Source organism: Rhinolophus sinicus, linkage group LG07 (genome assembly GCF_036562045.2).
Source record: "Rhinolophus sinicus isolate RSC01 linkage group LG07, ASM3656204v1, whole genome shotgun sequence".
NCBI lineage: Eukaryota > Metazoa > Chordata > Mammalia > Chiroptera > Rhinolophidae > Rhinolophus > Rhinolophus sinicus.
Genome location: NC_133757.1, coordinates 47,750,813 through 47,871,297, shown reverse-complemented (window position 1 = coordinate 47,871,297; position 120,485 = coordinate 47,750,813). Strand labels below are relative to the sequence as shown.

At 45.7% G+C, this 120,485-nt stretch overlaps 4 protein-coding genes across 5 annotated transcripts; 3 read left to right on the top strand and 1 right to left on the bottom strand.

Moving 5' to 3' along the window:
• The first annotated feature begins 6,517 nt into the window (after positions 1-6,517).
• SAR1A (secretion associated Ras related GTPase 1A) lies at positions 6,518-21,608 on the top strand. The gene is made up of 7 exons (XM_019712458.2): positions 6,518-6,644; positions 10,681-10,754; positions 10,892-11,011; positions 11,435-11,500; positions 14,096-14,199; positions 17,814-17,945; positions 19,179-21,608. The coding sequence occupies exons 2-7, from the start codon at positions 10,697-10,699 to the stop codon at positions 19,293-19,295; spliced, it is 597 nt and encodes a 198-aa protein (XP_019568017.1). The 5' UTR covers positions 6,518-6,644; positions 10,681-10,696; the 3' UTR covers positions 19,296-21,608.
• Positions 21,609-23,225: 1,617 nt separating this feature from the next.
• Positions 23,226-31,537, top strand: TYSND1 (trypsin like peroxisomal matrix peptidase 1). Of its 2 annotated transcripts, XM_019712451.2 has the most exons (4): positions 23,241-25,028; positions 26,710-26,840; positions 27,885-28,070; positions 30,639-31,537. In XM_019712451.2, the coding sequence occupies exons 1-4, from the start codon at positions 23,863-23,865 to the stop codon at positions 30,854-30,856; spliced, it is 1,701 nt and encodes a 566-aa protein (XP_019568010.2). In that variant the 5' UTR covers positions 23,241-23,862; the 3' UTR covers positions 30,857-31,537. The 2 variants fall into 2 exon arrangements, with proteins under 2 accessions (XP_074195638.1, XP_019568010.2); XM_074339537.1 differs by lacking the exons at positions 26,710-26,840; positions 27,885-28,070 and having other exon boundaries at positions 23,226-25,028; positions 30,639-30,803.
• Positions 31,538-35,656: 4,119 nt separating this feature from the next.
• On the top strand, positions 35,657-50,169 carry AIFM2 (AIF family member 2). The gene is made up of 9 exons (XM_019712453.2): positions 35,657-35,795; positions 42,398-42,596; positions 42,966-43,081; positions 44,478-44,597; positions 45,337-45,429; positions 46,989-47,097; positions 48,084-48,236; positions 49,439-49,639; positions 49,866-50,169. Exons 2-9 carry the CDS (start codon positions 42,419-42,421, stop codon positions 50,015-50,017), a joined length of 1,122 nt encoding a protein of 373 aa, XP_019568012.2. The 5' UTR covers positions 35,657-35,795; positions 42,398-42,418; the 3' UTR covers positions 50,018-50,169.
• A 5,313-nt stretch (positions 50,170-55,482) lies between these two features.
• Positions 55,483-119,450, bottom strand: MACROH2A2 (macroH2A.2 histone). The gene is made up of 9 exons (XM_019712459.2): positions 119,045-119,450; positions 95,715-95,945; positions 79,298-79,404; positions 77,842-78,039; positions 76,679-76,789; positions 75,095-75,194; positions 61,853-61,942; positions 57,905-58,079; positions 55,483-56,281 (listed from the first exon to the last, which is right to left on the bottom strand). The coding sequence occupies exons 2-9, from the start codon at positions 95,884-95,886 to the stop codon at positions 56,116-56,118; spliced, it is 1,119 nt and encodes a 372-aa protein (XP_019568018.1). The 5' UTR covers positions 95,887-95,945; positions 119,045-119,450; the 3' UTR covers positions 55,483-56,115.
• Positions 119,451-120,485: the final 1,035 nt, after the last annotated feature.

The window sequence follows — 120,485 nt, the reverse complement described above, 5'->3', positions numbered from 1 at the left end:
GTAGTCTTTCAGGAATAGGGAAGGAATCTACTGGAAGGATTTGAGTGGGGGAAGAGTGACCGGCAGAACTGAGTTCCCTTCTTTATGAACAAATTCCCTTTGCTGAGGAACAACAGAGGGAAACAGAAGGTCAAGGTGCTTACCCGAAGAGAGATGGCTCTGTTTCCCTTTCACTTCAAAGCTTGACATGAGTGCTATGAGCCAAGCACTGAAGTCCTAGGGATTCAGCCCGGAAGAAGATGGTGAACTTTTTCTCCTACACATGATTTTCTGTATATGTGTGCAAGCATTACTTTCAAACCATAGATTTCAAAAAATAATAGATAAGTTGTGTGTTTTTTTTCTTTTCTGTTGAGGGGGTACAGTCCTGTTAGGGAGAGAGGATTCCATAAATAGTACTTATTTATTTTAGGAAAATTTGAAAACACAGAAAAAACAAATAAATGCAGCGATGGTTTAATGTATTTCTCAACAGTGAAGAAAAGACATGCATATATTATGTACATTCACACATATAAAAGTCAGACAATTAAGTTCGCGAACTTTAGGTGGAAAGTTCACAAACTTAATTATCAGACCAACCGTATATATATATACACAAATACGTATACGCACATACATACATATATAATGATAGCCAATCCTCATTATTTGCAGATTCCAATTTTATGAATTTTCCTACTCTCTCAAATTTATTTGTAACCCCAAACTTAATACTTGCCGTGTTTTCATGGTCATTTACAGACATGCACAGAGTGGCGAAAAATTTGAGTCACCTGATGTGCACATTCCTAGCGAAGGTCAAACAGGGGGTCGTTATGCCTTCTTGTTTCAGTGCTAGTATCGTAAACAAGTATCCTTTTGTGGTCTATTTAGTGCCATCTTTTTGCACTTGTGTGCTTTTGTTGGTGATTTCACCATTTAAAATAGCCCCAAGGGTAGGGTACTGCCTTCCCCCTTGATAGTCCTCACTCCCTGAACTCAGGTTCTCTGTGGGGGACAAGCAAGACTGAAGTACTTTTATTTATTTGTAAATAAATTTTTAATTTTAAAAACATTTTTAGGAAAATGTTTTTAGAAAAAGTGCAAAATAGGACAGAAAGTTACAGAAAAAGTGCAAAATAGGACAAAGTTCCCATATACTTTATACTCTGTTTACCTATTAACATCTTACCTCACATTTATTACAATTAATGGATCAATATTGACGTATTATTATTAACTAAGGCCCACACTTTATTTAGATTGCCTTAGTTTTTATATAACATCATTTTCTGTTTCAGGAGCCCATGTTACGTTTAGTTGTCATGTCTCCTTAGGTTCCTCTTGGCTGTAACAATTTCTCAGACTTCCCTTGTTTTCGATGACCTTGATGAGTATTGAGGAGTACAGGTCAGGAATTTTGTAGAATGTCTCTCGGTTGGGATTTGTCTGATGTTTTTCTCATGATTAGACTGGGGTAATGTATTTGGAGGAGGGAGATCACAGAGGTAAAATGCTGTTCTCATCACATATGCAGGGCACACATGATCAACGTGATGTATCACTGTTAATGTAAAGCTTGAACCTGGCTGAGGGTTCCAGGTACTTTCGCCATCGCATCTTTGACATAGACATTTTAGCTGTATAACTCATGGGCCGTGAGGCAATTTTGCTGTAAAAAGTCTACATGGTCGACAGCTTGGTGTTTTGTTTGTTTGGTTTCAATGCTCCATTGGTAGATCAACCACCTTCAGCTGACTTGACATATTTAAGCCAGTTGTCAGTTTGGTTTCACGTCTCTATTGACAAACTTCTCACAGTTACTCCCATTTTTATATTACACATAAATCTCAGTGAGTCCTCATAAGGAATACAGTTGACAATATTGTAATAACTAGGTATGGTGCCAGAGAGGTACTAGATCTATCAGGGTGACAGATGGGAATGGGGTTGGGGGCAGGGTGAAAAAGGTGAAGGCATTAAGCAATATAAATTGATAGTTAATACAGTATGGGGCATATAATCACAATATTGTAAAGATCATGTAAGCTGCCAGATGGGCACTGGACTTATCAGGGGGATCACGTCATAGACCATGTAGATGTCTGACCAATGCGCTATACACCTGAAGGGCTGAATACAGTTGAATGTCAACTATAACTAAAGATATAGGTATATATAGTCCCGGGATGTGGAGTACAACATAGGGAAGATAGTCGATGGTATTGTAACAGCTACATAAGATGTCAGAGGGGTAGTAGGGTGGGGGGTGGGTTATCACTTTATGAGGGATTTAAATGTCTAACTATTACGTTGCTTTGTACACCTGAAACTAATAAAAAGAATCTCAGCTAGTCCTCATAATAGTTTATGCTGTGACAAGTAGCTTTGGTGACGGTGGTGGTCTTAAAATAGTTAGCAGTTCTTCCAGATAATGATGATTTGCTCCAAGACTTGGTTTCTCATTTTGAAATGCACTATATTGGGAGGAGAAAGAGAGGCTGAGGGCCCTCTTTGAGGGTGCAGTGTTGAACCCAGAGTTCCCATAAAATAAGACAAGTTATTAGGTACAGTGCACAAAATAAAATTAGCTATTGGTGCAATATTGCCATGAATCTACACACATTTTAAATATTTTGCATTTTACAAAATTTTGTATTTTACAATAAACCCTTTTTAATTTTGCTATGTCCTTTGAAATGTCTCTTTTTTATTTTCTGTCTACGATAGATGCTCATAGCAAAGATATCGGACACACTGGCAAAATAGTGTTTCTGGGTGCATCTGTGATGGTGTTTCTGGAAGAGATCAGCATTTGACTCAGTAGACTGAGTAGAGATACGCCCTCACCAGTTTGGATGGGTATTATCCAATCCGCTGAGGCCCAAATGGAATAAAAACACAAAGGAAGGGCAATCTCTCTATCTGTATCTGTATCTGTATCTGTATCTATATCTCTATCTGTATCTGTATCTCTATCTCTATCTGTATCTGTATCTCTGTCTCTCCATCTCCATCTCCATCTCCATCTCCATCTCCATCTCCATCTCCATCTCCATCTCCATCTCCATCTCCATCTCATCTCCATCTCCATCTCCATCTCCATCTCCATCTCCATCTCCATCTCCATCTCTATCTTTCAGATATCCCCCTTTCCTGCCCTTGGACATCAGACTTTCTGATTCTCAGGCCTTCAGACTCCAGGACTTACATCAGCAGCCCCTCAGTTCTCAGGCCTTCGGACTTGGACTGAATTATACCAACTTTCCTGGTTTTCCAGCTTGCAGACGGCAGATCATGGGACCTCTTGGCCTCCATAACCGCATGAGCCAATTCTTATAATAAACCTCCTCTAATACGTATTTCTATATATCTTAGTGGTTCTGTTTCTCTGGAAAACCCTGACTAACACAGATGCTTTTCAGTCTCTATTTTAGTTTCTGAGTGCCTGTCTAGCTAATGCTGAGCATGTGTAGGGGAATAAGCATAGAGTGGAGAGAAGAATTACGTAAAACCCCTCTGCTCAAAGCCCCCATGGCCGTCCAGGTCACTCACAATAAAAGCTAATGTCCTCACAGTGGTCTACAAGACTCTGTAAATATTTGCCCACTATTGGGAGACAATTCTCTGAATCTCTTGCGTTTCTGCACTTCTTGGAGCAGAGGTACTGGCTGCCTTTGTTTGAACTATCTTTTCAAGGATGTTTATATAACGAACAGCCTTGGAAGATAGTCTCTGCCTGGGGCAGGGGACAGGTTTGTTTACTGTCCAGTATAATAATGTCTCCCTATGGGTCAAAGATCAGGCAGCGTTGCTTACGGTCCATTAGGAAGACTTTGGGTTCCCTGAGCTTTGGGTTCCTCAGTTGTGATGCAAACCCACTATATGGGTAGCAGACACCTAGGCTGTCTGCTGTCTGTGTCACCCCCAAAAACCTGGGGGGGAGCAACTGGAAAAGACACAAACATGAAGCTCAAGGTACTTGATATGCTTGAGGTAATAAAATCCTTAGTCTCTGCCCCAGGAGTCCAGTATCTCTGCCAGTATCCACAGAAATGTGCCAGACTAAGTTGTCAGCTCGCAAGTGAGGTAAAGTCTCAGCACCTTCCCAGTTGTTAACCGCCTGCCCCACACCTCTCTCACCTCATCTGCTATTCCTTCCCTTGTCATCTTGCCTGGCTACCCTGGCCTCCTGGCTGTTCCTGGAACCTGCCAAGCGCACTCCTGCCTCAGGGCCTCTGCACCTGCTCTGCTGTCAGCGTGGAAGATTTTATCTCCAGATGTCCTTTAGATCCTGTCCAAATGACACCTCAAGGGAGTCTTCCCTGACTACTCTATTTAAAATGGCCTTGCCACTAGTAAACAGGCGGACTTTTGCCAACCTGATGGATAAAAATGGCATCTCAGTGAGTTTTACATTTAGCTTTTATTATTTTCTATATCTATGTATCTTATAATAGTTACTGTATTTCTATTATTAGTTTATTGTGCTTAAGAACCATTTATATTTCTTTTCCTGTGAATTGTCTAGTCTTATCCTTGGCCTACTATTCTAACAACAGTTGCTCTTTTTCATATTAATTTTTCACTTGCTTTGGGTGTGATTACACATACTTTTTCTCAACTCATTATGTTTTGAGTTTATGGTGTCATCATTGTTGTTGTTTTAATGTAAAAGTTTTCTATTTTTCTGTAGTTGAATTTATCAATCTTTCATGGCTTCTAGATTTTCAATCAAAACCAGAAAGCTCTTCTCCATTCCAAGATTATAAGGAATTCATCCATGCTTTCTTTTATTTCTCTAATATTTTTATGGTGTCATTTCAAAACATATAAATCTCTGAATCATTTGGAACTTATTTGGTATAGTATGTGACTCACAAATTCAACTTTCAGGTTTTTTTGACTACCCAATTATCCCAACCCTTTTATTATTTATTTATTCTTAAGCACATAGTTGAAACATTTATTGAAAACATACTCTGGAAAAATTGCTAACATGCACAACAACGCCTCTTTCACCCATCCTAGAAGTGGGTACACTGTGGCTCGGGGCATTTGTCAACTTGCCCAAGGCTGGCCAGCCAGTAAGTAGTATTTGCAGATCTCCTGAGAAACTGTCTGTGTGCTCCCTCCTTCCTCTCAAGCCCCCCCAACCATACTTTTGGTTTGGGACACCCCCTATACCTCTTGCAGCCAGACTTCTATCAGGACCAGTAAGCCAATGCATTGGCTTGCACTGGGGCAGCCCTGTGCCTTCACCATGTACACATTGGGGTTCCAAGCCCTGTGGACACAGTTCCCCTGGTTTAGCCAAAGTTGGTGAGAAGCCTCAGAACATGGCCTAATCCCTTTCTGTGTCTGGGCAGGATTCAAACTCGGTGCAGAAGACCCACAGGATGAAAGGAGAGAAGGTGGTGAGTTTGTCCATCCAGCCCCCTCCAGCATTGCTGGAGTCGCCAGGTTCATTTTCATTTTATTTCGGCATGTATTTGGGTCTATTTCTGTACTTTGTTCCATTGATTTGTTTGGCTTTTTGTGCTTTGTGCTCTACTACCAACCTGCTTTAATTACAGAGGATCTATGTTTTAATATTTGATATTGCTAGCTCCTCTCTCCTTGTTCTTCTTTTTCAGAACTTGTTTCCTGACTAGTGTTTTTATTTGGCCATTTGAATTTTAGGAACAAATAGGGTAGTTTAAAACACACACACACACACACACACACACACACACTCTATTAACCCTATTAGTACTTTTATAGGAATTATATTAAATTTAAATTTTACTATCCAAAATACTTCCTATCCAAAAATATCATTCATTTTGCCATTTGACTCAGTTTTCTTATTTACAAACTGGGAGTAATAATATCAATCTCATAGAATTAAATGAGAAAATGCACGTGAAGGACAAAATAGTAGGAGCCAACGTGTTGCTTTGCCACTTCGTAGCCTGTGAACTTGGGTTTGGTTACTAGACTATTCTGAACTGTGGTTCTCTCATTTGTAAATAGGGGACAGCGACAGTATCTGCTTCATAGGACGGTAATGAGGATCAAATGAGACGAGGCATACCAAGTACTCCGAGCACTGCCTAGAACGTAAGTTCTCAAAGAATATTAAGTCTTCTTGTAAAAAGTAGGTTCTCACCGGCCAATGTGACTTAAAGCAAAAGCTTGCAGGCATCCACCTTAGGACCAGGGGTCTCAGGCCAACTCTTCTTTCCGGGAACCCACCTACCCGTCGGTCACCACTTCCGACTCTCCCCGTGCGCCTGGGAAAGCAGTCGGATTTGAAGCAGCGCTCCGAGCGCCTAGATGCACCGCGAGCCTCCAGGATGCTACTACTCCCCCTCCCTAGGCGCGGCGCTGCCACGTCCTGTTCTCTGTATGGGAGGGGGCGTGGCCAAGTCGGGCCCGCCCCCGAGTGTTCGTCGTGCCTGAGGCCCGCCCCTCCGCGGCCCGAGTCGCTGGTAGGGCTCCCGGCTGTTGCAGAGCGCGCTGACGCTTCGAAGGGGCGGGGGCAAGCACGCGCCCGGAAGTCTCGGGGGAGAGGTGTTACGTATATCCGGCGAGTAGCTGGCGGTCCCGGGTGCTGCTGGGCTGTGTGCTCTGAGGGAGGGTCGAAGCCGTCCGCCGCCGCCGGAGGAGTCCCTTGGGCTGTGAGTCTGGCGGCCGAGGCGAGGGAGGGATCCCCGGTCGGAGGCGCTGAGGCAGATGGCGGGAGGGTCGGGGCGGAGGCCGGTGCAGGCGGGGTTGGGGGGGAAGTGACACGCAGGCGGTTCTGTGGGGCCGCGGGGACGGTTCTGGGCGGGGATGGGCCGACTTGGCCGGGTCTGCCCGGTCCCCTGCGGGTCTCTGGGGTATCGGGGCGATCTGCATTCCGCTCGGGGGGTCTTGCCGCTGCTGGGTGGGATAACAGTTTTCTTGCCGGATACTGTGCGCTCGGGTTTACGAAACGGCCTCACAACCCGCCTCGGGGGAGCCGCACAGCCGTCGGTGAGGCTGGTGGGAGACCTTGATGATTATCCTTGTGGTACAGACTCGGGGACTAAGCCTCACCGAGGCTCAGTGAATTGGCCAAGGCCTCACAAATAAATAGCAAGTGTGAGCGTTGGAACCAGTTCTGGCTCCTAGCACAGGGCCTGCCCCCAATCCACTCCAGTGATCATCTGATGTCCTTGGTCGAACACTGTATTTTCTCCTTCAGTGCATGGAAAAAATTCTGCATGTTCGTTTGGTATAGATTAATGTTGTCTTCACGATTCTAGCCGAGAGGGCAGGAACACACTTGTGAGCGTGGGCACTAATTTGTCTGCCAGTGTTCTGCCCTGCTCTTGTCTTTTCTCCTTTACCTCGATCCGTCTGCTGAGGTTGTGACAGGGGGCTTATGGAGGTTTGCAGTGGGACCAGCCTTTGATATATACCCAGCAGCTAAGCAGGTTTCTTAGCTGAAAGCCAGCTAGCTGCCTGCTATCCCAGATCTGTCTGAAATGGTGTCTCAAAGTTGCTCCGTGTATGTAAAGAAGTAATGAGTATGTAGAAGTGATGCATAGAGATTTTTTATTGGGCAGTGGTCAGCCTAGTGCTTTTCCTTTGTATTTGTTTGATCAGTCAGTCCTAAAATTTACAAATTTTCATTTGTGGTACCTTGGCAATGCTTTTGTTGGCAGTTTAGAGCCCTTAAATTTTAGAGCAGTCATAAGGGGGTAGAGTGGATCGAGGATAGAAAATAAATAGGATGCTAGTTATTAACAGTCCATTCACAAGGTATTATGTGTTGTAAAGACGAAAACTATAAGATTGTCATCTGTGTAGTTAGTGGGTTAAGGAAATTTTATGTGTTTTTTTTCATCGGTTTTGTGATTTTGATTTGAATTTTATGTGATATTAACAGGAAGAGCTGTGGCCTTGATGTTAAAAGAGGAGGGTTTAAGTTCTGGCACTGTTACTTTTTCAGCTGAGCCGTCTTGGTTGAGCCAGATAACCTAGGACTGTCAGCATCTTTGTCGTGTTAAATGAGGCGAAAGATTCCTGCCCAATAGGGTTGGTGTGAAGTTGAAAGGAGATGTATGTACAGGCACTGGGTAAACTGTAATCCTAAAATATCAAGGATGGAGGCGGCGTCAACGCCATTTCCTTAAATTTGGTTAGCAGTGCAGCACAACTGTTTGTGTCCAATAAGGGTTTTTATTACTATTTTTTAAACATGATCTGAAGAGTTTCTTTAAGCACTAATTTTGGCGGGAAGAATTACAGGACCTTTAAAGCAGATATGTCAAGGGACAATAAATTGGAAAATCAAAGTAGTTCAGGTACCACAAAACCGTCCTCAAAGTGGAGTTTTCCCCTTGTCCCCTGATGAGAATTCATCTAGTTGGGAATACTTCTAAAATGAAGTGGTAAAACTTTACAAAGAGTCTGGAAAGTACTGACTGCAAGCCAGTGTAGTGCAACTAAATGCTTATGTGTTGGGTTTTTAAAGGAGTGATGAGAGTGAGAGGTGCTTTCTAAAGGCAAGCTGCCCTTCGCCAAGTGGTAGACAGAAAAGTAAGGAAGGCTAACTGGTTTGTGGGGATTGCAGAGGAGTGGCACATAGTCCTTTTACTTACCTGCAGTGAAACTTCAGCACAGGAACTTTTAAGTGTATTTAAGTCACTGATTTCTTAAAGTGCAGACCAAGTTTCCAGACAAAACTGTTACTTAACATGCTAAATTTGTTTTCTGCCACAGTATATTTTGATGTTACTGAAAAGGCAGAAAACCTTATTTAGTATCTTTCTATAAAAATTTCAGTTTCTCTCTCACTCAAACTCCCAAACTTCATTTGGCTTTCCATGGTAAGAGCCATAGAAAATAAGCATTAAGCAATTCCTACAATTTATGAGTCAGGCCACAGGCCTGATTTAAAAATGAAAACAACAGTAATTGGATGAAAAAGAAAATTAGCATACACTATCTTCATTTCCCAATTTCTTCTTCATTTAACATTCTTTGAATGAAGATACAGGTGGTTTTTTATGAATCCTTTTACAGGTCACTAGTAAAAGTAACAAAGCTAAACCTTTGTTTACTTTTTTGAAAAAAAACAAAACTTCATGAAAATTTTGTTTGAAAGCAGTTGGTCACATCTAGTATAAAGCCTTTGTGTTCAGCTGTTTTCAATGATGCACAGGAATTGAAGTAGAGGAACTTGCCCTTTTTTTTGCACCAGATCTGAGCTAATGAGGTAAAAGTTCCCTATGGGGAAATGCTGACACTGAGAAACCTTAACACCCACCAGTGGCTCTAAATCCTCCTATCTTAACTTCATTCAGAGATCCTCTTGCTTATTACCAATGTATGTAGATCTTTTTGTAGCTTTGGGTCATCTTTTGTCTAGGCCTATGGGAAACAGAAAGTGGTGTTAATATCAGTACAAATTAAGGTATGTGCTTGGCTAGGAACCTAACTGCACTGTCCTGAACAAGTATTATTATAAGAAAATCCATATTTGAAAAATGGTAGGTCTTGATTATTCACATTAGGAAAGGATTATCTTACTGCTTCATGGCTCCAAAATAGTGATATTATCTCTTTTATAAGTTGAGACGCGCATCTACAAGAGGGGCTAAACACATATTGTTTAAAAAGAGATAGCATTGGTGAATGCAGCAGGGCAAATTGAGCCAGCCAGAAGGATTTTGATGACCATGTTTTTTAGGCCGGTTTACAAGGATGGGTTAATATGGTTTTCATTCTGGTTAATATGCATTTTTTTCATCATTTTCTACTCAGTGCATCACTGCGACATTTTGATGCAGATTATTGATGGGACTAATTCTGTAGAGGTTTTGCTAACTGGTAGATAGCGGTGGTGTATCTAGGGAATGTGGATGAGCAGCAGCCTGGAGGAATGAGTTCCACAGTAAAAGAAGAAAGTACTGTATTTTGCCACGTATAATGTGCATTTTTTTGCACAAATTTGTGAGGGAAAACTAAGGATGCACATTATATATGGGTATTACTAATTCCATATCTATATAAATGTTTTTAATTCTCTTATTTCTGCTTATGAGTTAAAAGTATAACTTTAGAAATCAACAACAATATCCGTATGCAAAATAATACCCTGGAATACAATGATCGGTTTTGTTGAACTTATGATGAACTTGCAACGAGGAAGAGTTCTTGGCCTTCTATGATGCATAAATAGTGTAAATTTGTTACCAGTATGTAAAATTTCTTGTACCTTGTATCTTGTATCTGTTCTTGTGTTTTGTAATTATTTGTTACATAACATTTCTTGTACCATAATATGTTAAGAAATAACTGCTAAAATTCCTTTATAATACAAAAAACAGGTACCTAAATGTAAACAAATAAAAACTTGAATTAAAAAATTAAAATGAAAGATTTTTTCCCTGAAAGTTTGGGCCAAAAATGTGGGTGCGTATTATACCCGGGAGCACATTAGACATGGCAAAATATGGCATATCTTCAGCTCCTGGTCCTCTCAGTATCATAGGTTGAAAACTTAGGAAACCAGGAGTTTGTGCAGATATGACAATTCCAGAGACTTCCCTCCAGAGTGCAAAATCCTTTGTTTTATTATGCCTGAAAACATGGGACATCAGTGCCAGGGAATAAGAGTTAACTTCTCCAAAACTGTTCTAGCATCCAGAAAGCTAATGTTTGCTGCTTTCATATTTTATACAGGTAGTAAGCATTAATAATGTCTTTCATCTTTGAGTGGATCTACAATGGCTTCAGCAGTGTGCTCCAGTTCCTAGGTAAAGCCGTTTTCCTTGAAATAGATCATACGTTTTACATTTTCTGCATTTCCTCCAACAGTTTCAATATACACAGCCTGTGGTATATAAAAAGCAAAATTATGTGTTTTTTTGTTTTGTTTTGTTTTCTGTTTTAGGACTCTACAAGAAATCTGGAAAACTTGTATTCTTGGGTTTGGACAATGCAGGCAAAACCACTCTTCTACACATGCTCAAAGATGACAGATTGGGCCAACATGTTCCAACATTACATCCAAGTAGGTTTGAAAATACCAGGCGACCTTTTGATATTTAAAGGTCAATGTCAGGGCTGGAGGATGAATCCCCAGTTTATGCAGTTCTTTTATTAACTGAAATTCCAAAGGACAGCTCACTTGAAAAAAATTAGGATACACTCAGGTCACATACTCATAAATACAAATCTCTGGAACTTTGTCACTCTCTTTTCTCATAAGTCCTGTAAAGGGACACATCTGTCATTTCTACTTCTAAGAAGCAGCAGATACCTTGGAGAAAAAGAAACTTGGCCTTTTAAAATAACTTAATAATGTTTTCACACTTGTATTTTCTTTACAAGGTGAAAGCTTCATTAAGCTTTGCTTGTATTGGCTCACAGTACTCGTAGCTGGGCCGTGGTGGATGGAGAAGTTCATTTCTTTTCTCTCTTGATAACTTTTCAGCATCTGAAGAGTTGACAATTGCTGGAATGACTTTTACAACGTTTGATCTTGGTGGGCATGAGCAAGGTAAGAGACGATTCAGAGAGGATGGTATTGACTTATAGTTCATTTTGTGCCCCTCCTTTTTTAAAAAAGCAGTGTGTCATTTTTACTTTTTAAATTGCTTGCATTTAGGATTGAGATCTTATTACTTTAATGAAGTTGGTTTATTCACTTACTATTTTTAAGTAATTTCCACCTTGTCAAAAGTTGCATAAATAATAGAGAACGCCACTTCTTTATACCTTTTGCCCAGATTTATCAGTCTCCCTCTGTATACAATACATATTAACATTTATTTTTCTTGAACCATTTGTAAGTTGCTCTTTTATTCCTTAATACTTTAATATATATTCCTAAGAGAAAGAATATTCCCTTATATGGTCATAATCGTTATCAAACCCAGGAAGTTTCATTTTTATCTACTCTGTAGTGTATGTTTCTTTTTTTGTCAATTGTCCCAATAATCTCCTTTATAGCATTTTTCCTTTTGAACATGGTTCAGTGCAATATCACGTTGAATTTAGTCCTATCTCTTTTGTATCCTTTATTCAATGGAGTATATGTAGAAAATTAAGCCATTATTTGTAAGTAATTCCAAACTTGTCAAAAGTTGCAAAAATAATACAGTGACTACTTGGGACCACTCTGATCTAAATCGATATTTTGTATGCTGTACCCGTTTGGATCAGTTGGAACGTTTTCTTCTACTTTCTTGTTCTCCACAGCGCATTTTTGCCTTAGTCAGGCTGAGTCTGTGTGGTTCCCAGATCCCTATCAGTTGTCTTGTATGTGTTTTGGAGATACACAGAATGGGGCATCTTTATCTGATGGATACTCACTTTACATTTGGCAAGACTCTAGGCTAAGGAGTAAAACATTTACAATGCAGGAATGAAAAATATTCTGGAAAGGTAGAAGAAAGAACCTGTTGAGATTCTTTCAGATTTACTCACTTGTTATTAAATTGAGTTGAGAAGTTTCTTTTTGGAGCATTATATTAGGTTGAATCTAATATAGTTTTTTTAAAATGTGGTTAAAAAATAATATATTGGTAATTTAATCATTAAGCCAAAAAATTTTAGCCAAAAGGCTGAGACGTGATCAAAATAATTTTAGTCAGTCATTCCATTAACGTATAGTTACATTTATTTTGTTCATTTAATATTTACATGCTATAAAATCATAAATTTACGTGTGTGTATACGTGTGTGTATATATATGTGTGTGTGTTTATATATATGATCACAATCACATATACCTGTACAGAAAAAAATATTGAAAGGAAATATATAAAAACGTTAGGAGTAGGTGTGTTTTGATGAAGGATTATGGATTATCTTGTTTCCTTTTTTTCTATAATGAGCTTGTATTATTTTCATTTGGGTAGCATTGGGTGTATCGTGTCTTTTCTGCTTTCAAAAAGATTTGTAACTTCATACAAATTTAAATTCAGAAGTAATACAGTTATAAGCTGACCTGAGACCCTTAGGAGAATGTAGAGCAGTGGGTATTTTTAGACACCTGAACTGGGGATTGTGTATTATTTGGTTTGATAATTTAGCTTTCAGGTTTTGATAGAGTAAGATGGAAAATGTGTTTGATGTACGTAGTTTTGTTTGAGGAAAATTAGCAGAAACACTTTTTGTAATAACCCAGCCACCATTATACAGAAGTTACTAAAATTCTGTACATTTGGAAGTTTCCTTTTTTGAAAAAATACTTTAAAAATGTAATTAATAAGAGTAACCTACACTCAATGTAATGAATTCAGGGTACAATCAGTATACGAATATGGAAAATAACAGAAAAATTTCCCCAACCTCTCCTTCCCAGTCCCACTCTTCAGAGGTAACCATTATTAACTGGTGTAGAGATGCTTCCTTATTCATCCCATTGAAAGGAGTAGAAAAGAATGGCTTAGAAATTATAATATAACTAAAGCATTGCTTCCTAAACCATTATCACTTCATGTGTCAAACAAAATAAATAAAATGTATAGGCACACCAGGTTAAATACAGGAGACTGAAGTGATACCTGGGAACTTCCACCCCCTGTCAGGCCCAGTCTCCCTGAGGGCTGAGTGGATAAGTGTGTTAGTACACTTACACAAAGGTTAGTTAGGAAATAATTGGGACTAAAGTTATATGGACAAGTAATTTGCATCATGATGGTTTAACTCAGAGCTTACAAACTAAAATAGCTCCAGGGACGAGGTAGGTGATTTAAGTGAGTGAAATTGTCTGGGAGTAAGACAGTAGCAGGGAGTGGTGGAAACTGGCAGACAGAAGAGCCCAGCTCATCTAAAGGAGCTGCCACTGCTCAGTTCCAGTTGATTATTGGCATGTGGGTAGGTAGGCATGGGATTGCAAGATGTTGCAGTTTTTCAGAAAATCAAGCAGACACCCTGATTTCCAAATTTCAAAAAAATCTGATTCAGTTCATGGACCATCATTTTATAGCTTCTGTTCTGATTTAATAATGGCTGGGAGTTGGAAAATCATATGGAGTCTACTGCTATTGAAACCTGGCCAAGATTTGCCCACTAGATAGACCATCAGGTTATTTATTTTGAAAATACACATATTTGTATTGATGCACTACGAACTTTGTCTTTTCAGCACGTCGGGTTTGGAAAAATTATCTCCCAGCAATTAATGGGATTGTCTTTCTGGTGGACTGTGCGGATCATCCTCGCCTCATGGAATCCAAAGTTGAGCTTAATGTGCGTTTATATGTTTTTCCTTTCTTCGCCTCTATTTCTTTTTAATACTGCTCAGTAGTGCCAATACTTAATCATGCCAGTTAACGTTTAGTGAAAGTCCTAGCTATGGGAAGAAAGTGTTTCAAAATCTATGACATTGCTTTTCAGTGTCCTAAGGAAACTCAGGTTGAACTTGAATAAGTTGCCTTTGTTTATATTCGTCATAGGGTGACTCTCTGTCCAGTTTGCTCAGGACACTCAGTTTATGCCTGTTGTCCCAGCACAATTAACATTTTTTCCTTTCACATATCACATCTGGCCACTCTTTATGAAGCGTTGGCGTAGTGAAACCCTAAAAGGGATGAGAGTTCTTTACATTTTGAGCCTGTCTTCTCAGGTTGTGGCCATCCAGCCTTGCACTAAATGACTTGCCAGACCTTAAGCGTCTGTTCTCAGTCTTTAGTTTGGGTCACATGCAGCGTTTGATGCTATCAAGGACTAGCTTCAAGTTTTTTTTCTTTCTCAACATCGTATTTTCTTGGCTTGACAGTTTCTATAATGTTGTCTCTGTTATCCCTACTGCTTTGCCCTGTGCCTCTTCTTTCTCTGATTTCTAACTCTCTCTCTGCATTCTTGTTTCTGGAAATTTGAACCTGTCTCCAGTTTATTTGTAAGTGTGTTTCTTGAATCTATACTCAGAGTCTCATATGGACAGTCCTTCCCTTGCTTGGCCTTTTGGCACTGGTCATTCTGTCTTTCTTTAAACTCCCTTTTACATTCTTGGTTTTGGTGCTCTCTCTCTGGCTGATACTTCGACTCTTCCTCTGCGTAGCCCTTAAATCGTGTTCCCTGGGGTCTATACTTTCTCCTAGGCTACTCCCATTGCTTCATCTGCCACCCACATGCCAGGGACTCCTAAATGGATTTCTCTTCTCTAAACCTCTCTTGAGTTCCAGCCTTATTCATAATGCTGCCTACTAGACAGCTCCATCTACCTATTTTATTCTTCCAAATGGAGCTATTCGTCTTCCCCACCATGTACCTGGACATGCAGTCCACAACCCTGGGAATTACTATAGATTTTACCACCACCCTGCCACATGCTGTAATAATGCTAGAAAAAACTTTCTCAGACTTGTCATTGCCCTACTTAATATCCCCTAATAGGTCTATTGCCTTGTGGGTAAAATCCACAAATCTTTTGTATAGTGCATAGGATCTGTCATGAGCTTTCCTCTCTTTATTTTTCCAGCTTCTTTTATCTCTGGTGCCTACTATTTCAAACATAGAGAACAACTTGCCCTCCCTCAGGTATGCAGAAGTGGCTATCCCTGCCTGGCTTTCTCACCTGACCCCCTATCCCCTTTTGCTGGTAAATTTCAGGTGTCCTTTAAGAGATCTTAGTTCAGGTATGACCGTTTCTAGGAAACCTTCCCTGAGCTCTCAGACTGTAGACTCTCCACCTTATCAGTGTCTGTTGTCTCTACTGGTTTTCTTACAGGTCTTTCTCACTGGACTGTGTACATGATAGAGACTTTATATCTTTGTGAAACTCCTGCACCTAGCAAAGCATTGGTCACATAGTAGGTACTTCGTTAGTACAAATGAACGGCTTCCTTAATCTGATTTTGTCTAACATTTCCTGGAACTTAAGATGATCAAAGGGTGTTGCCCTTTATCTGTTCAATTTTACTCTCTGTTCCTGGCTTTTCCTGTCAGTGAGAACTACAGTCCCAGTGCAATATTGTGATTTATAAGACATATATATTTTGGTCATTTAGATGATCAAGATGTATTTCTCATCCATATGTCGTTTTCATCCACAGTTCCTGTCATACAGTTCCCAAAACCCTTGGACTTTCCTAAGGGAGGACAGCCATATAGGGCTTTGGTTATGTTAATGAAGTGGCTTTTGGACCCCACCTAACGATGGGGGCTGGTTACCAGGGGGCCTAACCATTAGAGGCTGGAACTTTAGCCCCACCCCAGGACTTCAAGGGAAGGGAGAGGGGCTGGAGCTGGAATCAGTTGCTAATAGCCAATGTTTTAATCAATTGTGACAAATAAACCTCCATAAAAACCCAAAAGGCAGGTTTCAGAGAGCTTCTTGGTTGGTTAACAGAGATTTGGGGAGAGTGGCTCACCTTGCAAGGGCACGGACTCTCAGTACCCTTTCCTAATACCTTGCCCTATGTATCTCTTCCATCTGGCTGTTGCCTGAGTTACATCCTGTTAAAATAAATAAAACGGTAATTTGTAAGTAAAATGCTTCTCTGAGTTCTGTGAGTTGTCCTAGCAAATTACTCAACCCAAGGAGGGGGTCGAGGGCATCACTGATTTATGAGCCAGTTGGTCAGAAGCACATGTAACAACCTGTATTTGCAGCTGGCATCTGAAGGGGGTGGGGGCAGTCTTGTAGGACTGAACCCTTAACCTGTGGATGTTATCTCTGGGTACGTCATGTCAGAATTGAGTTGAATTGTAGGACACCCAGCCGGTGTCCCAAGAATTGCTTGTTGGCTGGGGAAGCTCCCCCCACGTTGGAATTTGTACCAGAACCAATTTACCCAAGCTTGAAATCTCGGCCAGCTCTGACTCCTCTTTGTCTTTCCTATCATTTAGACTTCAGTCTCTTTATTTCTTACACCGGAATGCCTGCTGCACTTTTTATTATATGCTGCCATGTTAGGCCAGGTCATCGTCTCTTACCTGAGCACCACAGATATGTACTGTTTGTGAGTTCATTGTACTAAAAGCTATCTAGTAACTTCTGGGCTTGGGGGCGTTAGGATCTATTACAGCTAACCTCTCAGACTGGCACCATAATGTTGGGCCTCCCTCCCCATCCCACTTATATGTCAGCGTAAATGCTTTAATCCAGGCAGGTGATCTCTGCAGCTTCCTGAATTCTTTTCCTGCTGTAAAGCCATTGCTTATATTCTTCCTTTCCCTTTCCACCTGTCCAAATCCTGCCCCTCCTTCAGAGCCCAGTTTAGGTGCCATATCTTTGCTGAGACTTTCCTCAAGCCCATGCACGTCACCATTTTATTTCCCTGAACATCTTTCAGTATTTATATTCTGTCCCCATTCATTGTGACACTTAATCGTTCACTCGCCTTGCGAGCGTACAGTGAGAATTTCTTGAGGCCAGGGGCGTTTCTTACCTTTCCTTCTGTAGCCCTCTCAGTACCTGAGATAGTGCTTTGCACACATTGGGCACTCAGTGAATACTTGGGGGGGGGGGCGTTCCTGTAGTCAGTTTTGAGGCCCTGCAGCCATAGCACTCATGCTTCTAGGACTGTGCTCAGTGGATGGCCTGGGGATGGCCTGGGACAAGGGACTTAGCTCAGAGTTACCTCTGAATAGTTCTGCTGCCTGGTAAATAGATACAGCCTTAAGTTGCCATTGATTTGAAGGCATTAGGGGATTTTTACATAACGTCAGGGTGTTTTTAGGGGCTTTTTACCTAATAATGAGGGTGTTATGTAATGTCAAGATTAACTTAGTTAATCACTCACGTGTAAAGATGATCAGATTTTGCTTTACATTTGATACTTACAGACAAGTGAAAGTCAAAGTGGCTTTTGTTGTCTGGTGGGCTTTTATAGATTCCTTACTTCGTATCTTGTCTTTAGGCTTTAATGACTGATGAAACAATATCCAATGTGCCAATCCTTATCTTGGGTAACAAAATTGACAGAACAGATGCAATCAGTGAAGAAAAACTCCGTGAGATATTTGGGCTTTATGGACAGACCACCGGAAAGGTAAGAGAAAAATCTTCAGGGGACATATTCCTGTAAAGGAAATTCACAGCTTTAAAAAATTCATGTTTTACTATCTAGATTTTACTTATCTTTCTAAAGTTTAACTGGGCTTAAGATTTGTTTCATTATAGGTAATTTGTAGACTCTGAAGGTAGGAGTATGTTCTTTATAATGCGATACATTCTTCAGGTATTTGAGGATGAAGGAAATGGTACAAAAGGCAAAGTTACATTTAACAATTTTCTGACTGTCTTTCAAATTCAGTTCTGAGGAATCTCTTAAAAGAGCCCCTTTTAACCAGAAATCTTTTTTTTTTTTTAAAACTGGAGATTTCAGGTTATGAAGAAGAGTGATCATTTTTATGTCTCACGTTCCAAGCATTGAAATCCAAGCAGCGGATCATCCTCAGTGCTCCTTCCTCAGGGGGGTTGGACTGTTATCCCCGTTTTGCAGATGAGGAAACTGAGAGTGATTTGTTAGGTCTACACAGCAAGTCAGTGATAAAAGCAGGACTAGACGCCAAGTCTTCTAGATCAATAGGTTATGTTGTCTCCAGTTGGAAGGAGAACTGACTACTGCAGAAGCGTATGCTTGAGAGAGAAAATCTAGATCAGCTATAATTAAGCAGGAGTCGTGGTCTTTTCATCTCAGTGTTTTTAAAAATTAAAAAAAAAATTTCCTTTTGGGAGATCTATAACTTTGTTACTTCTTTACATGGTTCCTTAGTCTTACCTCTTGGTTACCTATTTCTGTCCAGAAATGCTTCCTTTAATTCATTTAGTTACCCCTCGTCTGCATGAGTGTTAGACACATGAATTTTTAATTTCTTCAGTGTAACCTGTTATAAATGTATATTTCTGAATGCTTGCATTAATGAGAATGTCCTTGTTTCTAAAAACTCCCAGACTTCCTTTGTCCATCAGAGCATGCTGGTTCTATGGGTGCCAGTGACTGGTTTCTTGGTTTGCTGCATCTCTGGCCAAGTGAATGTTGGTGTGTTCAGAGCAAATGCTCTTCACAGAGAGAGTGAAGCTAGGAATAGGACTGTGCTGCTTATTCTATTCTGAAAGCATGAAGCCCTGGGGAAGTCATCCACGTGGCCGTGACCACATTTCTGTAATTAATCCCTTCTTAGATTTGCTTTTGAAGAAACGAGAGGATTCTTGTGATCACCATTCAAGCTTTTCTCCCATGGAGATGCTAACAGGCCCTTCTTGGTTTTGTCTCCCTTAGGGGAATGTGACCCTAAAGGAGCTGAATGCCCGCCCCATGGAAGTGTTCATGTGCAGCGTGCTCAAAAGGCAAGGCTACGGCGAGGGCTTCCGCTGGCTCTCCCAGTATATTGACTGATGTTTGGACAGTGAGAATAAAAGAGTTTTACTTCTCTGGACTGATCCTATTCACAGCTTCCTCATGAACTTTTCTAATAGAACAAGGAGAGCTCTCCAACCATGTCTGCCGTTGAGAAGCCAAGAGTCTCTGTCAGCTCTCATCGCCCAGTGGTGACATGTGCTCTTCTCCACACTGTTGGGAGGTAATGCTGCCCTACGTGCTGGTGCAGGTCCGCATCCCGGGGCTTGGAAGCTGGCAAGATTTGCCGGGTAAAGCTGTGTGCCATCATGGGGCACCTGAAAAGAAAAACACGTCTCACCACTGTGGTTGATTTCAAAAGAAGTGATTCTATTTTTTAAAGAAAGTGTTGTTAATGTAATTGGTTCCCCTCCTAACTTTGAGTTTACAATTTACTTGGTCCAGAGTTTTCTATTCCTTTTTTTTTTTTTAATCTAGTGAATGGCATTTAGATACTTCATAAAATTATGCACAGATACATGTTGGAGGCCACAGGCGGTCAAGTGAACTTCTTCCTGTTGAGTTAGCAGGTTGGTGAGAGAAGCTCCCCTGTCTGTCCAGCTGCCTTGTAGCAGGTGGCATCCGTGTACACAGAGAACTAAGAAAGGACAGAACCTGGCCTCACCGCTGCAGCAGGTCCCACTGTGGCAAGCGAGGCTGATTCTTCCTCAGAGCGTATAGCAGATTGTTCACTGCAGAGGAGTTCGTTATAGAGTGGGTTATTATTATTAATATTATCACCTAAAAAGTTACAGATTTCAGCCGGTCTTTGCTTTTAACTCTTGTGAAGTTTTATTTTTCTCTGTAGCACTTTTTTTATTTTCAGTTATACGAAATGACTTTCGCCTCATAGAAGAGCTGAGAACATCTCCCGTGGTGTCATATCCTGCAGGTGTGTGTCAGCTACTTTTGCACACATTCTAGGGGGAATATGTCTGGATAGGAGAGTCACATAGGACAAAATTAACAGTTTAAGGGTTCTTGATTCCGTCACTTGAGAACTTAAAAATCTGGTATTTTAGCATTTGGTTGAATCTGGGAAAGATTTACTTAATGAGCTTTAAATTTTCCACTTGCAGAATTTGGTCTCTGTACTGGACTATTTATGAGTTCTTTTCATCAATTTTTTTGTTTTGGTGTTTAAAGTTTAACATCTGCAGTTTTTCCAGGTTGGTTGGTTGTTGTTTTTTGGTACGAAATTGCCTTTCTCCATTCCAGAAATAATCCAAGAATTTTGTGGAGGGCTATTATTCCTGTTGAACCAGCAACACTTAGTGTCCAGAAACACCCAGTACAGAAGCCTTAGCATCCCCAGTGGTGAGGAGGATTGTTTTCGTAGCTTTCCATTTTCTTAATGTCATGTGTGAAATTGGATTTTCATGTTCTTAACCAATTTCTACCCTTGCAGAAAAAGATGATGGGATAGGAGATAGTCTTAGGATGGGAGGATATCTTCATTCATTTTTCCTTTAATGAAAGATTAGAGGGAGTTTCCTCAGAATTGAAAATTATGATGATGATACTTACTTGCTGAGGAGTCAAGTCAGTGGATTCTCACTTCTAATGTGAGGGTAGGGGAAGTGTGGGTAACAGACTCCTGGGGTGAGAGAGCATTGTTCTTTAGTTGGGTTTCTCATTGTTAGTCTTCAGTACTGACCTATTGGGAAAGCAGACCTTTTCACTGCCAGGTACAAGATGCGGAGGCTCAGTGAAGTGTAAGTCTAGGAAGAGCGTGACTTCATTTATGAGCCAGCATAGCTCGATTAAGACAGAACTGTTCATCTGAAAAGGGGTTAAAGCCTTAAGTGAATAAATCTAGCTAAAGGTGAAAGAATTAGGTAGTTAACTTGCATACTTTTAATTTCCTTTGGCTAAAGGTAACTCATACTTCTCTATCCAGAGACAAGAGAAGTATGATTGCTTCAGTGTTAGTTTTTCTTGTTTTTGTTTTTTCCCTAATCACTTTGTAGCAAGCTAGAAAATTATGGATTCTATGCAGGGCAGCTCTTTGTGAAAGTGGTTTGTCTTGGCCACTGGAGAAAGAGGGGGATTGAAAAGTCCAGCAGCACCAGTCTAGTTCTTGCCCCACAGAAAACACTGTTCCTATAATAAGAGAGTGGAAAGAAGCTGCTGTGAGGAGCTTGGCTCCTAACAGTGAGGATCAGAGCTTTTTGTACAGGAACTCCCATGAATTGAGACTTCATTCTGTTTTATCAGAGTGCATATATGTCCTATTTCAGGAAAAGTAAAACCGTCATTTACAAAAGAAAGTCAATCTGTATCCTAAGCATTTTAATAAAAAGTTCAAACAAACTTGCTGTCGTGCTTTTTTTTTTTGGCATTGGTTTGTTCTGAGTTTGAACATATCAAAACATTTGTTATGTGAGAAAAGCAAAAAGTTTTCCTTACTTATGGGGAGAAATATGTATAATGGATGTGAGAGACTTAAAATTTGCTACCAGAAAAAAAACAACAAAAAACGTCTAGGCCAATTCACATTCCACTAGAAGTAATAAATTTAGCACTGTTTGAGAGCCTTGGTGGTCATCTCTGCGACAGGTTGGACATGGCAGACTTTTGAACAAAATCATATTAATATGCAAGCAAGGACTGGATCCAGTTTAGTTGTGTTTCACTCATCATTTTATACAAAGTTGGAGAGATCCAGTTGAATGCTACATTTGGCAAAATACAGGAAGGAATGAAACCTGTGCTTGTGCATTATGAGCTTGTAGGAGGGCAGGTTCTTTTTGACTATTAAAGTTATTGGAGGCAATCTGTGGTTGAAACTAATATCCATGTTACTATAAAAGGCAGCCATAGGTGTTACAATGTTTATAGGTGTTTGAGTTGGAGTGGAACATGAGACTTAAAGGCTGAGTCAATGAGCCCAACACTCCAGGGGTCCCACCTTGGTTGTTGGCTGTGACTATTATGATGTGTCATTAACAGACAAACCTGACGTATAACAATTCATACTGGAGGCTTGAGTGTCTTTAAGGGAGAATGACTGGGCTCTAGAAAGAAACTCTCAATTGCTAGGGAATTAGGAAAGTTGAGAGATTTTACTATGCTCCAGCCATCTTCTGTGTCACAGAACCAAAAAAAGACAGTGCTTGCTACAGGACTGCTAATTTCAGTCCTGCCTCATATTAAAATGGATTATTTCCCTTTCTCAAACAGGTGTGTTACTGGGAGCACTACGAGCATTACCCAGTGTTGTGCTGGGGCTATACCAACAGCTTTAGTTTTATTCAAAAATTTGAGGCAGAAAAGTGGTATAATTTTAGTTATTATTTTTCATTAAGTTGACATAAATATGTCCTAATAATCATATTAAAAATTAATGTGTATTTTAGTGATATGTCTAGCTTGTGGTGACTGGAGAAATCCTGAAGTCCCCCCGCCCCCCCACCCCCTCCCCAAATACACTTATTCATGTTCCTCTATCCTCAAGGATACTTCTTTGGGAAAATAGGGATGCTTTATGTTAGCTTAGATCATGATGACCATAGTTTGTGGGCCAAACCTGGCCTGCTGCCTGTGAGAAAAAAATGCTATTTCGTGATGTGAAAGTTGTGTGAAATTCGAATTTTAGTGTCCATAAATAAAGTTTTGTTGCAACACAGCCACCCCATTCCTTTAGCTTTTGCATGCTGCAGCTGCAGAGTTGAGTATTTGAGACAATGCATGGCCCACAAAACCTGAACTACACTGGCCCTTTACAGAAAAAGCGTTTGACCCCTGACCTAGGTAAATCCTGGGTGGTCATTATGTGAAATATGCATACTACAAAATATAGCCTTGTATAATTAAAATTTTTAATTTGTATAATTAAATTTATTTTATTAATTTATTATATTAATTTAACTTGTATAATTTTTACTTCAACCACTGCTCATAGTCAATTTTAAAGGGCAATTTTATTTGGAGCAAATCCATTTTCCAGGGGATTTGTCGTATTGGGCTTTGGCATCAAAAGACCCGAGATGCAGTCCGTGAGCTCCACGCCACCTAGTGGATTGCTGCCGTGTTCAGAATACTGAATTGGCCAAGGATTTCCTTGCCGTATGATCCCGTCAGAGGTCGAATGTCACCTCCACCTGGGCAGCTGCTGACAGGTGCTGTCATGGCCCTGGGCAAGTCTAGCCACGTCAGCGCTCATTTCTATTTCCTTTCCTGCAGCCCAACAAACAGAGAAGAGACTAGGCTCCGAGGGACCCTCCCCCTGCCCTTCCCCCCAGTCTCCCGGTAAAGCTGCACGCCTGTCACTCTCCCGGGCCTGTGCGACCGCTTGGTCCTCTACGCTGCCCACAGGTGGCAGGAACCAACAGGGAGCAGAAATGAGGGTCAGCGTCAGCAGCCAATCAGGTTCGGCCCCAGGCCCAGCCAATTGGGCCGGGTCTGTTGGGTTTAGCCAATCGGGTCCGACGAGGAAGACCTGAGTAAGCGCTTGCGCCTCTCGCTTGTAGCTCTGGGTGGCGCTCGGTGGGGTCCACCGGTCCCGGCTGGGTTCCTCGCTCACTCCCTGGATCTCCGGGAAACCCAGACACACCGTCCCGGAGCCATGGGGCGGCAGTGGGGGCCAGCCATGAGGGTAGCCGAGCAGACGGGCTGCGTGGTGAGCGCCTCCCGGGCCGGGCAGCCCGAGGCGGGCTCGTGGAGCTGCAGCGGAGTGATCCTGAGCCGCAGACCGGGCCTGGTGCTGTGCCACGGGGGCATCTTCACCCCGTTTCTGCGGGCGGGAAGCGGGGCGTTGACCGCAGCCGGCACTGCCTTCCTGCCCGGCGACAGTTGCGGCGAAGACCTGCGCCTGCACGTGCAGTGGGGCCCAACGGCCGCGAGTCCGGTAGGCCGCCCCGAACGGGGCCGCCCCGCGCTGTGCACGCCCCAGTGCGCCGGCCTAGAGTCCGGCCCGCTGGCCGGGCACCGCGAGCCGCCCCTGCAGCTCCCGCACCCCGCCGAGCTGCTGCTACTGTTGAGCTGCCCAGCATTCCGGGCCCACTTCGCGCACCTCTTCGGGAGCGAGACAGCAGAGCAGTGGCGCTTCGCGAGCACGGCGCCGGACGCCGAAGTGTCGGAGGACGAGGAAGAGGATCAGCTGAGAGCGCTGGGCTGGTTCGCGCTGGTGCGAGTGCGGCCCATCCCGGAGGAAGAGGCGGATGAGCGCGGGCCGAGAGTGGCCGTGGCGCCTCTGGGGGCCGTGCCCAAGGGCGCACCGCTGCTGGCCTGTGGCTCCCCGTTCGGCGCTTTCTGCCCTGATATCTTTCTCAACACTCTGAGCCGCGGCGTCCTCAGCAACGCGACCGGCCCGCTGCTGCTCACGGATGCGCGCTGCCTTCCTGGCACCGAGGGCGGCGGCGTGTTCGCGGCGCGGCCCCCGGGGGTGCTGGTGGCGCTGGTGGCGGCGCCCCTCTGCTGGAAGTCCCGCGAGTGGGTGGGCCTCACGCTGCTCTGCGCTGCCGCCCCTCTCCTCCGCGCCGCGCGTACCGCGCTTGGCCGCCTGCGACCCTGTGCCGCTTCCCTGGCGGCCCTCCTGCCGCCGGAGGTGGGCGCCCCATGGGGCCTGCCTCTCCGAGACCCCGGGCCCCCGTGGGCAGCCGCGGCTGTGCTGGTGGAATGTGGCACTGTCTGGGGCTCCGGAGTGGTCGTGGCGCCCTGCCTAGTGGTGACCTGCCGGCATGTGGCCCCCCGCGAGGCGTCCAGAGTTGTGGTGCGCCCCACCACCTCCAAGTAAGGCCCGCAAAGCTGCTCCCACTCTACTCCCTTACCAGGTCTGAGATCTGGATCCTAGGGATCAGGTCTTAATCCTTAGGACTACGGAGGCCTTCGGGCGTCTCGCTGGTGCTTTGGTGGTGTAGTGTGAAGAGATCTGGGACCCTCCCCTCATCCTTGGCTCCCAGAACCCCAGTACGGGATTCTGGGCCTCCTGGCAGGGGCTGAATGAGGCTTGGGCAATATGCCAACCAACTCTGAGTTTGGGAACTGGGGGCTTCCCTGCATACGTCTCTCCCAGTCTGGTTTCCTTCTGGGCAACTTCTGTCTCACAGCCCTGCACCCACACACCACTAGGCCGTTTGACTACCCCCAACTCCAAGTGGCTGTGAAGGCCGGGGGGCCCAGGATGCTCTCCTGGGATAATGGGTTGGGCCTGTTTGTCTTATTTACCTCTTAGATCTTAACCAGAGCTTCCCTCCCTTCTAGATCCAAATTACAGATGTGGGGTTCCACCTAATTAAAATGTAGGAGTGGAGCCCAGGCAGATAGATAGGGTTTGAAAATCTTTGGGTGATCCTGTTGGGTAGTCTGGTTGGGACGTTAGACAGTCATTTGTTCCCTCTCTGAAGAGAACACTCTAGTCCTCCTGTACTTCCACCGGCATGACAGTGGCTTTGGCTTCCTGGCTAGGTTTTCTAGTACATGTTCTATTTCCTGTGTAGGCCTGAGTGCTTAACTTAAGCCAGAGCAAAGCAGGGTAGCACCTTGGAGTTAGTCCTGATGTTCTCTTGTCCCTGCCTCAATCTAGCCTCCCAGTTCAGGCTTTTCAAAATCTATTGCATTTCCAAGGTTAACCCAGCCCAGCTTTGTCATAGAGGTCCCCGCTGGCAGCCGACAGGCTAGCCATGACTTTATAGGGAAGACTGGCGATGACCATTTCCATGGGTGTATAATCCCAGATTCTTCACCCCCCTGCCCCACCCCACTCTTGCTCCTAAGAAAATCAACAGGTCTGCTGGAAGCAACCACTACAGAGTGTGGAGCAGGAAGCCCATGTGTGATCTTGGGCAAGTCACTTATCTAAGTTGCTTTGCCCTGAGTTGACATGTAAAGTCTTGGAACAGACACTGGCACATAGTAAGTGCTATAGAAGTGCTGGCATTTATGTAAACAAGGACCTAGAGGGATGAAGTCATATCATGCCTGCCCCACCAACTGACAGGATTGTCAAATGAGGCAGTGAAGGAAACGCTGGTCATGTTTGCTCTGGCTCCTAGCACTTACTATGTGATGTTGGGAAAGTTACTCAACCTCTCTGGGTCTCAAATGCACCATCTAAAATGGAGATAATACCAGTGCCTAGTTCGTAGGGCTGTTGTGAGGACTAAATGAATGGTGTCCACAGAATGCTAACACCAGGCCTGGCCGCTGTGCTCACTAGGCGTCAGGTGTTTACGATCATGGTGACATGCAGGAAGCTTTGCAGAGAAGTAGCCTACAGTTGTAAAGCATTTTTAGAAATCCCCCAGAATGGTTAAATGACAAGCCAAGAGTTACCGGCCTGGTAGGTTTCAGGGTTGACAACACATCTTTTAACTCTCAAGTCCATGACTTTTACTGTCACTCGTCCCTTTGCTTCTTCCATGTGCGAAAGGGTCAGAAAGCCAGCTTGTCATTTTGTTTCCCTTGCTCCCAGGAGTGCCAAGATCTGGGGACATGTAGTATTTGCCACTCGGGAGACATCTCCCTATGACATAGCGGTGGTGAGCCTGGAGGAGGACCTAGAGGGTGTCCCCATACCTGTGCCCACTGAGCATTTCCACAAAGGTAAAGGACAGAGGGTCTTCTGATCTGGGGTGGACCTTGGGAAGGGAAGTCAATATTGGGCACTCAAGCACTGCAGATCAGGGGGCCAGTCCCCCAGGCTAGCTCCCTTCCCCACCCGTACTGGGCTGATGAGTCAGGGTGGCATCGAGCTGGCATGAAATCCTGGCTCCAGTGCTTTGGCTGTGGATGCTGTTGGAGGCTTCCCTGCTTATGCCCAGCATGTCTAAGGTGCTGGGGGGTGAGGGTGGCGGCAGGTGGGATCCCTGGTGAAGGATAAGCACGCCTCTCTTTAGGCCCTGTGCCAGTGTAGTGTGGAGATGCTCGGCCTTGGGGGCTCCTTATAACCCTGCAGGCTGGGCAGAGAGGTGTTGCTCCAGTGGCATGATTTGAGAAAAAGGCTTTGTAGTGCTGCCATAGAGGTACCAGAGGTCTCATTTTGTGCCTGCAGTGTAATACAACTGCAAAGAGTACAAGCTCTCTGAGCTGGCATCTCCTGCCACTTACTAACCCTGTGTCCCTGGACAGGCAGCTTACTGTTCTCTGCCTCAGTTTCCACATCTGTGTAGTAGGGATAGCTCCCTACTCCTGGGTGTTAGGAGGCAGGGGTGAAGCACTCAGCCCTAGGCCCTGAGCATTCAAAGCACTTGGTAAAGGAAGGTTCTGTAGTCATCACCATTTTTTTTCACCAAGGGATTTCTTAGTCCCAGGAGTAGATAGATTGATGTTAATTCTACAAACATTTATTGAACACCTAGCTAGGTGCTAGGAACTCCAAAATGTGCCCCATCTATCAGGGGACATAGGGCTGGGGAACGGGCTGATGCTGAGGAGAAGGGGTTGAGCAGGTGCTGGGCTGGGAGCTCAGTGGAGGTCCTGGCCTCTAACTGTGGGGACCTGGGGAAGGTTCTCTGAAGGCAGGGGTAACTGAGCAGAAACTTGAAGGGCAGAGTTTGGAACTTTGGAGAGGACAGGAATAGGGTTGGAGAGGGTGAGTCTTGCCCGGCAGAGGAGGCTTCTCAGCTTCACCCTCCTTCCCTCTGGCAGGCGAAGCTGTCAGCGTGGTGGGCTTCGGCATCTTTGGCCAGGCTTGCGGGCCCTCGGTGACCTCAGGCATCCTGTCTGCTGTGGTGCAGGTGGATGACACCCCAGTGATGCTGCAGACCACGTGTGCTGTGCATGGCGGCTCCAGTGGGGGACCCCTCTTCTCCACCCACTCGGGGGATCTCCTGGGTAAGCAGCTGCTTGGCCCTCTCCCAGCTTTCCCCCTGCCAGAGCCTCAGGACCTTCTAGTGACTGCTCAGTGTCCAGCCCTGGGAGCCCCCCTCTACCTGGAAAGATGGTGTTCTTATGCCCAGGAAAGAGTTAGGCACGGTTTTCAGGCTGTTCTGCTCCTGAGGGTGGAAAGGGACAGATGCTGAACTGTGAGGGAAAAGGTCTGGGTTCTGGTCCTTTCTCTGCCACTAAGTCACTTTGTGACCTTAGGTAAATCACTTAATCTCACTCAGTCTGTGAACCTCAAGAGTTGGATTAGTCCAAGCCTTCAGAGACTGGGCAGGTAAAGTGAAGGAATGAGTGAGTGAAGACAGCAGAGAGTGGAGGGTCAAAGGTGAACTGGGGTGAACCCTACTCAGCTCCAGTGTCATTGCCACATTATGAAGGAATGGGGGCCTAAGACTGGCCCATCTCCGATTTTTCACAAGAAGCTGTGAACCTCTTTGTGTGTGTGTATGGTTGTTAGGTCTTTCAATTTTTAAAGTTTGGTAACTAAGTTAGGTGGGTTATTTATTTTTTTTAAGCAATCCATTTATCTATTTTTAAGAAAAGCCAACATGAGTCCACATGGATACCTCCAACTGCAGGCCAGCACACAGGTCCATGTGCACTGCCCCTTTTCTCGTTTCTGACTGCTTTCCCCCAGAGCGAGAGACTGGCTCTTACAAGAGACAATAGATTGCTTATTTCTACAATCGTAGTATGCAAATAAAGTTAACCATGACTTATTAAAACGTGTATACAGATAAGTAGATACAGAAATAAATATGTATGCATGAATATATATATATATATATATATATATATATATATATATATCCCAGCTCTGTTGTTGTGACACCCCAGTTGCAATGAATATACCAACAGCCCAGATCTTGCTTTCTAAGAGCAATTCTCTAGTAAAAAGAACCGGAAACTGGTTGATTCCAGGACTGGGACAGGGAAAATCCACGATGAGCCTGAAGTACCTTGTGGTACTGGAAAGGTAGGAAATCCTAACAACGACAGAATGATGGGGCATGTCACATGTTGAAAGAACCAGAGCTGACTTGAAGGAACTCCCATTGGAACAACTTGCGCAGCAAAACAAGTACCAGTAATGTTGGATTATAACCCAAAGGAAAAAATGAATATCCATGAGTCCACAGTGCTATAAACAAATAACCGAATAAATTTTTAAATGGAGACAAGCAACAGCTCTTCGTTACAGAAGATTTCCAATTAATAAATGCAGAAGAAATGAGGGAAATAGAAAGTCACTATTGGTTCACCACGGTACGAATTGCTGCAAACAGGATCTGCTGATGTATGCTAAAATCATGGGCAAACGTTTAAATACAACCAGGATATTTGCCTTACCCTAAACTACCTAGTACGTTACAAAGGGGAAAATAGTAAGTCTAAGGGAGAAACCTGGCAAATGCCACCTTAGCCGAGTGATCAAGGTTAATATCACAAGTAATGATTATAGACATCATATGGCTCCTAACAGGACACACTGAGAAGGATTCGTTGTTTCTCAATAAGGTGTAAACCTCAGTCTTATGAGAAAACATCAGGGAGACCCAAACTGAGGAACAGTCTACAAAATAACTGCACCTGTATTCTTCAAAGTGTCAAGGCTTCATGAAAGATAAGGACAGACTGTAGAACTGACCCAGGTGGGAAGAGTCTTAGGAGAGGTGACAACTAAATGCCATGTGGAATCTTGGAATGCCTTCTGGAACAGAAAGAACATGAATGAAGACACTAGTGAAATCCAAATGAGATCTGTGCTTTAGTTAATAGCATTATACCAAGGTGAATTTCTATTCAAGATGTTTAATAGAAGGGAAAGGTGAATGAAGGATGTACAGGAACTCTACTATTTTGGCAAGGCTTCTGTAAGTCTAAAATTGTCTTTACAACTACATGCGGGGCGGCCAGTTGCTCAGTGGTTAGAGTGCAGTGTTCCTCCCGTAACACCAAGGTCCCCAGTTCGATTCCCACATGGGCCAGTGAGCTGCGCCCTCCACAACTAGGTTGAAAACAATGATTTGACATGGAGCTGATGGGTCCTGGAAAAAACACACTGTTCCCCAATATTCCCCAATAAAAAATTAAAAAAAAAAACTACATGCATACACATGCACACACATACATGCACTACGCAGGCCAAACAAGTGTCTGTGGGTCTGATGTATTCATCCGCTCACTTGAGTGCCTCCTCTGTGCTGGGCACGGTTCTTGGTCTGGGGAGTCTGCACAAACAAAGCAAAAGGTGTGCCCTCATGGACCTGACCCTAGTTGGAGAGAGAAAATCAAATAAGTGAAACACTGTTAGATATTGATGATGTTAAGGAGAAAGTAAAGTGGGGAAAGGGGACCAGGGTGTGGGCAGCTGGTGTCCATGAAGGGAAGCCTTGCGTCTGGGCGCTCCAAGCCCCCAACAAGCCTAGGGCCTCCAGGATGGAGATAGGCCTCCCTTCCCATCCATCCGTCTGCCTCCTGGCTCACACCCTCTTTTCCTCTCTGACTCCTCAACAGGCATTGTTGCGAGCAACACCCGGGATAATAACACGGGGGCCACCTACCCACACCTGAACTTCAGCATTCCCATCACGGTGCTCCAGCCGGCCCTGCAGCAGTATAGTCAGACGGGCGACCTGGGCAGCCTCCGGGAGCTGGACCATGTTGCCGAGCCAGTGAGGGTGGTGTGGCGGCTGCAGCAGCCCCTGGCAGAGGCCCCACGGAGCAAGCTCTGAGGCTATCACCCCTGGAGAGAAGAGCAACCGTTTTATGCCATGGGAAGTGCTGAGGCGATGGTAGCCTCTGGATCCTGACTGGTGACTTTTCCATCACTACCCCCCTCGTTTGGTTCTGGAGTCTGGATCAGACTTCTCAGCCCCATGGGTCTCCTAGCCAGCAGCCCATTTTGGGGTGCTTTCTTCAGCCCCCACCTCTCTCTGCCCCCAGCACTAGACTTGGCTCTGTTAGTCCCCACCTGGGGATCCCAGCACAACTGCAGAACAGCCCTGATCCTGACAGGCCGATGCTGGCTGGGAGGCAGCCGCTGTGTCTGTTCCCTGTCTCCTGATGGCCACTGGCTGCCTGGGGCAGCTTCTTCACAGGGGCTTTGGCTCCTCTCTGCTGGCTGTGAGAATTGGGCTGACAGAGCCCTGGGACTTCCTCAGAAAACCTCGGCAGAGGCCCTGCTTTGAAGACCAGAGACGAAGGAAAGGAGCATCTCCCTGTTCTGCCAGACCTATGGGGAGACAGCCCCCGAAAAGCAGGCCTGCTGTATCTTCCTATGTCGGTGTCACTGAACTGCAGGGGCACTCTGACAGTGCCTTCACTTTCTAACCCTTACAGTGGGTCTCAGGGATCTTGAGGGGTAGAGTGTGTCTGATTGGGGTTTGGGAATAAACAGGACCTCTATACTTGTACATAGCCGCTTCTTTGATTTCCTTTTTGTTTTGAGAGTTGAGTCGGGAATAGGCAAGCACCAGGCCCAGAAACATACCTTTTCCGTCTCACTTTCCCGGTGCAGTTTGATCTCCTAGGATACTCTCGTGTCAGACTGGTCCTGGTAGTGGGTCGCGGTGCCAGTCAGCACTGGATGGTTCTCATAGATCCCAAAAGGTGGTGTGGACTTGGCCTGGCAGCAAGTGTTTCCGGAGCACCCGGGCTGTGCCCAGGCCTGTGGCAGGCCCTGGGGCGGGTGGGAGTTGGGGAGTTCAAAGGTGAAGGAGGCCAAGTCAGCCCCGATGAGAAGACAACCCTGCAAGTCGGGAACATGCGACCCTCAAGAAATGATTGTTAAATCATTGACAGGTGGAATGCCATTTGGGACCGGCGGGGGTGGGTGTGGGGGGGTGGGTGCCTAATTCTAAATACCGAGAATCCTTGGGAGGACTTTGTGTCTAACTTCTTGTAGAGTGCCAACTCGGGGCACCGTAGAACACCCTGTGATGGTTGTTTCCCCCTGTATGGATTAAGAATGGGTCCAGACGGCAGTTAGCCTGAGAGAAGTGCCAGAGTAAATTAATGGTAGCAGGGGGTGAGGGCTGAGGCTTGGCTTTGCTGGGAGGGGTTGGGAGAAGGTTTATTTGAGCACGTATGGATACCAAGTAGCTCAGGCTATTAGGGGGAGACCAGTGTGTCAGCCCGTTAGAACGAAGGGCAGGGCAGCTTTGTCCTGCTCGGATGGAAGACTGTCCAGGGGCCCAGGGAGGGGGGATCGGGCAAGGCTTCATCAAGAGAACTTGAGCTGAACCCTGAAAGGGGAGTAGGTGTTTACCAAATGGACTGGAAACAGGGACAACCTGTGTTTCAAGTTGAGAGCAGTGGGAGCTGGTATAAGGACATGTGAAAATACATTCCTGTTCTGGAAGTACTAAGTGGAGAGAAAAGTGGAAAGGAGCAGGTCTGGAGGCTGGAGAACCAGTTGCAATGGCCCTGGCGAGGGAGAAGCCACCTGAGGCGGGTCTGTCTGGCTGAGCTCATGGCTGACAGCCAGCAATGCTTCCTCCTCTTAGATTCTGTGATGTTAGACAATCTGCCTGCCATCCCTAATAATCGTTAAAATTCCATAGAACGTCCAATGTTTCAGCATCCAAACCCTACCTTCCACTACCTCTGGCCCCTGGAAATTCAAAGACAGAAGTTCTTTGTTAAGCAAGAGGCCCTGATGCTTTGTCCCAAAGCTAAGGGCACTATTGAGTGGAAATACGAGTGACGTGGGGTGCGCTGCCGGGGACAGGGCGCGAGAGGGGTTGCACTGAGACCTTCTTCCCTCTCTTGGATCAAGGTGTCCTCTGTTTGCCAAGAAAGTGTTGTGTTGAATGTCAGACACCATTCCTGATTTTCGTGGTTTGGAGCAGGTCCTTGGAGATGGGCCACACCAGCTTTGACGTGCCGCGTGCCAAGCCTGCTGGGCCCCCACATGCCTCTCCCTCCTGGTTTCAGGCGTATGCTGCAATTTTTAGGGTCCTGCCCCTTGTACCCTGCTTGTTGGAATCCTCTTCACCTATCCAGGCCCAGCACCTCTGAGAAGGCTTCCTGGCCCTTCCAAAGCCCCAAGGCCGTCTCCCTTCCCTGGGCAGGCTGTAGTGCTCTCTATTTACCTCTCTGCCTCCCACAGGGCCAGGGCATGTGCCCAGTAAATTTCCAAAGCTTGCTTGACTCATAGTTGAGGCTCTGCTTTGCCCACTCCGTGACCTCCAGCCCCTTGGGAATGATGCCCTGTTGACGGTTTCCTGGCTTTAGGGTCAAGGCCCAGCTCTGCTTTACTAGCTGTGTGATTTTGCCTAAGTTCTTAGCCTTGAGCCTCAGTTTCCTCATCTGTGAAATGGAGATTAATAAAACTCACCTTGGGGGACCTGTGTGAAAAGTACATTTGAGGATCTATCCAAAGCACTGAATTTGTGTTCAATAAATATTAGTTACCATTTTTCTAAGAGTACTGGTAGGATTGTTTTATCAGAAATGCATCATTCTGGTTGCCAGGGGTTGGAGGGAGGGAGGAAGGAGGAGTGACTACTGGTGAGTATGAGGTTTCTTTTTGGAGGGATGAAAATGTCCTGGACTTAGATAATGGTGGTGGTTGCACAACCTTCTCATCGCCGATTGTACACTTTAAAAGAGTGAATTTTGTGGTATATGAATTATATTTTAATTTTAAAAAATCATTCATTTAAGCAAGCATTAGTGAACTCCTAGGGAACCAAGTGCTGTCACTACCAGATGCTGGGGACCCAAACAAAGCCCAGCAGAGTGAGGTCTCTGCCCCAAAGAGCTGGTCAAAAGGGATTGTTGTCTTCCTTGGTGTCAGAGTTTAATCCGCACCCTACTTTCCTGTAGGGGTTTCAGGAGGAAGAAAAGGAGATAACTTTGGAAGTTATTTGCAAAGTCCGGGACTAATGCAAGGTTTGCTGTGCCTGGAGCCCCAAATCCAACCCATGGCTCTATGATGATTCCTTGCGAGACAGGATTAGGATGGGCAGGGCCCATGGGCTCTCTGCCCCCACACTCTGTCACCATTGCTCTTCTGGGCCCCCAAGGCCTGAGAGGAGGAGGTGGGGACTTCCACATCTCTGACCGTATTCCCTCCTTCAGCCCCATTCACCGGGCAGGGTGCCAGCTGGGATAGGAGGAGAAGCAAGGATTCCAGAGAACTGGAACATGCAGCCTGGGCTTCGTAGGCTGAGAACAAGAGTAGAGTACTCACAGGAGCACCCCAGCTTGAGGTGATTCTGGGCACCAACGTCTTATCAATGGAATTGACCACAATGCTCCCTCTGCCAGGGATATTGGATGCAAGATCTGTGACCACAGCTTTTAGAAGAGGTACAGAAATGCCACTTCTAGTACAAATGTTCCTGAACACCGGATAGAGAAGAACAGTATTCAAAAGAGTGTTGGGCTGGGAGCCAGGGATCTGCTAATGCCTCGGGCAAGCTAATCAGCCCGTATAACATACCTATAGTAAATGGCTGTTGTGTATTAATCACTGCTGTGTGGCAGGCACCACACTAAAACACTTCACATGATCTAATTGGATCTTTTCCACTACTCTTAGAGTAGGTGCTAATATTTGCATTAAATACATGAAGATGGCTTATCTGTCACCAAATTAGCTAGATCCTACTGCCAGGTTGTAGCTTGCATCCGTCCGTTTCTCCCCAGATCCTAGTCCAAACTCTCTCTTTTTTCTTTTTTGTCCCCAGACTGCCCTCCTAAGTTGTTCCCCCAATTTCAGGCAGCCTTCCCATTCCCCCATCTTTTCACCACAGAACACAACTCAGACCTGTCACTCTTCTGCTGAAAACCCTGCAGTGACATCCCATTGCTCTTAGGATGACAGGGAGTCTTCACCAGGACTGTACGACCCTGCCCACGCTGGCCACTCTGTCTTCCGCCTCTGCAATGCCCCCGCTCTCAGCAATTTGTCCTGCCTCTGGGCCTTTGCATTCCCAGAGCACGCTTGCCTCCTCTCTGCTCGGGGCTAACTCCTTCTCGTCCTTGGAGAGAGAGGCCTTGGCATCCTTCCTGTGCCGCCAGTCTTTCTTACTGCAACGTGATACATGTTTACTATACCTGTCTTTCCCCCGACTAACACCTTATCCGAAGGAAAGCAGAAACCATGCCTGTTTCGTTCTCCCTTTTATCTCCCAGCGCCTCGCACAAGGTTGGTCACACAGCGGTGCTCCACTGGGTTGGCAGGATTATTTATATGCGCGACGGGAGGAAGTTGGTAATCGCCCAAGGCGGCACAGCGGGTGCGGGGGGGGGGGGGACGGGGGGACGGGAGCCCTTGCTCTGACGTCCCGGTGGGTTCAAGTTCTCTGGAAGAAAGTCGGGCGGAACTTTGAGCGAGTCCGAGGGGCTCGCGCAGAGCCGGGCAGCATCGGCTTCAGGGGTCGTCTGTTCCGTGGTGGAGGCCATTCCCACTCGCCCGCGGGCCCGCAGTCCCCGGTGGGGCCGGCCGGGGGTGTGGCGGGGGCGGGAGGGCCGACGCGCTGAGTCACGCCGGCCGGGAGGAGCCTCGGGGCCGGGCGGCAACCCCAGCGGCGGGCGCCAGCGGAGCAGCGGCTGGAGACGGCGCGCGAGTGAGGCGGCGCGTTGGCCAGGCTCTCGGGGTCCCACAGAAGAGTGGAACAAGGGAGCGCCGGGGCCTGGAAAGCTCAACTGACAGCGTCCGAGGTCGGTGGGGCGCGACTTGTGGCCTTGGGAGGAGGGGTCTGTCGTCTAGGATACGGGGCTCGGGCCTGCAGCACCCTAGTTCCCCCAAAACACAACAGGGAGATTTACTCTCGGAGAGGGCAGGGCAAACTCGCCCCATCCCCGTCCGCCCCCCGAAATTCCGTCTAAGTCTTCCCAGGTAAGACGGGTTACCCCATTCTCCCCCGAACCCCCATCCTGGAGGGCTCCGAGATTCGCCGCTGGGTGGAAGCTGGTGTCACAGCGCAGGAGGAAAACCTCCGTTTCTAGGAGGAAATACCCTGGTTGCCCTGTGCCTACAGGCTCCGGTGTACTCCGGGCCAGCCTCTCGCTCCACGAAGCCCCAGGTTCTGTGTGGAGAAAGGCCAGCGGGCGCTGAACTACCTCTGATGGGGCTGGGGAAGCCCAGGACGCCTGAAATCTACCGGGAGCTGCATTTAGTGGGTAATGGTGGGCGCTTTCCTTCCAGCACCATCCACTAAACACACCCAGCCTATCTCCTCCAAGAGTCCCTTTGACCCTTGGATGTACTGTGAGGGTGGGGAGGGAAGAGGTGCTTGGGAGGACAGGTACAGGGCAGAAGGTCAGTTTGGAGAGGGGTTTCCAGGTGTCCCAGGTGTTCAAAGGACAACTTGTAAAATATGTAAATATGCAAAATATTAAGGAGGTCTGCCCAGGTTCTAGTATGTGTATATGTGTGTGTACGTGAGTGTGCCTGAGTGCAAGACCCAAGCTCTCAGACCCACCTACCCTCACCCCAGCACCTTGAAAGAAGCCCCCTGAGGGCACTGTATGTAACCCCACATGTGGAGGGCCTCCAGTTCAAGGGGGGAGACTGCTGCCCCGCTGTTCCCCGCCTTGATCAGGCCTACTCAGGGCTTAAGTGGTGGAGCTGGGCAGAGCTGGTGTACTGCAGGGCCAGCCTGGTCTTTAAGTGGTGGTGAAATGAAGAAGCCAGGGTCCAGACAGGCGGCAAGCTGGGGGTGGGGGAGTTAAGGGAACCACAAAGTAACTGGCTCCCAGGCTGGTGGACAAATTTTGAGGCCTAGGTTTTCTGTGCAGGAGTATGTATGACACTAGAATGAGCCTGTCTGTCCAGAGCTGCCCTCTCCTGGGCAGGAAAGGACAGCCCCTTCTTCAGACTTTGAGTCCCTTTCACAAATTGGTCTTTTTAGGGTTATATTCTGCGTGTGTTCCCTGGGGTCCTGGCCATGGAATGCACACTCTTAACCTGTCCCCAGTTGTCTAGTGAAGGAGGCTGCAGGTGGAGAGGGGACATTCATGGTCTTGAAGTCACAATCTAGTGGCCCTCTCATCTAGGATGCCACTCTGGAAACATGGCTGTAGAAATCTACCCTGGGAATAACTGTTTGACTTATGATCAAAAAGCTCTGTGTTGTATTTGTAACCTCTGTGAGGCCATCCTGGGTGACGTCCAGGCTTCAGTCGGCGCCTACATGGTTCCTGCTGTATGTCTTCAGAGGCGTGACCTCTCAACAGCTTTGGCATAAATGTAACTTCATCGTTGTTTCGTAGATTCCTGAAATCCCCTGCCTGTATTATTAGAAAAGAATCCCCCTGGGGTAAGGCTGAGCGTCCTTGGTGGAGAAAACAGGATTTACTGAGAAAATTCCAGTGTAAACCAGATTGTGTACGCGGGGCGGCGTATGTGAGGGGGGTAAGAGGTAAAATTCCTTAGCTGCTGCTGGGCAATTAGGATTTGTTCTCTTGGACCTTCTTTTATGCTAACATTCCTGAATCGAGGCGGATTTAGTTAAGATTCTCTGTGCTCTCCCCCTTGGCTTGATGTTCAGTTCAAAATCAGATTGTGGGTTTGGCAGTTCCTCAAAAAGTTAAATCTAGAATTACCGTAGGACCCAGTCATTCCACTTCTAGATATATACTCAAGAGAATTAAACACATATGTTCACACAAAAACTTCTACGTGAATATTCATAGCAGCATTATTCACAATAACCAAAAGGTGGAAACAACCCAAATGTACATAAACTGTCAAATGGAGAAACAAGATGTGGTGGATCATCATACAGTGGAATATTACTCAGTTACAAAAAAGGAATGAAATACACATGCTATAGCTTGGATGAATTTTGAAAACATTATACTAAGTGAAAGAAACCACACAGAAAAGGTGTGGAATAGGCAAATCTGTAGAGACAGAAAGAAGATTGGTGGTTGTTGCCAGGGGCTGGCGGGAAGCGGGTGGGGATGAATGCTTATAGATGTGGTTTTCTTTCTTGTTTTTCTTTTTTTAGGGTGATGAAAATGTTCTGGTATTAAAGTGTGGTGATGGTTGCACAACTTTATGAATGTACTAGAAACCACCAAATTGTATACTTTGAAATAGCAAATTTTATATGAATATCTCATTTTTAAAAAATTAGATGATAGGATTGCCCTGTGTTTAAAGCTTTATTATTTCTATAAAATGACTCATTTAAAAATATTCAAGCGATAAAAAAAAAAAGGTCAAAAAATAAAATAAAAACATCATCTGGGGACCACTATACACATTTTGGTTTAGAGCACAGGTCTGTCAGACTATTGAGGATCGAACTTGGACAAGTTACTGACTTTCCAAAATGGGGAGAAAAACACCGGTTCAATGCACAGATCTGGGTCAAAGTGCAATGAACGCCAGCTGTTATAGTCAGCAAAATGAATGGAAGGTGTAGAGATTTCCCGTATGCCCCCTGTCCTCACCCATACATAGCTCCCATTATCAGCATCGCTCACCAGAGGGGTACACTTGTTATAGGTGATGAACCTATATTGACATAATCACCCAAAGACCCAAAGATGTTTACATTACAATTCCCTCTTGGTCTTTTGCATTCTATGGATGTGGACAAATCATGGACAAACTTTTCAGGTAAAAATCATCTACTCTAATAAAGTAAAAATCATCCATTCGAAAAATGAATGGCTCCAGAATATTCCATTGTGTGGGTGTATAACAGTGTATCCTGTAGTCTCTTCCTGATGGAGCCTGTCATTGATTGAGTCTGTTTGCCCAGCACTGCTGCTCCATTAGAACATATAATTCAACATCTCATCAATTGCACACATGCTTTTTGAGCACTTACAGGGTGTGGCTGGGAACTAAGGTCCGTGGCTTAGGCCCAGGGTTTCGGTATCTGGCCAAGTAGGTCATGGCCGAGCAGAGGGGAGTCCAGCTGTCCTCAGGGGCCGGGCAAAACTTGGCACTGGAAGAGCCAAGGGAGAGTCAGCATGTCCAAGGGCATTGGGCAATGGAAGCTGCTAGGAAGAAGGGTGGTATCAGCTGGAGAGCTGCCAGCCCACCATTCCCTCAAGTGAGTGGATCAGAGGTCAGTAGAGGAGAGAGTAGAGCAGATTCCAGGAGAGCCTGAGGTGCTTGGTGCCTAAAAGACCTCCTCTCCCCTCCCCCCATCTCCTCATGGGGTAGGTGTGCCCTCCGACCCCACACCCACCCCTGGAACTCCAGAGAAGCCATTTGCCTTCACTGAAGGTGTGCCTAGTTGGATAGGCCAGGGTTTGCCCTTTGGAGAAGTCAGTTGGTGATCCTGAGCGTGCTAAGGGGACAGAGAGGGGTTCAATGCCTTTGGCCAATCCCCTGCCCATCAGGACTGTGCTGGGGTCCCTGGGCTTTCTCTCTTCCCTGGGAAGGAGACCCTGTGAGGGCCCCAGGACAGGCCTGGTGGTTAGACGTGGCGAGCATGTCGGCCCAAACGCTACCCTGGCGTGCCAAGCACCCTGTGTGTGCTGGCCCCTGCCCCCTGCCCTGCTGGCCTCCCCACCTTGTTCACTGAGCTCATCCTAAGCCTCCCTTTAGCCGCTGGATTTCATGGCCCAAGCTGTTCCCTCTGTCGAGAAGCCCCTGGCCTCAGCTATGTTCAAAGGCTTCTGCTTGAGCTTCCCTGGGTGGTCCAGTGTGACCTGACGCATGGTACACACCCCCTGTCCCCAAGCTGTGCAGCCTCTCTCGGGCCTGTGCCCAGCCAGCTTGGAAGCAGAGCTTTCTGGGTGTTCCCAGACCTTCCTGCTGGCTGCTGGCCCCAAGGGCAAGCTGGCACAGAGGGAGCCAAGGGGGCATGTGAAACATACTCCTTCCGTAGCCAGCCTCATTCTCTGACACATGCCCAGGCCCTGCTCAGCTCCTGGTGTCCACACCTCACCTCTGGCTAGGCCCCTGGGCCCTCTTGGGTTTTGGCTCCCAGGAGACATTCTCCTTCTGGCCCAGTTGGCAGATTCAGCCTGATGAGCACTCGGGATCAGCTCTGGACAACCTTTCTGAGGGCCTGGAGCAGCGAAGGTGGCATTGCCTGCTGGGCACTTGTCCTGCCCCCCTCCCCCCCCAAGGGATGGGTAGCGTGCACAAGCCTCCATGCATTGGGGAGCATCTAGCCAGTGAGAAACAACATTAAATCCCCTCCAATCTCCTGTGCCAGATATAGCCTTTCCAGGTTCTCCCTCCCCAGGGAGAAATTAGGCAGTGGGCACTTGAATATCAATGAGAATAGTGGCTGGAGGTCCAATCATAAGCTGCCCCCATAAGTGACAGAAGATCTGGGGACCATCTTGGGGGCCACCATGTCTTGGAAACCTATGTGTGCAAGGACATCTCAGGGTGTCCCCTCCCATTACAGGGGGTAAATGGAAGCCCAGAGAGGGAAGGCGTTGTGCCCCAAGCCACACAGATGATACAGGATAGAGTGGTGGCTTTCCAGCTGCCTGCAGTGCTGCCTGAGAGGGTCCCCATATGGGCTAGGACATGCTTCCCCATCGAGCCTTTGGGCAGCTTGCTGTCTATCCCTCAAGGCTGACCTAAGTCCCCTTCCTCCTTCCTTGCCACCCCTCCCTGCTGCCATCTCCCACTCTGAACCTCCCCTCCCTGGAACCCACAGCAGCTGTTGGGCCTCTCTTGCTGTTTTCTGTGCAGTGTGAGCTTTGTTTCCTTCCTTAGTGTCTCTCCCTGGCAGCCTGGTTTATTTCTGCATCTCCTTAGAGTCTGGCACAGGCCAGGGGGAGGTTTGATTGCCTGTCGCCTCGAGCCAGCGTCTCCCAACAACCCCTTGCTGCTCTCAGGATCTGAGCTGCAGGCAAGGAGTCTCTGCTCCTCAAACAGCTGGGCTGCCACACGGGAGAGTCCTGGGGCCCTGAACCAGGAGCCTCCTTCACTGGGGCTGAGCTGTGCTGGGGTCGAGGCCCCTGGCTGCAGCCCCAGGCCAGGCCTCTGCCCTCCCGAGGGGCAGCCTCTGGGATGTGCCAAGTGACCCAGCCCTTTGGAGGCTGAGCCAGTAGATAGCCTCCCAGGCTGGCTACGGGAGCCCAGGCAGGCGTTGCCACCTTCTTTTTCCTCTGTGCTCTGCGGTTCAGCATCGAGTGCCCCAGCCCCGCGTGGCTCTCTGCCTCAGATGTCCTCCAGGGTCTAGCTCTGTGCCAGGGTTCTTGAATTTTAGCTCCTCAGGGACTCAACCAAGGTTTGTTTTCAGTTTGCTGGGAACTAGTCAGGCTGCCGCAGTCCATGTGTGACTGTGAGTCTGGGGCACACTTGGCCTGCAGACCTGGCCCTCCCTGCGGACACTCTCATCGATGGCAGCTCCCTGGTCTGGGCACAAGCAGGACCTTGCTCGCGCCCTGCTCCCCACCCCCGGAGCCTGTGTGATCAGCACTTCTCCTCCACCTTCTTTCTTACTAGAAGACATTCCTTCTCGGTCCTTCCCCAGCAGTGTCTTCTCCCAGCAGCTCTTTCTTGCCCCGTCTCCTGGGGGCTGTCGCCCAGCAGTCCCAGTATACACCAGCTGTCCCAGGAATGCTCAGAGGAGTGACCTGTGCACTGCAGGTCTCTCTTCCCCACCCCACGGTCACGGCCTGGCTCACACTGCATCCTGTTTTGCAGGTTGATTGTCATCACCTGCCAATTGATCTCAGACCTGGGGCTCACGCTGGTGACCTGTCAGTGGGCAGGTCTGTCTGGTGGCAGTGTTTGCTTCTGCAGGGCTTAAAGAATTTTATTTAGTTCCTCTGATGTGGCCTTGCTCGCAGTTCCCCACATGTGTGCCCTCTGGTACTGTTACTATGCACCCGATCAGCTTCGTATATCTGCAGTACCCACCTGAGTTTGTAAGCCCCACCTTTACAGGGGCAGAGACCATATCTGTCTGTCTGTCTGTCTCTCTGACCACAGGCTCCATGGCACAGAACATTTCAAAGAGCAGGAGCCCAATTAATGTATGTTGTTGAGTGAGCAAACACACTGAGTGAAAAAAAGTACAGAATAGTTTAAGTGTGCAAACAAATAATTATGATTATAGGTACACAGAGTATCTCTGGCAGGATTCATATAAACTGAGTAGTAGTGGGTGCCTTGGAGAAAGGAACTGGGTGGTTGGGGAGTGGGATGCAATTATGATACCCTTTGTTTTTTTGGACTTTAATTCAAATTTTACAAAATTGGAATTTCATGAATGGACATAATTGAAAAGGATCAAGTGTTGGCATTTGAGTCCTTTCTCACTGTGGGCTCAGCCCTGCCCTCCCGACCCCGAGGCCCCTGACTCGGATGTGGTCTCTCCTCCTAGCCCAGCAGAGCCTACTTGGAGATGGGGTCCCAGGTCTCGATGGACGTGCGAGGTGTGCGTGTGGTGATTGTGGGCGGCGGCTTTGGTGGGATTGCGGCCGCCAGCCAGCTGCAGGCCCTGAACGTCTCCTTCGTGCTGGTGGACATGAAGGACTTCTTTCACCACAACGTGGCCGCCCTCCGGGCCTCCGTGGAGAGTGGTAACGCGCTCCTTTCTGGGGCTTTCTTGGTGGGAGTGGTCTGGTCATGTTGTGGGTCTGGGGCTGGATTTCTCCACTTAGGGCAAGGTGCCTCCATTTCACCACCAGACACATTCTGGAGAATCTTGTCACTGGCCTTAAGCCGCTACCATAGCAAGACCCTAGAAGGAAGAGCTTGAGCTTCCCTGAGGACCTGAGGCACAGACTGGCGCCTTAGGGGGTGGTGAGGACCCTGGGTATGCCACTGGCCCAGCTCTTTGGCCAAGGGCACCGCTGTTGCTATGCAGCTCAGGAAAGGTTCTGTGTTATTCTGGCCTCCTGTGGGCAGCCCAGTTTTATACTGTGATCTATTCTGTGTCCACTCCCCAGGGTTTGCCAAAAAGACATTCATTTCCTACTCGGTGAGCTTCAAGGAGAGATTCCGGCAGGGCCTGGTGGTGGGGATCGACCTGAAGAACCAGACGGTGCTGCTAGAGGACGGTGAGGTGAGTGCAGGGCCTGGCCTGTCCATCAGCTGGCTTCAGGAGGCCCCCGGAGGACATGGCTGCAGGGGGGCGGAGACCTGGGTGGCTCTCCTCAAGGGTGAGTGTCTTCTGTGGCCCTCAGCGTCCCCCTCCCTCCACCCACTACTCGTGCTGGGCAGATAGCAGCTTCTCATAAGCAAAGGCCTGTCTACAGCAGCCAGCAGTGTGGTGGCAGACATTTCTTGAGCCTTTGCTGTATGTCAGGCACTGTCTTAAGCCTTACATAATATCATTTAATATGTGAGAGAGGTGATACGGTCTCACTTTACCGAGAGGATAAGTGGGATCCTTGGCCAGGATCCGTAGCTGGGAAGAGACTCAGCCAGAATTTGAATCCAGGCAGTTTCCCCCCAGAGCCCACGTTCTGAAAGCCAGTATGTTCTGGACCAGCCCGACTTGGTGAGCCCAGGGAGCCCTCCTCGCTGGCTGGAATGAAGGGTAGGGACATGCGTGAGCCACATCCCTGGATTGGAAGGTCTTGGGGGAAGAGCTTTTCTTCACTTCTTTTTGGATTTCTCAGCCCATATGTGTAGCACGGTGCCTGGTATATACCTGCAGTGACGTGAGCTTTATCAGTGAGCTGCCAGCAGCCCACTTGTCATATTGAGGGTCACTGGTAGCCTGGCCCTCTGCTCTATTCAAAGCTAAGGGGGGAATTGGAAAAAGGAGACACAATTCCTGTCAATGCATATGTGATTTAGTGTGAATTGATCTTCCTTTAATTTTGGGGGTTAGGAATCTCCAGGTTGGAAAAATTACGGAGAGTCTGCTTGTCCTGCGGTTTGGGGCCAAGCTTTTCAGAGCTCTGGAAGGGGCCGTGCAGGCATCTCAGGCCTCCATCGGGGAAGTGGGGGCTGAGTGGGATACTGACCCTCCGGTTCCCCCCCGTCAGAGCATCTGGTTTGGTCACCTTTATATATTTAGTCTCCAAACAGGACCTCTCTTTCTCTCTCCTTTATTTCCTTCCATTTTTTTGGGGGGTGTGGTGGGGCAGGGAGTAGTTTCTACTAAAATACCTATGAGATTCTAAACTAACTCCACATTGGAAGCTAGAATCTTGCTTATTCCCTACAAGTAGTTTCCTGTTCTCTGCTTACCTGCCCCCGTGCTGGGGGGAACTCCCCCCTCCTATTTCCCTGTTGAGTGGCAGGAGGTTAAATCTGCTCTCTTAGGTATTTCCAGCTTCTAGTGCCACCCGTTGGCCTAACCAGTGTGATGGTTTTGCTCCCTTCCAAGGAGGGCTGCCTCGGAGCTCCCAGAGAGGGCCTTGCCACCTGGTGCTCCTTGCGCCGTGGGCCTGGGGGTGGATGCAGAAGCCCAGGCCTGCCGTCACCTTTCTTTACCTCATCTCTCCTAGGTCCTGCCCTTCTCACATCTCATCCTGGCCACAGGCAGCTCCGGGCTCTTCCCTGGCAAATTGAATCAGGTTTGCAGCCAGCAGGAAGCGATTCAGGCCTATGAGGATATTGTGAAGCAGGTGAGCTGCCTGCAGACCTAGGGCCGGACAGTGAGGGAAGACTGGGTGGTCCCCCGGGGGAGCAGAACAGCTGTGGGGATACGTAGGGATGCAGCAGGGAGACCCCAGGAGCTGCTCAGGGCTGTGACCATGGCTGTAAAGATGGCAAGTTATTAGAAAGAGATTCCTGGGAGGAGACCTTTGGGTCTGTATCAAAGTGTGGCCATAAGCCCCGAGACCTGCTCATGTATCCATTGGCGTTTCCCCAGCTCCTCTATCTTGGAGCTCCCAGTTGCACTGGGCCTTGTGATTTGTAGAGCAGGCTTGGATCTGTGATCTCAGTCAGCTTTCACAGTGATCCAGAGAGAGGGGTGGGACGGGTCCATCCCCACTGAATAATGAGGAGTGGAGACCCTGAGAAGGATCCCAAGGTGAGTGCTGCCATATGACTAAGGCCAGGTCTTTCCCTCTCTGCAAAGCTTCTGAGAAACCTGGAAGAGCAGACATTAGTGTGGAGGTTAGGAACCCAGCTTTAAACTCAGACAGACCTGTGTCATGGTGATGCTTCTTAGGGCAGTTGTGAGAATCAAGTGAGACAGTATGGGGAGACACCCAGTAAGTGCCTGGCCCTGAGAAAGTACATTTAGACCCTGAATTTGGGAAGGGTTCTCTACTCTTCTTGGCCAAGGAACTGCCATCCTGGGCTGACCCATGAGGCGGGGGGGTTGGAGTGTGTGTCTTACATTTCCTTCTGTTCCAGGTCCAGCGCTCACAGTCCATCGTGGTGGTGGGAGGAGGCTCTGCGGGAGTGGAGATGGCAGCAGAGATTAAAACAGAGCACCCCGAGAAAGAGGTGGGCAGGCGGCCTTGGCTTTGACTTCACGGTGGTCGGCTTCTTTCTGTGCTGTCTAAGCAAACTCAGGAATTTGCTCAGGGCCTGGGAGGCAGAGCTCCCTTAATAGAAAGCAGGAATGTATGTTTCCCATCTCCTGCTCTTTACTCTGGGGGGTCCCCTAAAGTCCCTTTCTGCTGGGAATTTTTCCTGGAGAACCAAGGTGCGTCCTAGTTCACTGACGGGTCCTGCCTTCTGGTGGAGCCAGGAAGATCAAATCCAGGGAAGACACCTTACAAAAGGTTATTTCCTGTGTCCCCACCTTTGTAATGTAGACATCAACTTTGATTACCTCTTTTTGCTGACAGTTAGCTTGGTCAAAGTCACTCTTAGTTGTTTTTTTTTTTTGTCTGGGCAAGCAGTGGCTTTTTTGGTCATTAAGAGGCAGTAGCCTTTGCCCTGGACAGCCACATGGGGAGAGCCTGCAGTGCAGCCCCTCACTGCGTGTGCTGGGAAAGGACTGGCCAGCATTGCCTCCTGCCCTGTTCCCTTTAAATGATGGAGGGATAGAGCATCTGCCTGGCACCCTGGGATAAAGAACGTCCTGGCTGTAAAGGCTTGGCTGAGGGCTGAGTAATGATCAGTAATTATGGGTCCTGGAGGCCAGAGCTGGCTGTTGTTGAAGCCAGATCGGCTTCTGGGAGCCACATGGAGCCTTTGGCTGATTCTTTCTCCCTAGGGAAAGACAGATTGGTTTTGAAGAGTGAGTTCAATATGGGCTAGTTTAATCATACGGTTGTTCTCTGACAAATTATCGGAAACTATTAAGAGTGATTAACGTAAAAGTTCGTTCATTTTGATTTATGGGCTAAAGTCCAGTCTGAAGTGGGAAGTAACTCAGTGGAACTTTTGTGTGTTTATAATTAGTAGACAAATACGATTAATAATAGCCACCCTTTAGTAAGGACTCAATAGGTGCTGAATTATGTGCTTTATACACATTTTCTTGTTTCATCATTACAAAATGCCTATGAGTTGGCCTGTGATCCCGTCTTACTGAATTGTCGGGCAATGTCCAAATGAGTATCCGAGATGGGATTTAACCCAGGCAATGTGACTTCCAAGTCCAAGCTTTGAACACCATTCCAGGCTGCCTTCCACCTCCCTGTGCTGACCCAGACAGCAAGTAGATGTGCCTAGAAGTACCAGTTTTAGAACCAGCTTTAATGTAAATGTCAGCCTGATTTACAGATAGAATGCTTACACAGAGAGACTGTATAATCATAAGTGCCCAAGGATGCTTGACACTAAGTTTCCACGTGGCCCAGGTGAGGTGTGGGTGGTGGGCACTAGCACATTCTGAGAGGCCTAGACTAGGGGATGTGGCTCCAGCCCAGCTCTCTGTTCGTTTACTGGTTCCGGTGCTGAGCACATTATTTCACTTGGGCCTCAGTTTCCTCCCCTGTAAACCGGAGGCAGGGGAGGCGCTGGGGTAGATGGGCTGATGTGTTTAAATCCTCTTCATATGAGCAGGAGACTCAGTGGCTCTCTCTCTCTGTTCTGTGGTCATTTGTCCTCAGGTCACTCTCATTCACTCCCAAGTGGCCCTCGCCGACAAGGAGCTCCTGCCCTGTGTCCGGCAGGAAGCAAAGGAGATCCTGCTCCGCAAAGGCGTGCAGCTGCTGCTGAGTATGTGCAAGTTCCCCGCCTGCCCTGCGCCTCTCCCTGACCCAGTGAGATGGGGCTCAGTGGCTTGGTCACTGTCCCCTGCTTGAAGGTGGCCCCGCTCCTCCGCAGGCTGTCTGTGTCCTGGAGTTGAGCATCAGAGCCCGTTTGAACCCTGTTGTCCAGCGGGAGGTCGTGTCTGACCCTGGGCAGGGCAGAGGTCCTAGTACCTATGGGATTTCCATGTCATGGAGGCAGCACTGTCCTGGCTATTGCTTTGCACACATGCATATGGTACCTATGTGTGGAATGATTTAAAAAATCACCCAAAGGATTTGGCCTGAATTATGATGTCTTTGTGGTGGAGAGAATAGGATTTTGGGTTTGTACTTTGAGGGTGGTAAAGAGTGTGGCTTTTATCTAGAGCAGGAGGAAAGAGCATCAACCAGCATGTTAGAGAGTGGGGCTCTAACCCCAATGGTGTGACCCGCCCACTTCACAGGGCTCAACACCCTTGTTTTCTTCAGGGAGGGGTGAGGTGTCTGCTCTGTGGGAGCTCATTCCAGCTCTTGGGCTCCTTGTACCTGGCTCCACAGTACTGTGACCATCTTTACTTTCGGGCAGTGAGGAGAGTAGGCGGGCTTCTTGACTGTTCTTTCTTCACCTTTGTTGGGTTGCCTGGGGGCTCGTCCAGCCTGGCCAGGATGGCGTAGCTGACAGAGCGGCGTGTTGGGGGTCTTCCTCACGTAGCCTCATATTGCTTCTTGGAACTTTCCTCCCATTGGATCCGTTGGAGCCAGATGTCCAGATTATGCTTCTTGGGGCAGCAGAGTGGACTGGGAGATGGGCAGGAGAGGAGGCGGGACTAGAATCCCTTCCTAGTTGATCCACATCGTCCAGGCCTTTCCCGTGGCTCTCCAGCCTTCCCTAGGTCAGCCTTGGCTTAGACCCCAGCCTTGGTGACGTGCCCACCTTCTGCCAGCCTCCTGGTCACGGACTTCCCTTGACAGGTGAGCGGGTGAGCAACCTGGAGGAGCTGCCTGTCAACGAGTATCGGGAGTGCATCAAAGTGCAGACGGACAAAGGCACGGAGGTGGCCACCAACCTGGTGATTGTCTGCAACGGTATCAAGATCAACAGCTTTGCCTACCGCCGTGCGTTTGGTAAGCGGGAGGCCGAGCCATCACTCACTCCCCAGCTTGACTCCTCAGTCTCCAGCTGCCCAAGAAGGCCCCACAGGCCTCTCCCCAGGAATCGACACCACCTTGCCGTCCCCCTCCATCCCAGTGGCTTATTTGTCCCTTCTGAATGGTGACATCAAACTTTAAATTCAGGTTCGGGTCCACTCTTGCCGTGCTTTCCTCAGCTGTGATGATGATGACTTAGCCCGAGGTGTCCAAAGTCACCAGAATCTTCCCAAGTTGGGGCCCGCCCCCTAGTGGTGAGAGATGGGAACAAGTTTCAGAGAGACGAAAAAGATGCATTTTCTGTTTTTCGCAACACGACTGTGAGGAAATTCCAGGGTCAGGTCTTTCTCTGTTCACAGGTGTACTGCTCTCCCCAAACACTAATCCAAACACTTGGTCACTTGAGCTTGGAACAACTATTTGGGTATTAGGGGCAATAATGTGGCCTCATGTTCCCAAAGCTCAGCACTGAACTATCTAGCTAACTAGAGGTGGAGCTGGTGGACTGATGGCCTCTATGTGTGAGCTGGAGACTCAGTGGCTTATTGTCAGGCGCTGTGGTTGCTGTGTCCCCAGGTCCCCATCACTAATTCCTGAGTATTCCTCTGGCACAAGGAGCTCCTGCTTTGTGCCCTGAAGAAAAGACTTTATCTAATCCCAGAGGAAGGAAGCTAATACAGGCCAGGTGTGGGAGTGGGATTGAGGGCTTATACTGGACAGAGATCCCAGAATTTAACACCTAATTGTCCTAATGTTATATTTTCAAAGATAAACTTTTTTTCAGTCCCATACAATGAAAAGTTTATCATTTGTTAAAGCCCTGCATTTATTTTAGAACTCTGATCCACGTTCAAAAGAAAATTGAAGACTTGGCTAAGTAATACCCTTAATCATTATAAATGAATCATGGTCACTTATTAAGAGTTATGCACATTATATAAAATGATGCCCTGCTATGTTTCTGACCAGTTTCCACCCTGGAATAGTAACCTTGCCTTTGCAGGAAGAGCTCTCAGGTGGGCACTTGGGGCAGAAATAAATCAGGTGGGAGGCTTGCCGCTGGAGGATGTGCCTTTGGAGGGAGGTTTGAGTAGCCCTGGAGCTCCTCGTCACCACATCCTGGGGGCCACTTAACATGGCAGCTCAGGATCTTGGTCTTGTGTCGGTTTCCCTGGCAGCCAATCAGCTGGCCAGCAATGGAGCGCTGACGGTGAACGAGTACCTGCAGGTGGAGGGCTGCAGCCACGTCTACGCCATTGGGGACTGTGCCGATGTGAAGGAGCCCAAGATGGCCTATCACGCCGGCCTCCATGCCAACGTTGCAGTGGCCAACATCGTCAACTCCATGCAGCAGAAGCCCCTCAAGGCCTACAAGCCGGGTAAGGGAGCACCAGGTGCTTCAGAGTTTTAAGATAGTTGGGGTTAGACAGGGTGTAGCCTTTGTGGGCTTTTAGATAACTGCCTGCTGGAACAAACTTTCAAAGCCGGCAACAGAAACACCCCCCCAGAGCGCTTTAAAGATAAATCGGGAAGGAATGAATGAATCTCAGAGTTGCAGGCCTGTGAATGGTGAGCAGGATGTCAGTTTTTGCCTCTCCTCCACAGGTGCACTGACGTTCCTCCTGGCCATGGGGAGAAATGACGGCGTGGGCCAGATCAGTGGCTTCTATGTGGGGCAATTCATGGTTCGGCTGGCCAAGAGCCGGGACCTCTTCATCTCCACAAGCTGGAAAACCATGCGGCAGTGTCCACCCTGATGGGGAGGCTGGGCGGGGGATGAGGTACCGCCGTCACCCCGTACGGATTGCTTGACCAGTGGTACCCACCTGACAAGTGCTAAAGGGCAAAAGCTCTTCTTCTGGAGTAAGATGCCAGTGATGTACTGACCAGAAACACAACTACAGAAAAGCAAAAATGGAGAGAGAGACAGACATTAACAAAAGACACCCCTAGAGGATTCTTTCTGGGTTTGAAAGGTCTGCTTGCCCTTTGCTGGCTGAATGCTTCACTTGATCCTGGGGAGGGCACAGCTGGCCTTCTCTGCCCCAGGATGTGTGCGTGCCTGTGCTCACAGGGTGTGGCATTCAGAGCTCTCAGAGTAGGGGAGAGAGCTGGGTCTCCTGGTGGCTGGTATCCCATCTGTAAGGTCAGGAAGGAGGGCCTGCAAAGTGAGACCAGCTAAGGAAGGGGGGCTGGAGTGGAGAGAAGGCCTGGCCTGCACCCTAACCTCTCCTATTGTTCAAGGAGCGGGGAAGCCAATACATCCTATAACACCCGGATTATTAATAGGAGCCTAATTGTTTTAAAAAGATTTTTATTAAAAATATAGTTAGCATACAATATTATATTAGTTTCAGGTGTACACAATAGTTATTCAACATTTATATACCTAAAAGTGATCACCATGATAAGTCCAGCAACCATCTGATACCGTACCATGCTATCACAATATTATTGACTATATTCCCTATTCTGTACTTACTTGTTGTATACCTGGAAATTTGTTGTATACCTGGAAATTTGGACCTCTTATTGCCCTTCATCTTTCCTCCCCCGCTTTTTAACTTTTCAGTTGCAGTTGACATTCAATATTATTTTAATTTCAGGTGCGCAGCGTAGTGGTTAGACATTTGTACAATTTAAGAAGTGATCCCGACTAATCTAGTACTCACCTGGCACTATACACATTTATTACTATATTATTGACTATATTCCATGTGCTTTGCTTTACATCCCCACGATTATTTTGTAACTACTAATTTGTACTTCTTAATCCCTTCACCTTTTTCACCCTACCCCTCAACCCCCCTCCCATCTGGCAACAGCAAAATGTTCTCTGTATCTATGAGTCTGTTTCTGTCTTCTTTGTTTATTTTGTTCTTTAGATTCCACATATAAGCGAAATCACATTGCATCTGTCTTTCACTGTCTGACACACTCCACTCAGCACAATACCCTTCAGGTCCATCCATGCCACTGAAGATGGCAAAAATCCATTCCCTTCCATGGCTGAGCAATATTCCATTGTATATATGTACCACCTCCTCTTTATCCATCTATCCATTGATGGACACCCAGGCTGCCTCCACATTTTGGCCACTGTAAACAATGCTGCAATGAACATATGGATGCACACGTCCCCTCCAAGTATCACTTTGGGTTTCTTCGGATAAATACCCAGAAGAAGAATTACTGGGTCCTTCTTTGTCTCTTGTTATAGCCTTTGTTTTACAGTCTGTTTTGTCTGGTATAAGTATTGCTACTCCAGCTTTGTTTGTTTGTTTCTGTTTTCACGAAATAACTTTTCCATCCCTTTACTTTCAGTCTGTGTGTGTATTTCAGTCTGAAGTGAGTCTCTTGTAGGCAGCATATGTAAGAATTTTATTTTCTTATCCATTCAGCCACCCTATGGTGGAGCATTTAATCCACCTACATTGAAAGCAATTGCTGATAGATATGCAGTTATTTATGTATTTTTTTCCCCATCTTAAAGAAGTCCCTTTAACATTCCTTCTAATACTGGTTTGGTGGTGATGGACTCCTTTAGCTTTTCCTTGCCTGGGAAGCTCTTTATCTGTCCTTTGATTTTAAATGATAGTCTTGATGGGTAGAGTAATCTTGGTTGTACGTCCTTGATTTTCATCACTTTGAATATTTCCTGCCAATCCCATCTGGCCTGCAAAGTTTCTGTTAAGAAATCAGCTGACAGTCTTACGGGAGCTCCTTTGTAGGTAACTATGGTGTTTCCCCGAAAATAAGACCTAGCCGGACAATCAGCTCTAATGCGTCTTTTGGAGCAAAAATTAATATAAGACCTGGTCTTTTTACTATGTTTTTTATGTTATTTACTATATAATTTACAATAATATAAGATCGGGTCTTATATTAATGTAAGCGGGCATTTTCCCGCCAAATTGCGGGGCTTTTTTGACATTTTCTCGCCAAAATTAGACTTTCCGTAAAATATTCATATCTTTCGATCTATTTGATATTTTTCTATGAAACTTTCAGTGTTTTAGTTTAAAAAGAGGTGCAAAATATGTGTTATTCTCGTCTCCCGCGCTTTGGTATAAAAAGCAATATGACAAGTTTACTCGTTTCCCGCAAAAAATGTGTTAATTTTTGTTACAAAAGGTGCATTAGAGCTGATTGTCCCGTTAGCTTTTATTTTCAGGGAAACATGGTAACTGCTTTTCCCTTGCTGCTTTAAATATTGTCTTTAATCTTTGCCATTTTAATTATAATATGTCTTGGTGTGGGCCTATTTGGGTTCATCTTATTTGGGACTCTCTGAGCTTCCTGGGCTTGTATGTCTATTTCTTTTGCCAGGTTAGGAAAGTTTTCAGTCATTATTTCTTCAAATAGGCTCTCAATCCCTTGCTTTCTCTCCTCTCCTTCTGGTACCCCTATGATGCAAATGTTATGTTGTATGTTGTCCCAGAGGTCTCTCAAACAATCCTTTTTTTTTTTTTTTTTTTTTAAATTTTTTTCCTTTTTCTGTTTTGATTGGGTGTTTTCTGCTACCTTGTTTTCCAAATCGCTGATTCTGTCCCCTGTTTCATCTAGTTTGCTGGTGGTTCTTTCCAATGCATTGTTTATTTCAGTTTTTGTATTCTTCACTTCTGATTTTTTTTTATGGTTTCTATGTCCTTTTTTATGATTGCTATCTCTCTGTTGAAGTTCTCACTAAGTTCCCTGAGCATTCTTAGAACCACTGTTTTGAACTCTGTATCTGGTAGGTTGCTTGCCTCCATATCATTTAGTTCTTTTACTGGAGTTTTCTCCTGTTCTTTCTCCTGTTCTTTCATTTGTTTTCTTATTTTTGGCTGCCTTTCTTTTTTTGTTTCTCTGTTATTCGGTAGATCTGCTATGTCTCCCAGTCTTGCTGGGTGGCCTTATGTCGTAGAGGTCCTGTGGGGCCCAGTGGCACCTGGTCACCTGAGCTGGGTGCTCCAGGAGTGTCCCTTGTGTGGACTGTGTTCACCCTCTGTTATAGTCTAGCCTCGGTTGCTGTTGGCCTGTCAGTGGGTGGTATTAACCCTCAGGCTGACTGGCTGTGGGGTTCAGCCATGTTCACAGCTTATGGGTTGCTTTGTGGGAGGCATACCCCCCACAGAATGGGATTTGCCCCCAGGAAGTCTGGTGTCTGTTAAGACTGCCCTTTGTGTGTACCACTTGTGGGGCCAATTGGATGGTGCTCTGCTGTGGTCTGAAGTTAACCTCCAAGTATGTTGGTTCTGGGGCCTCTTGTGAGGGGCTCCATTGCAGGCCCAGGTCATCCACCTGTGACCAGCCAGGGAGTACCTGGTAGGAGCTACAAAGCGATACAGGGTTGGTCGTTGCCTGTGCTACACATGGAGGCATGTGGGAGAGGCCACGCTGAGAACTGAGGATGTCTGTCACCAACCAGTACCAGGTCTGGGGTAGCTCTGCAAAAAGCCAAGACACTATGAGACCTGCTGCCACCTGCCAGTTCCCATAAGGTTCAGCCACTGATAAAAGCCTGGTGCGGTAAGGAGTTGGGTGAGCCAGGATCTTGGTGAGTCAGCAGGGTGGAGCGAGCGTAGCTCACCAGACCAATCAGATTTAGATTTGGCCTGTGGGGGTGGGCTCAACACAGGAAAGATGGCGTCCGCCTGCCGGTTGCACGGGAGGGCCCCACACTTGGAAAATGGGGAATGTCCCTCCAGTCCTCACCCCGAAGTTACACATCTCAGTCTCTCCTCACGTCTCCAACGCCCCCAGAGTCGTCGTCCCTCCACTGGAGCCCAGGGTGAGTGCCTGCGCGGGCCCTTTTTGAGGATGTCTGGGTTTCCCACAGCCTTCTGTCCTACCCTGACAGTCAGAATCCCCAGTGTTTTTCACAGTCAGATGTTGTGGGGGGGTCCTCCTCCCAGCCCAGTGCTCTGGTCTGGGGAGCCTGGTGTGGGAGTGTGGGGCCCCTTGTTCCTTTGTGGGGAACCTGTGTGGCTGAGCTATCCCCAGTGTTCAACCTCCACATGGAGGTTTGGGACCAGCTCGTTTTGCATCTCTGTCCCTCTTACCGGTCTTGATGTGGCTTCTTTATATCCTTAGTTGTAAAACTTCTGTTCAGCTAGACTTTAAATGGTTCTTCAGGTTGATCTATAATTTTGTTGTAATTTTGATGTGTTCATGGGATGAGTCAAGCACAGCATTTATCTACTCCGCCATCTTGGATCTCCCATAGCTCAACAGGCGCCTAATTTTAAACTGTTAGTCTCTACAGTCTTTAATCTTCATGAAACTTTCTATATTCCCATCTTTAGATCCTGATAATATATCATAAGTTATATTTAAGAAGAGAGAAAAATTTACGTCCTGGTTAGCCCATTCTAACGGTGAATTTTTGCAAAGCTGACAGGATTTAAGACCAAAGCCTGGCCTGCCAGTCACTGGAGGTGTTTAAGGAAAAGCTAACATAACCTTTGAGTGGGCTGCCATATGGGTAACACTCATCGAGCGGAGGGGGGGGGGGGGTTCAGCAGGTGAGCCCCTGTGTGCTTCCAGGCTACCGTCATGGACAAATTTGTAAATGATAAAACTCCAGCTGATGCTGGGGGACCTTGAGGGAACCTTTGTGGTTTTGTGCTTCTGGTTTCCTGGCCAACCCTAATGTCACTTATCTGGAGCGCTGGCCATGTGGTAGTAATGCCTGCCACCAGTTATGTTAAGGTATATAAATGACTCATCTGTTTGGGAGAGAACTTCCAATCTGGAAGATCCTATTTTGGATCACAAAAGTCAACTCTGTACAGCAGAAGTAGGTGACGGATTCATCTGAATAAACTCAGGTCCTGCCCCTACCCACCCTGTTTCTCCCTGCCCATTTTTGACGGTGGCCTCTGGGTACTTGGCCAGAGTCCTTGGACACCAACCTCAATGGGGATCAGTCTGTCCCTTCTGGGCTGTGCCCCAGGCCTAAGTGAGACATATGCCTCTCTCACAAAGGATAGCTGCCCCACCGGCGCTTCGCCCAAGGCTGCGTTCCTGTGGACCAAGGCCAACGAGGCCCCCCCGCTTCCGGAAGCAGGACCTGCTGACTGAGAAACACAGACCGTTTTGTGCTGTCTGACCTGGAGCCTAGCAAGGCAGGAGTCTGAGCCTATTAGAGACAGGCCTTGTTCTATTAACATTTTAGACACGTCCACCCATGGGGACACACTTTTCCAAACTGAGGAAAATGTTGCAATAAAAGAATATGTTGTAAGAAAGACACTGGATCTTTTATTTTTTTCCTTTCATTTTCTTTTTCTTTAAAAACAAAACAAAACAGAAAAAAGCCTGAAGCAAAACTTTTTTAGGAGTAGATACAGATATTATAGGGGTGGGGGTGGGGGCACTAAAACAGAAACGAAAAGCACCAGTGAGATGCCTTTCTAATTTTCTTCTCTCCATAATTGAATACAGACAACCAACAAAGCCCGAGTCACTTTTATGCCCTCCTCCCTTGCAAAAAGTAGAAACAGAAGACGTAAGAATTTTGAAAGGATTTTTTTTTTGTGTGTGTGTGTGTGTAAAAGTCAATGCTATAAATCTAAAACGAAGTCTGTTTGTTTTTTTTAAAAAGTTCTAAAACAACAGGAAAAAAACATGGAAAGAACCCCTCATGGAGACCTGGTTTTTAGGACTGAGGCTCTTTTTAACAAGAATATAAAATACAAAGGGCTCCTTCGGTGGGCGGGACCTGCTCCCACAGCCTCTGCTACCTGCTTCCCTTCAGCTGCCTTCCGCTCCTGTGTGTCACCTTTCCTCTGCTTTTAAAAAATAAAACCTGCTCCTGTGACTCAGCTCGTCCTCCAACTCCTGCCGGAACGTGCAGCCGCGGCTGGGGCGGCTACTTGGTGTCGAGCTTGGCCATCTCCTGCACGTAGATGCCTATGCTCTCACTGTCAAAGAGCAGGAAGTAGACGTTCTTCAGCGAGGATGCGCTCGAGTCGTCGAAGTGGGCTGAGATGGCTTTGAGGGTCACTTGGGCGGCTGTCTGTTTGGGGAAGCAGTTTCTGTGCCAAAGGAAAAGAAAAGCCCACATCACTTTGGTCCCCGAGACCCATGGAGTAACTCAGCCCAGGTGGGGCTAATGCAGGTCTTTCTTTTCTTGGCACTGGCCCTGGTTTCCATCGCATGGGGTCTCTCTGTGGGCAGGCTGGTTCACATATGATCTCCTTTGACACTAGTCAGAGGAACAACCTGGGGACGGGAACAAGCAGAGGACACGTCCCCACTTTCCAGGTGCCACACTGACTCAGAGAGGCAGTTGTTTTAGTCAAGGTCATGCGGCTGGCCTCTGAGTGGTGCCCTGTACTTGAATCTATGTAGTCTAACTCAAGTTGAGCTCAGCTTTAAAAACACTACCATTCAGCATTTCAAATACTTGGTCTTCAAAAAAGTACATAAAGGTTTTATTAGCTCCTGCAAAACTGGTTTATGTGATCAACAGATTATTTATTAAAGGGCAAAAATGTGTGCTCAAAAGTGTGTCTTCATAATTCCTTTTTCATGCACTTAATGTTTCTCTCATCAACCCATATAGTTGTACAAATGTCATTTCTGCAGCGCTGACTCCGTGCAGGCCCCTAAGCACCAGGAAGCCATGACTGATCTGTCTGCCAGGGTGTGCCATGGCACCAACCTCCAGGGACACAGCTGTCGTGGTTATTTGGGATCAGCCACCAAGCCCCTTGAGCGGGTACAGGATGGGCCTGCCTAATGTGAATTCTCACTTGTATGTAGTGTCCTAATTCAGAACATCATGGCACGTGGTCCCAGCTATGCAAAGAATTCGGCCTGCAGCCTCTGGGTTGGGCTGTGGAGATCCAGTGTTGCTTGCTTAGGTCAGGATAGGGTTAGAGCAGGAAGCCAGGCCTCTTATTTCTTTCCCTCTTAGCTTTCCTAGGACTTGACTTTAATAGAACGTCTTTAGCGTGCAAATGCCATCTATGTTATAGGAGCATCCATCTCTTTCAAGAGGGTGTTCAAAATTAAAGCGCTAACTTGCTTTGACTATGAGTGGATATGAGGAGAGGAAATGCTGCCTGTGAGGGCAGATACCCTCGTTACTTACCGGAAATACTGCTCTTGCACCAAATTGGGGTCTGTGATCATTAGAACAATCATCTCTCCTAACCCCGAAAAGCAAATTCTAGGTGAGAGTGTTTCACCTCTCTGGGTGTGAATGTCAGAGCCTCAGTCTCCTGGCCCTCCTGCCCCCCAGAGCAGCACAGGAATCCCCTGGGGGATTCTGAGGCAATAGGTCTAGGGTGGGTCTGAGAGTCCACACTTTCACCTGGTGGGGTTGCTGCTGCTGGGCCATGGACCACACTGAATAGCAAGGCCTTCAAGCCTGATGTTTTCTGATCATGTGTCCTAGACAGGCACAGCCGGATGGAATGTGGGCTTTTAACTCTCAAAAAAGAATCCTGCCTTCCCCTCCCCCCAGAGCTGCCTCTTTCAATGTGTTTTGAAGGATGGAGACTGGGTTTCTTGCTCTGTCACCTGGCCAGCATGCTCGGATGCGATGGCAGCCTTTGGTGATGTCCTGGAAGGGCCAGAGTGTATGTGAATAAGTGGGAGAGCCCTGGTTTCCAGGGAGAAGGCTGGGAGAATAAACTTAGAACCTCTCTTACCTGCCACTGGGGAAGGGTGGGAAAGCGACAGACTTGAGCTTCTTGTCCTCTGCTGCTGAAAGGCAGTTTTTGATGGTTTCTTCAAGCTGCTCTTCACATTTGTCAGAGCCCCACTGAGGCATGTGACAGTGGATGACAAATTTGGCTGCAAGTCCGCTGGATTGGCTAACGGCGGCTGTGACGGGAGAGAAATGCTGCAGGTTATTTCCTAGTCTTCACCTTGAGTCAGGGGGCTAAGCGGAAACTCACATGTACCTGTTAGATGGGTATGTGGGGGTGGGGGGCAGACAAAGAGGTGATAGGGAAGTTGACAGGACAACATTCTGTGTTTCTGATGGGGACTGTACATTTACAGAGAGCAGAAGCTGTGTCAGAATTGCTTTGGGCAGTCGGCACAAGCTTTAGATAAATGCGTTCAAAGCTGATGCGACGGTACGTGACTTTTATGTGGTCTGCCACCTACTCGCCCGGTCCGGCTACCTACTCACGATGGTTCCTAATCAAAGGTCCATCAGAATCATCTCTGGTGATTGTGACAGGCTGAGGAATGGCGTCCCCCAAATGTCCACACCCTACTCCCTGGAACCTGTGAGTGTTACCTTACATGGCAAGATGGCCTTTGCAGATGTGATTCAGTGAGAGAATTTGGAGATGGGGAGATTATCCTCATAGGAGGGAGGCAGGAAGGTCAAGGTAGGAGAAGGTGATGTGATGATGGAGCAGAGATTGGAGAGACGTGGCCAGGGGCTAAGGAATGTAGCAGCTTAGAAACAAGAGGCAAGAAACAGCTTCTCTGCGAAGGAGCCAGTCCTGTCAGGACCTTGATTTCAGTTTAACATTGCTTGTGGACTTCTGACCTCCACAACTCTTAAGAGAGTAAATCTGTGTTGTTTGAAGGCACTATATTTGTGGTAGTTTGTTACAGCAGCGATAGGAAATGAATACAATTGCTTTTAGACTTCTAACAGATAGACATGTCCAACCCCCAGCCCCTACCCTGAGATCCTGACTTAGCAGGTCTGGTGCAGGACTTATGCCAGTGACTTAGGCCCCTCCGGAAGTTGAGAGCCACGGCACTTGGCCGTGCACTCCCTTAGACAGGGGTTGTCTTTTGATCTTCTCTACATACCTGAGGAGCCCACAGGGAGCAGGTGTTCACCTGGGTTGGACATGTGCCCAACAAAATCATCACTCACTCCCGAAATGCAATTCCCTTCTCTCTCTTTCTGTCACTGGTACTCCAGTCGGTTTCCTCAGACCTGTCTCATTCCAGGCCCATCTGCTTTACTTCCATCGCAACCTCCCACCCTGACCCATCCAGCTTCCCAGCTGAAATCAGGATGCATCTTACAGCCACTGTCAGCCTGGACTGAGCTGAGTTCTTCCAGAGAGAAGTTGCATTTGCTTCTATGTCACCTGGTGACACTACCAAACCAAAATCATATCCCACTCCCACTAATTTCCCTGCCTGAGGCTTTTGGGCTGCCCTGGACTCTGCTGTAAATCTGTAGGATTCCTGGCATATTGTTCAAATTCTCTAGTGAGGCTCTTTCCCCCTTGGTCCACCCAATGCCAAGGTCAAGATACACACCTGCTGCCCTTTCTGCATGGTGGGCTCATGTCGTGCTTGTTCTGAAACTGAACGTGTCCTGGCTTTATGTGGAGTCTCCTACTACACACCCCATCCTGGAAATCTGTTCTTTCTTAATGGTATATGCAATAGGGCATATTTGACAAGTGATGGTGTTTTGAACCTAAGTGAACCTGATGAATTATATCCCCCTTTCCAGATTCACCTCCACCAGTCCCTTCTTTCCAGGTAACTACCACCCCCAGGCCACGGAGACTTAGGCCTAACAAGAGTTATACCAATTTCTTAGCTCAGGATTGTTCCCTGCAGCCTTCTCCTTCCTCCTGGATTCATTTCTTTCTCCCAGTGAGGCCTCCACAGACCTTTCAGTGAATGTCTCTGGATTTCTGACCCTCAGCTTTTACAGGTCTGAAATTGTGCATCTTTCATTTCCCCTCTTGAATAATAACAAGGTAACGTGGAATTCTTGGTTGACAGGTTTTCCCCTCAGTGTCTCCATGCATCCTTTGTAGCTGATGAGAAGTCCACCATCAAGAGAACAGTCTTTACAAATGATCTGCCCTTACTTATGGGTTGCTTTTCAGGTTTCTCTTGATTTGTGAACTTCTGAAGTGTCACCACGATGGGCCAGGCTTTGGATTTATTTTCATGTATTATACACAACATTTTCAACCTGAGGACACATGGGTTTCATTCTGAAAAAATTTCAGCCATGATCTTTTCAAATACTGCTTCTCTACCTACTATTTTCCGCCTCTGGGACTCTGTTTTGAGGTGTGCTGGAGCCTCTCGTTCTGTGTAGAGCAGCCGTTTTTCCTCTCCTTCCCACCCTGCCAGGCAGTTTGCTGGGGCCTCCCCCAGCACCCCCAGTCCAGACCAACCTTATGTGGCCAATTCAGGGCTGTGTGTCATGGTCATGTAGGGGTGCAGTAGACCCAGACATTGAGCCAGTGGTCAGTGTGGCCCCAGGCCTGGGTGAGGGGCTCCCTGCTCCCTTTGGCTACCCTAGATTTCACACAAGCTACAGCCCTGGGTGGTGGTCAGAACTAAAGGCTGTGGGAGTTTTACCCATCACCGAGCCTGCCTCTAGGACCCTCCCAAAGTGAGATGACTCCGGTCCCATCACCATCCTGATGGTTCTGCATATCCGCAGGCCTGGAGCCCAGTGTCTGCAGCTTAGACCTCCCGGCTGCTGCCACATGCAGCTCTCCTATCCCTGCGCACAGGTAGGTTTGTCTTCTATTTCAATGTAACTCTGTCTTACAATGTTAAAAAAGAAACTATTATTGCTGTATGTATGGGGAGTGGTGGGTGCAAACTGTAAAGCGTGGACTCATGTTCTTTCTTAACTGGACGCCCCCATTACTTTCCCAACAATCAGATCAGATCACGACAGTCTCCAGCTCAGACTTTCAAAGGCGCCCCTCTTGTCTACATAGGGTCTCCTACCCGTTGCTCCCTGCTGACTCATGACCCGAACCTTCCCACACACAATACCCTTAAGGCCACGAGGTCCTTGTCCCCGAGTGGGTCTTACACCCTTATGGAGCCTTCCCTACTCCCCCAAGCAGAGGGCGAGCTTTGTAGTCCTGTTTCCCTCTCTCTGTGCCCCACGGATGCGCCTGCGTTTCCTCCTAGACTGGCCAGTGCTTGAGAGCAGGAGGGGGATTTATTGTCTTTGCAGCCCCCCCATCAGGGTAGCAGTTGGCAGTGACTCCATGGTTACTGGGGTCACCACCCAGTGGTGTCGGTGGGGACATAGATTTGAAGTAGGACTCACTTGCCAAAAAATTACCTCAAAATCTTGAAAACACTTGTTTAAACAAAAACTTGTGCACAAATATTCATAGGTAGCTCTCTTCACAACAGCTAAAGGTGGAAACAATGCAAGTGAGGAATGGATACACAAAATAAAATATTATTCAGCGAAAAAAAGGAACAAGTTCTGATACATGCTACAACATGCATGAACCTCAAAAAATTATGTGAAAGAAGTCAGACAAAAAGGTCACATACTGTATGACTCCCTCTATATGACATGCCTGGAACAGGCAAATCCATAGGGACAGAGGGAGATTAGTGGCTGCCAGGGGTGGGGGAGGGGAATGACTGCTTAACATAAAGTTAACCAATAGTTCTAAACCGTTTTTGGGGTGGCTTGATGCAAACTGGCTTGAACTGTCCAGACACTTTATAGTCCCCAAAGCATCTGAAATGATCTACATGGACCTGCTCAAATTAAAAAAATAGCTTTCTGATTAGTTATGTCGTATTTTGCTTTGTAAACTGAATATGCATGGAGCTGGGGAGGGAGTTGCTGAGGCTACGCTGGGAATGTGGGCCCAGTTCACACTCACCTTCAGCAACTTCCAAAGGGCCTTGGGATTTGCGGAGCTCCTTTACCGTTTCCAAGAACTCTTTCCCCCCAGCCTTTTCCAAGGCCTTACCTGTGAAGGAGAACAAAATTGTGGTTGTTCGTTTCAAGGTCATTAATTATACTGTTTGACATACTTTCGGTAAGCCAGGAAGAAAACAAACAAACCACGCTTAGAAAGGAGAAATCAAACTTTGCAACGGAAATCCTGGTTTGCCAGTGGTCACTGATGGCAGGGGTCTCTGGCTTCTGTCCAGCAGAACTTAGATTCTAGCAAACTCTTAAAAGACCTTTTTAGGGGGTGATTTGGCCATAAAGCAGTCTCACGACATGACTCTTGAAGACCTTTTTTTTTTTAAATTGAGGCTCCAGTGTTCTCTTCTCTGGGCTCAGTACCTGTGTTGTGTTGGTTAAATTCAATGTCTTGATTTGACGGCAGCACCCTATACTGGGGGGCATCTCACACACCCTCTTGGCATCAGCTCCTAAGCCTGGTTCCAGAGGCACCCTTGGGGACGCAGCCACAATGGGGAGCCCAGGACCAAAGTGACTGATGGCTCAGCAGGAAGCTCTGGGGGGAGAGCTCTGGGTCCTGTTCCCATCTCCCCACCACCAACGTGTTCCAAGTCCTTGGGCTCACAGGATAGACACAGGCCCAGGGCAGCCTGCAATGTTGCTCCCCCATCTGGGCCTCGATTTTCAATGGAAAAATGCAGAGATCTGAGAGGCTAATAGCTAAGGCCCTTCCTGCTAGGAGATCCCTTGAGTCCTTGATGTTAGGACAATTCCCTACTCAATATTTCAGGGTTGTGCTTCTACAGAGGCCAAGTGGAACCCCCAGGAGAAGGCAGGACTCTACCTCTGGCCCAGCAGGAACCCCATGTATATGTCCCAGGGGACCCTGATGCCCTTGAGATGACTTGTGAGTGTTTTGTTCAGACCAGTATGACTGTTGCTTTCGGGCGGGAGGTGAAGAATTTCCTCTCATGTATTTCCATCTTTTACTGAATCTGGTGATTTGAATGTCGGGGGCAAGTCTCAGCTTTCTCTCTTCGTGGCTATTATTAGTTATTATTATTATTATTATTATTATTATTATTCAGTTCAGAGGTTTCCCTAGAGGCTGGGCGAAGGGGCCTCCCCACTCCCCACTCAGACACTCAAGTATATGTGGAGAGCCACAGTGCCTTGTGCAGGTCAGTTAGGAAAAATGTCTATTACAGCAGTCACTCTCCTGGGGTGGGGAGGGGGCGGGGTTTCTTCATTAGCGTGCTTGGGTTTCAACAACGCAATTTGGAAATGGTGATCGCAGGCTACACCTAGTGCCTCTAAGTGTCCTTTCTGGCCCTCAGACTCCTGGCCAGTTTTGATCTGCTAGGTCACAGAAGCCTGGAGGAGGCCATGTAATCAAAGCTAGTACCAAGTCCATGCTGAGAATCAGGGGAAATAGGTCTAAGCAGCTTCTCTGCGTTCAGGTCAGGGGCCAGATGGGAACATGTAATAGGCAACGAGGACATCTAAGAATAAAGCAGCCTGGAGGGTGGATGAGGGGACTCTCTGTGGAAGCATTCCAGTGACGATGAAGAAGGAATGCTAGAATTAGCACATCCCCACTTTGCAGCCCCTAACGAACAGATAAACATAGAATAGGAGCGTCCATGGGGGCAACTAACCGGCCTTACCTATGTCCCGATGGGAGGATATTCCATTTGTGACCAAGTAGTCTTGCCCAAAGTTTTTGAACCTGAATCTTTTTAAGCGTCTACATCAACTAATAAATAAATAAACTGAAAAGACAAAAACAAAAACAAAAACAATACACCTCCCAAAACTTATGGGTTGTAAGAGACTTATTAACCAACTGCAATGTGTGGACTTATTTGGATCCTGAATCAAATAAGCAAATTAAAAAAAAAAATTGACATTTATGATGCAACTGGAATGTGAACACTGATGATATTAATTTTGGGTTTGATAATGGTATTATGGTTATGTTGTTAAAAAAGTAGCCTTCGTTATTCAGAAATATTCAGATAAAATGATCTGATGTCTGGGGAGGCGGGGGAGGGGACAGAGCTGAAAAACACTTGGTCATGGGTTGATAATTATTACAACCGAGTGCCTTGGGTTTCATTACACTCCTCTGCTATTTCTTTCCTGCAATAGCATACAATGTTTTAAAAAGAATAAATCAGAACCTTATTTGCATGGGGTTAATGGTTTGGGTGAGGGTGGCAGAGCATGGAATCATCATGGAGAGACCCCTTCTAACAATACAGCAACATACAAACTGTCATTTATGAAATGCTTATGAGCCCAGCACTGTGCTAAGCTCCATCCATGTGTTATTTAATCTTCACAGCACCTCCATGGGTCACGTACTATTGTTACCCTCACTGACAGGTGAAGAAACAGGTTCAGAGAGTTAAGAAACCTGCCTAAAGTCACACATCTAGGAAGTGACCCATGAAATCCAGGACACAGACCCAGGCTGACTCCAGAACCTCCTCGCTGGGACCTGAGCTTCAGTCTTTGCTCCAATACCAGAACTCTTTCTATTCAACCACTACCCTGCCACTTAAAAATAAAATGAAATATCTTTATTGTTTTCCTGATATAAAAATGCAACTGTAGGAATGATAGATTAGGACAGTGCCACTTGTTTTGTTCATGAGAAGCTGGGACACACTTCAAAACAGAGCTCAAGATTAAGGCCACTAGGGGCGTCTTCCCACAGAGGTGTGGAGTTGGCAGTTGGTAGGCCCTGAGCTGGGTTTGAAGAGTGAAGAAGGAATTTTCTCCCTCTCTCTTTCTCTGCAAGAGAAGTCCTGTATCTCTGTAATGAATTTCTTTTTTTCCCCTCAGGGCTGTCCTACTTCCTTTACAGCAAAGTAAGTGACCTCTGATGCCAAGTGGGAAACATAAGTAAGCCTAGAAGCCTGGGGCCCATGGTGCTACCATGTAGGGCAGAACTACCAGCCACTGCCGCAAGTCACCTACCTCTGAAGCAAGCCCTGCATCCCAGGGAAAAGGCCCTTTCTTTGCTCACTTCACCCTTCCTTCTTTCTTTCCTTCCTTCCTTCCTTCCTTCCTTCCTTCCTTCCTTCCTTCCTTCCTTCCTTTTTTTTTGTATCGGTATATATTTATTCTTTTTAAAAAAAATTAGCTTCAGGTGTACAAAGCAATGTAATAGTTAGACATTTAAACCCCTCATAAAGTGATAACCCCTCCCCCCACCCTACTACCCCTCTGACATCTTATGTAGCTGTTACAATACCATCGACTATCTTCCCTACGTTGTACTCCACATCCCGGGACTATATATACCTATATATTTAGTTATAGTTGACATTCAACTATATTCAGCCCTTCAGGTGTATAGCGCATCGATCAGACATCTACATGGTCTATGACGTGATCCCCCTGATAAGTCCAGTGCCCATCTGGCAGCTTACATGATCTTTACAATATTGTGATTATATGTCTCATACTGTATTAACTATCAATTTATATTTCTTAATGCCTTCACCTTTTTCACCCTGCCCCCAACCCCATTCCCATCTATCACCCTCATAGATCTAGTACCTATCTGGCCCCATACCTAGTTATTACAATATTGTTCACTATATTCCTTGTGCTATAGCCTCCATCCCCATGACTACTGGTTTGGTGATAATGAACTCCTTCAGCTTTTTCTTGTCTGGGAAGCTCCTTATTGGTCCTTCAATTCTAAACGACAGCCTTGCTGGGTAGAGCAATCTTGGTTGTATGTTGTTGCTTTTCATCACTTGGAATATTTCCTGCCAATCCCTTCTTGCCTGCAAAGTTTCTGTTGAGAAATCAGCTGATAGTCTTATGGGGGCTCCCTTGCAGGTAACTAACGGCTTTTCTCTTGTTTCTTTAAAGATTCTCTTTGTATTTAACCTTTGGCATTTTAATTATGAGGTGTCTTGGTGTGGGGCTCTTTGGGTTTATCTTGTTTGGGACTCTCTGTACTCCCCGGGCGTGTATGTCCATTTCCTTCACCAGGTTAGGGAAGTTTTCTGTCATTATTTCTTCAAATAAGTTTTCAATTCCTTACTCTCTCTCTTCTCCTTCTGGTACCCCTACAATGCGAATGTTGTTACGCTTGATGTTGTCCCGGAGGCCCCTTAAACTGTCCTCAATTTTTTGGATTCTTTTTTCTTTTTGCTGTTCTGGTTGGTTGTTTTCTGCTACCTTATCTTCTACATCGCTGGTTGGATCCTCTGCTTCATCTAATCTACTGTTGATTTCCTGTAATATATTATTCGTTTCCATTATTGTATCCTTTATTTCTGACTGGTTCGTTTTTCATAGTTTCCATCTCCATTTTTACGAGATCATTGAGCATTCTTATAACCAGTGTTTGGAACTCTGCATCTAATAGATTGCTTATCTCTGTTTCACTTAGTTCTTTTTCTGGAACTTTGTTCTGTTCTTTCATTTGTTCTGTTCTTTCTTGTTTCTTTGTCTCCCCATTTTGGCTGCCTCACTGTGTTTGTTTCTATGTATTAGGTAGGGCTGCTATGTCTTCCGGTCTTCGTAGAGTGTCCTTATGTAGTAGGCGTGCTGTAGGATTCAGTGTTGCAGTCTTTCTGGTCACCTGAGCCGTGCGCTCCAAGTGTGTCCCTTCTGTGGGTTGTGTGTGCCCTCCACTTGTAGTTGAGCCTTGGTTGATAATTGCACATTAGTGGGAGGGACTGACCCTTGGGCTCACTGGTTGTAAGGACTGGCCTTGACTACAGTGGAAGGGTTGCTGTTCAGGGGCTGATGCTACAGAGCAGGACCTGCCTCAGCAGCACCGTGGTGCCTGCCCAATCCGCCCCTTGGGTGTGTCGTACTTGAGTGGCTGGGTGATGCTCCAGCACATTTTGAAGCTGGCCACTGGGGGCGCCAGCCCCAGGATTACCTTGGAGGGGATACATTGTAGGTCTACTTTAGCCACAGCACATGCCCCACCTGGGGCCACCTAGCAGGAGTGTGGGGACAGAGTCCCAGAAAGCAGTTTCCAGGCTCTCGACCTCACCTGGAAAGATGCTTGCACAGGTAGTAGATGGCCATCAGCTGTAACCAGTTAGCCATTAGCCACTGATATAACTGCTGTGGCAACGCTGGGAGGTGGTTGGTTGGCAGAGAAGCAGACGGTGGACTGCGCATCATGTGGAGCCTGCTTCCTGTGTCTCCAACCCAACTGCCAGCGAGACTATAGAGGTATGAACTCCCCATCCATGGCTCCGTGGGTGTTCCTTTTTGGCCTCGTCATATCCTATGTTCTTGTGTGGGGAGTAGGACCAGAGACCCTACATGACACATGGTGCAGCGAGCAGGGTACAGCACTAGCCAGAATCCCCAAAGGGGTAATGGAGCAGTTTATAAGTGTGAAAGCTCAGCTTCAGGAGGCCCGTGAGGAGTGGTGCCGGGAATGGGAGGAGCGGTCTGCTTGGGAGACTTGAGCCTCCGGATGGCACACCACCCTCTTGGCCATAGAAGGCGTCGCCTTCCTTTTGGTAACCTGCTGCTGCTGTAGGCTCCGAGGGTTGTGGACATCTTGCACCGAGGCCACCACCCACTCGGACACCTGGCGTGGCAAGTAGGATTCCAGCCAGGTAGGAATGGAGTCTGACTCTGGGCAGGAGGACAGGTGGCCCCCACACAGTGTGTGGCACCCGGTACCCACTGTTCTCAGGTGTTGGACCCCCGAGGAGGGGTGGAAGGACATGGATGGCTCTCCGGCCAGCGGGGAGAGGACCCTGCAGGTTCTAGCTGAGCGGTTGCTGGAGGAGGCGAAGGGTACAACTGGCCGTGTGGGCTGGATGTGCCTCACTGCGTTGCATCCTAACATGCAGGACACGCTTAATGAAATAGCTCAGGTGCGGGACCAGCAGCCCTGGGGGGAGGCGCTGGAAGCTCGGGACCACCAGTTAGAGGAGGTCCTCACCGTGTTGCATCATAACTTGGAGGAAGCTCTTGCTGGAATAGCCCAGGTGCGGGACCTGCAGTCCCGGTGAGGTGCTGGAAGCTCGGGTCCGCCTGTTGGAAGAGGGGCCCCACAGTGGAGACTCTGAGGCAGAGGCAGAGGAAGCGAGTGGAGACAATGTAGCTCCCAACCCCCAAGCCCGGCCAATCTTGAAGCAAAGGGTAAAACGTGAGCAACCTTTGGGCCCCGAGGGCATTGCTGCCGGCAACCCAGCTGTGACTGAGTTCACAACCTACACCCCATACACTCCCACTGAGTTGCAGGAGCTGGGGAGGCGGTACAGACAACGCCCTGGAGAGCCAGTCTTGGCTTGGCTGTTACGTTTATGGGATGAGGGAGCAGACAGCATTCTCTGCTCCCCAGGCGAGATGGAAAAGCTAGCCTTCGTGACAGTGCATCTGTCCCTGCTACAAAGGTTACAGAACTGCCATAGGTTGGCCCACGACCAGGGCAGCCATTCCCTAATGGAGTGGCTCACTGCTGCGGTACGCACCGTATGGGGACAGGCTGGCGAGCTGCCAGACACTGTGAGTCATTGGCAGTTATATACGGAACTTACTCAAATCATCTGTGAAATGGGTATGAGACATGCTATGTTCAACCCTAATATGCGTGGCTCAGATGGCGAGCATTTTACAACCAGCATGAGAGATCTGGTTTTGGATACTGCACCTGCGAGTGCTTTTGGATCCTTGGTTGCCATTCTTACACCTTATGTAGGGTGACGAATCCATGAAGTTAGCACCTCATGGCCACCCTGGGGGATGTTGAAAGCCAGTAATGAGGGAAGTTAAGACAGGAGGTCCGAGCACTCAAGACCTGGAAGCCCAAATCGAAAGTAAAGGAGTGAGGTCGCGGGCCTCAGAGAGTAACACATGCACAGATGTGGTGTGATCTCTTGGCAGCAGGGGTCGATCGGGAGAAAATAGACCGACAACCCAATGCACTCTTGTTGGAACTTTGGAAACAGTTGCGTCCAGAACAGCAATTCCAGCAAAGCCCAAAGGGGAAGTCTGGGAAAGTGCGACCCGTGTCCCTCCAGGACTTCATGCAGCCGCTTGAGGCCGACTCCTTTCAGCTTGATTAGGGGTGGGAGGAGGCAAGGTACCCGGTCAGAGGGGATGAGCAGGTGCTGGAGGCCCCACGTGGAACTGTCCATACATTGGTCCCCTTCTAATGTGCAGAGGGTATTGGCCCTAGTTGGCACTGGCGCAGACTGCAGTCTTGTTTATGGGAACCCAGAACTGTAACCCAGACCAGCAATCTGTATTGATGGCTACGGCGGAAAGACTGTGACTGTAAAAGCTGTTTCCTTACCACTGGGTATAGGAAGGCTTCCCCCTCGCACCTACAAGGTGTATGTCTCCCCCGTTCTGGAGTATATTCTAGGGGTGGATGTGCTACATGGCCTCAGCTTACAGACGTCGGTAGGAGAGTTCCGTCTCCGGATCCGGGTGGTGAAAGCGGTGACACGCGGGCACACTCACCACCCTCCTCAAGTGTTGCCACAACCCTGGCGCGTGGTTACAGTGTGACAGTACCGCCTGCCAGGAGGACAGGAGGAGATTGGTCGTACAATATTGGAATTGGAGAAGGCACATATTGTGAGGCCAATGCACAGTCCCTTTAATTCCCCAGTATAGCCTGTCAAGAAGCCAGATGGGACTTGGTGAATGACTGTGGACTATAGGGAGTTAAATAAGGTAACACCACCTTTGCATGCGGCAGTACCTTCAATACATGATTTGATGGATCGTCTGACTGTCTGCCTGGGAACATATCACTATGTAGTGGACTTGGCCAATGCTTCTTTCTCCATTGACATTGCACCCGAGTGTCAAGAGCAGTTTGCTTTTACTTGGGACGTGCGGTAGTGGACTTTTCAAGTCCTTCCACAAGGATACTTGCACAGGTCCACTACCTGCCACGGGCTCGTGGCCCAGGATTTGGCACAGTGGGATCACCCGTCCTCTGTGGCCTTGTTTCACTATGTTGATGATATTTTACTAACTTCTGATTCTCTTTCAGATTTAGAGCAAGGCGCTCCCTCTCTTCTCCACCACCTGAACTCAGGTGGCTCGGTGGTGAACGAGGAAAAGGTCCAAGGCCCTGGCTTATCCGTCAAGTTTTTGTGTGTTGTGTGGTCGGTAAGACAAAGGTCATACCTGAGGTGATCACTGATAAAAAATAAGCATTTCCCCGGCCGACCAACGTCTCCCAACTGCAGACGTATTTGCGCCTGCTGGGGTATTAGCGGGTGTGTACCCCATTTAGCACAAATGGCAAGGCCCTTGTATAACATGATGAAAAAGGGGCCTCATGGGATTGGACAGAGGCTATAGAGCAAGACTTTGTTGCCACAAAACGGGCAGTGCAGCAGGCACAGGCTCTGCAAGTAGTGGACCCCGGCCGCCCATTTGAACTTGATGTTCATGTCACCCAAGAGGGGTACGGATGGGGCCTCTGGCAATGGCAAGAGCGTCTTGGGTCACCAGTGGGATTTTGGTCCCAACTGTGGAAAGGAGCGGAGGTCCGCTACTCTCTAATAGAGAAACAGCTGGCTGCTGTGTATGCAGCCACGCCACAGAAGCCATCACAGGAACGGCACAGGTGTTGTTTCAAACAACTTATCCCATACAGGGGTGGGTCTCTACGTGGACCCGGGGACCCAAAATGGGGGTGGCACAGACCACCACCCTTGCCAAGTGGGGTGCCTACTTGGAGCAATGTAGCACCCTTAGTTCAAGCCCTTTGAGCACAGAGCTACAACAGGTCCTGGGGCCTGTGGAGCTTATAGCCCAGGCTGAGCCAAGCGCTCTTCCTAGGGGGGAGGACTTGGAGCCCTCACCCTACAGAGAAGGACAGCCTCTGTACCTTAAGATGCCTGGTATACTGATGGTTCTAGCCGAGGGGCTGCAGCCATTTGGATGGCTTTGGTGTGCAGCCCAAAACAGACACCGTTTGGTTTGATACTGGGACGGGCCAAAGTAGACAGCGGGCTGAGCTACGGGCTGAGTGGATGATAATCAGCCATGAACCCGGGCCCCTATTTATTTGTACTGACAGCTGGGCGGTGTTCCAGGGCCTAACGTTGTGGCTCCCTACGTGGAAACACCAAAACTGGTTGGTAGGACACCATCCACTGTGGGGTCAAGCCATGTAGCAGGACCTCTGGGACCTAGGGCAGAGAAAGGAGGTGACCCTAATGCATGTCACAGGTCACTCCCCCTTAGTGTCCCCAGGTAATGATGAAGCAGATGCCCTAGCACGGGTCCGATGGTTAGAACGGGCCCCTGCCACTGATGTGGCCCATTGGCTGCATAGGAAATTGCAGCACGCTGGAAGCCGAACCATGTGGCAGGTGAGCAGATGCTGGGGCCTGCCTTTGAAATGGCAGGAGATAGCAGATGCCTGCTATGACTGTGCCATCTGTGCCCAGGACAGCCCCCAAAGGCGGAGGCTCCCCTGGGAGACACAGCAGATTACGTGAGGGAGGGTAATCCCTCACTCGCTGGCAAGTGGATTACATTGGACCCCTGCCTAAAGCCCACAATGCAATATATGCATTCACAACAGTGGACACTGCTACGGGGTTGATGTTTGCTTGGCCGTGTCCGGCTGCGGGTGGTCGCTCTTACACGGCTGTGTGCCTTCTATGGGCGCCCCTAAGTCACTGAAAGTGACAGGGGTACTCATTTTACAGGGCAAGAATTGCAGCATTGGGGGGCCAAGATGGACGTGCAATCGTTGTTTCATACCCCGTATAACCACAAGCAGCTGGCATGATTGAATGCTACGGTGGCCTTTTGAAGCAAGGCCTCCGGGTGTCAAAACACCCTCCCACGATGCGCGACTGGGTCTCGCGTCTGTGGGACATCTTGAGAATCCTGAATGAGAGACCATGGAAGGGAGGGCCCGCAGCAGTAGAAGCTCTGCTATATCGAACGGCCGCTCCCATTCAATTACAAGTTACCACCAGTGAGACTCTGTTAAACCCAGGCTATGGCAGAAATGGAAACATTTTGCTGCCAGCACCCACATGCTTGAAAAGCAGGGGAATGGCAGCAATGGAGTTGGCCCTGGTGGGTCAAAAGCCCCCACTGTCAGTGGTTGAGCCTGATAGCCCCATGGGGGGCTTGTTTGACCCATGATTTGCAAGTGACACAAGGGGTAGTGGCCGAGTGGCCACCACAAGTGACTGTGGTATACGGAGGATCCGATACTGGAACGATTTTGCAGGGAACCTATGTGCTCTCGTTATGGCCTATTATGGGGTCCCCTGTTCTGTTACATGTTGAAACTATGCAAGGGACCCCAAGCACTGCCATAAAAGTCTGGTACCACAAACTGGGAAAGGTGCCGGTGGCAGTGACCCTCCTTCCCCAGGACAAAAAGCTAGCATGTATCCTCCCAGATGGAAGGGATTTGCCATTGTTGGTTCCTATGACTACTATTTCTTTCCGCCTGTAGGTGCATATAGGCTAATAAGACACAGGGCCCCTCTCGGAAGACGCTTGTTGCGTAGATTGTGAGGCGAGACCCTGTTGGGGTAGAGTGTGGGGACAGAGTCCCAGAGAGCAGTTTCCAGGCTCTCGACCACACGTGGAAAGGTGCTGGCTCAGGTAGTAGATGGCCATCAGCTGTGACTAGTTGGCCATCAGCTGTAACCAGTTAGCCATTAACCACTGATATAACTTCTGTGGCTACTCTGGGGGTGGTGAATTGGTTGGCTGGCAAAGAAGCGGACGGCGGATTGGACATCGTGTGGCTCCTGCTTCCTATGTCTCCAGCCCAGCCATCAGCGAGACTATAGTGGTATGAACCCCACATCCATGACGCTGTTGGTGTTCCGTTTTGGCCTCGTCATATCCTGTGTTCTTATGCAGGGAGTGGGACCAGAGACGCCACATGACGGGGAGCCAGAAAGAAATCTGCAGATGTCTGCAGCCCATCCTGTGCTTGGAAGAGCCTTGAGAGGCCCAGCCGCGAACCAAGGCCGGATGCCACTAGTGCCAGCTTAGGGCTGCTCAGCCAGAGGTACAGGACACGCTCAAGCCAGATGCTGCTTGTCTGGGTCCTGCAAACCTTTGAGAGACCCCAGGAAAGTCTGCAGCTTGAGCCAAGGCAGGTGGTGTGCATGAAAAAGCCCTGGAAGCAGCCTGGGTGTGCCTGTAAGCTGGGCGGGGACAGGTCTCAAATCGCCAGAGCAGCCAACGAATGGAGGAGACTCAGAAATGTCAGCCATCTGTGTTCACGTGCCAGGAAGGGGGCAGGCTCAACAAAGAAACCATGGCCTCTGCCAGCTCCTCTGTCCAGGAGAAAGCCGCCTCTCCAGCCCCCGTCCCAAGCCAGACAACTCAATTCCCCACCATTTGTCCCTGCTGCCTTTCCTGCTGCTGCCCCAGCACTGGAGCTCAGAGCGAGTGATTCCGTTGGTGGGTAAGTCCATGCGCGGTCCCTTTAAGAGGAGAGCCTGTGAGTACAGCCGCCCTCGGTCTCACTCAGTCACAATGTCCGCTGGTTTCCACAGTCAGAAATTATGGGGACTTCTCTCTCCCACACAGGAACCCTGGGCTGGGGTGGGGCTGGTATCTCTAGCTCCTTTAAGGGATGGGGGGACCCCCATAGCTGAAATAGCCCTCCTGGTCTTTAATGGTAACACGTGGTTGTGGGACCAGCCCGTGCCGTTTCTGACCTTCCTACCAGTCTGGCTTTTTCTGCAAGTCTTTAGTTGAAAGGCTTCAGTTCAGCTTGATTTTAGGCGATTCTCAATGATGGCTGTTTTGTAGATTAGTTGTAATTTTTGATGTAGTTGTGAGAGGAGGTAAACACAGCGTTTACCTACTGCGCCATCTTGGTTGTCCAATCGAGAGAATGTCTCACTTCACTCTTTCAATGCAATGTTTAAGGTACTTCTTCTGTCTTGTGAAAATGTGTAAGATGGTGGCCAAGTTGTATGCTATTATTTCTAGTGCCCTTGATGGCTGTGGGGACAGAGCCAGGAGTGCAGTTTCCAGGCTCTCGGCCTCATGTGGAAAGGTGCTGGCTCGGGTAGTTAATGGCCATCAGCTGTGGCTAGTGGGCCATCAGTTGTAACCAGTGAGCCATTGGCCACTAATATAACTGCCGTGGCTATGCTAGCAGCAAATGGGGGCTAGCAAGAAGATGGTGGATGGGCTAGAAAGAGCGGATTGCATTTAGCACGGCGGATTGCAGCTAGCAAGTGAGATTGGTTGGCAGAGACAAGTGGACGGCAGGTTGCGGATCATGTGGCTCCTGCTTCCTGTGTCTCCAACCCAGCCGCCAGCAAGACTATAGTGGTGTGACTCCCCTATCTATGGCTCCGTGGGTGTTCCTTTTTGGCCTAGCCATATCCTCCATTCTTACGTAGGGAGCAGGACCAGGACCCTGCATGCTGCCCCGCATGACAATAGCTTACCTTCCCATGCACCTCCACGTAGCCTGGCAATAGCTCATGCCTTAAAGACAGCCTAACTTTTTCCAGATTTCGATTTCTTTTTTACCAATGGTGTTCTCAATATTAAAGCTTAAAATATATGTAGAGTTTTACACAAAACATGTATAACAACGTTTAAAGCAGTACTACTCATTATAGTCTAAACTGGAAACTATATTCAAATACGCCCAATGGTAGAATGGATCAATAAAGTGTGGCATATTCCTACAGTGGAATACTATACAGCAAAAAAAAAAAAAAAAAGAGAATGATTGAACTACAGCCACACACATTAATATGGGTGGATTCCACAAATACAAAGTTGAGCAAAAGGAGTGAGACACAAAAGAAGATGTACTGCATGATTTCATTCATATAAAATCCAAAACAGATGACACCCATCTATGCTGTTAGAAGACAGGATAGTGGGTACTCATGCCTGGAATGGTGACTGGGCACAGGGAAGATGGGGACTTCTGGGGGTGCTGGTAAGGTTCATGATAAAGGTGCTTGTTACAAAGCTGTGTTCACTTTGAGAAAAATTCACCAAGTTGTGCACTAATGATCTGTTTGTATATAACACTTCAATAAAAATTTCAAAAATATGCAGATTTGAAACAAAATTAGTTACTCTCTTGTAATGCTGTTCAAGCACATACAAAGGCAGAGTTTGATATGGGGATATCCAGTTGACAATGACAAACTTCATAAGAACTTGCACAAACGGTAGACTATACTATGGTACCTCTACCAAAGTCTCAGGACCTTACCTATATCTTCCTTGAGGTCAATTTCGGCTGTGGTTGGGTGGACAATGCCCTCTACTCGCATAGAGCCAATATGGCTGATGTCACTCTGGGTCAGGGACAGCTGCATTAGGAAGAAAAGATGGAGAGTGTGGGAAAGATTAAATCCTATTAAAAATCTTCATATGTTACATCATATCTACTAATTCTCTCAATTATTTATACTGAATTGTCAATACAAAGGGCTGTACACGGAACAACTGTCTCAAGTTTCCTAGGTGTCTCATTTTCAATAGGCTCTTTTGAGCTCAGTGGATTTGATTTTTCGCTCTGAGGTTAGCAGCATGCAGCAAATCTCCTCTTCCGGGAGCAGAAATGCGACCTCCCCTCCCCTTCCTTTCCCTATAGCCTATGCTTTCGTTTCCTAATCTGGGTAGCCTTGGCGCTTGGTGACATATTCTTTGAGTGGCTCCTGCAAGGGAAGCCCAGGGCTTACCCTCTCCTTTCCCTTCAGTTCCCTGCATTCTTCCCACAGTAGCATAGACCTTTGGGGGAGGGATGCAAAGCTGATGACCTTGCTTGAAAGAAGTGATGGGTTCCAGGATCCCAACCTGCCTATGTCTGGCCACCTTGCCTTCTTCTGGGGACCACATTGTTGGGGCTACACATGTGAAATGCTGCCATTATGTACTCATAGCTGAGTGGAATGGAGGCATTCTCCATCATCTCCCCATGTGAACAAGGATTTTATGTTCTCCTAGATAAATGAGAGAAAGCATCATGTAACTACGGACGGTCTAGAGGGGACATAAATTTCACCTCTTTGCTTCCCTGCTTTCATCAGTGATGAATTAGGAACCTGCCACCTTTACGTTCTTCTTATAACATGTTCTTCCCAGTTGCTTCAATAGAGGTTCACACTGTACTGTTGTCAGGCTGCAAACATTCAGCCACCAGAGATATAACTGTTTCTTCCTGGATCTTATTTCAGCCCCAGTTGACTTGATAGATAAATCGCCCTTCCCATAAACTTTATGCTGTGGGAATGAATTATTTGCATGTCTGGCTATGCTGCTGTGCTGCTGAAGACGGTTCAATGTATAGCCCTGTTTGTTTTCTTTCTGCAGCCGAGAAAGGCAAGCAGACTAAATTACTGGCAAATAATTCATCTCTAACACCAGGAATATTCAGGAAACATATTTCTATTTTCTTCCTTTGACAAATTACATTGAGCCATGTAAGAGAGACCTCCGAAAGGCTATTTGAGAAAGTTAGCTATGAATGTTTGGGTGGGCACAGAAATAACTTGGGCCTGGGGAATTTCTAGCAAAACCAGTAATGCCATCCTACCTGCTGACCGGAAAGATGCTCTCTGCTCACTTCTGGCTGACAAACATCAGTGTGAACAATTCTCAGCACTAAAGAACATGTTTACTCTCACAACACAGACGTTGTCCTTGCTCTTTAGTTTAAACATGAATAATACAAGACCAAAGCGAAAATCGGATTAGGGGAGTCAGGGATGAATGAGGCATCATTGCTGATAAACCGTGGGTTATAAAAATTCAGTCATGCTTTACCATAGCGCCGCATAATTCTTTTTATTACCTTCTGCCCTAGAACAAGGCTCTTGGAAGACAGGATGGTGAATCCATCCCCTGGCCCATCTTCAGAGGTGGAATTTGAAGTTCCTTCTTTATCACTGTCCTTTGGTTTGGACTGTGGGTAGAAATCAGAAGGACAGATGGGAAATCATCCAGAAAAAGTCCTACGTGGCTTGATTAAGCTCTTCTCCTGGCTGCCACCAACTCGGATATGAAAGGATATGGTTTAGGTGTTGTGTTCTGCTGTTCTCAATGGAGGGAAGCAAGGGACAGCAATATGAGGGACAGAAAAGGGTGCTGCCAAAGATAAAGTGTGTTAAAGAATAATGTACCTGTCCTCGCTCAAACCTGGACACAGGTGTAATTCTTGCTCTTTTCAAGGCCTGCAGCTTATGTTGACAAGCATGAGAACCAAGTGGGGTCATTCTAGCACATGGCTCAACCCCGTTTCTCCCCGGGATTTCCCGGGGGGCACCGTGGCAGTGCAGTGAGCTCTTCTGTGTTATTATGGAGGTCTGTGGAATGAAGCTTTGAAACAGTGCTGTCCAAGGAAGCTTTCTGCAGTCATGGAACGGTCCTGCAACTGTGCTCAGTTCGATGGAGTACTCAGCTGGTGCAACCGAGGAACAAATTTTAAATTTGATTTAGTTTTAATTAATTCAGATTCACAGTGAAATAGCCCCATGTGGCTAGCAGTTACCATGCTGGGCAGCACATGAAAGAAATGATCCACAAATGGCATCTCTGAGCTACAGCTATTTAGCATATTAGGTTGTCCAAAACACCTGAAATCCCATTGACTTAGGCCCATATCTAGGGGAGACTAGAGATATTGTAGTGTGCAACGTGGAGCTCTGGAGAAATGAAAAGTAGAGTTCCAGGAACTCATCTCTCACCTAAGGTTTTGGTGGGGGCAGTGGAAGGGATCTGGAAATAGGAAAACCACCCTTGCTTTGGCTTTGGAAATCTCTAGCAGACCCTGCCTGATGATTTGAGCTCAGTCTCAAGGGCCCTTTATTCATCTCCATAGACATTCTTGTTATTTTCTCCCAGCACCAAGCTGTGGAGAGTCCCCAGTTCTTCAGCAATGCCGGCTACGCCCTCATCTTTTGATCTTTCAACTTCCCTTCTGTTCTGAGAGTTCCTGGCTCAGATAACCGGGCTCACCTTTTTGGATGTTCGTGGTTTGGCAGCCTTGGATTTCTTGCCCCCCTTCTTGCCTGATGTGGCTTTTCTTCCTCTTTTCTCTGGGGGAGGGGAGAGGATAGTTTCCGACTTGCCTTTGGTCCCTCGCTTTTTGGCCAGCAGTTCAGGGTGAATTCTAGGCAGGACGCCTCCGCTGGCAATGGTCACTCCTTTTAGCAGCTGAAGAGAGAAACACAGGAGCTCAGACAGCAAGGGGATTGCTGGTTCTGGATTTCATAGTTCTAACAGATCAAAACACAGGTTAAGTCTGGTCTTCGCTTTCCCAAAGAAATTGCATAATACACAGTTTAATTGGCTTTCCTTGTTTCCCTTTCAGAGCGTGTCCCTGTAGGTATCAAGGCCTCCCGTGATTTTGCACAGAAAGCAAAACAAGCAAAGCAAAAGGAAAGGGTATAGAAGTTGAAACCAGTGATATCGCCCAGGGCTCTGGAATTCCAGACATAACACAGGATAAAGAGCTTCACACGTGGGGAGCACAGCTTGACAAAATGAGGTTCAAAGGTCAACGTTCGGGCTACACCCAGTTGACAACAGACGAGTGATCATGCATTTCGTTAGTAAAATACATTTAACCAGGCACCTCCCAATTGATATCTGTTTAACTAATCGGCCTGTACTTCTCTACTAATACATTCTATACATCCTAAAGTGGCATTACTCCAAGTGTGGTCTGCAACCAGGGCTGGTCCATAAACTGTCAGCTACTTATCTGTGACGAAGTACAGAAATCACAAGGAAGATATAGACATTTTTATTGTAAATTGACAGTTATTGTATATCTACTGGCTCTAATAACAAAAAATTGTGGCTTGCATTTTTTTTATTTTATTTTGCTAGTAATTAATTTTTATTGTAGTTTTGGAAATTATGAGTCTATGATGGATTGGAAACCAGAACCACTTTACCACAGACAGTTTGAGAAAATGAGATTAGAAAATAAACACAAATGAAAATTCTTCTACTACCGCCCTGTCACCTTGCACATCCTTGGGGGGGGAGGGGGGATCATTCACTCCACTTTGGAGCCAGTTCTAGAACATAAAGGGTCAGTTCTCCTATGTGAAGAAGGGCTCTCCTGCCCTCATCAGAATGAACTGTCAACAACATTTGGGTGAAGAAACTATGAAAAGAATAACACATGTGCACAGCACCTTTCCCAGCAACAAACTGAGCTTGCTTTTAAAGAGGAAAAGACGGTCTGGCCAGACCCAGAATATATAATGGGAGCTATTCCAGAGGCAATTTTATTTTGAATCTGAATGATATGGACAGCAGAAGTGGTTCTTATATGATTTGAATTTGTTGGTATAAATGTGCCTGGGAACTGTAGCAGGAATGACTTGTAGGCAGCCGCGCCCACAGGAGGAGTGTGTTTGGCGAACCCATTTGGTGGCACATATCAGTGCTTCAGACAGACCTGGTTGAGCTCCTCGTCATTGGCAACCGCCAACAGGATGTGTCGTGGGGCTATCCGGGCCTTCTTATTGTCCCTCGCGGCATTTCCAGCCAATTCTAGAATTTCCGCTGAAATGACAAAGGGGAGTTAATAACAGGCAATCACAGAATAGGAGCTGAGCTTTGGAAAGCTTTTCTTCGGAAATGGTCTTTGAGTTTGATCACATTTATTCATTTGTGATTTTTATGTTTGGGCCTGGAAAGAAATCTAGAAAACTGCCAAGAACTCAGGTCACAGACAAGTCAACTATTTTAGCGAGACCTGATATGTGATCCTGTGACAAAGTCTTCTAGTTGTCCCTCGACATTAATTGCCCTCGATATTCCTTAGTATGTGGTCCTCTGATGTTTTTGCTGAGCCCATAACCATAGGAAGGAATGAAGACAGTATTTCCCAACCTCCCTTGTTGATAAGTGTGGTCATGTGACTAAGTTCTGGCCAATGAAAGGCAAGCAGTTATGTTGTATGGTACTTCTGGAAAGTGTCCATCTATGAAGCGACCATGCCCTTCTTTCCTTTCTACTGGCCAACTGAGGACATAATGGCTGTAATTTGAGCAGCCATCTTTGACCAAGAGGGAGAAGTTGTGGATGATAGAGCAACAAGATAGATGGAACTGTAGTCTCTTATGACTGTGGAGCCTCCTTACCAACTTGAACTGTTTTCTATAGATTGCTTTTGTATGAGAGAGAAATAAACTCTCTTGTTTAAGCCACTGTCAGCAGAAGTTAATCCTGACCGAAACAGAACCCTAACATAGGATCTGAGCTTCTTTCAGTGTACAGACAGAGGGCCATGTCTGAAGAGAACAGTCATGTAGGTAAAGTCTGTTTTGGGGTCCCACTGAGACCCCTTTCATCAAGTTTCCCTTTACTTGATGCCCCAGAACCCTCTTGTCCTAAAGGAAAGTGAATGTGAAGAACTGACTTATATTATAAGAAAGGTATGTTATCCCTCTAAGCATGGCTCCAAGTTTAACAAATATGTCATTTGGTAAATGTGAAAGAACTGATAGAAAGGAATTTTCCTAAAACTACTTCACATGCTATCAAAATATTTGCATCAAATTTTTTTTTTAAATCTATAGAATTGGTTTATACCATCTGTAGGCTTTCCCCTTCCTCTTCTGTGTTATTTTGTTACTTTTCTTTCTTCCTCACTTTTAGAAGGATGCTCTGCTAAATTGAAATTTTCTGCCTTCAAAAGTATGAATGAGTCTATAAAGAAAAATTCCTTCTCTTAGAAAGCTGGAGGCAATGTGCCAATGAGTTGTCTCACTAACATGTGGGGGGAAAAGTACGTGTATGTGCATGTGTGCATAAATTTGTTGTGTGTACACAGGCGTGTGTGTGCACACAGGCATGTGTGTGTGTATGTGTGTGTTGGGGGATTTGCTGCTACAATGGCATAAATACTAAACCTTAAAATTAACAGGCAATTCTGTATGGCTTTATAATCAACCTAATTTCAAACAAAATAGCACATGAAATTGCCATCATTCATAAAATCTATGGCGATAAAATAAAAACTTGGCATAAATATGCCACATTAACTAAGCAAATGTAATTAACAAAAAATTAGAATAAAATAAGCATTACAGTTAAATATTTATATGGTATTTCCATAATGAAAAGTGCTAAATCACTGCAAATTCATCTCACAACATACTTTCCAGGTTATTAAGCAATGAATATTGCGTTTACCAACAATTCATTTATGCAGTGGTCGTGTTTTCTGAATCAAAGATTGCGGCACTGTCATTTGAGAAGTGAGAGCATACTTGTTGGGACAGTGGGATGGAATATTTGAAATTAATGCCATATTAAACAATCTGATTTGCTGCATTCAGACTGCTGCCCAACCCTTTCTTTTTCTTAAAAAGTGTACCGGTCAAAAAAGAATGTAGTGGGGCGGCTGGCTGGCTCAGTTGGTTAGAGTGCAAGCTCTGAACAACAGGGTTGCCGGTTCGATTCCTACATGGGCCAGTGAGCTGCGCCCTCCACAAGTAGATTGAAGACGAGCTGCTGCTGAACTGATGGCGACTGGATGACTCAGTTAGTTAGAATGTGAGCTCTTAACAACAAGGGTGCTGGTTCAATTCCCGGATGGGATGGTGGGCTGCGCCCCCTGCAACTAAGATTGAAAAATGGTGACTGGACTTGGAGCTGAGCTGTGCCCTCTACAACTAGATTGAAGGACAACAACTTGGAGCTGATGGGCCCTGGAAAAACACACTGTTCCCCAATATTCCCCAATAAAAAAAAGGAATGTAGTTATAAAGCTTTCACTTTATGACTCTAAGTTAAAATGTGCAGCTACCCATTGTGCAAAATAAAAAGGAGTTTCCTGCACCTACTCATCTCAGAGGTCCCACGCTTGGGAGGAAGGCACACTTCACTCATCCCTTTTTCTAGATGGGTCTGGGTGCAAGGAGTCTCCCGATTTTAAGCTTCTGAACAATCTAATTTAATTTAGCATCTAGGACCATCACTCTCCTGCCTCTGTCACCTGCATTTAGAGGAAGAGGTTAAGCATCCTCCCAAGTTCATTAAATTAGCCGTCAGCATGGGAGGCAGGGCTAATGGGAAGCCCTACCTGCTTGGAGCCTTCAGGAAGCCCCTGAAAATCAGGTTATTTTCAGCTTGACATTCAGATGCACAACATGGGATTCACAGATGGAGCATCTGCCAGAATCAAATGCAGCTCAGGAGGAGACTAAAGGCAGCGATTCAGCAGGTGGCACAAAGCGGAGCGCGAGGTGAGGCGTGTGGGTGACTGGGCTCCCGGACTGGCCCTTCCAAAATCAGTTATAAGAGAGAAAACCTTGGTCACGTGCTCTAGTGCAACAGCAGAGGTAGAGCTTTCTTTTTTCTTGTTTTTAAGGAGAAAATCTTCTTAATAACACACAGTGGAAAATCTAGACCATGGAGTTCTTTGTTGGATGTTTAATCTGAACTTTCCTCGGGACAGAGATGTCACCATATAAATGTTTGAAATAACGTTTACCATTATTAATATTTTCAAATGCTGTTCACATGCACTATACAATAAGCATTAGCATTAAATATTTATATGGCATTTCTATAATAAAAAGTGCTAAACCACTGCAAATTCACTCTTATACCATCTTTTCCAGGTTATAGTTGCTACATTCTTGAGTGATTTTATTGATCTTGGGAACTAAAGTATCCTACTGGCAATCAATAGGAAAAGTGGATTTATATAACACTGCAAATTTTGTGGGAAGATCATTATTCTGCTAAGTGGTGGAGACTTCCACGGAAGTTCATAAACTTCCACAGTAAACCTCTCAATTCTTGGAAGTCTCACTTCCAGCAATAGTCACCATCTGGAATGCAGCTGACTGACAGTAAAAAGAATGATTTCTGTAGTCAAAAGGGATGTTGGAAGGCTCACCATGCACATTACTTTGGAAGCGCCTGTGTCCTCTCATTTCATACACAATCTAAACCCACACCGGATATCCAGCCCCCAGCAGATGGGATACACCACATTAAATGGAGGTTTGGAAGAGAGGGCATGGAGTAGCCTCTCCTTCAAGACTGTCTCCTTCCCCGGCCCCTTCCTGCCTGCTCATTTCCCACTAGGTGACGGCATCCATGGGGCTCTGTCTGGGCCCTTTGCTCTGCTCAGGCCATGTAGTCTTCTGGTGGAAACCCATCCAGTTATGGCTCCCGCTTCCAAACACCTGCCCATGTGGTCAGATCTTCACCTTCAGCTCTGCCATGATGTCACCTGGAACGCCTCACTTGAGTGTTCCACAAGTAAATCAAACTCATATCACCAAATCCAAGTCACCTCCTCCCCAAACCTGCTCCTCCCATTGACCTTGGGATTGGCAGCTCCATCCACACACAGACCCAGGAGTCATTTCCTACCCCTTCCTCTCCCTCTCATGTCCTGGCCTTATCGATGTCACACACCTTTGCCCCTTTTCTCCCAGCTTGTTGCCATGACCCCAGTTAAGGCTCTCTTCTCTTTCAGCCCAGCCCAGATAATTGTAATGGCTGTCTAAATGATTTCCTTGCCCCCAGTTTTGTCCTCCTCCAGATCCATGCAACAAGGCCTCTGCTAGCCCATAGGTGCCTTTGTGCAGATTAGAAAAAGATGCCCCTTCCTCAAGACACTACTTTCCTGATTTCTTTAAAACAAGACCCTTTACTGCCATCTGCTGGAAATGCTCATAATAAATGTACAGTTCTTTGAGGTCCATGGTGTGAATGACACTCCCTTAAATGTGTGTCCTTGTGCAGTGTACAACCTGCACAACCAGACATGTGGCCTGGGCTGCCAAAGTAATCTTTTAAAAAACACAAAGGTAATAATATCACTACACTAGATTAAAAAAATGCTTGGTGTTAAATAGATAGACCTAATTGTCTGGAAATGATGGGTTTCAGTGTTACACAATGATTTCATAAAGTGCTCTGAAATTCAACACTGGTTTAAGACCTATTTGTCCTGTCAGTTAAAAATATATAACAAAACACTTTCTCACCAAAAAAAATAGTAAATTATTCATTCTCAGTATCTTACATTTACGTTATATCTTTTGTTGATAGACACAAAATTCTCTTCCAGAATTTGGAGCTTGCTTTTGCAGTCAGTCCTTTTTTCCTTCCTTACATACATTGGAGATGTGAACTGGGCTAAACATTTGGGTTGTTTCCATTTTTTGGCTATTGTGCATAATGCTTTATGAATATTTGTATATAAGTATCTGTTTCAGTATCTGAGTTCAGTTCTTTTGGGCATATATCTAGGAGTAGAATTGCTGGGTCATATAATTCTTTTACGTTTTTGAGGAACCATGAAACTGTTTTCCACAGTGACTACACTATTTTACTTTCTCACCAGCAATGCACAAGGTTCCAATTTCTCCACATCCTTGTCAACACTTCATTTAAAAAAAAAAAATTGTTTTATTTTTCAATTACAGTTGACATATGTTAGTTTCAGGTATACCACACAGTGATTAGACATTTATATAACTTAAGAAGTGATCACCCCGAAGATCTAGTACACACCTGACACCATACATACTTATTACAATATTATTGACTATTTTCCTTATGCTGTACTTTACATCCTATGACTATTTTGTAACTACCAATTTGTACTTTTTAAAAAGATTTTTTATTAAAAAACATAGCTCACACACTGTATCAGTTTCAGGTGTACACCACAGTTGTTCATTTATATGCATAAAGAAGTGACCACCATAAGTCCAGCAACCACCTGACACCGTACCACGTTGTCATAATGTTACTGACTATGCTCCCTATGCTGTACATCACATCCCCATGGCTTATTTATTTTATACCTGGAAATTTGAACCAATTATTCCCCTTTTTAAATTTTTCAATTACGTTAATATTCAATATTATTTTAATATTAATTTCAGGGGTACAGCATAGTGGCTTGACATTTATATAATTTAAGAAGTGATCCCCTTGACTAGACTAGTACTCACCTGGCTCTATACATAGTTATTACCATATCATTGATTATATTTCCTATGCTTTACTTTACAACCTCATGACAATTTGTATATTTTCTAACTACCAATTCGTACTTATTAATCCCTTGACCTTTTTCACCGTGCCCTCCAACCTCCTCCCACCTATTACCTCAATAAATCTAGTATCCATTTGACACCATACAGAGTTGTTCCAATATATATATTTTTAATTTATTTTTAAAAATTTATTGGGGTGACAATTGTTAGTAAAATTACATAGATTTCAGGTGTACAATTCTGTATTACATCCTCTATAAATCCCATTGTGTGTTCACCACCGAGTCAGTTCTCCTTCCATCACCATATATTTGATCCCCCTTACCCTCATCTCCCACCCCCGAGTTGTTCCAATATTATTGACTATTTTCCTTATACTATACCCTACATCCCCATGACTACTGTATAACAACCAATTTGTACTTCTGAATCCCTTCCCCTTTTTCACCTACATGCCCCCAAACACCCCTCCCATCTGGCAACCATCAAAATGTTCTCTGTATCTATGAATCTGTTTCTGTTTTGTTTGTTCATTTTGTTCTTTAGGTTCCAATTATAAGCAAAATCACATTCCATCCGTCTTTCTCCGTCTTACACTCCACTCAGCACAATACCCTCCAGGTCCATCCATGCCGCCACAGATGGCAAGAACCCATTCCCTTCACGGCCGAGCAATATTCCATTGTGTATATGTACCACCTCCTCTTTATCCAGTCATCCATTGATGGACACTCAGGTTGCCTCTATATCTTGGCCATTGTAAACAATGCTGCAATGACCATATGGATACTTGGTTTCCCTTGAAGTACTGTTTTGGGTTTCTTTGGATAAATACCCAGAAATGGTATTACTGTGTTCTTCTTTGTTTTAAGTCTTATTTTGTCAGGTATGAGTATTGCTATTCCAGTTTTCTTTTTTTTTTTTTTTCATTTTCATGAAATAACATTTTCCATCCCTTTATTTTCTGTGTGTGTCTTTCAATCTAAAGTGAGTCTCTTATAGGCATATATATATAAGGGTCTTGTTTTCTTATCTATTCATCCCTCCTATGTCTTTTGATTGGAGAAGTTAATCCATTTACATTGAAAGTAATTGTTGATAGATATGTAGTTATTGCCATTTTATTATTCATAATTTTGATTTTTTTCTTTTATCTTAAAGAAGTCCCTCTAACATTCCTTGTAATACTGGTTTGGTGATGAACTTCTTTAGCTTTCTCTCGTCTGGGAAGCTCTTTATCTGTCCTTCAATTTTAAATGATAATGTTGCTAGGTAGAGTACACTTGGTTGTAGGTCCTTTGAATATTTCATCACTTTGAATATTTCCTGCCAATCCCTCTAGTCTGCAAAGTGTTGTTGAGAAATCAGCTGGCCATCTTATGGGGAGCTCCCTTTAAGTTACTAGTTGCCTTTCTCTAGTTGCTTTTAGGATTCTCTTTTTAACCTTTGCCATTTTGATTATAATGTGTCTTGGTGTGGGTCTGTTTGTTTTTTATCTTTTTTTGGACTCTCTGTGCTGTCTGGGCTTGTATGTCTATTTCCTTCACCAAGTTAGGAAAATTTTCAGTCATTTCTTTGAATAGGCTCTCAATCCCTTGCTTTTTCTCTTCTCCTTCTGGTACCCCTATGATGCAAATGTCATTAAGCTTGATGTTGTCCCAGAGGTCTTTTAAGCTATCCTCATTTAAAAAAAAATTCTTTTTTTCTTTTGCTGTGCTGATTGGTATATTTTCTGCTACCTTGTCTTCCAAATCACTGATTCAACCCTCTGCTTCATCTAGTCTGCTGCTGATTCCTTCTAGTGCATTCTTCATTTCAGTTATTGTATTCTTCACTTCTGACTGGTTCTTTTTTAAGGTTTTTATGTCCTTTTTTATCCTTGCTATTATATCTCTCTGTTGAAGTTCTCACTAAGTTCCTTGAGCATCCTTAGAACCACTGTTTTGAACGCTGTCTCTGGTAGGTAGGTTGTCTCCATATCATTTAGCTCTTTCTCTGGAGTTTCTTCCTGTTCTTTCGTTTGGGACATATTTCTTTATTTCCTCATTTTGACTGCCTCCCTGTGTTTGTTTCTATGTATTGGGTAGATCTGCTATGTCTCTAAGTCTTGGCCGGGTGGACTCACGTAGGTGCCCTGTGGGACCTGGCACAGTCTTCCTTGTCACCTGCTCCGGGAGCTCCAGGAGGGTCCCTTGTGTGGGTTGTGTGGGCCCTCTTGTTATAGTTGAGCCTTGATTGCTATTGGCACGTTAGTGGGTGGGAATGACCCTCAGGCTGACTGGCTGTGTGGTTTGGCCACGTCCATAGCTTACAGGCTGCTGTGCATGGGGTTTACCCCCAAGAAGCAGGATTCATTGACCCCAGGAAACTCTGGTGCCTGTTGAGACTGTCCTTTATGTGTGCCACTTGTGGGGCTAATTTGGTAGTGCTCTGCTGTGATCTGAAGCCAACCTCCTAGCATGTTGTTTCTGGGGCCTCTTGGGAGGGGCTTTGGTGCAGGCCCAGATCACTCATTGCCTGTAACTGGCCAGGGACTACCTAGTAGGAGCTATGAAGCAACCTGAAATTTTTCACTGCCTGTGCCAAAGTTGGAGGCGCATGGGAGAGGCCACTCTGTGAACCGAGGATGGCTGCCACCAGTACAGGGCCTGGGGTAGCTCTGCAAAAAGCCAGGACACACTGAGGCCTGCTGTCACCTGCCAGCTACTTTAACACGTTGCGTATGGCGGGGTTTAAATCCCTCATACCCCTCTGTTCCGGCAGGTTTTTAAAAGAAACTACTTTAAAATGCACTCTTCTCTTTAAACTATAAATGCTTCTATGTCATTTACTATTTTTCTATGAAATTTTTTAAGGATTTACTCACCTATGATGTTAGTAATCCCTCCTGGTGTGATACTGCAGAAAGCAGCTTCCTTTGTGCAGTGGGACACGGCAAAAATTGCATATGTACCGAGTTTCACTTCTCACTTTTTTTGATGCGCACACTTTACACACCCGTGTGTGATATTTTTTCTTTCCTCTTCCCACTATGGGCTCCAGATGATGCGTGGCCAAATCTCCCGTTAGATATTAACGAAACACAAATAATTCAATAAAATATGCAAAGTAAAAAGAGTCAACAGTAAAAACGAGAATTCTCGTTATCCGTCCTTAACACGTGGCTCAGAAAAAAACGAAGATTCTCGTGATCCGTACACAACGTGTTAAGGTTCAGCCACTGATAATGCCTCATGCAATACTTGAGTTGGGTGAGGCAGGATCTCAGGTAGTCACTATAGTGGGAAGGGTTGTGGTCACCAGGTTAATGTAGACTCTGGTTTGGTGCCAGCGCTGAGCTTGGAGCTCTTCAGCAAAAGTCTCAAAGCATGTCAAGACCAGTCGCCGCCTGCCTAGGGGCCCGTGGACTCTGATAGTCTTCCAAAAAAGAGTGCAATGTGGGAAGGGCTGGCTGCTTGTGGAGAAAGTGCCTTCAGCTATGCTGAGTTGGGTGGCATGGGGTCCCAGCTGAGTCAGCAGGGTGGAACAGCAGAGCTCACCAGGCCATTCAGATTCAGATTTGGTCGGTGGGGGCAGGCTCAACATAGAAAAAATGGCACCTGCCTGTTGGCTGTACGTGAGGCGGACCCTACACAGGGAGAATCCCAACTGTCCTCCAGACTTCACTTGAAGCCATACCTCAGTCTGCCCCACACATGCCTCTGATGCCACCTGAGTCACGGTCCCTCTGCTGGAGCCCAGAGTGAGTACCTACAAGTGAGTGAGTCTGTGCCCAGGTCCTTTAAGAGGACGGCTGCATTTCCCGCAGCCTGGTCAGTTGGAATCCCCACTGTTTTACACAGGCAGATGTTGTGGGAGCTTCTTTTCCTGGCACCAGTATTCTGTGCTGGGGATGTTGGTGTGTGGGGGAACCTCTGTGGCCGAGATATCCATCTTGATTCTCAACCTCCACACAGAGGTTTGGGGCCAGCCTGTTTTGCGTCTCTGCCCGTCCTACCAGTCTCAATGTGGTTTCTTCTTTATATCCTTAGTTATAAAACTGTTCAGCTAGACTTCAGATGGTTCTGCAAGTTGACTGTTCTATAATTTAGTTGTAATTTTAATGTGCTCATGGAAGGAAGCAGGCACAGTGTTTACTCTGCCATTTTGGATCTCCCACCCAATTTGTACTTTTTAATCCCTTCAACTTTTTTTCACCCTGTTCCCTAACCCTCCTCCAGTCTATCGCCCTGATAAATGTAGTACCCATCTGACACCATACATAGTTATTGCAGTATTATTGACTATATTCCTTATGCTATATCCCACACCTCATGACTATTTTGTAACTACCAATTTGTACTTTTTTTTTCATTGGGGAACAGTGTGTTTCTCCAGGGCCCATCAGTGCCATGTCTAGTTGTGGAGGGCGCAGCTCGGTTCCAAGTCCAGTCGCCGTTTTTCAATCTTAGTTGCAGGGGGCACAGCCCACCATCCCATGTGGGAATTGAACCAGCAACCTTGTTGTTGAGAGCTGGCACTCTAACTGAGTGCCCCTCCGGCAGCTCAGTGGCAGCTTGTTGTCTTCAATCTAGTTGTGGAGGGCGCAGCTCACTGGCCCATGTGGGAATCAAACTGGCAACTCTTATTGTTAAGAGCTTGTGCTCTAACCAGCTGAGCCATCCGGCCGCCCCCAATTTGTACTTCTTAATCCTTCCCCATTTTTCACCCACCCCCTCAAACCCCCTCCCATCTGCAACCATCAAAATGTTCTGTGTCTACGAGTGTGTTTCTGCATTGTTTGTTTATTTATTTCATTCTTTAGATTCCACATATAAGTGAAATCACATTGCATCTGTCTATAGCTGTCTGACATATTTCACTCAGCAGAATACCCTCCAGGTCCATCCATGCCGCTGCAGATGGAAAGAACCCATTCCTTTCCATGGTCAAGCAATATTCCATTGTATATATGTACCGCCTCCTCTTTATCCATTCATCCATTGATGGACACATCTTGGCCATTGTAAATAATGCTGCAATGAACATATGGATGCACAGGTCCCCTCGAAGTAGTGTTTTGGATTTTTTTGGATAAATGCCCAGAAGTGGGATTCCTCGGTCCAACAAAGGCTTGTTGTAGCCTTTGTTTTAAAGTCTATTTTGTCTGGTATAAGTATTGCTACCCCAGCATTTTTTTCCCCAATTCCATTTTCACAAAACAACTTTTTTGATCTCTTTACTTTCAGTGTGTGTCTTTCAATGTGAAGTGAGTCTCTTGTAGGCAACATATTATGGGTTTTGTTTTCCTTTTTAAAAAATTTTTATTGGTGAATATTGGGGAACTGTGTTTTTCCAGGACTCATCAGCTCCAAGTCATTGTCTTCAATCTAGTTGTGGAGGGCGCAGCTCACTGGCCCATGTGGGAATCGAACCGTGTTATGAGCACTGCGCTCTAACCACTGAGTGAACTGGCTGCCCACCGGTGGCTCAGCTCCAAGCTCAAGGCGTTGTTTCTCACTGGCCCATGTGGTACTCCAACCAGCGATCTTGGTGTTATGAGCACTGTGCTCTAACCATTGGGCCAACTGGCTGCCCAGGGTTTTGTTTTCTTATCCATTAATCCACCCTTTGTTTTTGATTGGAGCATTTAATCCATTTACATTTAAAGTGATTGTTGATAGATATGTAGTTATTGCCATTTTATTATTCCTATTTTTGATTTTTTTTTTCCCATCTTAAAGAAGTCTCTCTAACATTTCTTATAATACTGGTTTGGTGGTGATGGACTCCTTTAGCTTTTTCTCATCTGGGAAGCTCTTTATCTGTCCTTCAATTCTGATATCTGAAATGATAACTTTGCTGGGTAGAGTAATCATGGTTACTCTAATCATGGTAAGTCCTTGCTCTTCATCACTTTGAATATTTCCTACCAATCCCTTCTGGCCTGCAAAGTTTCTGTCAAGAAATCAGCTGACAATCTTATGGGAGCTCCCTTATGAGTTACTAGTTGCCTCACTTACTGCCATGGCCTTTACTATAGTTTGCCCAAGATACCTGCATCTGTAGCTCCAGCCAACATCTCCCTCCTTGGTTCCACACACGTCTAGTAGGTCTTCACTCAATTACAGCAATAGTTGCATGAACCAAATTGCTACCATGTGCTTGGAGTGGTGCTAAGCACTTTTCGTGCATTATCTTATGTAATCCTCAATGACACCATAAGAGTAAAGCAACATGCCTAGTTCTTAGCTGCTAAGTGGGAGAGCCAGAATCCAGCATCCCTAACCACTCTGCCCGCTGGGGCATCTTGTAGACACTCAAACCCTTCAGGTCCCAAACCAAGCCTCTCATCCTGTGTCCTATTTCTCTTGCACTGTGTCCTGCTTCAGCTCCAGGTGCCATTCTCCACACACCAGCTGCTTTCCTCTCTTCTCTTCTTCTTGGCTGGACTCCTTATATAAATTCTCCATCCTCTTGTCTCCAAGTCCACATCTCCACTCCTCAACCCACGTAGCTTGGTTTGAAAGGAAGTAGCCAGCCCGAGGCTTAAGATTCATGCCATCCATGATGCCCCTTCCCCCTTATCCATTCCATTATTAAGCAAAGCTGACTCTACCCTCCAAATAGCTCCCAAATTTGTCCATTTCTTCTCATCATCCTCACTATGCAACCCTAGTCCTGGCCACTGTCAGTTCTCAAAAGTGACACTAAAACAGACACACTGGTTTCCTGGACACTGATCTTACTTCCTGAGAACAGTTCTCCACCTAAAGCCCCAGTGATGCCCCTAGAATGCCACCTCCTCTCTTCAGTGCCTTCCCCTGGCGTGTGTGCAAAATGTATACATTATCATTGTGGCCCTCAAGGACCCCCCCCTCCTACCCCATCTCATTCCCCCCCACCCTACCCCAGCCCAGCCATTTCCCAGCTTGTTCCAGGCACACGGAACTTCCTCTGGTTTCTGGTAGAGGCTACACACTTCCTCTAAACTTTGGGTCTTCACCCTTGTTCTTCCCCAACCTGACAATCTTCCCCTAGCTCAACTCCTCCATCTGAATCTAATTAATTCCTACTAATCCCTACTCTGGCTGCCCACCAGAATCACTTGGGAGAGCTTTTAAAAACCCTGATGCCCAGAACATACCCCAGAATCTCTGGGGGTGAGACCCAGGCATCAGGATTTTAAATCAATCAATTTTAAAAAAGCCAGGATTGAGAACCTGGTTTAGGTCTTAAGCACCCAGCTTTACATTAGGAAGCCTCCCCTGCCCCCTGTCCCCACTTCCCAAAGCTCGTCAAGCTTCCCTGATCAACATGCAGGTTGTCTTATTGTGATGTATTTAGTGCTTGTCCAACTGCTAGAATGCAAGCCTAGCGAAGGCAGGACTATGTCTGTCTGTTTTCCATTGTGTCTGCAAGGCCTAGTCCAAAGGAGAAACTCAGTCAGCATTTGTGTTGTGAATGTTGAAGGTCATTTCAAGGGTGTCAGGAGGCTTTCACATTTTGGACATCCTTTCCTAAATAAAACCAATTGATGACTCCTCCTCAAAAAAAAAAAAAAAAAAAAAAAAAAAAGAAGAAGAAGAAGAAAGAAAGAAAGAAAAAGAAAAAAGAAACAACTGACAAAAATCCCCTCTGTACTTATTCAATAATGATTCAATCCTTTGGCTTTGGCTTAACACTCCTTATCTCATTAAAATGCAAATATATCCCAAAATACAATACCTTAATGGAATTAGTCATTATACTTTGCCCTGAATGATGTCATCAGCTCTTAATAGAAGAGAGACAAGAAGCATTACTATTTATTTCGTGCATCCCAGGGACCAGAAATTTTTCACACCTGAAGCTCTAGAAATGCCCAAAGCTTAGAGAGATTCAGGAATCAGCCCAAGGTAGCAGAGCTGGTAAATGATGAACAGATTTAAACTGACATCTAACTAAGCCTGTGCTCTCTCAACTCCAGCCTGAGTTTGGAGGGGAGAAAAAGCACGAAAAGAAGGGAAGTCACACAGGGAAGGCAGGCCTGCGCCTCAGAAGACCAAACGTCGCCTTCTCTATTTGACCCAGGAGGGTGCTGGAGGCTGGCACTGCAGTTGGTGTATTAATGGCAATAGCATCCTCCTAGGTGCTCATCTTCTCTTCTATGTCATGTGCAACCCATTAGCAAATCCTGTTGGCTTTGCCTTCGAAACATATCGGTACTCGGACCACCTCTTGGTGCCTTCACTGCCCACTCGCCAACCACATGCCTTTCACCGGATCTCTGCAATTGCCTTCCAGCTGCTTTCCCTGCTTCTGCCTTGTACCCCTCGCCCCCAGGGTCAGATCACTTCCACCTCTGCTCAAGACCCTCCAGAGCTCCCATCAGCCCATTTTCCCTTGGGCTTCATTTACAGTCCAAGCCCCCTTCCCCAGCTCCAGCCCTCTGGCCCCACTGCTGTTGCCCTAACACTCCTCGCGTCTGTCTTCCCTGGGCCTGGGGTGTCAGCCCCCACATATCCACAGGCCCGCTCCCTGGCGTCCTTCAGATGCCACCCCTTCAGGGGGACTTTCCTGGACCGGCACCATTTACAACTCCCCTCGCCTCTCTTCCCCATTTCCTGGAATACACTGTTGTCCCTTCCTGCTGTCTTTGTCCCTCAGCACTCGGCGCCGCCCGATGCACCCCATTCGCTCCACTTAGCTGCTGCCCGTTTCTCCCGTCGGGAGTGCATTCTGCTTGAGAGTGAGGACTCCTCTCTGCCTGGGTCGTATATCAGCATCTAGAACAACACCTGGCATGTGCTAGGTGTTCAGTAACCATTTGTTGAGTGAATGGAGGATTCTGAGAAATCAATTTGAGAAACAGGGTGATGCTCTACTTTGGGGTACTGTAATTCCTTCAAGTAAAAGCGTGACGTGCAGGCTGTAGTAGGCATTGCGGTGGTGGTGGGGGCTCTAATCCAACACAAATTACAAATCATATCAATGGTGCAATCCTATTACCAGGACTGCCATGTACACTGACACGTACGTACTTAATAAATATTTGTTGAATGAATAGGGAAACGTAAGCTTTTACCTGAACCAAAGACAAACAGATGCCAATGATTAAAAAGGCCACATTTTGTTGTATTATGCATGAAATTTAGGCTTTTGCGAAGTGGAGGCACAGGAAGCACTGAATTATTTTGATCGTACAAACATTATAACGGGGCAGTGTAGTGTAGCAGAAAGCACACAGCTTGCAGTCGAAGGACTTCAGGGAACCCTATCTCCCCACTTGGAGGCTGCAGATCTCTGGGCTGCCCAGTGTTTTCCCGTCTCAGGGGGTGATAGTGACCTAACAGGTTGTTTTAAAGCTTCATTCACCACCTTTCTCAAAGTCCTTCCTCTCCATCCTGGAGCCAGCAGATTTTCCCAATAGATTCCTGGGTTCTACCCTAGACTCAGTGAATAAGACGACCAGAGGAGGGGTGCAGCCAGGAGCCTGCATGCAAACAAGCATTTCCCGAGCCTTTGGGCCTGTGCTAGGAGATGGGTACCACCCTGCTCCTCGGGCGCGCCCTGGGACAGCAGCATCAGCATGACCTGGGAGCACGTTAGAAATGCAGAGTCTCAGGTCCCACCCCAGACCTTGTCAACAAGGTCCCTAAGTGATCCCTACTTTGAAAAGCACTGCTCTATCACACGGATTAAATCGACTTTCAGAGCCCTCCAGCCCTTCTCTCCAACCTCCTAAACGATCCTCCTAAAAAACTTTTAGCCCAGGAACAAGCCTTTCATTTCACAATAAGGGACAGGCGTAAGGTGCTGAGTTCTGCCTGACAGAGGTCCAGGGGCAGAAGGTTTCCACTGGTGGATCAAGCAAACCTTTCACTAATAACGGTGCTTGGGTGAGCGACGGGGGAACAAAAGGGCAGAATAGGACTGAGCATTGAAAAAGGAAGAGATTGCTCGAGGGAGAAGCAGGAGGAAGAGAGTGACCGGGCACAGAAACTGGGTCCAGCCCTACCACACTTGGGGTGTTCGTGCTACGGGGGACTCGCTTCTGAGTAGACAGTTTGGGGAGGTTTGCTTTTTTCCCAGTGGACTTCCCAAGGGATTTATCTCTGGTGTCTGGAGTTTTGTTAACCTTGGGCAAAGTCGGAGACATTGCTGCTCATGGCTGAAATGGCCCGTTCAATGAAGTAATCACACATATTTACATATTTGTATATATGGATATATATTTTAAAAGCATACTTGAAATTTTAAAGTATGGTTTCCATTTAACTATGCCATAGAACAAGAACCAAAAATCTAAATAGAAAGTTACTCAAATAGATAAAGAACACACACAGCAAAAATCTCCTTTTAGTAAAAAAATAATTTTAACAACCAAGATGGGAAACTATTTCCTAGGTACCCACTGTGCACAGAGAATCACCTCTGTAAAGGAGAACCAACCGAAGATGCTTTTGATGCTCAGGCCAGCGTTACTTCCGGACAGAGTTCTAGTTTTAATACACCAGGATAATCGATGTTTAATGAAGGCTTTGAGAGAAAGTGAAGACACCCTTTTACAAAACGAATAGCAACTCCCATGGTCCCCATAGTTCCTCTTCTTCAGGGACCTAGGTTTTTACATATTACATCTGCCTAAGGGAAGACACACCTTATTAGGGGCTGGCCTGGAAAAGCCACTTTACGTGGGTCTCTTCCTCCCATGTTGATCATCTGTCCTTCTTATGCCCCTTTCTCTCCTGAAAGCCTGCAGATATTGATTTTAGCCAAGCAGGCAAGATGAAACCCAGTTACCACCCACTGCAGCCTTGTGACAACACCCCTCCCAGCCTGTGTGAGAGGGACCCAGGGGAGGGTGGTTCACACTACCTGCCAGGTACTCGATGACGGCCGCCATGTACACGGGAGCACCCACGCTGATCCGGTACTTGAACGTTCCTTTCTTCAGGTAACGCATCAGCCTCCCCACTGGGAAGATGACACCTGCCCTGGCTGAACGGGACAGCTTGGACATTTTCTTCTTCCCACTCCGGCCCGACATCTTGCCTCAGTTTCCCTCTCAGCTTGCTGACACAGTGGCCTCCCGGCACTAACGCAGTACTGAAAAAGAAAGAAGACAGGGTGAGGAAGTGCGGCTGGCAAACATCTTGGGACAGTGGTATGGCCCTTGAGCAGCGTGTGAAAGCCTGAGAGCCTCGTGGAGGCAGCTGAGACTTGTCGGCCCCCGTAGGGTGCTGCAGGCAAGGAGGTGGCCTGGGGTCTTTGCAGGCCATCGGCAGGCCTACCCACAAACATCTCCTCACCCCATCAAGCCAGCCCAGTCTCAATAGGAGAGGCCAAAGAAACTATCACTAGAGAGAGAAGTCATGGTTCTGTAGTCAGCTGAACAGTGGCTTCCAAAGATGTCCACCTCATCACCGCCAGAACCATCTGTGAATGTGTCAGCTTACAGGGCAAAAGGGATTTTGCAGATGTGATTAAATTCAGGATCCTGAGATGGAGAGATCATCCAGGATTATCTGGGTGGGTCTAATATAATTGCAAAGGTCCTTATAAGGAGGAGATCAGAGCAGTAATATGACTACTGTTTCCACGAAAATAAGACCGGGTCTTATATTAAGGTTTGCTCCAAAAGACGCATTCGGATTTATGTTCAGGGGATGTTCTCCTGAAAAAGCATGCTAGGGCTTATTTTCCGGTTAGGTCTTATTTTTGGGGAAATACAGTAAAGGAAATGAACACTCCCTTGAGAGTCTCCAGAAGGAACCAGCCCTGCCATCTTCATTTTAGCCCAGTGAAACTGATTGTGGACTTCTGACCTCCAGACTATAAGAGAATAAATTTGTGTTGTTTTTTTAAATGTATTTTAAGTGTGCTTTTCCAGGACCCCTCAGCTCCAAGTCAAGTAGTTGTTTCAATCTACCTGTGGAGGGCGTAGCTCACAGTGGCCCATGTGGGGATTGAACTGGCAACCTTGTTGTTAAGAGCCAAGCTCTAACAAACTGAGCTAACCCACTGCCCAATTTGTATTGTTTTAAGCCACTAAATTTGGGGGTAATCTGTTATAGCAGCAACAAGAAAACTAACATGATTCCTCTTTTCTCTGATTTGCTTCTGCCTGTTTTAATACATAGTATTTTGTTATTATGGCCATGCCTATTATGATAGGACAGCTCATGGCTGAGTGCATTTCTCAAATGGAAACACTGTTCTAAATTTCCAATAATGTAGCATTCCTAAAAACAGAAACATGCCAGAAGAGGCAGTTTTATTGACTACCGTGTTTTGCCCGAAAATAAGACCTAACCGGAAAATAAGCCCCTAGCATGATTTTTTCAGGAGGACATCCCCTGAACATAAGCCCAAATGCGTCTTTTGGAGCAAGAATTAATCTAAGACCCGGTCTTATTTTTGGGGAAACACGATATGCTAATGCACAGTAACCAAACATAGCAAATAAAAAGCCAGAATGCAACCCAAGCTTCTGCTCCTTGGAATGTGGAATTCAGGTTGATGTGGGGGAGAAAGTTCAGAATCAGCGTGAAGAGGTGACCTCAAAACAGTGCACTGAGAAGCATGTATATAAGTCATTGTTATTTCAAGAAGCTATCTTCTGTGTGAAGATAAAATAATTACATGCTTCTGAAAAAGTCTCTGAAAGGCTAAAACTAATTCAGAGAATTGTAACAGAGCTTAACAATTGGTTGAGGGAGTAGTGTGTTGGTTGAGGGAATATTGTGACCAAAAAATGGAATATAATTCAGAACAAATGAAAGCAAAGGACTAAGGACAAACAAGCAGGACCAAAGAAAAGGAACCAGAAAATTTCTAGGAACTGTGTTAATGAATCAAGATTCTCTGCCCCAAAGGCAACAGTGGTCATTTCATTTGTGGATGGAAAATGAGAAAGTAAAAAATAAGCTGAAATTTGTTCTACCTGTTGAGGCAGCCATCTCAAATTTTGGCTAGATCAGCTTATCAACACACAAAATGGCAATGAAAAGGCCTAGGAAAGGGGCTAAAATAAAAGGATGATGGAAGACAGTGCTAAATGAATGCATGACTAACATGAAAGATACAAAACTGGGATTTATTTACTCTGGGTGGAAGAATGAACACAGAGTTCAATTTTCCAAAGTATCTGCTTATTATGACTGAGGAGTTTTATATAAAACTATGGAATTAGCAACAAACCCTATTCTCAAAACTCTTATTCCCAAGGTGAAGGAAGTGAGTTGTAAGCATTTTATGACATACTTCACATACATTAAGTTTCGTTTTCTCTTTCTTTCTTCCTTCCTTTCCTTTCTTTGTTTCCTTCTTCTTTCCCTTCCTTCCTTCCTTCCTTTTTTAAGGAGGGCACAGCTCACAGTGGCCCATGCAGGGATCGAACCTGCAACCTTGGTGTTATTAGCACCACACTCTATCCAACTGAGCTAACTGGCCATCCCACATACGTTAATTTTAAATGCTTATACATACTTACTATGCTCCCATCTTATGTATTGTTTTGCCACCAAAAGATCTCGGTATATGAGTACATCAAAGTTAAGTGCAAGCAAAGATGAGCAAATAGCCTTAGATACGATCTCTTTCTCAGTAAGGCACAGGGATAAAACAATATCACTGTTTTCAGAATTTCAACGTTTTCTGTGTTCCCACCGTCTGAGGCTGCTAACTCTCATAAATCTACTTACAGATGTCCTTTCTTGGAGGAAGCAAGCAACGGCATAGTAGGATTATCACCATCAATTTACTATGTTCAGGAAACGTAGATCAGTTATCAGCGAACGTCCTAAGTACCTGTTTTTGGTCATCACTGTCTCAGGGTACAGGGGACACATAAAGGACTGTGAAATGGCCCTTGTCCTCGGAGATAGCTACACAGCACGTGGTTTGCTAGCTGGTGGTGGTGTTCAAAATGGAGGTGGCTCCCGGTATAGTGGAAAGAGCCCAGGACCGGGAACAGGAAGCCCTGGGCATGGGCTCATTTCTATGCAACTAGTGATGTGAGCTCTGAGTGCCATTGGTGTGGGACTCGTGGGTGAAACAGAGAAGGGGCTAATTGATCCTGAAGGTCCTCTGGTCTTCAACAGCCCAACTTTTTCAACTTTCAAATGGTTCTGGAAAAGAAGTTTAGTCTCTTTAAGAAATGCGTTCTAAAGTGTTAATAGCCTGTGCAGGTTCATAAAGATGTATTAGTATTGGTGACTCCACTAAGCCAATTATGTGCTTTTTTCAATTACTGGTACGTGGAGGAAGGGGGGCAGATTAGTAAGTCTGGTTGCCAAGGAAACCACCTAAAAAAACCATCAGAAGGTGGACATGCCCTGTGGATATGATGCATGCTGGATGGTCATGACTTCTCCCAACAGAGAGAACCATGTGCAGAGTACAAATGACGTAAGGGCAGGACCCCTCATTCCCCCTTCCCCATTTTCCTTAAATGCAAATAGCCAGAAAATGAGTAGATGTACAGGATAGAGCCACCTAGAGACTTTACCAGTGTCAGCCAAGAGGAGTCACAAATCTCCTTAAAAATTGGACATTTGGACAGGCAGTAGAAGAAAAAAAAGTAGCTGCAGGGCTTTAATCCCTAAAACACTCATGAAGGTAATAAAATAGTCAAGAAAGGAAAACCCAGTTTAGATCCAATAGAGAAACATACTAGCTGAATATTGTAAAATGTAGGGATCACCCCAGACACAGTATTTTACAACAAGGCTTTATTTTTTGGCTTCAAGACTTACCTCTAGGTTAGGACGTCAGACAAAGCTGAAGGTGCAGTCCATTTGTGACTGACTATTGTATGTGCTTTACTAGGACTTTGTTACCTGAGTAGCCCATCATGTCAGGCACTGTGTTGAGTTTAAGCAGTTGGCACCTAACTCTTGGGTGCCAGGGGCTGGGAGGCCCCTGTAAATTGTAAGAACCAGAAAACATCCAGGACTCCCTAGGGAAGCAAGGAGAAGGCCTGATGGGAGCTCACGTATCCCACCCACTGGAACTCATAGATGGAAGTGCTGCCTCTCACCTCCTGGAACCACTTGAGTGAAGACCCTGCCCTCTCTAGACCACCACGCTCCCTAGTCTGTGCTGGACTCTGCCTGGAGTTTAAGAAATTATAACCCCTGACTCCCTTCTTTCCCAGGCCACCCTTGCCCCTGACTGTCCATTCTTGGAAAGTCAGGAGATAAAAACTTGGATGAGTTTTTATCTACTTCTGTGAAAGTGAATCTGTGAAGGGCTTCTCATACAAGGTGAAAACTATTACAATGTGAAATGTGTTTCAATCAAACTAGTATTTAAATATTTACATTTATTTACCTTCTGCTCTAAACCAAATTTTGCTCTAATTAAGCAAGTTAAGGACTCTAGTACATTATGTTTGTTTACATGTTTGAAGAAAGGATATGATCTTCAAGTGTTTGTAGACATTATGTGGGGGCTCCGTGGAGGTCATAAGGCCATGCTTAGGTGGCTCTATCTTTCAGGCGGCTCTGGGGTTCTTAAGAGGAATTGGGAACCTCTTCAGATACAACCTACGTCTGCAATATACCTGTCCTTTCATATCTGAAAGGCCATGAATTACCAAGGTATGAAGTCTCGTAATTATTTGCAAAGTGAGTGGGAGAGTTTTAAGCATTTGAACAGTGGGGGACAGGAAAATAAAACTCAAAACTCAGGGAAGAAGTGGGGAGAAGACAGGCTGCCTGCTCATTCCATTTCACCTCCAGGAGCAGAGCAGTTGGAACCACAAAATTAGCTTTGTGTGTCTGGGGAAGAGGGCGTATTCCGGCTCCATTATTTTAGGATGTAGTTCTATGATTGCGTTTTAAGTCCATAAAGACACTGAGGAGTTTGAGTTTACAGATACCACAATATTAAATTGAAGTACTGACTGAGACATAGGCAATAAACTCACACCAGCCTATTCAAATAACGACTGGATTTCATTGATCAAAAGACCTTTTTTTTTTTAAAGAAAGGTTCTGTGCGACAAATTTTTTTTTAAACTTTTATTTATTTGTGTTTTTCCAGGATCCATCAGCTCCAAGTCAAGTAGTTGTTTCAATCTAGTTGTGGAGGGTGCAGCTCACAGTGGCCCATGTGGGGATCGAACCAGCAATCTTGCTGTTAAGAGCACTTTGCTCTAACCAACTGAGCTTACTGGCCGCCCCTATGATTTTTTTTTAAACATTTTACTGTCTCCAGAAATCAGTATGCATCTGAAAATCTATGACATCATAGATTCAATGATAGTAGTTATGGAGCACTTATTTATTTTTAATAATTTTTTACTTTTCAATTACAGTTGACATACAATATTACGTTAGTTTCAGGTGAACAACATAGTGATTAGACATTTATATAACTTACAAAGTGATCACCCCGATATATCTAGTACCCATCTGACACCACACACAGTTATTACAATATTATTGACTATATTCCCTATGCTGTACTTTACATTCCCATGACTATTTTATGACTACCAATTTGTCCTTCTTAATCCCTCCCCACTTTTACCCATTCCCCCAGCCCCCCTACCATCTATGAGTTTGTTTCTGTTTTGCTTGTTCATTTATTTTGTTCTTTAGATTCCATGTATATGTGAAATCATACAGCATTTGTCTTTCTCTGACTTACTCCACTCAGCACAATACCCTCTAGGTCCATCCATGTTGTTGCAGATGGCAAGATTTCATTCTTTTTTATGGCTGAGTAACATTCCATTATGTATATATGTGCCACCTCCTCTTTATCCAGTCGTCCATTGATGAACACCCAGGCTGCCTCCACAGCTTGGCCATTGTAAACAATGCTGCAATGACCATATGGATGCACAGGTCCTTTTGAAGTAGTGTGTGGGTTTCTTCAAATACCCAGAAGTGGGATTAATGGGTCCTTCTTTGTCTCGTGATAGCCTTTGTTTTAAAGTCTATTTTGTCTGGAATAAGTATTGGTACCCCAGATTTTCTGTTTGTTTCCATTTTCCTGAAGTATCTTTTCCATCCCTTTACTTTCAGTCTGTGTGTCTTTTGATCTGAAGTGAGTCTCTCGTAGGCAGCATATGTAAAGGTTTTTTTCTTATCCATTCAGCTATGTTTTTGATTGGAGCATTTAATCCACTTACATTAAAAGCAATTGTGCATAGATATGTAGTTATTGCCGTTTTATTATTCCTATTTTTGATGTTTTTTAATTCTTAAATAAGTCCCTTTAACAATTCTTGTAACACTGGTTTGGTGGTAATGAACTTCTTTAGCTTTTTCTTGCCTGAGAAGCTCTTTATCTGCCCTTCTATTCTGAATGATAGCTTTTCCGTGTACAATAATCTTGGTTATAGGTCCTTGCTTTTCATCACTGAATATTTTGTGCCAGTCCCTTCTGGCCTGCTAAGTTTCTGTTGAAAAATCAGCCGATAGTCTTATGGGAACTTATAGTAACTGCTTCTCTCTTGCTGCTTTTAAGATTCTCTGTCTTTGACCTTTGGCATTTTAATTATGATGTGTCTTGCTGTGGGCCTCTTGGGCTTTTATGTCTATTTCCTTCACCAGGTTAGGGAAGTTTTACTTCATCATTTCTTCAAATACATTTTTAATTCCTATGCTCTCTTCTCCTTCTGGTGCCCCTATGATGCGAATGTTGGTACACTTCATGTTGTCCCAGAGGCCCCTTTAACTCTCATTTTTTTTGGATTCTTTTTTCTTTTTGCTGTTCTGATGGAGTGTTTTATGCTACCTTATTTTCCAAATCACTGATTTGATCCTCTGTTTCATCTAATCTACTGTTGATTTCCTCTAATGTAATCTTCATTTCAGTTATTGCATTCTTCATTTCTAACTGGTTCTTTTTTATGGTTCCTATCTCCATTTTTATGTTTCCCATCCCCTAGTTGAAGTTCTCACTGAGATCACTGAGCATCCTTATAACCAGTGTTTTGAATCCTGCATCTGGAAGATTGCTCGTCTCCATTTTGTTTAGTTCTTTGTTCTGTTCTTTTATTTGAGATATGTTTTTGTGTCTCCCAATTTTGGCTGCCCCCCTGTATTTGTTTCTATGTATTAGGTAGAGCTGCTAAGTCTCTTAGACTTGGTAGAGTGGACTTATATAGTAGTAGGTCCTGTGGGGCCCAGTGGCACAGTCTCCTTGGTCACCTGAGCCGGGTGCTCCAGGTGTATTCCTTGTGTGGGTTCTGTCTGCCCTCCTGTTGTAGTTGAGCCTTGGTTGCTGTTTGCACATCAGTGGGAAGGATTGACCCTCAGGCTGATTGGTTGTGACGACTGGCCGTGACTACAGTGGAGGAGCTGCTGTGCAGCAGGATTCACTTTAGTGGGGCTCTGGTGCTGCTCATTCTGGCCTTTGGGTGTGTCATTTGTGGAGGTGGTAGATGGTGTGCTGGTGTGGGCAATGGGTGTATTGGTTCTGGGGCCTCTTGAGAGGGGCTCTGTTGCAGGCAAAGGTCAGCCGCTGCCTGTGTCCTGACCAGGGCCACTTGGTATGAGCAGCAAAGTGATCTGATGTTTGCTGCTTGTGCTGGCCTTGGAGGTGCCTGGGAGAGGCTAAGCTGTGAACTGAGGCCAGCAGCCATGAATGCCAGGCTTAGGGCTGCTTAGCAAGAGATATGGGGTATGCCAAGGCCAGATGCTATTTGTTTGGGGTTTGTGAACCTTTAAAAGATATTAGGAAAGTCCACAGCATAAGCCAAGATAGATCACTTGTATGGAAAAGCTACTGGAAGCATCCTGGATGGAGCCACAAGTTGGGTAGGGCAAGGTCTCAGGGAATCACCAGGGCTGGGTGAATGGTGTTAGCTAGGTTGATGGCAACTCAGATACGGCACCTGCCTGCACCTGCACGCTGGGTGTAGGGAGGGCTCAACAAAGGAACAATGACTTCTGCCAGCACTTTTGTCTGGGAGAAAGCTGTCCTTTCGGCCCTTGCCCTGTGGCCCTTGCCCTGCAGCCAGACAATTCATTTCTTCCCCATATGTCCCTGGAGCATTTTGAGATGTTGCCCCAGCGCTGGAGCCCAGAACAAGTGATTCTGTCCGTGAGTAAGTCTATGCACAAGCCATTTAAGAGAAACTCCTGGGACTCCAGCAACCCTCTGTCTCACTCAGCCACAATCTCTGCTGGTTTTCACAACCAGAAGTTATGGGGACTTCTCTTCCCAGCACTGGAGCCCTGGGCTGGAGATTCTGGTGTGGGGCTGGGACCCCTGGCTCTTCAGTGGGGACCTCTGCAACTGAGATATCCCTCTTGATTTTTATCCACCACATGTGGATGTGGGACAACTTGCTCCATGTCTCCATCCCTCCTACCAGTCTCCACATAGCTTCTTTTATATGTCCTTAGTTATAGGACTTGTGTTCATCTAGACTTCAGGTGATTCTCAATGATGGTTGTTCTGTAGTTTAGTTGTAATTTTGATGTGGTCATGAGAGGATGTAAGCACAGCATTTATCTACTCCATCATCTTGACCAGAACCTTAGAGCATTTATTATTCAACAAGAAACAATATTAAATATTGTGGAATATACAGGTCCCTTGTCCTCAAATATTTTCCAATAAAATTTCAAATAGATGCTGGAGACGTGGTTCCCAAACTATGTGTCCTTGCACCCTGGGACACATTAGCAAATATTTAAGTTTTCAAAGAAAATAAAGTGACACTCAAACTCTGTTGGACCCCACAAGCATCTCCCAGTGGTTCTACGAGTGGTTCATGGTAGTTTCCATTATATCTTACTTTTGACAAACCCATATCTTTGCAAAGCTGAGCTTTTGGCTGTTGCTCTGATTAAAAGCAAGGGCTGGTGAACATCAATGTGGAACAGAAAACGAGAGTAGCAGTGTCCAATCTGAACCTACGGTTTGAGAAAATGTGCAGCACCAATAGGTGCAAATATATTATTTGTAATTCATTGTGGTTATTTAAGAATGGGATAAAAATTATTTAAGAATGGATAAGATTGGGATAAAAATTCATGTGCTAGTATTTTTTCAAACGGTTATTCAATTATTAGGACATAAATACTATTAAGTTGCGTGGATCTAATCATTTAATAAATGGAGATAGGCATTTCTTCTGGCTTAGGGACTCTGAGAAAAAAGGACTGAGACACTAAATTCTCCGTGAACTGAGAAAATCTGGGAACTTCTCTGTTACAGCCCATCAACAAGCTAAAATGTATAATTATGACTTGCTCAAGGTCACTGTGAAGTGAGGAAAACAAGGAAGTTAAAGAAGTTATTTAAAATTCTGGGTTTATTTCATCGTTAAATCTGAGTGACACTTATATATAGCACGATGAAGCAAAAAGGTAAAGAAATGCATACAATTGAAAAGCAACGGTCTTCCTCTCCACTCTTTCTACCCCCAATCTCACTTCCAGAGGCCATTCCATGTAATAACTTCTAATTTGAGTTCTAATGGTTACTTCCAAAACTCTAATGTTTACACCTCTATGTCCTATGAATAATTTATTTTCCCTTTTAGACAGTCTCTGTCAATGCCTGTTTGAGAAGGATGAGAACTTAATTCACTTTTTTCCTCCCTTTTCCAATTGTTGACAGTATATTTTCATTTTTATTTTCTTCATTGATTACCTTAAAAATGTTACATAATACACTTCAATCTCTATTTCTGACTCCACCAACTTTAGGTATTATCTGTTGAGCCTTTTTTAGGTAAGAGGAGGATATTCACACCCTAATCTTTCCCTGGTCCTCTCCTCCGTACTTTACCTCTGTATTTCTACCTCTGTCTTCCATACTTTCCATTGTCCCAATTCACAACATTTATATTTTGTTCTGTAACCACAATGAAATCTTCATTTTTGTCTCTAGGTTTATTTTGGGAATTAAGTTCCCATAAGCAGCATTTATATGATTAAGACTTTGTAAATACTGTTCCCGTCAGAAATGAGGGGGGTGCTAATCTCCCATTTCCTTCTCTGTGGTCTAACATGAAGACACTTGAGTTGTAGTATCAAGAAGTAAATTCTTTCTGTTTTGAAAAATGTGTTATTCAAAACCATTCCACTTTATATTGGCTTCATTTTTCCTGTATAACTCCTCCACCAAGTTACTGATTACGGCTGAGTCACATTATGTGCAGTAGTCGTTCCCCCTTTACCTGTGGTTTCTCTTTCTCTGCTTTCAGTTACACATGGTCAACCTGGGCCCAAAAATACGAAATGAAAAATTCTAGAAATAAACAATTCATAGGTTCTAAATTGTGCACTGTTATGAAGAGCGTGATAAATCTCATGCTGCTTCTCACCTTCCTGCCTGGGATGTGAATTATCCTTTTGTTCAGCGTCTATATGCTGTATGTGCTCCCAGCCATTTGTCACGTAGTAGCTGCCATCTTGGTTATCAGATCGACTGTCACAGTATCACAGCACTTGTGGTTCAGCAGCTCTTATTTTACTTCATAATAGTCCCAAAGTGCAAGAATAGAAATTCCAGCGGTTCAGCTATGACAAAGAGAAGCCATAAAGTGCTTCCTTTAAGTGAAAAGGTGAAAGTTCTCAACTTAAGGAAAGAAAAAAAAATTGTATGCGAAGGTTTTTAAAAGCTATGGTAAGAATGGATCTTCTATTGGTAAAATTGTGAAGAAGGAAAAAGAAATTCATGCCAGTTTTGCTGTGGCACCTCAAACAGCAAGAGTTATAGCCACAACATGTGAGTGCTCAGTTAAGATAGAAAAGGCATTAAATTTGTGGGTGGAAGATGTAATCAGAAAACATGTTCTGACTGACAGCAATGTGTTGCACCAGAAAGCATTGACTATACAACGACTTCAGCAAGGGTATGTAGGTATAGGAAAAATCACAGTATAGCAGGTCCTGAAATAATCGTTTCGTTATAGTGTTGATGAGGAAAAACAATGGATTCTTAGCTGGGACCACCATCTGTGTAGAGTTTGCACTTTCTTCCCCATCTGCGTGGGTTTTCTCTGGGGCTCTGGTTTCCTCCCACATCCCAAAGATGTGCATACCGTGTTTCCCCGAAAATAAGACCTAGCCGGACAATCAGCTCTAATGCATCTTTTGGAGCAAAAATTAATAGAAGATCCAGTCTTATTTTACTATAATATAAGACCCGGTCTTATATAACATAAGACCGGGTATAATATAATATAATATAATATAATATAATATAATATAATATAATATAATATAATATAATATAATATACTATACTATACTATAACATAATATATACCGGGTCTTCTATTAATTTTAGGGGAACTGGCATGTCTAAGTTGTCCCAGTCTGAATGAGTGTGGGTGTGATTGTGTCCTGCGATGAAAGGGCGTCCTGTCCAGGGTGCGGGCCTGCCTTGTGCCCCTGAATTGCCAGGAGAGGCTCCGGCCACCAGCAACCTTGAACTGGAGTAAGCAGGTTGGAAAATCATTATCTTGTGTGTTTTTATGAATCTTTCTTAAGTGTATGTATAGCTCACATTTATTTCAATGTTTAATATTAGAAGTGTTTTGGGTCTTTATTTAGAAGTTTGCTGATATTTTTGTGACCAGAAAGATGCCATAGGAACTTAACTCTATATCAACTAGCCTATGATGAAATTAGTTTCATTATGCGTTGTTTCACTTAAAATCACAGTTTCCAAGAATCTACCGAAGATGTTAAGTGAGGACTTACTGTATATAAAGGATTGGTTCTCTCTGAGGCTTCGGGTCACTAGGGGTCTTGGAATGTGTCTTCTGTGGATAAGGGGGACTACTGTAGTTCTGTTCTATCACGTAGCCAGGAACACTGGATTAGTGAATTGTGAACTACTGCTCTAGGGGAAACAGGGTTAGGATGCTGTGAGCCCTTAGTCACAACTTTTTCATCAGTGGATCAATACATAACCTTGTTTCATGTGTGTGTTTAAAGACACCTTACTTAATATTACTGATTACCACTGAACTCGTGGCAAATAACACTATGACTTATGCTTGAACAAGCCTTATCTAACACAAGTATTTTCTACACAAGGCACATCGTAGCCTTCCTGTGCTTAGGAACACTAGACAGCACTTCAGGACTATGCATTGGGCCTTTTAAAACAGTGAAAGCACCAATAGAAAGCACAAAAATGTGAACAATGTGGCACTAAATAGACCACGCAAACCACACTAGTTTACAGGGTGAGAGATGAAACAAGGAGGCTGAGTCTGGCCTTGTTCGACCTCAGCTGGGAAGGTGCGCAATCACGGGTCGCTCAAATAGTTTGCGGCTCTGCATATCCTTGAATGACAGCAAAAGCACTATGAATAATGTATGGATTTGGGCGTTACAAATACATTTTAGCAAGCAGGCAAATGTACAAATATGGAATCCGTGAATAATAATGATCAACTGTAATTTTCTTTGTTCTTGTTGACAAAAAGGAACTGTGCCTATACCATACCCTAAATATCACCCAGCTTCTCAATCACGAAGATCTTTGCAGGGGCCACTTCCTTCCAAGTGACATTTCTGGTGAAGCCCTCTGATCTCGAGCTCCAGTGTGCAATGGATGTTTTACCTAGTGGTCACCCTGGGGCTGTCTTCCTAGTTCATCCCTGATCCCACAACTTCCTCTTTCTTGGCTTTCTCCCTTGTTTTCTTGGTATCCACTTCATGTACCTCTTCAGAGACAGTAAACTTTGTTTTCTTACACAAACGGAATTGTCTTTATTGAATAATCTTTGGATTATCATTAGGTGGGGCATATGATTTTTAGCATCAAAATCATTTTGCTTCAACATTTTGAAGCCACCGATCCATCATTTTTAGCATCTAGCGTTACAGAGAAATTTAGTGCCCCATCCTCTAAGCTTTCAGATTTTCTCTTTACGTTGTAAAATTTCACTAGGATGTGTTCAGTTGTGGGTTCTCCCCCACCCCATTAATCCTACTCAGCACTTGGTCATGAGCCCATTCCATCTGAAGATTCGTGTCTTTCATAACTCTGAGAATTTTCTGTTTGTATTTATTTTTCCTCATCTCTTTATTTCTCTCACTCTTCCCTTGTTTATTACTGGGATGCCTGTAAACTAGGTATTTGATCTCCTGGATTGCTCCTCGAAGTCTCATACTTTTCCTTCTATTTTTTTTTTAGTCCTTTTAATTCCTAATTTTGGTAATCATATTATTAATATCCAAGAGCTCTTTCTTGTTCTCTGATTGTTCCCTTTTCATAGCATCCTGTTCTTTTATGAAGGCACTATATCCTCAAATCTCTCTGAAAGTATAATAGTTAGGATATGTTTATGTTATTTTCTGTTCTCTAAATTATTTTATCCAGTCAGTTTTGCTATGTATATATTTTCATCTTTCTCTTTCATGTTGGCTTTGCTTAAATGTCCGTTGACCTTTGGTCATGCATTCATATTTAAGAACGAAAGACAAGGTTGATTATGATTATAGGCAGATAGCAAAACTTTCCTCAACTATTGTTTGATAAACATTGTTCCTGTTTGGGACCTCTGTGTGCTTGTGGAGGGCATGCCAATTGGCAGGCACATCTTAGAGTGCCCCGTTAGGAACTGAGAGCCCCTGAATGCCAGAATGAGGGAGCTTTACTTTGTGGACTCACATTCATCCTAGAAGTTCTAGACCTGCCCTGTAATTGTTCAATTTCTTTGGAGAGGACACCTCAGGTTGTTAGTTTGGGGGATAAATGCCAGATTGCCAGAAACTCTACTAGGAGTAGGGGAGGGAGAGAGGCTGATTCACCTAGCTGTTCTGAAGACAGACCTTCAATGATTCCAAATTTCCCACCCTGCCCACCTTCAGTGCAGCTCCCTCTTGCTTTTATTCTTTCTTAGTTGTGGCTTCCCCTGTGATGTTGCCCACATGGTTCCATGCACTTTCAGTCTCCCCAAAATTTGTTGACATCTCCCATCTGCTGATGACCAACACCAGCCCCTGCCCCTTTGTTGTTAAGCATTCATTTTCTTTGTACTTCTTTACCATTATTTTGGGGGGCTCTAGAGAAGGAAAACACAGGTGCTCAGTCCATCATTTTGAACTAGAAACTGAAAGTGTCATTTTAATTTAACATCTTAACAAATATCATTTGAGAATTAGCCTATAAATGAGTATGCTGGCAAGGAGAAAAAAACTCAACTGTTTTATAATTGAGTAATAATGTCATACTGAAAAATTTAGATCACTTTCATCAGGTGAGTCATTGGAAACTAATTGGTCTTGAGATAATTGAGGAATATAAAATTTTGTATCAAGAAATTGTATAAGACTCATTAATATAATAGAATCAGGTTCAGTGTGCCTGTATTTGTATGATTATAGCATATGGGGTTCCTATGAACAATATTTAAAATGATATTGTAATCCCAGGAGAGAAAAGAAAGGAAAAATCAAGCATTTGCTATTGATGGGAAATAGTAAACTTTACTTAATATACACTGACTGCCTTCATGAAGACGAGAGTCTGGTTTCTTTAGACCAATATTTTCTTTTCATTTAAATAAATTCTTTGACAAGCATAAAGAACTGATAAAGAGTAAACCATTTTTTTATGCCTCAAACAACTTCTTGAAATTTGTATTACATGTAAAGCAATGAGGAACTTGGTAAACTCTAGCCAATGAGCAAGATGGTCCATTAGAAGCCACTAGCAATCCTGATTTAAATGATCATTTAAATTCTGCTATCAAGCTTCTGCAAAGCGGCTTTTAAAAAAGAGAGAGCAGTGAGTCATTTGAGACCAGGAACAATGATTACAGGCCAGCGTGTCACAGGTGAGGTTTGGTTGGGCTGATGACCCACCTTGACAAAGGATTTGGAATCAGGTCATTTTAAAGTTCTCTTTCAGGTCATTCTCTTCAGCAGTATACAAATCAAAATGCTTTCTTTTATACATTATTTTAAATTTATATTAAATATTTTAAAGAAATAAGGGGTCTTATAGCTTTTTAATGATGGAATGAATTTAAAAAGAACTTTAAATACTGCTTTCTGAAATACACATGAACATGAAATTCACAGTGTCATCCCCTAATGGGTTTGTGTACTGTTTTAAAATTGTTGCAATTTATTCAATTTATTCACTTTTAGTCCCCAAGATATTTCCCTAATCTGTAGTATTGTGCTTCAGAATATTTTATATTGTAAATATTTATGAAAAAATGAAGTAGACACTGTCATGAAGCATCTTTGTCAGTTGAAAACTATCCTTTGGGAGAATAAAATGAGATGAAATAAAACTAGGTAGGACATAAGGGAATTCAATATAAATACATTAACTATATGTAGAAATATATTTTTAAAGGGTATAAAAAATCTTTTTGCCTCTCGACTAATAGAAATCTAATATATTTTGGTGTTACTCTAAGTACTGTATTAAAATAATTGTTTGTTAGTATTATTTTGTAGCTGTAAAAACCATTTTCAGTAATACTAGCTAAATCACTTGCTCTATTACACTTCCATTTATGAACTCTGAGGGCAAATCATTATTGCAGAAGTAATACTTTCCAAACCATTTTCTTCCAAGGCCACCTTTAAGTGAATGAGAATAGTCAATAATTTTATCGTCATATCTGTTAAAGCACATTAACAATTTATAATGTAAAGAGCTCTATCAAATGCAATTTCATCAAAATGACACTTGGATCAAATTAACCAAATTAACCATCCATGAACGTTAGAACCAAGCATTAACCCAATTTATTTAAATTATACCATTGGATTACAAACCATTCCCTTTTAAAAAAGTATTTCAAGTCATGTCTTGGAATAATCTAGCGGGAAGCTCAACTGCCAGCACATTCTGTATAATTCAGAGGCAAAGAATGTGTGCCCATCTTGGGCATTCTAGAGGGGAGCAGAACAGGATGGGAACAGATACGAAGTGGATTTAGGATATCTGCTGCCCCTGGAGAATACAATGACTTTTAACATGTTTTGTCTTTGTCGAAACCGAGCTAAAGTTTTTTTTTTTTAAGAGAAAAGTACAAGTTGTTGATATACATATTGTGTTTTCTTTTTATTAGTCTTACAGTATTTTCTAATATAAGTATATTTGGCCACCTGTGGTACTAGTTGGATGAAAAATGAATATAAATGAAGGGATAAAAATAACTTCAGTTCTCCTTGAATGTGAGTTACAGTAATGCATCCCAGAAGAAAATGAGCCATTTGCCTTACTGAATCTATTTATTCACGGAAAACAAAAACAAAACCCTTCACTGGGTTCAGCCTGGTCTCTTGTCTTTTTGCTTTTTGGGAAGCGACAAATAGGAACAGTGGGCAAGCTATCCTATTTCCTCAAATCTAAGAATTTCTCATTAGTAGTGAGGTTTACTACTAGAAACAATGGTCTGTCTTGCGTCTCTAAGCAGGGGACTGTTTTCTTCTGAGCCAAGAGGAGCGTCTCAGGTGGGAGTGAAGGGATTCGGGAGCTCCCTTTGGGGGTGGGAGTGAGTGTACCAGTACCAGACAACAGGGGGGCTGCAGGCCTTTATGCTGCCTGATTCATGAGGGGCTTCCAGAGACACCCATGACTGCTGAACAACTGAGTATATAGGATGGACCAGTTGTGTGCTCTCAAAGCGAGAACATACTGTGCTTTAAGCAGAGGCAGCTGCCCCAGGAACCCCTTTTTCCATCCCTTTCCCTGCCTGTTCCTTCCCACCCATTTTCCTTACTGTCGGTCCTCAGGCAGTGGTTGCACTGTGGGGACAAGTGGCTGGGGAGCTGTGGCTTCCGTTGCAGTGTTCAAGGCTGGTGACAGGCAGTGTCGCTCCGTGGGTTCGCCTTAGCCCCTGGGCCCTGGCACACTGTATCAGCTGCACTAAGTAAGGGCAACTACTAGTCATAGTGTCATTCCATCTGTGGGTGGAACCTGCTAGACCTCCAGGGGGCGTCATGAAGGTAGAATGGAAGGTGCAGTGGACCAGAGGGTGTGTGTGCAGCGATGGTGGTGGTGGTGGTGGTAGTGGTGGTGCTGGTGGTAGTGGTGGCGGTGGCCGTGGCGGCGGTGGTGCCAGTTCTGCACTGACCTGCTGTGCACCTTAGGCAAATCGGCTGGTTTTTCAGAACTTCCCTTTTGCTCAAACAAAACCTTTCAGGAGCTCTAATATATAAAACAGATGGAAGGGGAGCTGTGCTGATTGGAGTGGGGAGGTACCTAGGAACCTCAATGGCTTGGTCCCCACCTTTCCTGCCTTGGCCCTGGAGGAACTCTGGGTTCTGGGAGCTCCATCTGAGAACCACTGTACCTCTGAGGTCCTTTCCAAACTGAAAGATGCTGCTATTCTACAAAAATGCTCAAAATGTCACTCCTTTTGACCCTACCCCATCTGTTACTTACACTCATAGAGACAGAACCACTGGGTAGAATTAAGTCACATCCAGGTGATCTTTCCTTTGAAGTCACTATTTATCACCCATGATAACAATAGAAAAGAAAAACGGGCTTGAAAACTCTTTTTTATTTTGTTTACAGGACCGCCTCTTCTCCCCACCAAGACAATAATCTACATTGTTTACTACAGAGCAACTGAGGTGGAAATCCAGTTTAGTAGCAAGGGGGCAACACTTGAGTTCACTGAATTTCTAGAAGATTGATCAATTTGGAAATTTAGCACTCTGGGGAACCCAGTGAATTATGGTCTGATTTAAAAGTTTTATGTTATGTATTGTATAAGCTACTGTAATTCACCTTTTTGTAGCCTACCACCACTGTTTAATTTTAATGGTTTTATTGAACAATGAAGGCAGCACAAAACCTAAGTTACATAATTCTGTGTCTATACCATTAGCAGTGCCAGGCCAGTAAACACAGGGCCTGGATTTTCCAGGGTAAGTTTGATTTTATTTTGTTATATTTTTGTCCTGTAGTCATGGAAACACCCCAAATTTAGGCATCTAAACTATATCCTCAGGACTGCCTCTCATCCAGAAACAACCCCCAAATCCTTGGTCAGACCACGTGTTGTGATCTGAGGCTAAACAATATGGTCACTGTGGCTAATTCTTCTGACATCACAGAAGTACACGTCCCTATACGGAGGCTGGTGGTCCGACTCAGATATGCACACACATTTCTGTCAAAGCATGAGAATTCTGACTTGAATTACTTACTCCATTCCTAGTCGAAATTGGCAATGCCAGTCAAATAAATCGGACAAAGTATGATGGATGGTGAGATGGATAAATGAACATTAAAGGCTTCAGAGAAACCACCAAATTTATCTTATTTAATACTTTGTGACAAGACAGTTTAAAGTACAGAGTTATGTGGCTCAATCTGATGCTCTTAACAGCTTTCATCTGACATAAGTAAAACAGTGATGCAAATAAGTTTTAAAATAAAAGTTTGCATATACTAATATTAAAATGAACATCATCTAAGTCATTGGAATGCTGGCAGCTCCTTCTTCTCACCACATGGACTTAGGATATAGGGCTGAGAAGTGAGGTTGCCTGGGCTGGAGTCCCAACACTACTACGCACCAGTTGTGTGCTGGGTGACCTTGGGCACGTTCTCAACCTCTCTTTTCTTTTCTATAAAATGGGTATGATAATAGTATCTACCTATATGACTAGGTACTATTTAATACGTATCTTATTTAACGCACTTACTAAGAATTAAATAGGTTAATGCACATAAAGTGCTTGGAAAAGTACCTGGCAGGCAGCAGACATCTAATAGACATTGGCTATTATTGCCATTGACTTATTTCCACAAAAGAAACAGTTTTAGAGAATTATTTTCACAAAACACAGGCTAACATTGTCCCTCCATTTCAAAAGCGACTACAGTTGACCCTTGAACAATGCTGGGTGGGGTTAGGGACGCTGAGTCCTGTGCAGTCGTAAATCCACGTAGAACTTCTACTCCCCCTAAACTTAACTCCTAATAGACTACTGTGGCCCAGAAGCCTTCCCACAGCATAGAGTCGATTAACACAGGTTGTGTTGTATGTATTACTCATATATCCTATATTCTTACCATAAAGTAAGCTAGAAAAAAGAAAATGTTATTAAGAAAATCATAAGTGTGACCGGAGTATTTTCTCGACCTGTTGAGATCTTGCTGCCAGGTGTGTCCTCTGGCTCAAATAAACTCATAAAAATTCTCGACAGATTTGGACGTTCTTACATCGACAGAAAGTACATTTACAGTGTTTATTTAAAAAAATCCGCATATAAGTGGACCTGCGCAGTTCAAACACGGTTGTTCAAGGGTCAGCTGTACTACAATATCAGAGTACTTGACATTGTGTGTATGATAACACGAGGCTCAACAACACCTTTCTACTTCCCTCATTGGTTTTAGGAACTGGTTGGTGTAAAGGTGTGAAAATGAAATTTTAACCCTGGGAAAACTCTGAGAGTGACATAATATACTGAGAACCTCCATGATAGCGAATAGTTTTGTTTTTCCCAAGGCTGACCAGTTTGGGGCCCTTCTTCATCTAATCCTATATTCCCCAAATTCCATTTGCCTGAGGATACACAATCATCGCCATGTCAGAATCATAGGATTTCACAAAACCATAATCTAAGATTGAAAGGGACTTGAGTGATCAATCATTTAGTCTCCCTTCCTACTTTCAGCCGCAATAAAAGATGTGGCATAGGAGGGGCAGTGGTCACTCTATTGGCTCATTTTTTTTCCTTCCAATTTAAGACATTCATAGAATCATAGTGATGAAAGAAATTGTGAACTGTTCATTTAGTTCACTCCTCAATCTGAACCTTGGCAGGGCAGGCCAGGCCAGGCCTCAGCCTCGTGAGGGAATTTACATAATCCTGTTGAAGAGAAAGAGGAGGAACTAGGTAGCTAGAGCGAGGTGTCTGCATCAGGCTTCCTGCTACCTGCCTTGTCTCCTTTCCCCTTCTCCCTCCCAATGTACTGCATTCTCTATGAAGCCTAGCGCAATCCCTCCCTTCCAGCCTAGAATTTTCTTCTTCTTTAAAAATTGTTGTAGCATTTTATTTGTGATTTTTATTACACATTATCGGTCACTTTTAAATTGTTAATTATATTTAGTTATCCAAGCAATATATAAATTTCAACTATTGTACAACCATGGTTATGGATGGGTATGAATAATGACATGACTAAATTCCTTTTTGACAATTCCTCCAATTCTTGTCTCTTTTAGTGGGTGTCTTGTTCTACACCCTCCCTGTCCATGTACGTATGCATTTTTACTTACAGAAATACATAGCTTTGTTTTTACATAAATGGTACCATACGATATGTATATTTCTTCAATTTGCATTTTCCATTAATACCACGTCTTGGTGACCTTTCGGTCACAATGTAGATAGACTTACTTCATCTTTTTTAACTGCTGCCTAATTTTCCAGAGGATAGCTGTACCAGAGTTTACTTAGCCAGTCCCTATTGATGGCCATGAGATGTTTTCAATTTCAGAACTACCAAAACTCTGCAATGGAAGGGAATTACATAATCTGTGCACAAATATACCTGCTTCTCTAGGACACATACAAGAAATGGAATTGCTGGTCACAGAAGATGCACATTATTAATTTGAATAATGCCAAACTGCCCTCAAAATTGGCTCTATCAATTTACACATTTGTCAGCAGTATATGAAAATACCCGTTTTCCCACTTGTTTGCCGATATTAATCACTTTTTATCTTGTTTTACTTACACACGTAGCTTATCTACTAGGCTTGGAATTGAAAACTCTCTTAGAGCAGGCTCAGGATTACCTCATATTTACATATCTTCCCCCATTCAGAGGTGTTTAATAACTGGTGTTCAATAAATGCTTGTTGAATGATTTCTAACCATAAGTTCTTTGCTCATTTCTGTGCAAAACACACTTTTCAAAAGCATTTACCAAGATCGCATCTAACTGAGGTTATTTCTTAAGAATGAAAAAGACTCTTAAGAAAGTTGGTTGAATTTTTGCACATCTGTCCCCCAAACAAGTACAGATATCTTTCATTTAAAGTTGTCTAAGACAGGATTCCCTCCTGCTTTGCTGGCAGGAGGCAGTGAAAACAGACCTGGTTGTCTCAGACAATAACTCACAGGGTGTCCCACCCACTGGGAAAGAACAGACTAAAGGCGCCTCAGAATCCCTGGGAACTAGACATAAGATAGAATAGTGAGGGAGTAAGGTTAGAATCTTTGGAACATTCTGAATCCAAGGAGGTAAATTCTTTTATAGAATTCTGAAATGGAGGAAACCATTAATAATGCCTAAAGCAAGGCAATAAATGGATCCAGGTGAGGAAGAACTATGACAGGGTAGGTAAACCTGCAGTGGAGAACTGGGCATATTTTTAAAGGAAATTTAGATACAGGAGAGGGGTTTTCGAAGGTGTGAATTGTGCGATTCTAGAGAAACTTTTCCTGGAGGCAGTGCCTTGATTTATGTATATGATAATCTTGGGCTAAAGCATTTCTAAAACTCCATGAGCGTGGTTCCAAATAGTGGCACTCTGAACATATTTACTTGAAATAAAATTATCCAATGGGGTAAGAGATAACTTTCAGTTCAATATGAATGGAGAATTATGTGTAACTTAGTTTGTGTTTCACAAAGGAACTGGTCCTAGATAAGAAGCAACAAAAACGAAGACACATTTCCGCTCTTACGAATGTTTCTTTTTCTCTCAAGGATTGAACCGTTTCAACAGCAACTGCACAGCCCAGTGAGGGTACAATTTTATTTCAACACAAACCTGAGTGAGAAAAGTGAAGAAACCATTTACAAATGGTGGATTGACTGCCCCTAAGGGAGTGGGCTCCTTAGGTCTGGGGGACTTAGACCTGGGCCCTGTTTAGAATTCCCCTGGGCTGGACGGAGCCTGGCCTGATACCTTAGTTCACCAGCGCTGTTGGAATGCAAGAACTGCCTCTACCATCCGGCCTTTGGGGCCTTGGTGGCCGCAGCACCCCCTCAAACACACATGGACCCGCGCTTTGATTTCTCAGTCCATTTCTTCTCGCCCCTTTTATTAGCCATTGCCAATAAACCCCAGCAGTGACCCGGCCTTAAGTCAAGTCCGTGATGGCCCATTTCAGAGAATGGAAACTCCTTGAGGAGGCGCATTTGGCCCTTTGCGGGCTCAGTGCCCTTTTGGCCATTGTTGTGTGGAACAAAGAGGGCAGGAGCGGGGTCGCCCCCACGAAGAAAGGCGGGGAAATACACCCAAAAGGAGCGATGTAGGAGGCGGGCGAGGCTGTAACTAGGGTGCTCCTAGAGAGCGGGCAGGGAGCTCCGGGAGGCAGGGCCGGTCCCCGCCCGCCGCGCCCCGCACGCGATTCGCAACGTGACTGGCGCCCGGCGCAGCCCTTTGCTACGTCGCAACTACTTTACTTTTATTCCCTCTTTCCTTATTATTATTATTTTTTTCCCGCGCAAAGCGGGAACCCAGGACTGCCCAAGCGAGCAGTGCAGGGGCCGCCATTTCCCGGCGAAAGCGCTGCGCGCGTCCGCACCGGGCGCCCCGGAAAGGGAACCGGAGGGGAGTGCCCGGCCCCGAACCCTCCTCCGCGCCGACCCGGGGTTCACGGCTGCCGGCGGCACCCGGCTCCCCGCATTCTCGTCCCCGCTGCCCCGCGTCCCCCGCCTGACCTTCCCCAGCGCGGCCCGCCCCCGGGCCTCGGTCCCTTTCCTCCGCCCGGCGCCTCCGCGCCCCTTCCATTGTCAGCCCGAAGCAGCCGGCGCCCAGCCCGGCACCCCTAAGCGGCCTTGCCGGGCTCCCTCGGTCCCTGCGCAGCCCATAGCTCTAGACCGGTCCCCCTCAGTGGCCGGGCGCTTGCTTCCCTCCTCCCTCTTCGCCCCAAACTCTTCATCACCAGGAGCCCAGCGCTCCCTCCAGGTCCAGCCTTGTCCCGGGCCAGCCGCTGGACCCCGAATCCCTCCTCCTCCCTCCCTTTTCGCCCAAGATGCTCCCAGCTCTTCTCCGGCCACAGGAATTTTACCTCTTCTCTAGCCATACCCCCTTTATTTCCCGAGGAAGCAAGTTGGGCAGATTGATTTATTAATTTTTCTTTCTGTCTTTCTTTCCTTTTTTTTTTTTTTGCGAGGAAGGTCGACTATTTGGGGGGCTCCCGCAGGCGGCTGGGAGGGGCAGGGGGTGCTCTCCGGACCTTGCACTGCCCCCGAGGCGGGTTTTGTTTCTAAACCCCTAAGCCCACCGAACAATAATGCCATCGCCATGGCGGGCTCACCTGGTGCTACGCCGCCTGCTCCCGGCGCCCGGTGCCCTCTGCGCGTCGCTCCCGGACGCAGGTTCGGCCAGCACGATGCCGGTGCCGGGCAGGACTCTTTGCCTTTCTTTAGGTTCTATCTGTGCGTGTCAATGGCGGCAAGCGGCAGTTCTCCGGGCCGCGGATAGTAGCGGGGGGAGGAGGAGGAGGGAGAAGGGATTGCTCCTTCTCCACATAACCACCTCTAGGAGGAGTCGCTCAGCCTCATCCCCCGCCAGCCCAGGCTCCGCGACGGGTCCCGGGCTTTCCGTGGGGCTTGATGAGCTATTGTCCTTCAGGAGCATTAAAGATGAAACCGCGCGGCCTCCGCGTCGCTAGCGGATCTGCTGGATACGCTGAGGGCCATTTGCTAAGATGAACCTACACTAGAGCTGGGGACAGAAGCGCTGTGGTCACGATCCAGAGTCTTCTGTTAGCGGGATCCACCTTTGGTGGAAGAAGGCGTGGGCGCTCATCGGGCAGTTCTGGGGGAAGCCTTTGAAGGTGGAAGCGAAAAATGCCACCTACTCTGGTCTTGTGCCTTAAACAATAATAAATACATTAACGTTTGTGCCCACCACTGGGACGATAGCACAGGGTGGCCAGAGCCACAAGAACTGAGAAATTATATCCATGCCTGTGGGCTTTTTATAAATTAAGACCAATTTAGAATCCAGCGTTGTGTAATATTTATTTAGAGTAGCAGATGTAGTTTTGGTGCGTAAGACTGTGCATGGACATAATTTTTAATTTGCTTTACAGTATGTTAATTTGTAATATCAGCTCGTATTAACATTAGCACAGGGGTATTGTCTTAAGGACCAATATTTGATGATTTCTAGAAAATATATTTTTATGGCGGTGTGGTGGACAATATCAGGTGTGATCACGGGATTAGTAGTTGCTCTGTTTCTACTGGAAGCCAGTGCCGTCCTTTGTAACGCGAGACATTTGTTGGCTAGGGCTCCATGGCTGGCTCGGGAGTGAGTCAAAAGAATTTGTTTAATTTCAGTGGGAAATGCTAACTTGCTATGTATGGACCATCCATGCTTCCTTCTGATTTCTCCACGAGGAGTCAAAGGATTGTGAAAGGCAAAAATTTGATCTTTTCACAAAAGAGAAACCCACAGTTCTCCAGCATTGGCCAAATGGATGAATTTCAAAGCCTCTCCATGTGGTAGTATTGTGTATATTTGCCTTTATAAGCTTATAAATGTTTTGGCAATGGGGAATCTTGGGGTGACTGAGAGCCTCCAATTGCTTAAGTGGGAAGAGCCCAAATGCCCACTGCCTTTGGATTTATACTAGTTAATCAGGGCTGTTGATGTGTTTAGTAGATACTAGCGCTTTCGACCACGTGCCTTTTAAACACGTGTTTTGCTGGGAAATCAGTCGACTTCCCACAAGATCATGCATGTATCAT

Coding starts and splice junctions, on each gene's coding strand:
- SAR1A (XM_019712458.2), top strand. CDS start 10,697: ATGTCTTTCATCTTTGAGTGGATCTACAATGGCTTCAGCAGTGTGCTC. Junction 14,200..17,813: donor AATCCAAAGTTGAGCTTAAT/GTGCGTTTATAT, acceptor TCTTGTCTTTAG/GCTTTAATGACTGATGAAAC. Junction 17,946..19,178: donor ATGGACAGACCACCGGAAAG/GTAAGAGAAAAA, acceptor TGTCTCCCTTAG/GGGAATGTGACCCTAAAGGA.
- TYSND1 (XM_019712451.2), top strand. CDS start 23,863: ATGGGGCGGCAGTGGGGGCCAGCCATGAGGGTAGCCGAGCAGACGGGC. Junction 26,841..27,884: donor CACTGAGCATTTCCACAAAG/GTAAAGGACAGA, acceptor TCCCTCTGGCAG/GCGAAGCTGTCAGCGTGGTG. Junction 28,071..30,638: donor CCACTCGGGGGATCTCCTGG/GTAAGCAGCTGC, acceptor ACTCCTCAACAG/GCATTGTTGCGAGCAACACC.
- AIFM2 (XM_019712453.2), top strand. CDS start 42,419: ATGGGGTCCCAGGTCTCGATGGACGTGCGAGGTGTGCGTGTGGTGATT. Junction 42,597..42,965: donor CCGGGCCTCCGTGGAGAGTG/GTAACGCGCTCC, acceptor TCCACTCCCCAG/GGTTTGCCAAAAAGACATTC. Junction 47,098..48,083: donor AGGCGTGCAGCTGCTGCTGA/GTATGTGCAAGT, acceptor TTCCCTTGACAG/GTGAGCGGGTGAGCAACCTG.
- MACROH2A2 (XM_019712459.2), bottom strand. CDS start 95,886: ATGTCGGGCCGGAGTGGGAAGAAGAAAATGTCCAAGCTGTCCCGTTCA. Junction 76,790..77,841: donor AACCACGAACATCCAAAAAG/GTGAGCCCGGTT, acceptor TTCTACCCACAG/TCCAAACCAAAGGACAGTGA. Junction 61,943..75,094: donor TGACCTCAAGGAAGATATAG/GTAAGGTCCTGA, acceptor TCTCCTTCACAG/GTAAGGCCTTGGAAAAGGCT.